At 51.6% G+C, this 124,188-nt stretch overlaps 40 protein-coding genes and 1 non-coding gene; 23 read left to right on the top strand and 18 right to left on the bottom strand.

Annotated features, from left to right (window-relative positions):
- Window positions 1-2,466: 2,466 nt before the first annotated feature.
- RCC_08760 (uncharacterized protein) lies at window positions 2,467-2,988 on the top strand (the record flags this gene model as incomplete). The annotated part of the gene is made up of 1 exon (XM_023774006.1): window positions 2,467-2,988. The coding sequence occupies one exon, from the start codon at window positions 2,467-2,469 to the stop codon at window positions 2,986-2,988; it is 522 nt and encodes a 173-aa protein (XP_023629774.1).
- A 1,183-nt stretch (window positions 2,989-4,171) lies between these two features.
- Window positions 4,172-5,300, top strand: RCC_08759 (uncharacterized protein; the record flags this gene model as incomplete). XM_023774005.1 has 2 exons in its annotated part: window positions 4,172-4,436; window positions 4,489-5,300. The coding sequence occupies 2 exons, from the start codon at window positions 4,172-4,174 to the stop codon at window positions 5,298-5,300; spliced, it is 1,077 nt and encodes a 358-aa protein (XP_023629773.1).
- An 821-nt stretch (window positions 5,301-6,121) lies between these two features.
- RCC_08758 (uncharacterized protein) lies at window positions 6,122-7,323 on the top strand (the record flags this gene model as incomplete). XM_023774004.1 has 2 exons in its annotated part: window positions 6,122-6,392; window positions 6,440-7,323. The coding sequence occupies 2 exons, from the start codon at window positions 6,122-6,124 to the stop codon at window positions 7,321-7,323; spliced, it is 1,155 nt and encodes a 384-aa protein (XP_023629772.1).
- A 673-nt stretch (window positions 7,324-7,996) lies between these two features.
- RCC_08757 (uncharacterized protein) lies at window positions 7,997-8,975 on the top strand (the record flags this gene model as incomplete). XM_023774003.1 has 2 exons in its annotated part: window positions 7,997-8,234; window positions 8,287-8,975. The coding sequence occupies 2 exons, from the start codon at window positions 7,997-7,999 to the stop codon at window positions 8,973-8,975; spliced, it is 927 nt and encodes a 308-aa protein (XP_023629771.1).
- Window positions 8,976-11,238: 2,263 nt separating this feature from the next.
- RCC_08756 (uncharacterized protein) lies at window positions 11,239-12,132 on the top strand (the record flags this gene model as incomplete). The annotated part of the gene is made up of 1 exon (XM_023774002.1): window positions 11,239-12,132. The coding sequence occupies one exon, from the start codon at window positions 11,239-11,241 to the stop codon at window positions 12,130-12,132; it is 894 nt and encodes a 297-aa protein (XP_023629770.1).
- Window positions 12,133-18,514: 6,382 nt separating this feature from the next.
- On the bottom strand, window positions 18,515-18,895 carry RCC_12182 (uncharacterized protein; the record flags this gene model as incomplete). The annotated part of the gene is made up of 1 exon (XM_023774001.1): window positions 18,515-18,895. One exon carries the CDS (start codon window positions 18,893-18,895, stop codon window positions 18,515-18,517), a length of 381 nt encoding a protein of 126 aa, XP_023629769.1.
- Window positions 18,896-20,106: 1,211 nt separating this feature from the next.
- On the top strand, window positions 20,107-20,840 carry RCC_08754 (uncharacterized protein; the record flags this gene model as incomplete). XM_023774000.1 has 2 exons in its annotated part: window positions 20,107-20,201; window positions 20,252-20,840. 2 exons carry the CDS (start codon window positions 20,107-20,109, stop codon window positions 20,838-20,840), a joined length of 684 nt encoding a protein of 227 aa, XP_023629768.1.
- Window positions 20,841-22,713: 1,873 nt separating this feature from the next.
- RCC_08753 (uncharacterized protein) lies at window positions 22,714-23,067 on the bottom strand (the record flags this gene model as incomplete). The annotated part of the gene is made up of 1 exon (XM_023773999.1): window positions 22,714-23,067. One exon carries the CDS (start codon window positions 23,065-23,067, stop codon window positions 22,714-22,716), a length of 354 nt encoding a protein of 117 aa, XP_023629767.1.
- A 399-nt stretch (window positions 23,068-23,466) lies between these two features.
- Window positions 23,467-24,350, top strand: RCC_08752 (uncharacterized protein; the record flags this gene model as incomplete). XM_023773998.1 has 2 exons in its annotated part: window positions 23,467-23,686; window positions 23,821-24,350. 2 exons carry the CDS (start codon window positions 23,467-23,469, stop codon window positions 24,348-24,350), a joined length of 750 nt encoding a protein of 249 aa, XP_023629766.1.
- A 1,466-nt stretch (window positions 24,351-25,816) lies between these two features.
- tRNA lies at window positions 25,817-25,943 on the bottom strand. One transcript has 2 exons: window positions 25,906-25,943; window positions 25,817-25,852 (listed from the first exon to the last, which is right to left on the bottom strand). It is a non-coding gene (tRNA).
- Window positions 25,944-32,863: 6,920 nt separating this feature from the next.
- RCC_08751 (uncharacterized protein) lies at window positions 32,864-33,358 on the bottom strand (the record flags this gene model as incomplete). XM_023773997.1 has 2 exons in its annotated part: window positions 32,864-33,121; window positions 33,173-33,358. The coding sequence occupies 2 exons, from the start codon at window positions 33,356-33,358 to the stop codon at window positions 32,864-32,866; spliced, it is 444 nt and encodes a 147-aa protein (XP_023629765.1).
- A 6,823-nt stretch (window positions 33,359-40,181) lies between these two features.
- RCC_08750 (uncharacterized protein) lies at window positions 40,182-40,616 on the top strand (the record flags this gene model as incomplete). Its single annotated transcript, XM_023773996.1, has 1 exon — window positions 40,182-40,616. One exon carries the CDS (start codon window positions 40,182-40,184, stop codon window positions 40,614-40,616), a length of 435 nt encoding a protein of 144 aa, XP_023629764.1.
- A 1,392-nt stretch (window positions 40,617-42,008) lies between these two features.
- RCC_08749 (uncharacterized protein) lies at window positions 42,009-43,214 on the top strand (the record flags this gene model as incomplete). The annotated part of the gene is made up of 1 exon (XM_023773995.1): window positions 42,009-43,214. The coding sequence occupies one exon, from the start codon at window positions 42,009-42,011 to the stop codon at window positions 43,212-43,214; it is 1,206 nt and encodes a 401-aa protein (XP_023629763.1).
- Window positions 43,215-44,325: 1,111 nt separating this feature from the next.
- Window positions 44,326-45,771, bottom strand: RCC_08748 (uncharacterized protein; the record flags this gene model as incomplete). The annotated part of the gene is made up of 1 exon (XM_023773994.1): window positions 44,326-45,771. The coding sequence occupies one exon, from the start codon at window positions 45,769-45,771 to the stop codon at window positions 44,326-44,328; it is 1,446 nt and encodes a 481-aa protein (XP_023629762.1).
- Window positions 45,772-47,703: 1,932 nt separating this feature from the next.
- Window positions 47,704-48,498, top strand: RCC_08747 (uncharacterized protein; the record flags this gene model as incomplete). The annotated part of the gene is made up of 1 exon (XM_023773993.1): window positions 47,704-48,498. The coding sequence occupies one exon, from the start codon at window positions 47,704-47,706 to the stop codon at window positions 48,496-48,498; it is 795 nt and encodes a 264-aa protein (XP_023629761.1).
- A 3,374-nt stretch (window positions 48,499-51,872) lies between these two features.
- Window positions 51,873-53,027, top strand: RCC_08746 (uncharacterized protein; the record flags this gene model as incomplete). Its single annotated transcript, XM_023773992.1, has 1 exon — window positions 51,873-53,027. The coding sequence occupies one exon, from the start codon at window positions 51,873-51,875 to the stop codon at window positions 53,025-53,027; it is 1,155 nt and encodes a 384-aa protein (XP_023629760.1).
- Window positions 53,028-53,346: 319 nt separating this feature from the next.
- Window positions 53,347-54,315, top strand: RCC_08745 (uncharacterized protein; the record flags this gene model as incomplete). The annotated part of the gene is made up of 1 exon (XM_023773991.1): window positions 53,347-54,315. One exon carries the CDS (start codon window positions 53,347-53,349, stop codon window positions 54,313-54,315), a length of 969 nt encoding a protein of 322 aa, XP_023629759.1.
- Window positions 54,316-54,653: 338 nt separating this feature from the next.
- On the bottom strand, window positions 54,654-55,220 carry RCC_08744 (uncharacterized protein; the record flags this gene model as incomplete). The annotated part of the gene is made up of 1 exon (XM_023773990.1): window positions 54,654-55,220. One exon carries the CDS (start codon window positions 55,218-55,220, stop codon window positions 54,654-54,656), a length of 567 nt encoding a protein of 188 aa, XP_023629758.1.
- Window positions 55,221-59,220: 4,000 nt separating this feature from the next.
- Window positions 59,221-59,916, top strand: RCC_08743 (uncharacterized protein; the record flags this gene model as incomplete). The annotated part of the gene is made up of 1 exon (XM_023773989.1): window positions 59,221-59,916. The coding sequence occupies one exon, from the start codon at window positions 59,221-59,223 to the stop codon at window positions 59,914-59,916; it is 696 nt and encodes a 231-aa protein (XP_023629757.1).
- Window positions 59,917-60,384: 468 nt separating this feature from the next.
- On the top strand, window positions 60,385-61,695 carry RCC_08742 (uncharacterized protein; the record flags this gene model as incomplete). The annotated part of the gene is made up of 1 exon (XM_023773988.1): window positions 60,385-61,695. One exon carries the CDS (start codon window positions 60,385-60,387, stop codon window positions 61,693-61,695), a length of 1,311 nt encoding a protein of 436 aa, XP_023629756.1.
- Window positions 61,696-62,210: 515 nt separating this feature from the next.
- On the top strand, window positions 62,211-63,068 carry RCC_08741 (uncharacterized protein; the record flags this gene model as incomplete). XM_023773987.1 has 3 exons in its annotated part: window positions 62,211-62,264; window positions 62,314-62,716; window positions 62,791-63,068. The coding sequence occupies 3 exons, from the start codon at window positions 62,211-62,213 to the stop codon at window positions 63,066-63,068; spliced, it is 735 nt and encodes a 244-aa protein (XP_023629755.1).
- Window positions 63,069-63,200: 132 nt separating this feature from the next.
- RCC_08740 (uncharacterized protein) lies at window positions 63,201-63,671 on the bottom strand (the record flags this gene model as incomplete). Its single annotated transcript, XM_023773986.1, has 1 exon — window positions 63,201-63,671. One exon carries the CDS (start codon window positions 63,669-63,671, stop codon window positions 63,201-63,203), a length of 471 nt encoding a protein of 156 aa, XP_023629754.1.
- Window positions 63,672-64,561: 890 nt separating this feature from the next.
- RCC_08739 (uncharacterized protein) lies at window positions 64,562-65,379 on the top strand (the record flags this gene model as incomplete). XM_023773985.1 has 2 exons in its annotated part: window positions 64,562-64,606; window positions 64,666-65,379. 2 exons carry the CDS (start codon window positions 64,562-64,564, stop codon window positions 65,377-65,379), a joined length of 759 nt encoding a protein of 252 aa, XP_023629753.1.
- Window positions 65,380-67,554: 2,175 nt separating this feature from the next.
- On the top strand, window positions 67,555-68,412 carry RCC_08738 (uncharacterized protein; the record flags this gene model as incomplete). The annotated part of the gene is made up of 1 exon (XM_023773984.1): window positions 67,555-68,412. One exon carries the CDS (start codon window positions 67,555-67,557, stop codon window positions 68,410-68,412), a length of 858 nt encoding a protein of 285 aa, XP_023629752.1.
- A 434-nt stretch (window positions 68,413-68,846) lies between these two features.
- On the bottom strand, window positions 68,847-70,535 carry RCC_08737 (uncharacterized protein; the record flags this gene model as incomplete). Its single annotated transcript, XM_023773983.1, has 1 exon — window positions 68,847-70,535. One exon carries the CDS (start codon window positions 70,533-70,535, stop codon window positions 68,847-68,849), a length of 1,689 nt encoding a protein of 562 aa, XP_023629751.1.
- Window positions 70,536-70,992: 457 nt separating this feature from the next.
- On the bottom strand, window positions 70,993-72,615 carry RCC_08736 (uncharacterized protein; the record flags this gene model as incomplete). Its single annotated transcript, XM_023773982.1, has 1 exon — window positions 70,993-72,615. The coding sequence occupies one exon, from the start codon at window positions 72,613-72,615 to the stop codon at window positions 70,993-70,995; it is 1,623 nt and encodes a 540-aa protein (XP_023629750.1).
- Window positions 72,616-75,131: 2,516 nt separating this feature from the next.
- On the top strand, window positions 75,132-75,611 carry RCC_08735 (uncharacterized protein; the record flags this gene model as incomplete). The annotated part of the gene is made up of 1 exon (XM_023773981.1): window positions 75,132-75,611. One exon carries the CDS (start codon window positions 75,132-75,134, stop codon window positions 75,609-75,611), a length of 480 nt encoding a protein of 159 aa, XP_023629749.1.
- A 1,120-nt stretch (window positions 75,612-76,731) lies between these two features.
- RCC_08734 (uncharacterized protein) lies at window positions 76,732-77,709 on the bottom strand (the record flags this gene model as incomplete). Its single annotated transcript, XM_023773980.1, has 1 exon — window positions 76,732-77,709. One exon carries the CDS (start codon window positions 77,707-77,709, stop codon window positions 76,732-76,734), a length of 978 nt encoding a protein of 325 aa, XP_023629748.1.
- A 1,015-nt stretch (window positions 77,710-78,724) lies between these two features.
- On the bottom strand, window positions 78,725-79,111 carry RCC_08733 (uncharacterized protein; the record flags this gene model as incomplete). The annotated part of the gene is made up of 1 exon (XM_023773979.1): window positions 78,725-79,111. The coding sequence occupies one exon, from the start codon at window positions 79,109-79,111 to the stop codon at window positions 78,725-78,727; it is 387 nt and encodes a 128-aa protein (XP_023629747.1).
- Window positions 79,112-81,883: 2,772 nt separating this feature from the next.
- RCC_08732 (uncharacterized protein) lies at window positions 81,884-82,595 on the top strand (the record flags this gene model as incomplete). XM_023773978.1 has 3 exons in its annotated part: window positions 81,884-82,107; window positions 82,170-82,245; window positions 82,425-82,595. 3 exons carry the CDS (start codon window positions 81,884-81,886, stop codon window positions 82,593-82,595), a joined length of 471 nt encoding a protein of 156 aa, XP_023629746.1.
- A 5,316-nt stretch (window positions 82,596-87,911) lies between these two features.
- Window positions 87,912-89,556, bottom strand: RCC_08731 (uncharacterized protein; the record flags this gene model as incomplete). XM_023773977.1 is given in 7 exon segments in its annotated part: window positions 87,912-88,035; window positions 88,053-88,203; window positions 88,259-88,468; window positions 88,530-88,591; window positions 88,654-88,783; window positions 88,970-89,349; window positions 89,549-89,556. 7 exon segments carry the CDS (start codon window positions 89,554-89,556, stop codon window positions 87,912-87,914), a joined length of 1,065 nt encoding a protein of 354 aa, XP_023629745.1.
- A 5,821-nt stretch (window positions 89,557-95,377) lies between these two features.
- On the bottom strand, window positions 95,378-96,403 carry RCC_08730 (uncharacterized protein; the record flags this gene model as incomplete). Its single annotated transcript, XM_023773976.1, has 1 exon — window positions 95,378-96,403. One exon carries the CDS (start codon window positions 96,401-96,403, stop codon window positions 95,378-95,380), a length of 1,026 nt encoding a protein of 341 aa, XP_023629744.1.
- A 271-nt stretch (window positions 96,404-96,674) lies between these two features.
- Window positions 96,675-98,378, top strand: RCC_08729 (uncharacterized protein; the record flags this gene model as incomplete). Its single annotated transcript, XM_023773975.1, has 1 exon — window positions 96,675-98,378. One exon carries the CDS (start codon window positions 96,675-96,677, stop codon window positions 98,376-98,378), a length of 1,704 nt encoding a protein of 567 aa, XP_023629743.1.
- An 843-nt stretch (window positions 98,379-99,221) lies between these two features.
- On the top strand, window positions 99,222-100,370 carry RCC_08728 (uncharacterized protein; the record flags this gene model as incomplete). The annotated part of the gene is made up of 1 exon (XM_023773974.1): window positions 99,222-100,370. The coding sequence occupies one exon, from the start codon at window positions 99,222-99,224 to the stop codon at window positions 100,368-100,370; it is 1,149 nt and encodes a 382-aa protein (XP_023629742.1).
- A 4,548-nt stretch (window positions 100,371-104,918) lies between these two features.
- On the top strand, window positions 104,919-105,398 carry RCC_08727 (uncharacterized protein; the record flags this gene model as incomplete). Its single annotated transcript, XM_023773973.1, has 1 exon — window positions 104,919-105,398. One exon carries the CDS (start codon window positions 104,919-104,921, stop codon window positions 105,396-105,398), a length of 480 nt encoding a protein of 159 aa, XP_023629741.1.
- Window positions 105,399-105,779: 381 nt separating this feature from the next.
- RCC_08726 (uncharacterized protein) lies at window positions 105,780-106,244 on the top strand (the record flags this gene model as incomplete). The annotated part of the gene is made up of 1 exon (XM_023773972.1): window positions 105,780-106,244. One exon carries the CDS (start codon window positions 105,780-105,782, stop codon window positions 106,242-106,244), a length of 465 nt encoding a protein of 154 aa, XP_023629740.1.
- Window positions 106,245-106,528: 284 nt separating this feature from the next.
- RCC_08725 (uncharacterized protein) lies at window positions 106,529-107,812 on the bottom strand (the record flags this gene model as incomplete). The annotated part of the gene is made up of 1 exon (XM_023773971.1): window positions 106,529-107,812. The coding sequence occupies one exon, from the start codon at window positions 107,810-107,812 to the stop codon at window positions 106,529-106,531; it is 1,284 nt and encodes a 427-aa protein (XP_023629739.1).
- Window positions 107,813-109,086: 1,274 nt separating this feature from the next.
- On the bottom strand, window positions 109,087-109,992 carry RCC_08724 (uncharacterized protein; the record flags this gene model as incomplete). XM_023773970.1 has 2 exons in its annotated part: window positions 109,087-109,860; window positions 109,924-109,992. The coding sequence occupies 2 exons, from the start codon at window positions 109,990-109,992 to the stop codon at window positions 109,087-109,089; spliced, it is 843 nt and encodes a 280-aa protein (XP_023629738.1).
- Window positions 109,993-113,779: 3,787 nt separating this feature from the next.
- On the bottom strand, window positions 113,780-114,759 carry RCC_08723 (uncharacterized protein; the record flags this gene model as incomplete). XM_023773969.1 has 2 exons in its annotated part: window positions 113,780-114,652; window positions 114,706-114,759. The coding sequence occupies 2 exons, from the start codon at window positions 114,757-114,759 to the stop codon at window positions 113,780-113,782; spliced, it is 927 nt and encodes a 308-aa protein (XP_023629737.1).
- A 4,594-nt stretch (window positions 114,760-119,353) lies between these two features.
- RCC_08722 (uncharacterized protein) lies at window positions 119,354-120,166 on the bottom strand (the record flags this gene model as incomplete). Its single annotated transcript, XM_023773968.1, has 1 exon — window positions 119,354-120,166. One exon carries the CDS (start codon window positions 120,164-120,166, stop codon window positions 119,354-119,356), a length of 813 nt encoding a protein of 270 aa, XP_023629736.1.
- Window positions 120,167-121,658: 1,492 nt separating this feature from the next.
- Window positions 121,659-122,513, bottom strand: RCC_08721 (uncharacterized protein; the record flags this gene model as incomplete). The annotated part of the gene is made up of 1 exon (XM_023773967.1): window positions 121,659-122,513. The coding sequence occupies one exon, from the start codon at window positions 122,511-122,513 to the stop codon at window positions 121,659-121,661; it is 855 nt and encodes a 284-aa protein (XP_023629735.1).
- Window positions 122,514-124,188: the final 1,675 nt, after the last annotated feature.

The following is a 124,188-nucleotide window of genomic DNA, read 5'->3' as shown; positions in this document are numbered from 1 at the left end:
CTCCTACGCTTCCTTAGGTCCTTATTATTAGCGGCGGTAAGCTAGCGGAGGTAGCGCTTCCCTCGGATAGTTACGTAGTTCGGTAGGTTTAGTTTGCTATAGCCCTTACTTAATGGATTAAGGATAACCTTATTAGTAACTCCCTTACTAAGGATTAGCCAGCTACCGAATGGCATTAAATTAACGATGAATTAATAGTATAGATGAACTTACTTAAGACGACCGGATTATTAAGGATGCGGACCTCCGGAGGTAATATAGCTAATCGGAGCCCTATCCGGTTAGTTACCGGTAACTAATAACCCTTATACTAACTCCTACTAACAGCGCTTCAATTGCTAACTATACCAACCGGTAACCTAACCACCAATAACCACTTACTAAGCTAACCACACCAACAAGCACACTGGTTTTCGTCGCTTGCGCTGGTTTCTGTTCGTTGTTTCTCGTGGCATTTCGAGATCTGTAGCGATTTCTGGACTTGATCTGAAGCGATGGGCGGCGGATACGTTTCAGGCGACCTTGTGCCACTTTTTTCTTGCGTCTGAAAGTCTTGCTTCTTGGCTGGACGCTCAGCGGCGCTTTCTCATCGAGCTCTGTTGTCATACTATGCAAAGTCTCACCGCGACTGCAGTCCAATCTTGTGGTTTCCCTGCTGCTGTGCTTCGCAGGCACGTCATCTTTGGCGATGTCTGGCTGTGAATGGTGTTCTTGATGGCCGGAGGCGCTCCAGTCAATAAGTCATGCTTTGGCTGCTTCTTGCCGTGTATTGTTCTGGTGCCTTGTTCCTGGATTCTCGCTCCTGTTCAGAAGTACTTGCGGCACTTTGCTGATTGTCTGAATCGAGCACTGCCAAAGATGTCGTTGGCATAGACGTAAAGAAGAATCGAGTTGTCGGTGTGGACACTCGGCTGAGATGTGCTCCAGGTGGGACTTTGGCTACCGATAATACTGTCGCGAGTTTCTGCAGGCGAGGCTCGATCGTCCTTCCACAAGTTCCATCCGGGACTCAGAGAGAGGCCGTAATGTAAAGATGAAGGTGTGGTGGAAAGTTCTGGTGCAGCGCTCGTAGCTCTTGGTATCAGGAACTGATGTTCTCGCCATGTCCGGGCCCATCGGTCCTGGGACTACAATGACGTTGCATATGTGAGTCGAGGAGTGTCTGCCGTCCTGCGACGAATCCAGCTAACGCAGTGCTACTAGGGTTAGGGTTTGGGTATTGGGCGCTCATCGTCGGATGTTCCGCAGGTGCACTCAATGGCGCATGGTCTCTCTCTGACTTTCTTTGGCCAGCGGGGATAGTACTTGCATACATCTACCGAGATCGAGAGACTGTGACCAGATCCGGATATGACCACCTCATTTGTTGGATGCAGGAATGATAGTGCCGTGCTCTGAGCCCGTAGATGTGGAAGCGACGCTACAAGACAGAATCATTTCCCGAGCCCCTTGCAGCTGTTCTATTGTGTCATCGATGGGAGCTATGGCTCTTCTCATCGGCATGCAGCAGATAGTCAATGTTTGAATGAAAATATGGAGCCCGATGCATATCGACGCCTACCCCAACCTCAACCCTAGACCCAGCTCGAAGTTTAAGCTTTAAGGTTGCTGCACCTCATCCTTAGACGTGCCGGCAAGCTGGGTTACGGAACGCGAAGAAACTCTTGCCTGATAACAACTTCCAAGGATTTGGACCTGTGGTGTATCATCATGAGTTATTGAAGATTCAACGACTGCACTTCTTCCATTAGCTCCATGAACAAATCACCCGACACACCACTCTTTCGACGTCCCTGCTCATCCATCCCGGCAACAACACACTCGCTCGTACCGGTGGCGCTTCAATCAAAGTTGACCCTTCCAATACCTCAGAACAACTTCCTCCGTCGACTTGGTCCATAATCTTCAGTGCGCGCTACTGGTATCACAACTCCACCTTACCGGTACGTCTCCCGGAATTTCCTCTGCGACTGACTGGCTTATTGTCTGGCGCTGGATGACTTTCATCCGCATGATTGTACTGACCTCGTTACAGTCGCACCWCAATAACACGAGATCACAACCATATATGTCATGTATGCGCGCGGTGCGACTACACCCGGCTCGATTGGGAGAATATCCATGTCGGTGATATGGAGGAAACTTCCKATGGAGCTGATTGACACCATCCTCGACAAAGCTTTTCCTCGCGAGCTTCGGCTCGAGCTTGAATCCAGGAGTAACCACGATCGATACAATTGCTCGATTTATCACCCACATGGAAGGACGTCTCTACTCTCACTCAGATCTCGAGTGGGAGTCGCAAGCGCGCATTGAACATTCTCAGGAACGAGGCATCGGTCACCGCGCCTGCCATATCGAGTGCGCTTTCCCAAGTCCCCGCCTATTCCCCGCCTTACGATTGGGTACGGCGCTGCAACAAGATTGCTCTCTGCGCCAAGATTCTACGTTCGCTTCAAGACGAAGATGCCAGTACCATACGACTACACGCTCGTTCACGGAAAAGGGCGCACTGAGCTACGCTCGACTCTGTCCATCAGGGTTCCTCGTATTAGACATGACGCCTACAAGCTTGAGCTCATATGGCACGTTCGGCTGCAGAGCGCATTCGCCAGTGAGCTATCTGCCCTACTTAATTACATGCGTGAGGTGGAGATCATTGGTCACTCTTCTCTCGTCACAGGTACCGATTCTCCATCCATTCTGATCCCCCTTGTGATCATTATCACCGAGAAGCTGCTAATCAGGAGTTCGCTGCAAAAGGCCTCGGAGTCCTTCCTTTACCTTGCGATGTTGCCATCAATCAAAGATTCCGACAGCTTACAGGCAGTGATCGAGAGATACAGAGACTCCATGCACATCCTCGATCCTTCTCCCACGACATCATTCTCACGCAAAGCCCGCATCTCTTGGCCGCCTTCTTTACACCACTCTGTAGCAAGAGACTCTGTCGGGGAAGCGTTCGTCAACCCACGGCAATTTCTTTGACAGCCTCAACGCAGTCGTTCCCATTGTATCGTATCGATGTAGCGCCTGTCATGCCTTGAGATCTCCCCAAAGCATTGTACTGGAATAGATCTATTCCAACTTGACAGTCCGCCGAGCCGGAGGTATTGCTAGGAAGTGATCCCTGCAGGTTGCCCTTGGCTTTGCGTCTGGAGAGTCTTTCCAAGACATGCCCAACTGACATGTCCTCTACGGTGACGCGGCATAAAGCATTTATAATCGATCTGCCGTCCCTTCCTAACGCGTGCTTAGCCGTACCTCAAAGACGAGTACATTTGGGAAGAGATAGCCCTGGACAATCGCCAAAACTCAAGGGCAAAGGATATATTTGGATATGTTTGCGCCTGGGAAGAACATCTTGAATCAGTGCAGGTAGCTGTTCATTGTCAAAGCCGCGATCTTTCACCAGCCTGCTTACACAGTACCCGCTCTCTTTGTGCAGCAACAGTTCTTGTCAGGAGATCCATAAACCTGTTCAGGATCATGTTGATACATACACATCTGCCGTGCGGGCAGAGCTCCCAGCCATGATGCGAAGCACCATCTTCTCTTGGATTCGCATGACTAGGTGATGATATAATTGTCAGAGCTGTCGATATGAGAAATCATCAACAAGAGTAGCGCCCCAACTGCTCCCTCGATCGGTTTACGGGCTACTCTGCTGGTGATTAGGATTCTGGCAGGCCTATAATCGTTAAACCTGTAGAGAGCGAGGCCTAGTGACATTGTAGGGATAAATAAATAGGGATGTCTTGTGCCGATGAATAATCCTCATATCGACAGCTCTGATAATTGTGGCTCAGCGAGTATCTGGACATGCGGCGGCCGAGTATGTATTCCAGAGATCGGAGGAGCGGTCCGGTAACCTTAGAGCTGTCGATATGAGAAATTAGCGACAAGAGCAGCGCTCCAAACTATTCCCTCGCTCGCTTGATTGACGAGCTACTCTGCTATTCATTAGGATTCTAGCAGGTCTGGAGTCGTCGAGCCTGTAGAGAGCGATGCCTTAGATCATAGCGGGAATGAATGAGTATTCCTTGTCCCGCTGGGTAATCCTCATATCGACAGCTCTGGGTAACCTTAAGCATGCTAGGAATGGACTTTTTCTCACTCTCGACTTACGAAACCCTGCATCGACACGACATCACCATTCTCCTACCACGCAATGAAGACCTTCTGCAATTGGTGCGCACCATTCACGGAGCACGGCGTCAATCTCTCCTGCTACGTGGCCGATCATCAGAAAGACCACCCGGCGGAGAACTTCCAGCCGGGTCCCTCTAAGCGTGTGGCGCTCGTGCGCCATCGTCAGCTACTCGCCGTCGCTGCAGCATACGGTGTTTCGGCTGGTAATAGTCCGACAGGCACCGAGCTTATCGGAATCTTGATTGACAATGGAGTGTCTCTCACGCCAGAGCTCAGAGACACGAGTGGGTATAGCTGGCGTGAAATGAAGAACTCGAGGCTAACAATCGCGCGCAGGTCACCAACCCCCAGGCCTGGAATCGATGCCCACGGAGATCCTGCGAAAGATCATGTCTTACGTGGTTCTCATCACCTACTGTACCGCGCCCCAGTATCCTTACCCAGACTACACAGCTGTTTTACCGGGCATCTTCGGCAATTCCTCTCGGACAGCGTATCAAATTGAATGGCCAGGCAGTATCAATCCAGCACGAGCTTCGCTAGCTTTACACGAGGCCGCACTTTCGACTCTGCTTCAGCACGACATCATTCGGTTCGAGATTGGAGATTGTTCGGATTGGYGGGGACCAGATCCCGCCAGAGAAATGCTCCTCACAGGAAACATCACCATGCCTCGAGCAGGTTATGTCAAGAAGATCCAGCACGCGAGTCTTGAATACACGGATTTCGGCTTCTTCGATGAAGGTCACCGCGGGCACTACCTTACCAGCACCCTCATCCCACTTGCAAATGTGTTGACAATCTGCCCAAACCTGAAGACTCTCAAGCTGCGACTGTCTTGGCCTCTCGCGCGGCTCCACGACGCGTGGTTCAACGATGAACCCACATCAGATGAGGATCATGAGATCACAAAGGAAGACATCCTATCTGTCGCATCCGAGCTCCATGCCTTGCCGATAGCGAGCGCCACTCTTGATCTAGACTACCCGTGCCTGACCCGCGAGATGTCTTTCAAGGTTGATTGCTCCGCGGAAGATTATGAGGCTGCGTTCATGGCGACATACGACAAATACTTCGCACCATTGAACCCGGAGGAGAGCTTCAACACCTGGCGCGAGAGGGCTGCATCGTACCTTCCCCCAAAGTAGATTCAAAGCAAGTAGAGATAGTAGCCACAATCAGAGCTGTCGATGTTAGGATTTGTCATTAACAGCAGCTCCCTGAGCTGCTCTCCAATAAGTTTACAGGATACTCTGCTAGTTGTTAGGATTCTAGCAGTCCTAGATTCATCGATATCGCAGAGAGCGATGCCTTAGGACATTGTAAGGATGTATGGGGATGTCTTGTCCCGATGAATAATTGTCATATCGCCAGCTCTGGCCACAATCCCGTCTTAGCTACCGAACAATGAATGAATGACTTCGGCCGATTGCTTACACCTAGAGCTATTTGGCAGGTTTGATGAAGGCTTTGGTACGGTCATGAAAAACAGTGCAAACCGAAGGAGGAATTCCGTTGTTCTTCACCGCCAGCATAATCTACAAAGTATCTGGTTTTTCATCGATCTTCACATCCTCATCGAGGCTTTACTCTGCATTAGCAGGGCTGAACAACTTCTATACCAATTGAAGATGAGCAGGGAATATACACGTCACTGAATGGTGTACTGGCATAAAAGCAAAGCCTGGAGCATCCATGGGGCACAGAGCGGGCCTGGATACCCTCGTACGAGCCCGTGGCATTGAGTCTTATGCTTCAAATGTGCTTTCACTGCTATACTCACATGTATTCCCACATGCAATGTTTGAACACACAGGTGATCGAATAGGCGGCCGGTCCCGATACGCTACACAACTAGCGCGGTTATTGTGGATGCTGTCCACCTCCACAACAACTGTCCACCTCTCCACCTCTCCACCGTAACCTGCCGTCACTCATGAACCGTACTTCGGCACTCAATCTCTTCGTCATGAGTCCCKGTTGCAATTGGTGCTGTCCGTGCTTCAGGTGCGCTACTAGCCACTGCGAGATCGCCGAGCACGAGGCACAACACGCGGCGCAGGTCTTCAATGCCGGACCTTCTGCGCGCCGCATCGTCGTGCACACCCGCCAGCTGCTGAAAACTGCAGTCGAGCAGAACATTGTGCCGCCCGCCAACCTCACCGGCTCTGAGTTGGCCCGTCATTTGCTTGAAGAAGGAATCTCTCTCACGCCAGAGTTAGAGGTCTACGGTGAGCAAAGTATGCCATCGGCCGGAAAGAAAACTTCACACTGACGCCCGACACAGACTATCAGCCGGCATGTCTCACCACGATCCCCGATGAGATTCTTCAGCATATCATGTCCTACGTAGTCGCCCTTGACTGCGACCCGGGCGAATATGAGATCTTCCCACACCGTGCGGCCATCCACCCAGAAATCTTCGGCTATAGTATACCCATTCTAGGTTGGGGCCGCCAGGACGGCAAGATCAACGCAGCGAGGGCATCGCAGGCCCTCTTCCGGGCTGCGCTCGCCACACTGCTCGAAGAAGACATCATACGCTTCGAGATCGGAGACGCGCCGGATTGGATGACTTCAGGTTATTACGGTTCCAAGTGTTACTCAGACGTGTTCCTCAGTCAACACATCGCTCCTCCTACTGCAGGCTATCTGATCAAAATCAGACACATGAGTCTGGAGTACTCTGAGCCAATGCGGTTTGAGGAGGAGTCTCATGCGCAGCTTCTCAGCGAAACCATGGACGCGATATCGAACGTTGTGAAGGTGTGCCCTGGATTGCGGACGTTGCATTTGCGCGTTCCATGGATCCTCATGCCCATCCACCGCGAGTGGAATGGAGGCGAGTCTACAATGTCGAACGAACACGAGACTACGAAGAACACCATTGTTCAGATAGCCTCCAAGCTTCACGCCCTACCCATCAAGAAGGTCGTTCTTGACCTTGACTGGTGGCCGGATTACAACACGGTCTTCGACAATGAGATTACCTTTAAGGTCTACTGCCGCGCTGAGGACTTCGAGGATACTGCATTGGCGACCTACGAGAAGTACTTCGGACCATTGCAAGCGGAGGAAGGCTTCAGCAGCTGGCGCGACAGGGCTCAGGCCATTCGCAAAGTCATTGGTCCGCCGACGTGGGAGGAAGTGCATCCAATCTGTCAGGATTGAAGTGTGTTCTCTTGTCGATGTAATCAATCATCCACAAGACCAGCGGCCTGACCTGCTCTATCGATCGATTGACGAACTACACTGCTAGTGGTCAGAAATATATCGGGCCTGTGGTTGTCAAGCATGCAGAGAGCGAGGTCTCGGGAAGTTGTAGGTACTATCAATGGTATCTTGTCACTATGAATGATCCTCGTGTCAACAGCTCCGGGCAGCGGTGGGCTTTTTGTATAACCATGATGGCTTCACAGTGGTGATGATCTCTTGGAAGTTGCCGTCACTCGCTGACAGCGCGCTTCCGACTGAGATGGTGGCCTCGGCCAGATTTATCGCCTTTTCCTTCTTGACTTTGTGGGCTGCTGGTTTGAGCAGAGACAGTGATCCGCACTTCTACTATGTGTGCATGTCAAATCCATCTTCTGGGCTCAGTTGGTTGGGAACCCGGTGACTGCTACGAGTAGGGCCCCACTCATACTTCGGTATTGGTGTCTGAGATTTTGTCGAGGGTTCGCCGTGTGAACGGGTTCGGGACTCTCCCGAGGTCGGACCACCGCGTCTAGGGTCGCAGTGAAGGGTCCAATCCGTCGCGCTGGCGGCTACGAAGCGGGACATCTACCTCGAGTTCCCTTTCGTCTTCAACATCTTCTACAACACAAACACCAACACCATCTTCGCAATGAAGTTCGACTGCAATTGGTGCCACGGCGGATGTTGGAAGCCCGAGCATGAGGCGCCGCATCTCGCGCAGACCTACCTCGCCGGCCCATCCACGCGCCTGGCCTTGATTCACAAACGCAAATTGCTGAAAGCTGCAACGGAAAATGAGATTGAGGCTACAGGCCTGAGAACAATGGAAGTCTTGTCGAAGCTACTCGCCCACGAGGTTGCTTTGAGTCATGAGATGCGCGACATGAGTATGACCACCGAGCCTCACCTTGTTATCCAAGCATACTAATGGTCGAACAGCATACGAGCCAGCGAGTCTTACCACCCTTCCGAACGAGCTACAGAGGAAGATCCTGTCCTATGTCGTTTCAATCGAGCAGATCAGCTCTTCGGAAATATACGACATGAACATCATCGATTACATCTTCGGACAACAGAAATTCTGCCCTCCCATGAAAGGCCTCATCGATCCAGCCCGCGCGTCCAAGGCACTCTTCACCGCTGCCATTTCGACGCTACTGGAAGAAGACACCGTAACCACAGCCGTGTTCTTCGCCTGCGTTGGGCGACGAAACTCCCTCAGCTTGACGACTCATCGATTCTGCATATCATTCGACGGTCTGAAACAGCATGTGCGACGTCTCGTCGTCTCATTCGTGCCCCACCTTTATGCCCGCGATTCATACTGGTTGCCGACAATACTTGAGCGATGCCTAAAGCTGATCCCCAAAATCAACCAGTTGTACCCTAGATTGTCTTCCCTGTTCTTCCAGGCGCCCTACCTCACACCACTAGGCTTTTGGGAGACTTCGAATCATCATATGATCGCGAAGAAAGCAACTCTGGAGGTATTGAGGACTTTGCGGGGACTGAAGCTACGCAGAGCTACGCTTCAGGTGCCAAACCTTCCCAAGCAAGATTGCAACGCAGAGGACTTTGAAGAAACGTTCCTTGTGGCGTACGACGCATACTACACGTCGCAGGTGTAGCGGGAAGAAGGCGGATGGTGCTACGCTTAGGACCACCAGTGCGACGACCGTGCCTCTCTATAGCATCTCTGCAATGGTAGCAAGCCACGGTGCAAGCAGGAAGGGCGGTCGGGTCATGAAACTTGGGGGATGTAGGGAGCGAGATCAGCAAATCATAGCACGTGTTCATGATTGAGCTGCCTTGAGCGTGTCATTTCCTCTCGACATTCGCGAGGCATCATCACAACAGCATTGAGCTGATCGATTTGGTTGGACTGTCTAACAGTGTCTGTCTTCAGGCTTGCAGAAGATACATATCCCAAACAAAATTCTTGCCTTCGCGTCTATGCTTTACTGGAGCTTCATTGTAAGATTTTTACAGGTGACTGAGCTTCATTCAATGTCAACTCCTCTCTAACCCGTCGTAAAGCAGGAAGGAATCTTCATGACGATGCTCAAAGTCGTCCATAAGTACGGCTTTGTCTTCTCTTTTAAAAGCCCTGCCTGGCCGTTTTATTGAATGTATTCAAAGAAACCTGTACAGGCCTCTTATGATCTCAAGATGAGTCGAATAGTGTGAGCGAAAGTGTTCCTGGCCTACGAATCAATCGAGGTGTTGTGAAGCGCAAAAGTCTGGCCGTGGAGTGCATTTCCTGGCGCGATTCCGATCGGACCCTGATTTGCACTGTATGAAGCCCTGGAGGTAGGTATCCTCGTTTCTGTCCTTTCGAAACAACTATCCAACAAATTGTCGTGCTTTGATCGTACGAGACAATGCCACAGTCGCTAGTCCATCCTGATGATTTGGGCCATTCGTCCACGTCATCCGCCGTCAAAGGCTCGCGCAAATTGACGTGGCGCAAAATGTTGGTATTGGCGGTATTTTCGAAGCAACTTTGGTGGAGAAGGTGCCAGTAAACAGAGTGACGCTCATGGGACAACAGCAGAGTACAAGCATGATTGACAATCCTCCTTGGGCACCGCCCTGGCCAACAATGCCAAAACCACCATCCTGTCGTGCTGAATGGGGTTCCGACCAACTGCTGGCCGACACCATGGCTTTCACCGTCTCGGTTGAGGTCGATGCCAAAGACTTGTACATGCCGATCTTCGATACCCGCACCATCGCCGCCAGTCTCCCGTTCTGGAAGCATCGAGCCCAGGCCAGGCTTCCAAGCCCATCTTCCAGAATGCACTGTCTGCGCTCCCTATGCAAAGCTCCACCTAGTCCAGCGCAGGGATTTCAAGGGATGACTCTGTTGACAACACTTGCCGACCTACGGGCGTCAAGAGTTTGACATCCAAGCAAGAGGCCGAGAGGCCCACGTACAACCACGTGGGCGAGATTTGATAGCTGAGATCATGTCGCTGTTCTTGAGGACTTGAACAGAATGAGAGTCCCAATGGCACCAGCATCTGCGTCGATCTCGTTGAAGTCGGTTTTTGTTTTCAAGGTGGTCTTCCTCACCCTACGAAATCTCGCGTTCTTCGCTCGATCAAACCAATATGAGTCTCTGCTACGATGGACGGAGCTCTGTTATAAGCCAAGATGGCCCCTTTGCCAGAGGGGAGTCTGATCTGCTCTCTGTCATAAAAGGTATAAGAACGCTAGGTCTGCAAAAGGCATTGCTCGATCTAGGAGAGCTGGACTCGATGGCGGTCGGCTCAGCTATTCCCACGCTTGGGGAGGTGAACAAGATACGGTGCAGCGGATCGCGGGCTAGTCCGACAAGACATGCAGAGATAGAGTCTAGCATGCGGGAGAAAGTGCTCCTTGGCGAAGCAAGCCTGGTCAAACCCTCTTGAATCCGGTAGCAGACAAGAGCACGAAGAAGTCATCTTAGGTGTGCGTGTTTGATGATGATGGAGACTATTGTGATGCGAGTTCCTTCTTCTTTCGCAAAACATTATATGTAGCTGCAGGATGGTCCTTCCGTCCATCTCAACAAAAATTTCTCAGCTGACGTTCCCCTCAACGGGGATCCTACCTTCCTGGGCCTGTTACAAAATGACGCGATAATTGGTATATTCTTTCCTTGACTCATTCGCCTGACGAACGGTCTTCCGCATCGTTTGCAACGCATTACCAGTATACTCTGCTTTAGCATCTCTTAATAGTGCTCCGACACGGAGTGGTTTCCTCTCTTTAGCGCCCGCTACGGCCCGAACTTTCACAACATACATCCGACGCGAGATGCGCGTCTGACTCCTCAACATCACTTTCGTCACGACAACATCAAGCGTTGCCTCTCAGACTCGACCGGCGAGTCATTCATCCGCCAGTATGTCCGCGCGCGGCGCAACGATTCCAGGCGCCGGCAACCTTCCCGTGTCCGTCGTCTGGCGCACACTCCCGATGGAGCTCGTCGAGCAAGTTCTCCAGAAGGCGGTCCCAGAGCACTATGTCGTATACATCGAGGAAGGGCACCGCCATAGCTACATCCACCTTCAGCCACTTTACACTCCGAACCCAGAGCCGTGGAAAATTTTGTTCGGCCTCTGTAAGGTCTCACGACGCACTCGTCTACGCGCTATCGGCTCTTTCGAGCGCACCTCCATCGTTGAATTCCGCGGCTGTCAGCGCTTTGTCCGACCTCTACATCAACAATGTCTCGAGACATGGCTAAGCCGATGCAGTAGGGTTGAAGTTACGGTGGAACGCTTCATCCAGATCCCGGAACGATTCCACATGCGCCATAATCCAGCCGGGACGAGGACCACAACAGCTCTACGAGCGCTCTCTACGACCATTATGTCAGCTTCGCCACAGCAGACTCAGAACCATTTCAACGTTCAGTGGCAAATCCAATCGACGCGCCCCATCTACGAGGAAGTTGGAATCCTCAGGAAGTACATGAAGGGATTTCAATCTCACCTATTCCACAACATCTCCCAGAGATTGTCTTTCGAGCGGAGGGCCCGTCGCTGTTGGCGTGTCCTTCGGACTTGCGTCGATCGATACCCCCCTCCAGAAGATGTAATCGAGTCGAGGGGAGAGTACGGGATACCCAGAGAGCTTTCCACGGGGGTTTGGACGGATACCAGCCTGCTCGCCATGGAGAGGCTTGAGGAAGATATGGGTCGCAAGGAAGTGTTGGATGTGCTCTGGGTTTTCTTGCCGTACTTTCAACCCGACGCAGATCTTGAGGCTCAAGTCATGCTGGCGTTGGAGGAGTAGCATGTGATTAAGTAATGAGCTCAGGCAGTAAAATGATGCAAGCAGCGGAGGATGGTGGTTTCTTTAGAATTGTCAATCAAACAGCGCCTTGAACTGCCGTCTCCATTGTGTAACGAACTACTCTGCTGGTAGTGATGGTTCTAGCAGCCCTAGAGTTGTATATTGTGCAGAGAGCAAGATCTCAAGTCGTCGTAAAGACGATTGAGGGTGTTTAGCCTCGATGAAGAATCCTCATGTCGACATCTCTGGATTCGTCTCCTTGTAACGCGTTTTCATCTTGCGATCCTAGTGTTCAACTTTCCAATTTTATGGCGCTCGTCCTCGACTGCCTCACCTCTGGCTCCTCTCTCGGTATATGGCTCCAATCGCTTTGCATAGCTTCAGATCGTTGTCTATGTAGATTCGGAACTCGTCCCAGAAGCTACTCTCTATCCGGCGCGTCCTATCGCGGACTTTGTGCGTTGCTCGCGCTTACGCGCTAGGATAATCATTCAACCGGTCCAAGTATCTTCCCATCGCCGAGCAATGTGAACTCTTCAACCACAACTTCGCATGTGGCACAGCCTTTATGGAACGCCAGAGCTGGCAATATGAGAAGTCATCGAAAAGACCAGCGCTCTGAAATGCTCTCTCGATTAATTGATAAGCCACCCTGCTACTGTCAAGGGTTCTAACAGGCCTAAAATTGTCGAGCTTGCAGAGAGTGAGGCCTTGGGACGTTGCTGACATGACTGAGGATGTCTTACCCCGATGAATAATCCTCATATCGACAGCTCTGTGGAACGCACCATTCCACCGATCACAGCGGTTCAAGGCAGCAATTTTCCAACATACCATTGAACACTCGATCCCCGACACCTCACCGAAGAGATCTACCGAGGGAGACGTGAGAACGCCGGTGATGGGATCTCCGACACATGTGTACGCGCGACTAGGAACAGGCTTCTACAACGGCGTCATCGATATAATCACAGCTACAATACTTACCAGCCTCGCATCAGTATGGGTGTTAACAGATCATATTCTACCGCTCAACCGGACAGGAAGACTGAATAATGCTGGTCTGGATTTATCGAGTTGCTATTCCTCATTTACCGAAGAGCTCCTTGCATTCCCATCTCTTAAGTTTCTCGGCGTGCGGGACCACAATATGCCAGCGGGCTTGTCGGCCTAGGAGTCGCCAGGCAGTCGCATCAGGATGAATAGACGTCAAGGGTGTTGAGTACGAGTGCAACTCAATCCGATGGAGTAGCTCATCCTTCTCTTGCCTAACGATTCTGAATGGTAAGATGCCTGCTTCAGGCCCAACGCTCATCCTCGGTCCATACAAGTCAAAAGGTTTTGAAATCTTTATCGAAAGGTCCAATGAATCGACGAATCCCGGGATGATACGGGTAAAGCATACCGCACATACACTCAGCTGGACCTCCGAAGAACCCGGCTGATGCCCAAATCTCGCCAACGGAACGAAAAAGGCCTGCTGATCACCTTAGAACAGAATCATTCTCTTGCAAATATGCTTGCAACAGTTCGTGTTAGTACTGAGCGCCTCCAGCCAGACAGTGCCGATCATGGGTCTTTCCTGAACCACCGGCAATTGCTAGGTTTGGAATCCATCTTGGGTAGGGATCAGAGCAGCTGGAAGATCCACGAAGTCCCAAGTAGAGCAGTGCTGCTGGCGTCTTTCGCCGTTCACCTCCGAAGGAGACGCAGGTCACTCCTATAAGAGACGAGCCGGTGTGGTGACGATCCGGGCTTGGGTTGTCTTCCATCTCTGTTCCGGATGTCCACCTCCAGCCATCTGTTACAGTAGAGTCTTTCTTCGGCACAGATACACTCGTCTGCTGCTTCGCTTTGTTTATGAGAGGTTTCCAAACCTGACGAAGGCATATGTCCTACCTTGAGCCCTACGAACATCCGTCCAAATCTTGGTATGGCTTCTTACATGGCCCGGCTTACCGTTGTCCCAAGATGAGAAGGAGGAAATTCAGAGGAGGATGGCCGACATTAAGAAGATTCGACAGTATCAGGACGAGTATGGAGCCGACATGAAGTTTTCCTCTTCTTCTCAGAAGATGCTGGAGCCGAAGTAGGATCTTCGTCTCTGGCAAAATCATCCTCCATCGCGAGTTCGCAAAACCTGTGCTGGAGACTCCAGTTCTGTAAGAAGCAGCGCTCGGATTTGCACGCGTACACTATTACGTCCTTTGATGACGAAGTGGTCTTCTGAATGGCGAGGTGCGAAGCAAAAATATCAAAACCACGCGGGAAGCTCCAGAGTAAGTGATCTGGGAGTGTTTGGTGGTCTTTTTGGCGAAACCCATGCCATGAAACCCAGGCCACCCCGTAAGGATTTCCTCATCAAATGCAAACTTGAACGATATCACAGAATCGAGGCATCCAGACATCGAGCTAGTGTACCCATCACTCATTTGGCAGAGAAAGGAGGACGTTTGGCAACTGCTTTAGACACCACACATCGGCGAGCCTACTCTCATCAAGGATACGACTGCGCTGTTTCCTTTTTTGCACTTCAAAGCAACGCAGGCGGCAAATCAGGCCATGCTGCTCACGAAGCGGACGATCTTCCTTGACGTCGAGGAGGAACCAGTGGCTATCAGCCACTCAACGAATTTCCCACATCCATCTTAATCGCCAATTTCCCCGGAAAATCACCTGGCATCAAAGCAACTCCGCGGCGCACATCCAAGATCTCTGCAGCTGTCTTGCGTTCACTAAGGGCGACGCAGTGTTCCAAGTGATGGGCCTTGAGTACAAGCCCGAAAACAATGGCACGAATGTGCTCATCCGCAGTGGAAAGCTCTCCGAACGCAAGGCCTGGAATGGGTATTGTGAAGACGAGTTCGTCATCCTGCCACTGGATGTAACAATCTAGGCACTGGTATGATGCCGTTTACCGACCTTGACACTGGCATCAACCCTCGAGAGAGGCAAGGCGCGAGAACAAGAAGATGAAACGGACAGGCTCCATGTCTTTCCAATATCTCTGTGCTACCACGCCTCATGAGCGGCTGGCAAATTGAGCATGGGGATCCGGCAACCAGGGCTTTTGAGCGCTCTTGCGTGGGGAGCGATCGGCTCAAGGCTGTGACTGGCTGAAAGGGGGCATCTTCCGGAACTTACCTTGCTCGTGCTGGGTAGAACTAATACTGTAATTGCAGCCGGAGAAATTTGCTTTCCGGAGCATCAATTGGAATAAATGCGATGAGATGCCGCACATACCACCTCTTCGAAAGGCTCTCGGATACCTCTTGCATCCAGAAAACCACGAAAAGATTACGCAGATCTAGCTCTGGCACAGGGAGTGACCTCGAATTTCAAGAAAATGACCATAGAGAAGGCGATACAACCTGTCTCTAGGTAAGATATGAGGAATCTCTTTTCAAAACTACAGGCGCTCGACGAGTTCTGTCATTTTCAAGCAGCCAGGCCGCCTACGCTCTACAACGACTCAAACTTGTCGATCGATAAGCGTAGGACGCCGGAACGCAAGTACCGCACTTCTTACAGCTACGCACGGCTTGCCTGACTTTGCGAAAGAATTCAAAGCTCATCCAGGTATCTGTCTTACGTCTCAGAGTATGGGAATCGCTTTGCATGTCATCGACTACACGAGTGTCCTGACTGCGTTCGCTGAGCCCGCAATGATCAGCTGCATTAGAGACGTACGCTGACAGTTCCGAAGACACTCTTAAAAGCCATCAGTACATAACAGTCCGACAGGCCACGATGAGCGTCCAAATGTAGTCAGAGTCGGCTTGATAATCGCTTACTGGGTCAAGATCCAGATAAGCGACTAGAAGCCAATGATTCCGACCTAAGAAACAAATCCACCGCACCGGCCTTAGAGCGTGATCGATAAGAACAAGAATCTCGAGCACGAGGGGGCCATATCGCATGAATGGCAGATTGGCAAGCTGGTTGGCTTGAATTTCGATACGGCGATCCCTGCCGGGAACCCCTATCATGAAGGTGACCTCCTCCGGGGTTAAACCTCAAGGTTGGATGTACTTGGCTCAGTTTTTGAACGAGAACCACAATGTCCCATATGGTCTCGAAGGTAAGCACAATTATGTGAAAGATGTCAACGACCTGGTTGCTTAGTGTCCGGCAATGCGGATCATGGCCGGTTACAGTCGAGAAGACGCCATGAACGAATTCCTCATAAAGCAAGTGAATGTCGTTCGGTAAAAGACGTCGTGGGCTGCATCAAGCGTTTAGAAGACGGAAGGAAGACATAATGAATGCTCGTGCAAAAGACGACACGCTGTGTCAAGAGGCAGAGGATCCGAGCGAGGAGCTGATCGAAGAACTCCATGGCACTAGAATGGCTGCACTCAGCACTACTTTCAATTCGCTAGAGGTTCGTGATTATCTCGAGGCGAACGATATGGAAGACGACGACGAGGCTGTGGAATGCAAATTTTGCAACGAGCCCAATGGTCACACGCGACTACTACGATATAGCCGACGCATTTTCGAACTGGCTCTTGAATCATCATGTCGCGACACGCAACAAAGAATCTAAAAACCGAACAAACACGGCTTGGAAATGGCTTCCAAACTCTGGCCGAAGTAAAGCAAAGAGAACTGCCGATATTTGATGATCTGGGATTTACCGAGACTACGGGGCAGTGGAGCTCAAACATGAACTCAGTCCCCGGCGGCAGCCATGTGTGTTTTTTTTTTTTTTTTGCGAGTCGCTGAAGAACGTTCACAATGCCAGCCTCGTCATCAATGATCGATGGGAGCTGTCGCGTTATTGAATTTGGAAGTCCGGAGTACGAATTCCACGGGTATGTTGCTATTACGCACACTTCCGCACGCCTTGCTGACTTTTCACGGCCTCGAAATATTGCTTTACGAAACGTCACACGCAGCCAAGATGAATAGGAGAAAGTGTCCAGTGGTTGACACATAGGAGCTCCTCGTTGAGGCTTCGAAAGTCGAAGGGGAGCAAGAGTTTGACCTGGACCTGTGAGGTTTGGCCTGAGACCGGGCCACAAGGAGCATGTTGAAAGGAGCATGATGGGTGTCACTTGTAAACTTCGCCATGACCGTGTTGAAGAGTGGTCGAGATCTATGAAGTCTGTCTACATCTCTCTCCTGAATACTATGCATCGACTCCGAAGAGTTTGCGCGGTCGCCTCTAATGGCCTAACCCACAACGCGATTCGGGTAATGTTATGTATGGTTGGCGTTGTACTCAGTAGCCGAGACGTTGAGGTAGCCCTTGTATGTTCGTGATACTACCTCAATACATGCCAATTGCGCTTATGTTGTTCTTGAGTGCTGCAAATTCCGTCTGCTGCCTCGTCATCTTTACTAATGGCCGCTTCCAGCAGGCTCTGAAGGGCGCGCCAGGAAGGTGTCGGAACTGGTCCATAGTGCTGTCAATGCGATATCAAACTGTGATGAACAGGAGTTTGGCCACCTTTGGAAAAACCTGTCTGCACATCGAGCGATCGATATGATGATCGGGAGCCCTCACTGCCGGGGAATGAGCTCACAAATTGCAACCACGGCCTGGAGGTGAGAGTTGGTGCATGGGAGGACTCTTTCTCGTGGTATTTCACACGCAAATTGCATGGTCTGTCGAACTGCCCACGTGAGAAAGAAAGGAAGCCCCTTTTGGCAAGCCACCGGGCTGATCCATTCGCGCCGCAAGACCACTCCTTTTCCGTCGTGAACCCCAATCAACCCAATGTTTCGCCATGAAATGCTGCTGCCATGGCACCCCAGCCAAAGAGGACGCCACTCAAACCTCATTCGCTAWGATCTTCTGAATTTACTCATCCCTCCAAAGCTTCCCATACTTGCCAGCGATCAAATTCCCCTCCATCAACATCGCAATATTCGACTCATCATCATCCTCAATCGCCAACTCCGCAACATACAGCGCCAAGGGCCCAAGTTACGGCAAGTGAAGTTCAATAGAATCCTCGGCCTCCCAAAGCTTAGCCTCGTGCTTCGCATGTCCAACTTCGCCCGCCTCACAGCTGCGCATATAGTACTTAATAACACTTTTCCTACACCRCAAAATTTTCGAGAAATTCCTCGTCGTGAAGTTAGGCGAACGCCACTCGCCATCGGACTTTCTCTTGCAGAAGATCTTTTCGTCTGGTAGATCGTATGAGCGTTGCACCATTTTGGTCATGATTCAGATCCAAGGGATGATTTTCTTCGGATGGGGAGATGCGGCTTGTTGTGTGAATTGGATGCCGCGGTCCGTGAAGATCAGCGGATGGCTGGAATCGACGCGTTTGAGTATACGAGGGAATGCTTCGGGCTTCTGTGTGATTTGTAGCTGTGTGATGAACCATTCCACATCACGGGTGCTGTCTTCCGCCTCGGTGAAGAGCTAAGACATGTTGATGTCATCGTCTCTGTCGAAGGCTTGCTGGTCTGTAGTTTCGGAGCTCTGTGGCGTTGTATTAGCGGTGGTGGTGTCTTGTAGAGGTTCCGCCGCGGCGCATTCTACGCTATGGACATCCCATTCTCGGTTGTTCATCGATACATCCTGATTTGAAGATCCAGCGACCGGTGAATTCACCCTGATGCTGTAGACGGTGGGAAAGGCGTTGGACGCGTTCTCCATCTGAGGCTCATCGTGCGCGTTCTTCACCCGATCGTCAAGCCTCAGATCATCGACCTGCTCGCTGGCTGTGGGAACAGATATCTTGTGCGTGATGCTGTTCAGGCCCCGAAGCATATCCATTTGCCTCCCGCAAGCCTGATACATGACGGCAACATTCTTTGCGGGTTGAAAAGTGTGTGGAGACTGCTTTTCGATGGATAGACAGTGCTGAGTCGTGCAGTGCTYGGCGCGTAGAGGAGAGACTCAAAGCCATACTCGTCGATCGTCGAATGGCCAAGACGCGGGCCGAGGGGATTCAGAAGACCAGAGATTTCGCCATTCTATCTCACGAAGCGCTGACGTCCAGGACCTGGAGGAATCCATCTTACAGCTCCATTGTCTCCGGGGAGGAAGGTCGTAGACTTGAGAAGATGCTGTCATTCTCATCAAGGGATAGGGATGCTTCGGCCATTGCCTGATGCCCACCGCTCACATCTCTGGACGGATGTTTCCAGCTGAATGTGACTGTCCAGTTTCTAGTGGCGTAGGCGCACTCCTTGCCGCAGAATTTGCATCGCGCTTGGGCTTCCCTACGCGCCTACGCTTCGAGGTAGTCGTTGGCGTAGTTGGCATCGTAGAGATGTTGCTCTCGCGTCTCCTTAAAGAGGATGGCAAGTTGGATGACGATCGTAAGGCTCGGGCGCAAAGGTTGCTTGTTTGCGGCCGCGTACGTGCTGTCATCGCTGTAGGGTGTGGCCATTTTAACGGACTTGGTGATGGGAATGGTCCCTTTAGGAGCTCTTGAGAGCCGTTCGTGCACACCGCAGCGCTGAAGTGCGCGTCAAGAGTACGAGACCCGGGGTTTCAGTCTCGATCGCGCGTTCAGACGGTATGGCAGCGTTAGAGAAGGTCTTGCTTCCAACCAGGTAGGCCAACACTGATCAAAAACAGTGGCAGATCCAGAGAATAGGTGACGAGAGGTTTGAAATGTCGAGGTAATTGGCAAGGCTATCGCGCGCCGGGTGTTGCCAACGAATAATGATGTTGAGGCCTCAGGCAGACATCTTACCCCTGATTTTGCCCGGGTGGTCTGTCAGTTGCCAACCACTTCTGGAACCTGGATTGTTAAAAATTGTATATAGCACGGYACTATCTAGTGTATTCCAAGTTCCCTGTTCATCGGATAGCTTAGCAAACAGAAAGTGTCGAAGAGTATAAAGATCGAAAGATATTCCTCCAGTTCTCAGGAAAATCTTACCTAATCTACAAAGTTTATACTTCTCCACCCCTCCAACGCCCGACGCGTTTGACAAACTTCTCCTACTTCAACCTTTGTCAAAACGAAACATCACCACACCCTTATGCCAACATTCACAATGCCTCTTCAAGACGAGTACTGCGGACAGGCTGTCAAGATCGAAATGCCTCCGCTCGGAACGCGCATCTCAATCATCCTCGACTCAAACATCCGGTGAGGCTCCAACACTTCTCGTCGCGCGACGTCTTGCTAAAATCGAACAGGTACGAAGGTACCCTCGAGTCTATCGACAGCGAGGGTGGCAACTTCATCATTCTCCGACGCGTTGATCTACATGGCACAGAAGACAGACCGTCCAAGCGCTATAATCATGAGTCGGCCTACGCCAACTATGCGGATTCGGTGCGCTTTACAGTGCACCGTATCAAGAAGGTGGAGATCGTTGAAGAGAATTTCGAGCACAGCGAAAATCACGTCTCGACTTCCGCGCAGCCGGCCCACCTCCCGGTTGCTACCTCGTCCTCTATCTTGTCCATGGCCAGCTCTATCGAGCAGCTCACGGCTTCTTCTTCCCCGCCAAAGCAACACGAGTCTATGGAGCTGCTCAGCAAGCAAGAAGAGCTGAAGGCTCGCGAGCGTCAAGTCGCGAAACTCGAGCGCATCATCCACGACAAGGAAGTGACTATCAGTCACCAGAAGCGTGACCTGATTGAGCGCGTCGCTGCAATCTCACAGCGTGAGAAGAGGTTGGACCATCTCTCTCGTGAGTTGGAGTCAACGCTCGGCCAGTCTGAGGAGCTTGAGGAGCAGGTTGAGGAGGAAGATGCCGAGGAGTGGGATATGTGTAACTGAGCGATGTGCAGCGTGAATTGGTACAGCGAGTGCGACGTCAAGGAACGGTTTGAGAAGATTCATTACGAAAAGCGAGATAGAGGGAATCGTAGTGCATCAAAGGAATGCTTTTATTCTGCCGCCATCATGACCAGACCGGTGGGAGTAGCGCTCGGAAAGTCTGAAGTTAACGACACAAAGGAAATGAACTGAGATTGACAAGCATGGTCTACTCAAGGTGACATTTGAAAAAGCAATGGTTTCAAGGAAAGAACTCCAATGAACCATCCATGACAGATGGCAGGAAAAAGAAATGATGTCGAGTGACTGATAACAGTATCGCCCCACGTGAATCACCAATTCTCCGATCAGCCAAGAAGATTCTCCCTGTGCAAAGTCCCATCTCTGCCTGTTGATGCCGGATAGATTGTTCATCGCAGTAATGAGAGGCCATGTGCATTAACTACATGGCTTTGTTCCTTGTCAATTTCTACTCCGTGCAAGGTTTTTCTGTCAAGGTGTAGCTCTCATACACCGTCATTGATGCACGCCACTCAATACATAGATCACCGTGGTCGAGGAGCCCGCCGTGAGTTTGACGATCGACGACCGCCGCGTGGATGTAAATCTTGTTAGATGCAGGACATATGCTCGCTGAATGTAACTGCCATTGACAGGTCTGACACCGGGATAAACGATATGCCATTTTCAAGATATCGTAGTCCGTGCAAGTAAGATTGGCATGGATTCTCCTGTAGGTGATAAGAAACAATTTGATAGAGCGTGACCTTGTCATTAAGTCGCTTGTGGAGTCGGTCGACGATATGATTTTACGCATTTTGGCGTAGAAAGCAACGTCATTGCCATGGATCTGTCATTGACACACATGCCTTCCGAGACATGGAGCGAATATACTGATGTGCAGCTGTACCCAGCATTGAATTTCTCTGCGCCTGTAGGCCGGACACTGTGCACACTCGCCGTCTTCTCCCAGCGAGTGCATCGATGAGTAGTCAGAGGCTCAAGCGTCGGGTAGAAGAGATTTGTTCGATGTGGCTTGTTCATTTCCATCGTATCTATCGTCCTATTTCATGAGACACAGTTTCTCACACGCGCCAATTCTTCAGCATAGGTCAAGCTTCAGTCCCCATTTCATCAGTCCCAGAATTTCCTCCTTGTTGCAAGGCCTTTCGTGACCACGCGAGCAACAGCTAATGCCACTCATTCCATCTCCCGCCTTGCCAAGTCCTTAAACATCAAACTTCCCATATACAGTTCCCATGATCTCAAAAACAGCAGTCTCGGTCGAGACGGCAACCAAAGACCGCTTGTAATCTATCTTGAGATCATATGCATTGGCGGAGTCGCGGTCCACGATGTAGGACACACGACGGTTCACCAAGCCAGGTACACTTCTCAGTCGATCAACTAAAATCACCATCTCATCGTGAAACGACGTGTAAGGAGGACCTGGTCGACCCTCACGTTTCGGGTACTTCCGAACAGTGGAAATTGGCCGGTGTATATCACCCCCGCGCTCAACAAGATGAAGAGAGAGATGCTTAAGGTTGGGAAGATAGTTGGTAATGGAGGGAATACCATCTTGTGCGCTGTAGAGGATCGCTCGGTGGATGTCGCCTGATAGGCGGTGATTGCTGATAGTGATGTTGATTTGCAGACATCTGATGTGGTGTTTGTGGGGACGCAGGTGGCGGGGGTATGGAAAACGATTTGGTTCAAGCTTGTAAGGGAAGCTTTCGTTGTGTAGGATGGTTATGTTCTTGAGAATCGCTTCCTCAATCTGCGCGCGGAAGATGGGGTATAGTTCGCTAGTGTCACTAGATACCGTGCGCTTGCTAGCCGGGGGGAAACGACGGCCAGGGCTGGGTAGGTCTTAAGTCCCCATCTTCGAGATGCCGCTAAGGAGGAGGTTGGTCGCGGCCTTGAGCGTGGAGCGGACACGGATCTGTTCAGAGATCTTGAACCGGTTTTTAGCATCCGGCACATGTCGAATCTTGTCGAAGCCCATGGCATCCGGTAGCAAGGCCACAGCGAGGTGCTCGAAGACGTTGTTCTGAACTTCTGCCGGCAATTTAAACTGGATGGCATCWGCCATCTTTGCGCGCCAGGCGTCGGTCGTTAGCAGCGCTCGGCCATATTCCTGGTAACGAAGCACCTTTGACGCAATGCTCCGAGCCTTTTTAGCGGCCGTCTCTGTCGCGGGTTTCTTCGACGACGCGTGCGCCATCTTGCCGCTGATACAGGAAGTCTTGGATGGTGCGCGTGTACAGCTGACCTCGAGATCAAGATGTTGCTGTTGAGTTTGCGCGGATGCCGTGCGCGGATCTGTGAGCGATGCTGTTAGTATGTCGCCGCGCATAGCTGGTCTCGTGCATCTGCTGCCGCCTTGTCATGGGATACTAACGAGGAAAGGTTGCGTACAGCAGAAGCCGATGTTGTTGTTGATGTGCAAGTCGAGTCGGTGCTTCGATTTCGAAAGGTGGTGATGCAGCATCGATGTATTTCAATATCCTCGGGGCTCAAAGCCGAGAAACTTAACAGCAGCAAAGCTTGGACATGAATGCGTCGTCTTTTCCGCTCATCTTTGAAGCTCCACTGCACACCCAGACATAACAACGACGAGAAAATGTCTCGAAGTCACGAAGAATCCACTGCCCTAGCCATGCGCCCTTCCAAGCGCCCTGCCGCGCCCCCTGCCGATCGGCCTGCCAAGCGCCTTAAGGCCAGCGCGCAGCCAAACAACCAAGAAGAGCCCGTGGTACTCCGCCCACCTGAGAAGACGACAGCGGGGCCACCGGAGCCCATCGACTATGGCATCGACTGCTTCTGCGGCGAGTCGCATCCCAGTTGGCCAGTAGTGCGCTGCAGATACATGAGATGCCCGCGTAGATTCTTCCACACAGAATGCGCCGGCAGTCCAGAAGATCCGAACAGTGTGTGTTTCCGACTGATCTGGGAAGCTTTTACTGACCGGGCATAGAATGGTCCTGCGGCGAGTGTTCACCGCCCACAGCTGCCGAGCCAGCGGATACGAAGGAGTCTGCGGTCGTGAAGGACTCCACGAACGTGAAGAGGTCTACGAGCATGAAGAAGTCCTCGAGCATGAAGAAGTCCGCGAACGTGAAGAAGTCTGCCGACATGAGGAAACCTGTGGAAGAGGACAAGAAGCCTTGGATCACCCCAGCATTGATGGAAAAGATCTTCCCGCAGCCACCTGCTCCACGGGGTCCTGGCGGCGATGTATACGGCATTGATTCCTGGCGTGCTGCTGCTGCCGCTGCTGCGGATCCTCTGTACGTCGTGCGGCCCGATGCTCGTTCGAATCCCATCAGGAGGATCATGGAGCAAGCCGAGCGCGAGAAAGATCTGGAGTCAGTGACTACTTGGAATGCAGAGGTGACGCAGTATGACTGGGTGGTGAAGACGCAGGCGGAGGCGGATGGTGAGGGGTGGAACGATGGAGATGAGGGCATGGATAGTGACGAGAGTGTGGAGGATGAAGTCTTGTGAGCTTTCTTTAGCGATCACTCAACTTGGTATACCTCCCTGTATGCTGATATAGGATTGCTCGGTGTTTCAAGTGAGAAGGACTGTAAGAGAGACTGCTGGCAGATGTGGTTTCACTACAGACGAATCTGATTGCTATCGCCCAGCTCACACCTGCCAACAATGAAAATGACGTCTTTGCCAGTGTGGACAGTGCTGCTCGGTGAAATCAACGCCTGATGGACTGGCAGATCCTATATCCTCCCTGCTCACTTCTGAAACGTTTGCTAGTCTCAGCCGGCATGTTGTACCATCTTGCAACAGTAGAGGAGAATGGCTTTGACCAAGACTGGTGTTTGTCCAACTCGACATCTTTCTTCTCCCGCCGACGCGTCTTGTACAATTTCCCTTGCCCTCTTCAATCGTTGATGTCACAGTTGAGTCTGGCCTGAAAAGCTACTGATTTGACGACGAAGGTGGTGCTTGTGAAGCTTCAATTGCCAAATGACTGAACGAGACCATCGGCAACAACAAGGACATCCCACAATGCCTGTGCAGCGAGCATCGGGTCCTGGACGGAGTGCTCATCACTGTGCTCGTCCAACAAAGAAGAACCGCAATGCCCAAGGAAGGGCGGAGTTCAACTCAGGCCATCCCTCCCATCATCCGCTTCATATCGAACCCGGGAGCTTTCATGTTGATGCTGTCATTCACCTTGTGACTGCACATCGTAGGAGTAAAGGAGTTCCATCTTCGATGGCATGGGCCTAGAATGAATTACGGTTTGCGCTTTACTTTCGATACCCATCGGTTCCCCTCCATACTCTCAAAGATTTGGTCTTCAGTAGTTGAGCCATTGAGTCAGCTTCAATGAGAAATGTTTACCGAGAAGTGGGCACAGATCTCCCTCCTGGAGAGGGTCGCTTTTGGCAATCCCGTAGAGTACTTTCGACGCGTCACAAAGCAAGCAGTGGAGATTGAGAGACGCTACTACATCACACGCAATTGAAATGATACTGTACAGCTGGGAACGCGTTGATTGTGCTCTTGCGTGCCTCGAACTTTCCTCAAATGGGAAGACTACTCGTTGTTATGCATGTCCGTGTTCAGAGTCCAGGGGAATCTGGCAAGGATTTGCACACTCACAGCGAGACGTAGAGTGTCTGCAGAAGCAATTGGAACAGCGTTGATTCACCTGTTGTCAGGCTACCTTGTCATTCCTTCAAACAAGTTACATGTACCACGGTCCGCCTCACTACCTTTCTGCCATATACATCATCTGTATATAGCCTTCGGTGTTCAAGTAGCTCAAAGTCAAGAGGGTTCTCGCCAAGCAATTCCTCAACGCAATACTAAAGGGGCGAAAACAAACCATACAAAAAGAACTTACCCACGCAGCGCAATCCACAACCCCCTTCTCCCCCCATCAAAACCACAAGCATGATCCTCTCATTCCCCTGACAATTATTGACTCAACAGCCAAAAAAATTCAGTCGGACAGAGAATCGAACTCCAGTCTCTCAGATTACCTAGGGTAAATCCAGGCCCTCCCCCACCCCCTGCCTCGCATTACACCGTACTAGGGTCTAAGCGCTCTAACCACTGAGCTACCCAACCTTAAGGGAAACTGGAATTTCAAATCTATTAAGTACCCTTTGCGTGCTTTTACGGGCGGATTTCGGGGCGGGAAGGTGAGGGGTTTTTTTGCGGGAGGGGATTTGCGGGAGGGGGGTTTTGATGCGGGAGGGTTTGTTGATGGGGTTATTGGTTGTTGTTTGTTGCTGTACGTGTTGATGTCTGCTGTAGTCCATTCATTCAGTGGCCTTCATGAGGTTTCATTCAACGTGTTTCTTTCGCTTTGTAGTAGCAGCTGATTTTGCTCCCTTGTTCCCTTTGACGACCACGATGGCTGATCGAGATACATCGCGTTGCAACTGCGCTGAGCAACCGCTCTGACATTTCGATTACCCTGCCGGAAATCTGCATTCGATGCCATGCAAATGAATGCTATCGAAGGAAATACCTCTGGGCCTACAGTCGCGACCCTTGACCTATTGCACTGAGACGCTGACGGGTCATCATCTCGGTAAGCCATCTTGATCCATCGCGATGCGTTCTCGTTGCGCAAAGTCGACGCTTCTCACAGACTTTGCGCCAGCGACCAAGAATTCTCAAGCACACTTTCTCTCGCTGCACTACATTTCAAATCACTTCGAATGGCTGCTGAACTACTTCCATCCTCTCACCAAAAATCAGCATTCGTGAATATTTGGCGAAGGCTGTGGAAAAAAGTATCGTTGATCCGTCGCCACAAATTCAGGCGCGTGGAGTACAATCACTGATTTGCCATCGCGGCAGCAAGCTTGTCACAACATTTCCGGACGGTCTACACCAAACTGCGACAGTTCCTCAAGAGCAAGCATGGGCACTTTCACATCCTGAATTACCAATTCACCTCCTGCCCAGGCCACCGTCATCGCCTTACCTTGCCGTGCGGCGGCTGGAAAAGACATTGTGCAACGCCAGCGTTTGAAGCGCGCGAGCGGGCTTCATCGGCAGGCGTTCCGATTGTAAGACACCGACGGACACTCGACGATAGTCTAGACCGGGAAGGGAGTTTGCGTCGAGCTTAAGACGACGCTTCCCAGCTTGACATGACGGCCAGGTTGCTGAGCGTGGCTGGCCTGGGCAAAGGCTTCGATGTGCAGGAAGCGTATCTTCCCGGCTGGGTACGCAGCAGACCGATGGGGCGAGAATATAGGTAAAAAACCATTCGGTCAAGAAGAGCGGTCCATATCACCAACACTACGTTGGGTACAGGTCTTGCTGTCGTTCATGGCTCGCCCGGACCAAGCACATTGTCCTTCTACGCGACCATAGGCCGCGATCTGTCAATTGTCCACCCGCCACTATCAATGCTGTCCCTCTGTTTCCTGGGGTAATCACGTGCAACTAGGAGGTGGCTTCAAGAGGGGACTTCAAGGCTCTCATAGGTGTCTTGCAAGACTGTATTCATTGCTGAAGCAGCAACAGCCTTCGTGACAAGATGACAAGTCCGGAGCAGCGGTTGGGAGATGCACTGCCCATTTGCAAGTACCTCGCTAGTGAAAGATCTAGTCATGGAAATAGTTGATCTGACCGGGCCTCACTACAGCTTTACTCAACTTTTCAGCATTTGATCAGACACTCCGATTGAAGGGGAAGGCCTAAGCTGTACCGACCAAGACGTCTTGAACAGAGCACCAGAACAAGTCGCATCTGGAAACCTTMGGCCTTGACAAACATTGGATATATCCCGCCCCTGCTCTTTCAACAGCCACCATGCAATCGTCCCCATCAGCAGAGAAACGCAGGTTGCAAAAGAAGACCGCAATTTGCTTAGAAGAAGCAAGGCTCATTATTACAAACGCGGCTCTGCATGGTAAAGACTCCCGTCTCAGTGACCTGCAAGTGCCGCTAGAACTATGGTTTTGTAGATATACAGCACAGGGACTGGCTTCATACACCAACGATCATTTTCCTGATTGGCCCGCAAAGCTCCGCTCCTCAGCGCTAGAGAACGCAGCGGATTCTTCCAGCTGTTTCGGGGATGTTGGGTCGACGACGATGACAGAGAAGCCTCTGGTAAAGTGGTCTGAACAACGACACCACGGGCTCCTACCGACCCCACGATCTAACGATCTAATTGATGGAAAGCAGTCTCAGCACGAGCAAAAGTGGTTTCCACCAAGCCGATACCTAACATCTTCCGCTATGCTACATCTATTTTGGCATGATTATCGAGAACGCTCACCGGACTTTAACTCTTCCCTCCTTGCTGAAAGGTCTCTTGTCCCTCATGATGATGTTAAGAACTATAAGCTACACGCCAGCGAGCGGAGCTCCGCGGTGGTCTCTCGACTTGCAGAGTACCGACGAGAAATCGGCCCTCCTTGCAGGAAACATCCTGCCAAAGCGTCAGACCTTACAAACTTCTCTCTCTGGCGAGGCAATGTATTCTATCAATCTTGGTGCTTTGATGAATCTCTTAACTTCTTTAACGCAGCCCCTCCTCCAGCTTACTGCCTCTTTCCGGCGAGAATGGTCTGGTGCCGTGCACTTGCAAGATTGGGGATCTGTTTGGCTAGGGACGGAATGTCAGGGACCCCTTGATGATACTATCAAGGTTGCGGTCACAGTGTGTCTTGCCAGCTTCTTTCAACCAGCACTGTTTGCAATGGTGCGTAGCATCGCAAATGCAATCGGTATGTAAGTCCTGATATGAGGTGTTCCATGGAACATTTGCAGATCCCATGATAATATAACTCGATGCAAAGATACCTCTCATCGGCGACGTTGAAACACAGAGCGTTGAAGACCAATCCATGACCATTCTGACGTTTTTTCCATACCTGACCATTCCTCGCTCGTGCTATCCTAACGGCTTCCATCTTCGGCGATGGAGTGTTACATAGCACTCGTTACGGGCACAAGGCGGGGATGAGACCTAGAGACAGACACCCGCACAGATTCAGGAAGTGGAGGAAAGGAGTAGATACCAGCTAAAGCTCCGATCTCGCTTCTGGTATTCCTCATCCTATCTTCTTACTAAAGCGACAGTGATGGCATCCTCACTCGCCGACATCCCTTGAACATCTTTCCGCAAGCCCAGCGTTCCTCCTCAACTGAACACCCGATCAGCACCACGAAACAACGCCATTCCATCCCCTTCATCCTATCCATATCGATACCCTCCGTTCCCGAATCCACCCATCATCCCCGCATTCCACCGCCCCTCATACCCCCTACCTCATCCCATCCTCGACATCCAACCCCCTCTCCGCACCCTCTCACTTATAAATACAACACCTCACCGTACTCCCATAAACAGTACTCGAGCACCTGCCATCATAAAACACACTCCTCATCGTGCTAGGACACGCACTCCGGTAACAATAAGCAGGTCTCGGACCTCCTTGCGCATAGCAAGACACGGCTCGCTCGGCCAAGACGGCGCTGGGGTTCCGGGCTTCCAGGAGGTAGTCGGCTGGGGAGAACCCGAGTTCTGTGGCGAAGACGTCGCTGGGTTCTGTGAGTGGGGTGGCGAGGGTGAGGGAGATTAGAGCTAGGAGGGGGAGATGGTGGAATTGCATTTTTAGGGGGTGGTGGAGGTTGTTGTTGTTGTTGTTGGTGTTGGTAATTCCTTAGTGTTTGGAGAGGATGAAGAGTTGATGAGGAGGATTGATGAGGTGGAGGAGAGAGGGCTTTTATGGACTGTTTCGAGGAAGGCTGGCATGTGCTTGATTTACTGCCGAGGAGGTTTCGTTGGGGAGTGTTTGGGACAACAGGGATTGGCGAGATCTCTGCTGGTGGTAAAGGAGGAGCTCAAGCTATAGGCGATACGTGCATGCACGATGCTCACTACTGGTCCAGGGTCGTCAACACTTACATAGCCGGATGTTCCATAGCGAAGTCGAAAGGCCACCAATCTGCCTATACTTACCCTCGGCGTGTCTCTTCAGCAATGTAGCGCATGTTTTGAATAAGCAACGGTCCAAGAGGGGCATTGAGCAGCCCCTGCTTTGCTCTGCTGTTGTTACAAAGCTTAAAACTCATGTACGTTTTAAGCGCATTTGTATCAAGAGCATGAATAGGAATGGCAGATTCTACCTCTGTGCAATATCCCCAGGCCTGGGCGTTGTGTTGTCAGCGATAAAGTCCTCCCTCAGTGATGCACTAGTTCCAGGCGCCATCGGTTGACGAGGAAGTTTCCAGAGAGCTGTGCGTTGCGATTGGTAGACATGTCCCTCTCACTGAGTTCCTCGGAGATGTAGAGCTAGTGCGAAGCTACATAGAGTGGAGACCAGGATCTCTGATATTCTCATGCTTGGAAGCAAGGACATGTGCAAAGCTCGCCTCCACGCCGTTCGACAAGTTCTTCTATGTATGTATGTGAGGGGAAGCCACTTTCTTTGACCAGCTGCATCGCAATTTTGTAAGCAGGAGGTACGAGCACAAGGATCCGCGGCGTGGAGCTTTCCCCTGCTGGCTTGCTCGGTAGGTAGTTTGATAAAGGTTTCAGTAGGAGCTGTGGAGGGTTTTCTCCGCTGCGGAATGTATCGCTCTTGATTCCACGAGCGGGCTGGCTTGGCAGCGTGCTAATCTGCTGGGTATAGAAATGGCGGCCAATGTCCTTATTCAAGTGACGGGAGAGGCACAGAGCAAAAGACGCTTACTTCGTTCCTACTGGCAGATGCGGGACATGCAAGTTCCGTGCAGGTCAGTAGCTCGCTTGGTAAAAACTGGTCTAGATCCTCAAGTGCTGCCGTAGACGATGCAAGGGACATGAGCCATGTGTAGCTGCCTATAGTCGCAGAAGGAACAGCAGCTCCAGGTCAATGAAACATGTGATCTCGTCAAGGTTCGGAAAGGAGCCGAGCGCCAGCGGACGCTCGCTTGAAGATCTCCCTCAGTCCTGCCACTGTGGAATTGGTGGGATAAGGCCTGGAGCTCTGAGCTTGATATGCGATCCGTGCCGGCTTGACTCAGCAAGGAACATCTGATTCGCTCAAGTCTTCTATGTCGGGCTCGGCGATGTCTTCCGTTTTCTTAATGGATCGTTTGTATGAGAGCTGGGATGATTTGAAATACTTTCGTGGACGTCTGCTATGTCGACGTACCAGGAGAGAAGTGTGCGCTACTCCAATCCTTCCAAGATGGCGGCGTAGTATCCTTCCGGGGAGCTAAGTTTGTGTAGCGCGTGGAAGTCAGGTTAATCAAGCGATCCTGCAGCCTTTAGTAGCAGCTCGAAGGTGAAGTGTACGCCAAGAACACTTTGCAAGAGCAGGCGATCTCCGACTCGACATTCTCGACTGGGAAGGGTCAGGTGTAGAACGCCACTCCTGCACCCCGCTTTTCGCTTCAGGAACGCCACGTTTTCTGCATGAACGCCATTTATCTCGTGTTCGCTTCTTCTAGGCCATTTGGTCGTATTGTGGACCATCAATGCTGCCACGTCGTGTAGGGTAAAGAGATTCTGCTCGGAGTTCCCGGGGTTTCCTTGCTTGGAAAGCTGAGCTTAAACACTTCGTCCGCTTTGCAAAGAGGGGCGTGTAGCTTTTGGAGAGCTCTGGATGAGACTGTTCGGGACTATCAACGGCGTTGGATAATTTGCCGCTGGAGGTCTTCTGCACCATTCGTCGTTCCCATCACGAGGACGTAGTGACTATCCTCTGGGTTCCCTTGGGTGCCAGACGAAATCGTTGTTGAGGATTTGATCGTAACTTGCCACAGAGAAACAGAGTTGTCGATATGAGGATTTTTCATCGAGATAAGACACTTCTATTTTGTCTTCATGACGTTCTTATGCCTCGCTCTCCGCAAATACGACGATTCTAGAGCTACCAGAACCTTTGTCACTAGCAGAGTGCCCCGTTATTCAACGGAGAGGGGACAGCTCTACAGAGAAAAAGCCGCTCAAGCGCGAAGTCCAGGTCGGTATTCTTCGCAGCGTAAGCTGTCGATATGAAAGATTTTCATCGGAATCAGAAATCCTCATCCCACTCCACCATATCCCACGCCCTCGCTCTCTGCAGTGTCGATGAATCTAGGACTACTAGGATCCTGACAACTAGCAGAGTGCCCCGTTATTCAAACGGAGAGGGCAGTTGACGGCGCTATTTCTTTTTTGGTGATTCTCTCACATCGACAGCTCTGCAGAGAGAGAACTGCTCAATCACGAAGCTCAGGGTGATATTCTTCGTAGCCAGAGCTATCGATATGGAAGATTTCCATCTGAACAAGGCATCCTGATTTATCTCTACGATATCTTAAGCCCTCGCTCTCTACAGTGTCGATAAATTTAGGACTGCTAGAATCCTGATCACGGGCAGAGTAGCCAGTCATTCAATCGAGGGAGCCCTTCAGGGAGCTGCTCCTCTCGATAATTTCTCATATCGACAGCTCTGTTCGCAGCCGTGCTAGTGTTGGCTCGTACAGCGTTCTGGTGTGTCATGAGGGATTCAGGCCTTCCTTTCTCAGGAAGCTACGTCAAGGTTGTTATTCACACTTGACGCTTCACATGGGAACATTCACTTGGATCATTGACTCCAGCGGCAGGTACCATGGCCAGAGCTGTCGATATAAGGATTATTCGCTATGCTAAGGCATCCTTAGTTATGTCTATAGTATCCTAAGACCTCGTTCTCTACAAGCTCGATGATTTAAAGCCTGTTAATATCCCTGCTACTAGTAGAGTGGCCGTTAATCAATCGAGAGAGCAGTTCGGGGCCCTGCTCTTGTTGATAATTTCTCATACCGAAAGCTCTGACCATGCCCGCAGCCCTCACTTAACTAGGTAGCCTTCGGCCATGTTAGTTGAGGTTGTGTTTGAGGCTGTGGTATCTCTCACTAGACCGATGGTACGAAACATTATTCCTAGCATGGCTGGGAATGACGTGAATTATATCCACAGTTGAAGGTATTGCATTTGTCGCAGTTATCCAGGTGCATATTGCCTGCTATCCTGCTCCGCCTCACCGAAAACGACCTCTACAAATTCAGAGGACTTCCTGTTTGAAGATGGTCATGATCTCTTCCTCCTCTGCGTCGATCTTCTCAGCAACGTTACGCATAAGCTCCTTCAATTTAAGTTCCATCTCGCTCTGACGACTAGCTAGGCCGAACATCTGAGCTTGGAAGAATCTTATGTGATWGCGAACCTCGATGCGGCTTTCTTCGATCGAATATAGCTGCTCGGCAATAGCAGACTCTTCATTGGCGAAGTGTTTCTTCAGGTCGGCGATGTTCTGAAGGTGCTGATTCAATGTCAGCTTTGTGGCCATTTCGAAAGATAGGAAGCGACTCACCGGCTGCTCTGCGTCCCAAGGTGCTTTCTTTTGTGACATACTGTCAAGGATCGAAGCGCCATCATCTGCAGCCTTGTCGCCCAAATCCACGGTGTTGTGCCCATTGTTCGAATTGTTGGCCGCAATTGACTGATTTTGCTGCTTTCCAGCGTCGCCATCTGCGCCAGCGTTGCTGACAGACGGCATTTTGGGCTGGTGCGCCATTGTGTAGTTCGTTTTGTCGGTGTGGGAAAAGCTGATCGAAAGTGTAGTGTTTGCGATCGTTTCTTTCCTCGTGGAAGTCGAGATGGTCCGTGCAGTACCTTCTTGAATTCGGCCACAGCCGAATTTCTGGCAGGGCATCTCCGGGATAGATTGTGTGGGAAGCAATGCGGCCAATGCGGCATCTTTGCCGTTCGCTTGGGAAGCATCCCATTGGCGTACTACAGAAAGGGGAATATTTCTTTTCACACTTTTTTAAACTGCACGTTGCATCGGGGAAATTTGTTTGAATGCTGCACCGGTGTTGGGGTATTGGCGAGATACACTTTACTGATATCATGGTGATATAGACATAGGCGAGGAGCAAATTACCTGAAAGACCCCCGGAAGGCCTTCCCTTAGGATCCTATCTCTTTTCGGAGTCTGCCGTAGCAGCAGGACAACATGCCCCTCACGGGGAAAGCTACGTTCTTCTTTTCTGCTAGGATCAGCCTTCGCGATGAGCTCACATCACCTGAGCAGTTCATWGCTCTAAGATCATCATTAAGGTCTTGAATCCGATGAGAAACACCCTGGAATCAAGCACTCGCAAAATCGTGTAGCTCTTGTTTTTCCAAAGTATTTTCACAATGCCTGTGATAGTCTAATCGAATCCGTTCTGTGTTTCGTGTTAGGAAGTCATGATATTGATAGGTGGCTGATGGGAGTAGAGAAGGTGTTGAGTATGTTGCTGTTGCGGAGACGAGATATTTTCCACTACCCCAACCCTAATAGACCCCAACCCTAAATTCGAGACTGTGCCCGATGATCTTGATCACCTCGCTACTCTCTATCGATTACAAGACAGGCGCTCTCGGGATACGAAAGACGCCACCGCTCCCGTTGATGAGCAGAAGAGCCTGTCTAGGAGATTGGCATCGTGACTGAAGATGATAGAAAGAGGGGTGACAAAAGGTGACAGAGGGGGATCATGGAAACAAGGCATGGTGCCGCCGTGAGACGCATACATATCATTGTCAAATATCCCTTCAGTGTAGTTCAGCGTCCTAGGAAGCCACTCGAGTATCCTGATGCCGCCTCCCCACCTGCTCACCCTTCCGCCCACTCCCCACCAAGCAACCCCCACCCCCACCCCTACAAAACTCACACCCCCACTCCCTCATGACTCACTTGCGCACGCTGTATCACGGTTGCGCGAGCTGTAGCACGCTGGTCCGAGCTCAACCGCAAGCATAAAACTTCTCGAAACTCCAGGCCGAAATCCTCTTCTTCTTTCTCTATCGACAGTTTGCAAATGGAATAGGCCGCGAGGTTTCACTTCTTTGTGTCGCGACAACTGATACCCAACGGCCCAACTCTACATTATGGTGGTGTCCTGGACGGTGTTACAGAAGATTGACATACTGGCCTTCTCATTGGACATTGGGGCGATCTATGAACATGATCGTATGCCCGGTGCGGCGAACCTTCGTAGCTGGCGGGGAGTAAGATGAATACTGTATGGCTACATATCCCATTGACTTTCATGAGTTCTGTTGGTTTGAATACCGGCTGCTTGAGATGGTTTCCTTCCTCTTTGCCACCGCGCTGTTTTCTATTGTGAGGCGGTTCGTTCCTGCCGTGTTTGGTGGAATGCGTCGCTTGTCGTGACTGCCAGTCGGCGGTGCCTGCCTGCCGTCTAATGCGTCGCTTGTCGTGACTGCCAGTCGGCGGTGCCTGCCTGCCGTCGCGGGTCGTGATTGCCACTCGGTGTTGCTTTCCTGCCGTCGCGTGCTCGAGAAGCGACGGGCAGTGGCGAGCGGCAAGGACGAGGCGGCAGGAACTGTAGGATGTCGCGAAAGTGCGCCCGCTGCTGCCGATGCTGATATGAACTTCATCTACCCTACTATTGACGAGAAGGACGCCGTCGCGAGTGCGCATGGCGTTCAGCGGACTGCTGACCAGCCAGCTTCTCGCGACAAGCATGGCTGCAAGGTAGGAAACACAAGCAGAGAGACACACAATCTATTCCGGCGCCGCTCAATCCGCCGAGCCGACGACGAGCCATGCTTCATCACCTCGCTCCGCAATCGCGACCGCGCTCTTCCTCTCTCTCACCCTCCAGCAGGAAATTCATCGACTGACGCAGAAGGAGCGAGCAAACAAGCGGCAGCAGCGACGAGCGCGGGCGGCAAGACACATGGAGCCACAACCTCACCAGATACTCCCGCTCTCCGATCTCCTCATCAGCAAAGCTGCGGCTGATACGTCCATCACGGCTTCCTCCATCACGCCCGAGCAACGTCTTCCTCCACCGGCTCAAGCGCGTGGCGACCTCCGACATCGGCTTGCGGCGGAATGAGGCCTGGCAGAAAGCAGACATCGAAAGCGACAGGGAGGACGTTGAGGCAGCAACGTGAGCAGTGTGCTCTAGGATACCGGCAGAGTCGCAAAGGTCGTCCGCTACATCAACGTGCACGAGGGCCTTTTCGCGCCCAGGAAATGCGCCCGAAAGACTTCTGAGCGGCTAAGACTTGATGCTGGCGGCGACCGCTGAAGTTCAAGAACATCAGGGATACTCTACCTTGGTGCCACTCATTCTTTCGGCACCGCGGCGATGGAATCCTCTACAATCGCCTTCGCTTCACTGAAATGACTTTCCTCAAGCAGAGACCACGAGCACCGAGTCAGACAAACCAGGCGAGGTACGGTGAGAACTGGCGCGAGGAGCGAGACATGCACAAAAACCTTCTTCCCCAGCGAAGTTGTAGCTCCCACGATGCCGCTTCGACCTCACACCCTCAGTTCTCCTCCAAGTAGAAGCTCCATCTCACACGCGACGCGACCTCCGACATCGGCCGCAATGTTTTCGACTGATCCAGAGAATAAAGAGCCACGACAAGGCCAGGGTGGCGGACGGTCTCTCCGCGAGGAGTGCGACCGCTGTTTGTAGCTTTGACGGGAATACAATCCGCCATGCGCCGTGCGCCAGCGAGCGAGTCGACCGCTACATGCCAAGCAAATCTCAAGCGGCCTTCCGTGGGCGCGGGTGGGCGACGCTGATGGGCGCGTGGAGGATTGTGTACAGCTGATACTTCAACCTAGCAGACCACCCCGTCGCATCCGATCCGCCTCCTCTGTCTCTTCCCAGGCAGAAACTTCATACAGGCGCACCGCGGTCTTCGGGGTCGGCCTCAATGCTTCCGATTTGAGAGAAAAGATTGAGAGATTCCGATCCCAGAGCGGCGACAGTGCCACGGCAAGTGAGATCGCAAGGTACTCTGCAGAGTGCACTGTCGAGTTATCGGCCTCGAAGACAATATCACCTTCYGTGTACCAGCCAAACAATTCAACGCTGGAAGCCGAGCGAACCTCATGCGACCTTCGGGAAGGGAGTCACGGCAGCGTCGATGGGCATCAGAAGCCTCTTCAGCAGGTCGGACTCTTCGGAATCTTTCAGCACAGTGTTCTCGCACATCTGATGCGTCTGCAGGCTGCATACTCCAGCAGACATCTGACGACTGCCTAACGCCTACCGCGGCCTCAGATGTCGTCGGCTTGGTTGTTTGTTTCTGAACTGATGTTTCCAACGTGCTGGGAGCGCAAACATCTACGGCTATCATTTCTCTCTCTTGGTGTCCTGCAAGTACAATACATCTCATAGTGCAAGTTTCCCAGAGAGCTTCACTTCATGGCCTCCTCCAGCCATGCGACGTAGCCTGAGGTTCACGGTTTGCGCCATTATGTTCTGGCTTGTAGCAGTGCGTGCCACGAACAAGCCATGGAAGAACAAGCTGGATCAAGGAGCGTCTGTGCATTGCGAGACGCGGGAACATTGGAAGGAGGGATCAGAGGACGAAGAATATGCCGCGTGGAATTCATCGGCGAACGAGCTGAGATACCGTTTGGCGGCAAATGGGTATAATCTCATGCAATACAGCTCGGCCACTTCTGTAGCAGGGTCCTCTCCACTGCGAGGACACCAATTATGTAACACCAAATTGAGCATACGTCGAACTGATGTGCACTACTCTAGTAAGACTGCCGGTCTTCGCCAAGCGCATACGTCTCATCGAGGAGCCGGCTGGAATGAAGTTCTCCAAATTCCACCCCAGCGTCTCAGACAAATCCAGGAAGCTGGGAGGAGGAAGCTTGCATCTTCTGAATGCTTACTCTGCTTCAATGGCAGTCATCTTCTTCTCGAGAATTGGGCTTGCAAAGACAGCATACACGTACACCGCATCGTGAGAGATCTTTTTACTGATTCAAGGCTTTCACTGGTGGCTTGCTGACGAAACAGGAGCATCACCGGTGGCAAGAGTATTTTATGCCCGAGTCAGGTCACGAAGCGGCGGATACTTCTGTGATTCGAAACGGGATGTGGGAAACCCACTCTATCCAATATGCTTTTGAGGCGACGATAGATACTGGAGAAGCTCTGTCAGGAAGCCACGGTTCAATGCCTTAGTAGGAGTATGAAACATCTGGGACCGCACAGACAGCACGGAAACCTTGCACGCTTGACGCGGCGATCACTGGTCTATCGGAGGCTTCCGGATGTTGCTCAAAGCCGGAAAAATGTTTGTTTCCAACCCACCTCGACAGCGAGCACACACCGAGGCTCCAACGATCGCGATTAGGCTATCAATCCAGCCTCCAGACCGCTTTTCTCGCCGTTGCGTTTCTTCTGACGTCGGAATCTTCCGCGGGACCGGAGGCTACTACTAGCCGGCCCGTTCCTATCAGCGACAACGGATTGCTCATCGCCGACTCGATGTCACGACCCATTGAAGGTGTTGGAAGCAAATGGACACATCGACACTGGATAATGCATCGAAGTACAATATTCCGTGAGTTCTTCTCAACACTACACCATAATTACTTGCCTGGCGATGACGGAACTGGGATCAATCCTGGACAAGATACAAACTACTTCCTCAATGTTGATTCCACCAGCGACAACCGAGAACTTAAAACTTCGCCTCAAAGATGCCGGAGTGATTCAGCAGGGGTGCCAATCATAAATTTCCGCGACTTGGCGCTGATGCTGGAAATGCTGCTCGTCATGGCGGCACTTACGAGGTCCTCTTCAACGGACATGATTCCGCACGACCTGGGCGCTTGACTAGACAATATAGCTTCGCCTCTGTTGGAATCTTCGACGAAGGCGAAGAGGCACATGCTTTGCTGGCTGAGCCATTGCGATCGCAGCCTTGGATCCCTCACGACCACTGGCGAATCTGGTCACTTCTTGCAGCAGACAGTAGGAGTCTTGAGAATGAAGAGTTTGATATCGTCGAACTTGACGACATGATGGCAGAAAGCTGTTCCAAAGATACATTTTGCCAAAAGGAACCGGGCAAGATCCCGAACACTCCTTACAGATATCTGGAGGACTTTTGGACGCAGTGCACCACTTTCACTCTTGATTGACGACCTGTGCTTTGAGGTCACGTTATCCATCCAATGGAAAGATTACGACGAGGAATGAGACACTCAGACACCGCAGAAGAAGAAAGGAGGTGTCGAAGAGCTATTGACGAAATGGGAGAAGTTTCAACACGATGTGCTCGGGATGTTACCCGCAAAGCGAAAGGCGAAGAAGGCAATATGAGCAGCCTCTTTCTTCAACATGAACAATTGCCACACGAGGTGGCTCTCAACTTGAGCTGCTCAGAGCAAGAACGTCTCTCACTCACCAAAGACATGGGACGAAGGCCTCTGAACAAAGAACGAAAACAAAAAGAGTACTCATGGCATCATTCCCATTGCTCGCCAATATCCTCATATGCTAATGCCTCGCGGAAGCCATCCAATGCCGCAAGAGAAGCCACGATGGCAGCCGCGCTCAAGTCAGGCCCACTGAGAATGCTCGCCTTCCGGATTGAAAGATGCGATTTCGCAGTCGTTTGTTCATTGCCACGCAGGGACAGCCGGAGTCGTCGTCAAGAAGGGCGCCGCCCTCTGCTTGATCGCCCGGCGTCGTTATGGTGATGTCCTCTCTCACATCCYGGATGGAAGTCGCGTGGGAATTGGCAATGCTGTGACGGCTGAGAAATTTGCGTTGGTCTGACTTGGCTCAATACTTGGGCGAGGTGACCTAAACGGTACCTTGTGTATACCCTGGAGCTAATCACGAGGTACAGACTTCTGCCGATGGACTTTGGATATGCTGAGACATCTCTGAGGTGACCGTATAGCTACTCTGCCCTTCAATCCATCTCTACAGGGCAGCGCTCACAAGCCCATTCACCGTTTGCAGCAATGACCGCTTGTATGATGTCGGTCCAAGCGGAAATCTCCTGGACTACGTGGCGGTTCCGGGTACAACACTCACTCCAATCTCGGATCCTCATGTGCTTCTTGAAGTACACTACTGGTGTTTAGTAAAGGCCAGGGCAAAGTCAGCAAGGCTTCCCTGTTCACTCAGGTAAACTCCCGCTTCCAGTCTGCAACAAGAGATCCTGTGTCGACGATTGTGTTCGCAATCAACAAACAAGCGAGCGCTCAGTTGCTTGTCCCTTCTCTTGGGCACTATCATATCCCGCTTTCGCACCCAGCTCCTTAAAGTGAATTTGTGCCGGATGTCGTCGAAACCCACGCTTCAACGACATCCGGCACAAATTCAAGGCCCTCGAGCGACCTGTGGTTCCTGAAACAAGCCTGGCCAACCAAATCCACGACATCCAGACAGTCGGCAGATCTGCGCGGAGGATCTCAATCTGCAAGTCAACATCACTCCTCGACCTTCCTGATCTCAACGGCGGCCAAACATTACAACGACAGCCACGTAATATCACCCTTACAGACAGCACCGCTCGATCCAACAATGTCTGTATCCTTTCCAACCGGCAGTCGCGAGAATGCACCTCCATCTCAACTCTCTGGTCTTGACCGCACTCAAGACAATTCACTCGAGGACCTTGTTTACCAGCTGATGACTGAAATGTCATCCCTCAAAGACGAGGTCAAGGAGATGAAGGGAACCGTGTCGGCGACCCAAATCAAAGCGGCAGACAGCGCGCGCGAGCTGATGGCAATGAGGAGGGAAATCATTCGCATCAGCAACGAGGGATCCGGCACGCGCGCCAAGTTGATGGCAATGAGGGCATCGAAAGACGCTTGTCGGACAATGCTCGAGACAACCGAGCTGCTCGAAACGGTTCTCACCTATGTGCCACTGTTCGAGTTGACTGTCGTCGTCCCCAGGGTGAACAAGCAGTTCAAAGCTGTTTTGGACTACACCGATCTCTTGCAAGGCTAAATGTGGAAGAAAGCGAGCAGAAGTGGTCGACCATTGGCAACTATCGACTCCGAGTCGTTTGGACCCGGCCTTATCCATGAAATGTTCCGTCCGGTACTGAATGAAGACAGTGAAGAAACCTTGGCTGCCGTGACCTACATCCAACGCCATCTTGTCTACAAATTCGCTGTCAAAACCGGGATCCGCCATCGGTGTTAACCTTTGTGACGCGCTCACCGACTACACGCAGTCTTTCGCTAACGTTCGCTTCCACTTACCGGGCCGGAACCTCACTGCCGAGYCGGTTCGGATACCGTTAACAGTCACCTACGAAGCCTGGTTCTCGAATGAACACTTGTTAGTGAAAGCGAAAGCCAAACTCAAGAAGGCTGCCTTCTCCCCGGTTCGAAGATACAACAACAGCACGATCGGCGGAAAAGCCGAGTCCGACGCGCATCCAGTACGAGACCTACCAAAAACCTTTGCCAGGAAGGTCCGCATTATTGTAGAACTTGAAACGTATTCTGCTACGTTTGAGGAGATTCTGCGCGTGGCGGAGGAGGTCCGTCGAGGACACTCTGAGAACTGGCCGTATGCCATCAGCTCTCGACCAAGTGTATGGGCACAAGGAGGCATCACGTCTCTGCGTGGAATAGATGAAGTGGCGTTCGACCTGATGGCCTCGATACCGGACTACAGGGTCGATCGTGGGTCGTAACATACATGGTACCGGGCGCCCGAGACTGAGTACGAGATTGAGCATGCGAGCAAGGATTGATCGTGGGTGATTTGGATTGACGGTTCAGTTCGATGGTAATGGGATATGTCGACCCGAATCTGTTAGAAAGATCGACAGGACTGATGGATTATGAAAATGGGCAACCAGCGAGGGGGTGAGCTTTCTAGAACAGTACAGGCGCTTTTCCCTTTGATCATAAACAAGTCTCCCGTCTTTCCAACTTTGATATATCTGTCGTCCACAGCTTCTTCTCACAGCCCTTCTTCGCTTGTGCTTTTCGTTTGACTTCACCACAATATGCTCCGCTGCTATATATTATGACTTGTGGCGCTGGCGACATGGAGGAAAGCAGAAATCTAACTTCGCTAGCGGTTTTCGTGGCGTCATCCTCGCTTGGCGTAGAAGACGAGTGAATAGTTAGTGTTGTCTAGGGAACACCGCACATGACCCACTGCGAACTTCCGTCTCCACTTCTGAGGAGATGCAAACTTCCTCAACTTCTATCTTCCGCGACATCACCATCGGGCCATCGCAATCGCATCGAATTCGTCGCCTGGCAGGACGATTACTCTCACGGGCGAAGCTTGGGATATTCAATCCGCAGTTTTGACTTGGACGCGCAAACCCAGTCAGCAAAATATATACGCCACAACAACTGTTAGTCCGACGGCACCATGTCGTCTCCAACGCAGCAGACTTCCTTCGACGCAAGCTTGCCTCAAGAATGCGCCACGCCTGTCTTCACCACTGAGCCCAATGGCATCGACGGCACCCAAGACATGACTCTCAACCTCGTGCAACAACTCATGGCCAGAATGGGAGAACTCGAAAATGAGGTCAAACAGGTTAAACAAGTCCTGCGCGAGTCGGAGAGCAAATCGTTGAGTAGTGCGCAGGAGGTCATGGCTTTGAAGAGGGACTTACTTCAAGTCATCAATGAGAGCTTTGATACGCGCGCAAAGGTGGCGGCTATGAGGTCCGCGAAGGACGCCCGCCGAGTGGTGTTCGGTACGACGGAGCTTGTGGAGAAGATCCTTGCAGAGGTACCCATGAAGGATGTGGTCACTTCTGCACAGCGCATCAACAAGTCTATCAGCAACACCATCAAGTTCTCACGCATTCTCCAGCGGACTCTTTGGAGAGTCAGTGCAAAGGACGGAGGGAAACTGCCAAACGGAACTACCTTGGCAGACCAAGCATACTGCTTTCCCGGATTATGGCACAAGGTGATGCCAAGTGTCGCGCAATTGACTGTGGTGGAGCGTCTCAGTGTTCACATCCAAGGCCATCTTGTCTTCGTTCCAGCTCAGCGACTCCTGCGAATCGGCGTTGATCTGGATACTTCACGTCCTGTGGACTACACACAGTCATTCATCAAGACGCGGATGTTTTCTCAAGATCCTGGTGTCAACAACGGCACTATTGGTTTCAAAGTGCGGATTGCATACGAAATCTCCCGCGCGGAACTATCGAACCAGGAGCGATTTCCTGCGACWCACTCCACGACAGTCCAGGCGGCTAGTGGGGCTTCACAGCACGTTGCCATCAATACACCTCCTGAAAAACGCATACCGAAACACCCAGCGCATTCCGCCCGGATTGTCGCCTACGTAGTCACCACCGCATCGACTTTTGGAGATCTCTTGCGCGTTGCTGAAGAGATCCGCCGCGGACATCCAAAAGACTGGCCTTCCAGCCTCGTTCCGCAACGTTCTTTACCGAACACTTTTCCCGTTTGGGCCCCCGGAGGTATGGGCRGTCTGCGTGGGACGGACGAGCGCGCTGTCGATCTGATGACTTCAGTTCCAACGTACCGCCTGGACGGAGAGACTCCAGATGTGTGGTATCGCGCTCGCTCCGTAGCTGTCAAGAAAGCTTGAGTGGATGTTCAGGAGGCAAAGCCTGGAGTGAGACTCATGAACAGGGAGGATGTTTTGAACTTTATGGGTATGAAACGCGTTGGATAGCGGGTTGGAATCGCCAGCATTCTCACCGGCGATGCTCACTCGGTGGATTTGAGGCTTTCAAAAAGAATAGGGGATGGCGTTTTGTGGAATCTATGACACGCGAAACTGATCCTTATCTATGCGCTGAACAACAAAATGATCTCACCCATGTCTAATCATACACTCCCGCCTCCCAGCATACTGATCTCGTTCGTCCCAGTCTCGACATAGATTCAACCGTAAGTTCGTACCCTTGTCAATGGCTCGGCTCGTTCGCCTTTTCTCGTTATCTCGTTTCTAGTAGAGACTTCCTATCGCAAAGTCCCCGGAACATTCTAGGACGTGATGAACAGAGAGTAAGTTGTCGCGGGTGAATGACAACTTGACTACGACGTCGGTGTCTTCAAACATGACGGAGAATCCTGGGTCCTTGGGATGCGAAGTATCCTATGCCACTGGACTCTTGCACCGCTGTACAATCCAGCATAATACGCCCCAGTGGCTGGACTGTAAAATGGTGTCCTTAGCAACTATACCAGTGCTTGTACCATATATCCAGATTTATATGCTATGGACAGCAGCAATGCAACTTCCATTTGCAAACTATTGATCAACATGCGATAGGACAATGAAGCGTTTTGTGTGTGAGAATGCAAGTATTGCAAGGTCTTTCACGACAGTTCGTTGAGAGGCCGAGTGTTTAGCTGGTCGACAGCTGAGACTTCTAGAATACGTCCAGGCGGCGTTACAAGCTACTGTGTGGGATATGACTGTCGGTCAGTTGTCTTGCAGATTGTGCAAAAAAGGCAAGCGTGTTGGGATAACTTCGTTTACGAAAGGCTGCACGAGAGGCTTTTGCAGACCAAGTTCGAATGTAGATGATTAGCAGGCCCGTCACAGCTATCACACGGAGGTAAGGTACCCTACTGAAAGCAATGTTGACATACTACCTTCAAGAACCTCCAAGAGACGCCGCGATGATACATTTTCCAAAAGTTTCAAAAACCAATCTTGGGCCATGCACCTACCGAACAGTACAGTTGCATCACGCCATCCTGACCAAATGCAACCATTCCTTCGACGCAGCAACAAAGTCCGCCGCAACAGGTCCTCCACCTTCGAAATCCTTCTCCCACGGCACATCGTCATGGTTCAGCGTAAGACATGTCCAGAAACCGATCCCATCGCTGTCTTTCGCCGCATGAGCGTCCTCAAACTCGGCCGTTGGGAAGTTCAAGTCAATGGAACGACGACACTCTCTCACAATAGAAGTCACCACTTCGGTAAAAGAGTCCCAGAAGTCAATACCTTCGTTATCAACCGCTTGATGCCAAAGCCACCTCGTTTGATTTTTCAGTTCCTTCACCTGGTCGTCATTATCGGTCTTCCACATCTTGTAGGCTCTGACCATGATTCGAGATCCTGCATCCGCAAACTGCTGGCCCCAGATATCACGGGCGAGAGCACCACCGAGCACGTGAGGTGGTGAGTATGACCATATCACCCCTGTTGGACTCCAAGATCGGCTATCGTTCCACCTCATTGACTTCGCCAGATGGTTCGATCTCCTGTAGGGGCCTCCGCCGGAAGGTCGGGGGGCTACTTGCAATGGCGGCAAGTCTCGCATCAGACGCTTGGAGACAATCTCAAGGCGGTTGAATTGAGGACCATATGTCGCCCAAAATTCATCTTGTGACATTTCCAGACTCCTCAATGCACTAGCCATCGAGGGGCCTGGTGGATCATTTTGATCAAATGTATGATCCCAAGTGTAATGCGTATGATTGAAGATGCGGCCAACAATGTGCCGGACGGCATCAAAATACAAATCTCTGCTTCTTAGTCGCTTTCCAATGTAGCAGATCGCAAGGCATTCAGCCTGCACAGTACTCCAGAATCGGTCGGTACGATCAAACCCATCGGCAATCCTTGGCAGGACAACGTCCTGGCGAACATAGTACTGGGAATAGGCGCAAATATTCGCAACCCTTTCAGCGATCGGAAGAATTGGGATAGCAAATCTCTCTTTGGGATTGAAGTTGTTCGACGGTGACCCAACGATCGGGTCTGGCGAGAAAGATGCCAGGTTGAGGGCACTGCCATAGAGTAGCCCGAGAAGACTCCCCATCTCAATTACGAAATCTTCGAGAATGTTGTTGTTGGATGATCTTATAGAGAAACGGCTTTCTGGGCTGAAAATGCTTGATTCGCGGTGCCAAGTGTGAACGTTGGGAGACGTGTTTCGCCAATCGCGGAAAAGCTCTTTCTCCTTTTCATCAGATAGATCGGATTTGCAGAAGTGGACTAAGTTGCGACAGCGTAGGATTTGTTTCTCCTCCGGATGCTCGGTTTGCTTCAGCATGATGGTGTTCTCGACAAGGCCGGTTGAAAGAATGAAGATGGTCTTGCTCAATCCTGTGGCGGGATCTTTGACTTGGAACGCTCCGTCATGGAGATATCCGTCCTTCAAGCCGCCACCAAGACCGGGCATGTGTTCGATGAGAATTCTCTTGTGGAGTAACAGCCAAGATCTCGGATCAGATCGTAGCTTGATGATTACATCTCCGTCTTGGAATCGTAGAGTGTGTAGCCAGTTTGGTGTTGATGTATTCGGGTATCGATCTAAAGGGGAGTAGGTTGAAGAAGACATTCGTCGAAGCTCGTAAGATCTGTGCTCCCAGATAGTCCTGGAGGAAAGATCGCAGATACTACTTGAACAGCTGGCAGCAAACGACTCAATCAGCGCCCAGCCTGTCTGAGTCAATCGAGACGCTTCTAGGTAGTTCTGTGATCGTTGACTTGCTAATCTGGCAAGGGAAGACCCTAGAAAAGATTTCTTGAAAGAACTCCGGCCTTCTAGCTTGCCACAGTTGATTAGCCGGGATCTGAAAGAAGTCAGTGATTGTACATGTTTGGATAGCAAACTCCAAGTGAGTACACTTCGATCACAGACGATGCCTAGTACATACAACCATATCGTATTGTGTTTGTTGAAAAAGAAGCTGAGCCTCGAGGCAAAACATTGCCGTGTGCTGGTATGTGGGAGAGCCACGAACAAGTCCAATCTGTCCTTAAGGACGCAAGAAAGTCTGCGAAACCTGCAAAGTGTGTCGTGTATCGGCATCTGATGAGCTTTATCGAGACCGAAGATCCCGCCATCTGTTTTAGTCGATGCCTTGCTCCAGGTCTACCAAGCTCAACATGCCAAGGCTTACCGCATTCCCTGTACGCATGCAACAAGGTCTCATCGCTGGGAAGATACAGTGTGCTCCACAAGCAAACATACCGCATCTGACGAATCTGGTCGTTTGATTGACTGATCAAACAGCCAAACCGGTTTGATAGTCCTGTGTGCCCAGTATGGTTCGACGGCAGTTTGGCGATAGAATCCTCTCAAACAGCTTCTTTGGGTTGGCAAACGAGCTTTGAAAAGTCTTAGTTTGTTGATTGATTGGCAAAATCATCAAGCCATCGAGGCATCAGCGAACCGTGCTCTGTTTGTTCGGCCTGCCAATACCATATGACGGCCTGAGCAATGTCCTGGCCAAGAAAGGATGAATGGTCGATTCACCGAAGCCGACTGACCTTGCGAACGTTTTCCCAGTGCGATGAGATCTGTCGTGATGGCAAGCCCCTACCCTCTTTCATGTTATTCCTTCGCACTAGCTCTTGCCGCCAGTTACCATCAGACTTCGAAAGTATATCCACTCAGACTTGCTTATGCTTGTTCAGATTCGAGAAGCCCGTCAGTCTTCTATATGGCCCGTCTCGTTCCCTCATGCGCCGGAGACTGGTGATTGATCCTGTTGCCGTCCGGAGAATGTTATCAGGAGAGGCTCACCAGCGCCGTCTGCGCCGCATGGAGTACTGACACTATCCCGGCTATCTCGATAGCTCCTTCTAGTTCAGATATTACCAGAAGGGCACCGATAACTATTGCTCGCTCTTCGAGTATACCTCAAACAAGCACCCTGTGTAAGATGATCCAATGGCTACCGTCTGTCCACTCATACGACATGGATGAGCCGACTTGATGATGCCACGTGCGCTTACCGCAGGTGTCCGATGAGTTGTTAGGAGGTGGTCGCACGATGGGTGCTGCCTTGGGATGGTGGATGATTGTTCTTTTGCACGAGCGTCGCAGCCCAAGTAATCTTCGTCACGAGCGTTACGGATCGAGAGATCGGCGTCACGAGCGCTCGAGCTCGAGGAATTGTCGTCACGAGGGATCGTCGTCACGCGCCTCGAAAACCGAGCTTTGTAATCTTCAAGAGCGACTTATCAGCCGCGTGTTTCATTACAACACCACTCTCACCCCACAGTCCCTCACCAACACACATCAACTCGTCGGCACTTGGACTATCCACCTTTCGATACCGACCCTCACACACAGCCCGATCACACCACTCAGCAACTCATCATCATGGACGCATACGCTCTTCACGACAATTTCTCCGCTCTTTGCTTCATAGGCATCCCGACGCCAGCAGGTGAAGCTGTGCCAAACACGACCGCTATCGATGCTCAAGATCCGCTGGACTGCGAGAAGGATGCGGTGCAGGCCCCAGACACCGGAAAAGCATACTCGGCAATAGAAAGGTTCATGTCGACCCAAGAGCTGTTTGAGATGCCGCTGAAATACTTCGGCCCAGCAACTCTGCCGCGCCATCGGCGAGTCTGTAAACACTGGCGGAGGACGATCGAGGGGAGCAGCATGAGAAAGACCTTGTTCCTCGAGGCAGAGACCGGCAAGACCAACAAGAACACCGATTCGCAGGCACGCACATGGACTCACAACGACGCAATCCTCAAAGAACCTCAGCTGGTCATCCGTTATACCAAAGCTCCATTAGACGAATTCCGGATGAACTTCATCGAAGACCCCGATCAGGTGCACCCCAAGGACATCCGCCTGAAGATGTTCCTAACACAGCCGCCTTGCACCGATCTCGAGGTCTGCATTATCTCTCGCGACAGAGCCACTCCAGCCGCGTGTTTCAAGACTTTGGGGCGCGCTTACCCGGGTGAACGTTACCTGGGATACTTAAAGGGAAAAGTTCACAACGATGATGGCATAACCCTGGGCGATGTCGTTGGCAAGTTTCGTCGGAGAGTTGGAGATCAGTTTGAGTGGCAGTCGCTGGGTGATTGGGTACTTGCACATCTTTGTCTCCCGACACCGAAGKCTTCATCGGAGGAGGAGGATAAGAAGGAATGAAGTGAGGGAGAAGTGGCTGCCAAAGGCTAGCTCATTGAATAGAGAACTGGCGTAGGCCTCGGGCCGAGGGATAAAATCATATACTGTGGTGGATTGGATGCATGAGCAAAGACTCTCCACTGCACTTCAGTTGCGGCTGGAATACAGCGCTTGAACCGAGATGAATCAGCCCGTATGGGATCAGCTCGATGTTTGCAGGGAACTAGCTGTCAATCGAATTCTGCAATTAACATGGTTTCTCTTTGGATCGCCAGCTCTCTCGGTGAGGTTGCGAACAGTCTTGCAAAGATATACGGCTGCAGTAGCTCCCAAAGTAATGGCTCTGCCCAGAGGGTGGTTGAGGATTGAAAGCATGATTATTCTACTCGCTTGCTTTCGCCGTTGGATCTCTCTTATTTCTCACTCCGATTATAAGAGCGGCTGGGTCGGTAAGGCCGCGCCGCAAATTGGACATGCAGGGTCTTTTTTTGATGATACACGACTTCTCTCTTCAACCCCAGAATATCAGACTGGTCTATTCCACCACCAGAAGACCGTCACTGCCGTCGGGAAAAGCTCGCCAAGGTAGAGCTCCGCAGGGATTATTGTTCTCTGTTCATGGCTGGTCTGTGCCAAAGGCTTCATCCTTGCAACCAGAGCTGCCTTGACCAACCGATGCGCAAGCATGACTGCTGCAGATTCATCGTCATAGCTGCAGACCCATCAACAATGGCCTCAAGACCAGATGCCCCCTCTCCAGGTCATGGACGTCCAGCAATGATATCGCCACTCTACATCACTTCCTCACCGCCACCGTCCCCTCCACCACCAGCGACAGCGACTGATCGGATCCGATACGGTCCAGACACCTATATGGCCTGGAGTATCCATTTCCGAGCGGACCGGCGTAACTCGGACTGCGAAGATTGGACAGCTCGTACAAGTGATCTTGCGGTATCTCCCGCTAGGCCATCTGTACAGACTGAAGGTGGCCAGCAAGCAGTGGAACCTGTCTTTCAAAGACAAAGTACTGCGGAAGGCTCTCTTCTTGGACGCTGAAGATAGCGTTGGCGACCGTGGGCTGGATCTTGAGCAGGTACGCGCCTGGCCAGAAGAAAGTAAAATGCCTCCACAAAAAGCGTTTATCGGTAATGATGCTCTATACCAGGCGGAGATGAGTTCCCACCAACGCTTTGCGACCGAGGGCTTCCTTGAATTCATCAACTGTCCCTTGTTGGCCAGAGATGACAACGCGAGCAYGGAATGCTTCTTCACTCAACTACCAGCCCGCTCAGTAATGCTCAGAGGCAGTTTTCCGCGCTGATTGAGCCGAGCGAGGGCCGGATGGCAACACTCCTCAAATGTTTCACTTGCCTGACTCTCCTTGAGGCTGACGGGATTGGATTCAAGGTGTTGTGAAGGAGTTCCTGAAAATGACTTAGCAGGACCACATGAAACTGGTCGATACTAAACCGAGAACAGACAGGATCCGATCGCTCATTGTCCTTCGTTGGTTTGTTACTGAACTTCTATCGGAGCCGGAGTGGATCGCGGAGTGGAAGGGACAGTGCAGGGATCTTCGGACAGTGATGGTCTGGTGGAATTAGAGAATCGAAAAGAGATACACAGGTGTAATGACGGCACCTAAAAATCTCTTTGAGACTTATTTCCTCCTCCGACGTCAGGTGATGTAGCCTGCTTCTACAGCAGGGACCTCTCTTGYAGCCTTCTTGGTCCGAGGAACCAGCTACATTTGGCATTGCTCAGTAGCCCGGTCTTGATTCAAGGAGGAGGCATGCAGCATGCTCCTCGACAGCTCCATTATTCGACCTCCTACACCTTGCCCAAATACCGTGGTACTGCACTGCACGAAGAATTATGGAGCCTGGAGACTACCTTTTTACCGGTCACAATCGACCCGATCGCCATTACTGCAACACGAAAGCGAAAAGCATCGTCCTTTGTGATGCTCCAACTACCTATCGAATCGCCCGGCTGTCTTTCCTCCGAAGTGCACATGTCGACTGTCGAGCAGAGTCGTCAACCTACTACCGGTTGAGCTTGCGAGCCTCAATTTCCCACCTCTTACCCGTCTCTAGACCTTACTGGTGCCAGGAGGTTTGATCACCAAAGAACAGAACAGCAAATGAACAAACATCTTACAGTCGACGCCATGATGCTGCACTGGATCAGGCACTGCAGCTCGTGAACCATTCTACTGCTGCACATATTTGCCGTCAACTTGCTCTTCGTAGCCAGCGGAGGTGCGTCCTGCATGATCGATCGCGCAGGGACCCTCGCAGGCATGAGATGAAAGATAAGGCCACTTGCACGCAGGATTGGCACAGAATATCGAGCCTCAGCCGAAGCTCGCTGCTCCAAGTTGTGGGTGCACCTTCTGTGCCATCCCTGGCCGCGCCAAAACCAGAACCGCAAGGACGAGGGGCCCAAGTCCCAAAGTGGCTCAGATCGAAGAAATGATGCTAGAATCTTAAATACCAACAAGCCTTGCAAGAATAACCACAATCAAGATGACCTGGGGTCGAATCATCCAAGGGAAACTTTCCGTTCCTCGAGTCAAAGATCAGTCTAACCGACGTCGTGCTATTCCAAAGAACCGTCGCTCGGTGCAAAGCCCCGTCGACAAAACGCTTTGCTTCGAAGCTAATGTCTTTTTAGCCGGCGACAACAACCTACGTCTCTCATACCCAATGACTTGACGTCCAATCGCAGACACTATGCTTACCATCGAGCTGTATGTCGCCCGGAACATGACTGCGGATGTCGTTCCAAAGATCAAGAATGATTGTGGACGAATTGCGTACGGTGGTTCAGGACTGGAAGTCTCCTGGCCATCATGGAACGCAGACGGATTCTTACTGTTCTGAAGATGCTTTCGAGGAATATCGCATGCACTGGAGCCGCACACGGATCAAATTCTGGACCGGAAACGTGGGTGTAAAAAATAAGAGCAGTATTTTCCAGATACCAGTCTATCTTCCCGTCGCGCTGTTCCAAAGCACCTGTTTACGAGACATGAATGTCAGTGAGTGTCGACGCAATACCGCCCACGGATTGAGAAGCATGGCCCATCAAAGCAGTTCTTTATGACAACTCATCAACAAAGGATGCCCAGTGTCAGACCGGCAAAACTCTTTGAGGAATGTCTCGAACGCCGGAAATGGGCTGATACAATGCTGGTTCCGAATGCGGTGTGTACGCAACCTTGGTACTTCGCCGCACTCCCCGTTATGGTCGCCTCTCTTATTGCAATCCGCTCGATCGTGTGCGAGACATCATAGACGTCCGATTCTTGCTGAGAGCTCTCATCAACAGCATTACCTAGAAGCCATACAGATCACTATTTTAYCCTCTAATCCACCCTTCATCTCAAAATGGCCAGGTCCACGAAGCGCCTCCAGCGTCCCAGAAACTCCACCAAAACCCCTTACAACCCTCCAGCACCAAGATGCATAGGCCACCAATCCTGCAACAAGCAAACCTGCAGCCACGCATGCTGCAAAGCATCCCTCCCAATCCGTAAAACCGCCCAAGAAATCCGACAAAAAAGCTCATCACCCGATGACAACTATGCACCCGCTGCTCCTCTAATACCCAGATGCATAGGCCACCAATCCTGCAACAAGCAAACCTGTATTCACAAATGCTGCAAAGCATCCCTTTCAATCCGTAAAACCGCTAAAGTAATGAGACAAGGAAGCTCATCGCCCGATGATAACCATACACCGGCTCCTTCCCTGCCCCTCATACCGCTCAGAGGACTCACGGAGACGATTCTACAGCATCTAACTCCTAGAGATATCCAAGCTTGCATCAATAACAACGATGACTGGGCCGGCTTCTTCTCCCTTTCGAAATTCAAACAAGTGAGGTTTCTAGAAGCAGATACTACAAAACTCGCCCCCGATGAAACTCGAGGAGAGCGATGGGAATGGAAAACCTGCGTGGCGAGAAAATACAACGWTTTAATTTTCTATGAGAAACGCGAGTATCCAGATGCCATACAACTTCTCCTTCGACACGATCCCTTACAAGTCCGACATGATGATTTCATGTTGAAGATGGTCATCACACAACCTCCAGTGGAGAAAGTTTATATTCGGGTAGAGATGTTTAGTCCTGGAACTTTTCTATATGAAGGAAAGGAAAAGAGGGAGAACTYTCATGATGCGTTGGAGATTTCGGTGTCTGGAGGTGTGACGTGGAAGGATGTTGTTGCGAGGTTCAGGACTGTTAGACAGCAGCTTTGGGAAGCGAATCCTGGGAGGACGTTTGATCCGAATTTTACGAGGGTGGATATGGAGGGGTCTTTGGTGCTTTTGGATTGTGCGTTTAAGTTTATACTGCCTGTGCCTGCGCCTAGGTGGGTGAGGGAGTTGAAGGAGAGTTTGCATGGGAAAGAGGAAGAGGATGGTGCTGGAGAGGTTGGAGGGAAAGATTTGATCGAGGAGACTGTGGATGATGTTGGTGGAGAGGCGGTGGGGGCTTTGAAGGCGGATGAAGACTATGATATGGATCAGGATTGGTAGAGATTGGGTTGAGGTATATAGTATCAATGAAGCAAGTCAACCTCAATCCTCATGGCAGCAATCATTGAAGTTCTCTCCGTCGATTGATGGATCCGTTGCAGACCTCAAATCGTATCAGAGTGCTCAAGATCCAGAACAAAGAGTTGGTATTAGTTCGCCTTCCAGGATCTTAGCCGCATCCGGCGTATCGACCTCCTCGTCAACCATCACTGCCCATCAAAGATAGTTGCACGAGCAATGATCTTCGTGCAATACATTTAAAACAGCCACTACCTCAAGTACAGCTATCATTCAACCTATCACCTCACGAATCCTCTCAATGTCCTCATCTCCAGGAGGCTGCACATACTGGCTCTGCAAGCCAGCGACCTGCGGCCACCCATGCATCTTCAACACCCCATTCATCCCCGACGAAGAACAAGAATCCGAAGCAGACCCAGAAGCCCAGTACAGCGATGATGATGAAATGCCAGACGTCTGGAATCAGATGATCAACGATCCCGACCCAATCCGCCACGGAGACGACTACGAGCCACCCCTTCCAATAATCCTAGACGAAATAGAGGGTTGCAACCAAGTCATCAACACTCTTGAACTTCGAGACATGATCCTCAAATACCTTTCCCCCGCAAACATCTACGAGTTAAAACGAGTAAATGGTTCATGGAGAACAGCCATTGAAGCGCGAAATTTCAAAAAAGCATTATATCGCAAACCAGACCTCAGAGATGTTGAAATCCCTCCAGTACCCGAACTCTTCGCTGTCCCAGAGACTCCGAGATTTTATAACGATGCTGTTTTTCAGTTGGGAGATACTGGGACATGGGAACTACCGCTTTTTTTCCTGTATGATCCTTTACTGATGGAGGAGGATCATGCGTTGTATACTTCGTATATTACACAACCTCCTAGCACGAGTGTGACGTTTCGGATTGTGGTTGAATGGGCTAGTTTTGATCCGAGAGGGAATCGGGAGTGGGTTCAAGAAGCGAAATCGGAATTTGAAATTTCTAATGCCAGGGGTGTGAGAGTTGGGAATCTTGTGAAGAGGTGTATGAGGTTTGCTGATCGGTGGGTTATGCCGATAGGGGCTGTTAGGGAAGTTGATGTGGATAGGTCGAGGATTTTGGTGGATGATTCGGTTGTTCCTGATGATGCTGTTGTTCCTGAGTGGATTTTGGGGTGGAGGCAGAGGTCTAGGAATGCTTTTGAGGGGCGACATCAATTTGATGATGGGGATGATGAGATTTATGATGAAGAGGAGGATGATGATCGTATGGAGGAGTGAGAGGGTCTTGATGCTGTTATGTCGTGCTAGCTACATGTTCGTGTCTAGTTGAAGGTATTAACTGAGGTTCTACCATTCATAGAGCACAATATCTGGCAATCTCCTGCACCTTCTGCTCCCACTATCAAGAACATGAACAGTCTTTCCACCGATACATTTTTCGTACAATCCAGTGTGATTTGCCGAGGAGAGGCGGAAACTCTTCGACAGATGCTCGATGACTGAGTTGTGTTTTCCGCTCGCTAAAAATCCACAGGTTAGCCGGTGGGAGCGCGCGGACGTTTGTGAGAACAACTCACTTGACTGATCATGCCTTGAATTTATTCCCGGCCGCTCGGTCACCATAGACCAACGATCGCACGCCCCCACAAGTCCTTCCTAGCATTCTCGACCTCGAAGTACTTGAGGATGTGCTTCACTTTGACTCCGTCTTTTTCGACCACCTCGCCTCTTTGAGCTGGGCGCTGATATTCAGAGACCCAGAACTGCAAGGGTTCACTCTTGGGATAGCTTTGTTTGTCATGCTGATACACTTTGATGCAGTTGATGGGTGGATCAGTGATGAGCATCTCGCGGCGAAGATCTTTGAGGCCGAACGAGTTCCGGTGGAAGATCATTTGAAGAGGTTCGCTCCCAGTGAAGGGGATGACTGGCTTCATTTCGACGGTGAATTTGACAGAGCCCTCGCTTAATATCTCCGCCACACGTTGCCTGCCGAAGGTGTCGATGACCCCCTTGTTGGACATGAGCGAAAGGGCGACTTTCATTCCTGGCGAGGGCACGTCGACCGCAGCCTTCCAGGCGTTGGAGACTTGGCGACAGCGGACGATGGCTGGTGGTGGGAGATGCTGCAGGATGTCCTGGAGTAGCTCCAGCGTTCCGAAGGTCCGCGGGGTGGCAGACATGGTTGCCAATGAGGGAGGTGTAAGTGAAAAGCGGGAAAATCGATGTCGAGTTTGTTGTAATCGACGGAACTGCAGGGCTGAGCGGGCCGCAAGGGTGGCCAGCGACAGTTCGTGACCACGGCTGAGCCCGTTTCCGACAGTGACGTGATCGCCTGACGAGTGGTCATGAGTCATGACTCTCGCACTGTGGCCCCATCGCGAGTCTTCCGGAGACCGTTCACGTACCAAGGTATACATGTTTATARTTGGAGAGGCCCCCGCAGACCGGAAACACCGCAATACCATTCCACCAGATACTCAATCCAGTCGGCCGCCGATTTCACGGCAATCTGATCTTGGTTGCATTCAATGAAAGACAAAGATGCTCATCGAGCCACGCGGACAGCGGGTAGAAGAAGAAGAAGTCGGATGTCATAAAGCCATACCAGAAGGTCGAGACCTTCCATGCTATGGTCGTTAGTTCGGATTGGTGTTGACAAAATCACCCCCATCGGAAGGGGGCAGCGAGCTTGTTGGCTTGGAGCCTTGTTAACACTGATGGGGTCTGGCGCTCGTTCGATGGGGTGACTTTTGGTTAGTACAACGGCTAGATGAACACCTGGACCCGATCCGTTTCAAGTCATATAGTGCTGAAAGCTCACTAGATGATGGGAGGACACTTCGAATGATAGGGTTTCACCCGCTTCTAGAGGCATCTTCCTCAACTTTCAGAAGGGCATCCCTCTTACTGGCTGATAGTTGGACTCTTATATTCGGACTGGATCTCCATTAGAATCGTTGGATATTACAGTGGATGGATTGGTACGGGGTGCAGATCCAGTTCAATTCTGGCCAACAAGCCCACTGAACTGGAATTACGCCGATAGAGACCGGTCCACGGTTTGCCAGAAGCAAAGACCAAAGTCTACAGGGAAGACAATCATGTTTCACACCATGTAGGCACGCAAACAGCACRCCTACTACACTTTGTCTTCGCTTCTCGTAACCGAGCCAATTCGACCAGAAGCGTATCTTGTAGCCAACATGTACGCCTGCTCATGGATAAATCACAGAAGATTCTTATGGAAGACGTCCTGTTTTAAACATACGATTATCAGGTCACCGACGGTGAGCAAGACTGCTGAAGGAACCTTCAGCATTCAAAAACGTCGCATTCTAAAGGATCGGCTCTACCAAGTCATTCCAGAGCGTTAGAAAGCCCCCGAAGCCTTGCTGACTACAGGCGGCAAAGCAGAAGAGAAATGCTCCCAGCTGGAGATCAAAGCCATGGGACCGAATCCAGAGATAAATTAGCCAGGTCAAAGTGTCAGATGAGTTCTCCTTGCCATTGTGACAAGTCATACAGGGAGATAGCAGCAGCAGAAGACTGTACACTTGGAGTTRGTCACTACTGTCATCGCGACTTATAGATTCCCATATATCCTTTCCTAGTTTACCTTGCACCCTTTCTACATCGTTCCTCGCTAATTTCTCAAGGCTGCTCAGAAGCCGGCCCCTCGATATCCGCGAAAGGCCACTCTCCAAACCTTCGTATCCCTAGATAAATATTCGCCTACTTTCCTAAAGCTGTCAGCAGCCAGGATCGTGTATGAGAAGCCTTGAGACCGCGATCATTTTTTTCAAAGACTTGAGCTGTGAGGGTATCCCGGCGGCCTTGCTGTCGTAGTTCACGATTCCCGTAAGAATCCGAGCTGTTGCAGACATACTGCACCGAGACATAGCCAACTGGCTCCTATGTAGATGATTCATCGAATCCTCTCAGACTAGGTAAGCTCACTTGTCGCCAGACTCTCCAAGCAACGAACGACATATAAGCGGAAAAGATTGCAAATGTAGTGGTTGCCGCTCATGAGATACTGCTCGTTCATCGCACCGTGCAAAGCCGATCTTTCCAAGACCAACATATTGAGGAATGGGTTCCCAGGCCGTGAATACCAGCGGGAACTTGGAGCGAGTAAGATCGCCATTCGTTTCCTCCTCTGCAGTTCGACTGATCGCTCTCGTTTGAAATTGATGCTCGATCGGCTTGGCCATTCGATCAGCGTATGCCAGTTCAAGAGATGCTTTGTATAGAGTCTTGGTACAACGAGAGTTCGGAACAATGGAGAATTCGACAGCGTCTTCCCCCGGTCTGTCGAACACGAAGCTCGTGCGGTCCTTTCCAAACGCCAGCATGTAGATATCACATGCGACTGGCGCGCTGTTACATCTCTKCTCGATGAGTTGCGGAGCTAAACTCGAATCTGCACTGAATGGTTAGGAGCGTGGCTGAGCATGATTCATAGCATGAAAGTATATGCTCTGAATAAGACAGCGATCCGTCCGATGTCTTCTCCATGCGTCCACTACCCATCGTAGTGCCATATCTCGCGTGACTGGGCCCAGAATACCAAACCGAATCCCAACATTGGGTACGCTGCCGTTCCCGGGATTCAATCGTCCCTCATGATTGGAATCAGTTTCGTGATGAGAATCACACGAGCATTACCTGCATAATCGAGGTACGTCCTTGGACAATTTGCTCATCATCCTTGAGAAGCAGTATTTTCATGTCGAAGATGTTGCTGGTCTTTTGCTCTCCAGAGAATAGCGCACTATTATGTCCATACCAAAGGTTCTTATCCTCATTCTCCGTCATCTTTCACCCCATTACATCATCTTCATGCGCACAGATATCCGCCCATATCGATGGCATCACCAGCACCACATCAGCGTCCTTTGGATCCGCAGCCGCAACGCTTCCTCTCTCAACCAGGCTTTCATCTACTCTTGCTCAAGATCCATTTCATTCCTCTTCTTCATCTTGATCTTCACATGTCGAGCAGCTACGCTCCTATCTCGCTTCGCCTCCTGGAGCCTACTTTCCTGGCCGCGTGGTCCAAAGCATGGATAAGTGATTTATCGAAGGCTCTGGAAAGAGTAGTCCCTGACCACGAGGTAGTGGTATTATCACTCCATTCGCGAAACGAAACATATCAAAGTCTCCGACGTCTTTGYCGACGTGAGGCTCGAGMACCTGCATTAGATGGTGTATGATACGTTGTCTACTGAGCTCCGTTATGAAGTATTTGTTCATGATAACGATCAGCGAAGAGAACAGAGAGAAGCGTGACTCGCGGGTTTGTTGCATCGTGTACCTGAAGACTGTGGTGAAGCATAACATGGCCAGGACATTCTTGTCCTTCTTGCTCGTGCTGAAGGCATGCTGGTCCGGGATGGTCYATCGACGGTGTTGCAAATGCCTGGTTGACTCTACGTATCGCGCGCGAATGAGGTTTTTGTGTGGTATGTTCCGCAAAATGGCATCCATGTCCTGGATGGTGCCGAAGACGCTCGATGGTGGAGCAATGGGCATGAAGTATTGTTGCAGCAAGATGTGCCCACTCGTACTGTAGTCATCGAGCGCGGGAAAGCTGCATGCCGCGGAGGAGGTGGCATTTAGATTCGACGGATGGCGTGAACAATGTGCGAATCGTGGGATGATATCTCGGAAGAGGGGGCTTGGTGAAGGCGACTGTTAGATGGTACTCCTTCCAATTGTAGGAACTCGGGCTGCACCCTCACCTGCTTCCGCCGCAGCGAGTGGTCTCCTTCTCTTCTCTTATCATCCCCCTCGAAAGCGATGAAGGACATGGAGCCGCTCGTTTCCTCTCCGKATCGGCCTCGGGCTGTAATTGTAGTCATACGTTAATATCGGTACAATTGTTGTCGTGAGATAGAGGTTGCCATTCCATACCGTGGGTTCAATCTCATCTTCCATATGCTCTGTGGGGAAAGAGCCCATCGACGGATCTCAGGGGATAGACAAGCAAGGAAACATTTCCCTACCGACTTCTGGATGTACATAAGTAAGGTTATGTTCTTGAGCACATGCTGGTCGGTCCACTCGGCCCGGGATACCCGGAGATTCCCACTTGTAATTTATCAACTTGGAAACTGCTTCATCCTCCCTGTCTCCTACGTCCACCGCCACCTCCCTTCTTCCATTCATCCTCACACCATGGCGACCATCTCCCGCTCAGAGAGCGCCACCGAAGCGGTATTCGGCACGCCCGAACTTCTCGAGATGATCCTGGTGCTTCTGCCGCCAGATTCCATCATCACCTGCCGCCGCGTGTCGAAAACAACCTACAGCACCATCATGAACCCATCGAAAGCCCTCAAAAGGGCCCTATTCTTCCTCCCCGTACGCTCCACCCTCAACACCGACTTCTTTGGAATGAATACATTCACTCACACAATGCGCATGTTCCCCTACAAAATCAACGGGGCCTCCTTCGGACGCCGAAGAGGACAGAGGCCTCTCCCACCCGCCATACCCATCACCTACAATCAGCTGCTATTCAAGCGGGGCGAATCTACCTCAATGATGCTGAGATTGAAGCATTCGCCTCTCCATCACGCCCACGCGCCGAATCGGTACAAGAATATGTACATCACTCAGCCGCCGGTCACTACGGTAGAGATCTGGGCTACCTTGTCCCTCCAACCATTGAAAGATTGGGGGATGCCTGTGAAGCAAGTTCATGCGATCAAGGAGTTGAGGAAGGAGAACGGAGTGGGTGTGACGTGGGGGATGATTGATGAGATGTTTCAGGCACAGGCCAAGGCCGCTGAGACGCAATTTGGAAAGGCATTTCAAATCGTGGTGGATTTCGAGCTTTCGGGATTGAGGATTTACGGGGTGGAATTTTGATTGTGGAATAAATCTGCTTTGATTGCTGAGGGCTCTACAGATGACAGGAATTCTGGTAAAATGAGAGTCGAATGGCGTGGAAAGAGCTGAGCTGTTCCTACGAGGGTTTTCTCATCTTCCAAAAGCTGATGCTGATGTACGGTAGGAACTGTACATCAACTTCTGCCCCAACGATGGATTTAATTGAAGCAAAACTTCTCGTCACTCCCCGTATTTGTCACAACGAAGCGCACGCTACTCCCACAAGCCACTCTGCCAATTATGGACATACTACAGGTATCGAAAGCTTTCCGACCTTTCTCCCAATGCGGCGGATTGCATGCCTTGAGTGACAAAGACAGTAATCTTTCCCCGTTCTGCATGCGGCAAAAAACGAAACAAAGGAAAAGAAGCTGTATCAAACTGACCTGGGATCTCGACACTCTTCCAAGTAGCAAGTAGATTATCTCCAGTCTCCAATACGCCAACATGACACGCTATCTTGATGAGTTCTACGAGGAGATAGATGAGCTCCCACCGATTCGCGTTCGACGACCCCATCGGAGACGATCGTACGGTCAGCYATTGGTAGAGCGTCCAGACGACACAGAAACACCACTGGAGAGCTTTCTGACCAACACGCCGTACTTCTTAGGAACGATAGCCGCTGGTCTAATAGCTGTTTACCTCTTATCCTTCATCACCTCCGCACCAACGAAGCCCTGCGAAATCCACAACAGCCTTTCAGGATACCCCATCACGTCAGGATGGGTGCCAACTCAATACCAGTCTGTCTTTGGTGAACAGGGCCTGAATGGCTTCCCATCCAGTGGGAACTTGCAAGATTTGATTCAGAGCCAGCCTGAATACAATCCTGGTTCGATTTGGACGACGCCTTTTGAGATTAAATCATCCAAGCCCCGCGTATATGAAGTCTTGCATTCCATCAACAAAACAGCCATCCAAGTCTCCAAGCTGAAGCCGGTGGACCACTCAAAAGTCATATCCGATGCAAGCGCCAGTCTAGCGAGTATCTCCACTTCGCGTACGCCTCGAGATCTCCTGGCAAAAGTCACCATACAAACCAGAAAAGTGCAAGCCTGGGCCGAAAGTCTGAGCCAGGATATTGCGCCGGTCCGGGAAGATATYAGAAAAGCCGAACAGCACATCCGCGTTGCATACCAATCCATCGACGTAGACATGAAAAAGCTCAAAGCCAWCGAAATGGAATCCGCCAATGAAAGACAATTCTGGAACGTCTTCTCCACACCTCCTCCCTCCGTGCAAAAGCGAATGGAGACGCTACAAAAAGAATTCATCGTTCTCTTATGGACAGACTACAAACTCAGCATCCTAGCCTCCATCCTCTCAGAACGCATGACCTTACTCCAAGAGTTCTCCCTCAACATCGGCGCATTCCAAACCACAGAAGCTGCAGCCGTAACCTATGATTCCGGGAAATACGGCATTGGAAGTCCGGAAGCTATACCTCAACGCGCAGCCGCTTTATTGGAATTATCGCAGGGAGTTTTGAATTATGCTACTATAGATTCTTATCATAGAGCTGCTTGTGTTTGGGCGCAGAATCGTATGCCTTTGAAGAAGAGGTGTACTTGTCGGGATTCTCGGTGGAGTTTTTGGTTGCCTAGGGTGGCTTTGTCGGAGGCTGAGAAGCAGTTGGTTGTTAGGAAGGGGATTAATAGTGTTTTTTGGGAGAAGGTGCTTGGGGAGGATGTTGAGGGGAGAGTTAGGATTGGGTTGCCGGATATTCGCGCGGGGAATGCTTGTMAGGGTTTGTGAGATTAGGTAGATATAGAGGAACGTAGGCCTTGAGAAAGATGAATCGCCTACTTCGATGCAAGGTTCAGTTGTAGTGTCCACAATCACTTCATTCCCAGATCCCGCCTTCTAGTACTCGTCTCTGAGACGGCCGCGTAGAATGGTCTAGGATGGAATTGCTGGGAAACTCCATGTAACTCGCACCATGATGAAATTGAGCATCGAGAGCGATGAAGACCACATAAGTGCTGAAAATATACATTCATGGAACGATAGACGACTGGCGAAGAACTGTCTGCAGAGAAGTCCATCTAGCCGTCTTCGCGTTCGATTCACTTACCGGACAAACTTCGGAAACACGGCCCGCCAAACTCTAAAACCTAGAATCAACCCGTTCTGCGCCGCAGCCGTCGCGTCAAAACGCGATCTCCCGGGCGTGTCTGTGCGACAAATTCCAAACCTCCCGCCTCGAGCGTTCCCGTCGCGACTCTCCAGCCCATCCCATAACAATCGAGCCCATCAACGCACCAGCAGCAATGGGCAGAATCACAAGAGCCAGACCAGATGGCAAAGCGCCACCTCCTGAAGACGTAAGTTTTAGAAGACCATGTCGAGCGATTCATGGCTGACAGGAGGTAGACCGCGCAAAGCCCACCCGCGACCTCTGCGGCAAGCAAGAAGAAAGGCAAGCTAGTCGCGCCTACGCCTGGCTTTCGCAGCATGACTGGGGAGGGCAGCAATCGCGCGCGAGGTGATCGTTTGATGGATGATGTTGTGCAGCGCCCTACTGTTGGCAACAAGCAGACCATCTCTTTTGAGAATCCCGCTGCTCTCCCCGCTTCCACGAAGGAGTACCGTGTCGTTCATTCATTCTATAAGGATATTGGCGTTGCTGCCGGCGATGAGAGTAATGAGAACGAGGAAGACGAAGAAGACGGCGGAGAAGACGGGGACGACACTGCGGAAGACTCCGACGAGGATAACCAAGCAATTCGCCTCAACCCAGATATCTTCAGCGTCCTGAAATCCTCAAGCTATCCAGGTGGAATCGTCGCTTACCTGGCAATCGTGCCCACCGATCGCGAACACGCTAGACGTGTCACGGGAACAATTCAGCTTACATCACCGATGGTCCGGTCAAGAAGGTTCGAGTGACTTGCATTCAGACCATTACTTTCGATACCGCTGCAGGACGTCAGGAGAGGCAGATTTTACGTCGGGAAACTATTGTTTCGCTTGGAGATGGGATTACGGTTCGGGATGTTTCTCATTTGCTGGGGAATTTCGAGTCGGAGGATGCTGTGGTGAATGTTGAGACGGTTATGGGGTCGAATACGTATGTGGAGATTAAGGGAACGCTGGTTTTGGACGATCTGGAGGAGTTTGAGGAATGATGGGTTAGGGAGTGAGGGAGGCTGTGTGAGTGTTTGTAGATGAGCGAGTGGAAATGAAGACGTGTTTTCTTGTACTTAGATCGATAGAACAAAAGCAGTCCATGATTGCGTGCATATCACTGGAAGTATACACTAGCTAGTCTGTCCAACCTGCACCAACCTCCCGCGATTCCCCAAAATGACAACCACCGGCTGATCGCTACGATCAGCTTCCTCACCAACCGCGACGAGATTGTCGTTCGAGTCTTGGTACAGATGCGTGGCATCTGTGACTGCAACATAGATCTCGCACGGGAAGCTGAATTTCAGTCCCTTGGCGAGCTTGACCATTTCGCCGATCCAATTTCCAAAGTCCCTCACGTCCACCGAACTCGCTGAAGTGTTGTCGTGCTTGAAGTCTAGCTGGACTTCAAGGCGCAGGACGTTCGGGAATACAGTCGGAATACTTCTGGCGTCGTTGGCGAAGATGGCGGTGGGGACGCCGTAACTCGCGGCGTTGTCGATGTCGCATGCGATCTTCAGCTTGACGAGGCTTGCCGCCTTGCCACTCGGTCCGCTGGAGAGTGTGACGATGCCGTTGACAATCTCTGCTGAGGTTGACATCTTGAAGCGTATATGTTCTGCGATGGTGGGTCAGTATGCTGTAGTAAGGTGAGAGATGGCGAGGCGCACTCACGATTTGTATTCGTGTATTGATCTAGTGTGCGCGGGTGAAAAATGTCGGGAGCGAGAGCAAGAGCAGTGTGCTAGAGATGGTATGTCRGTGAGGAGAGATAGCCCGCGGAGGTATTGTGTTACCTACCAGTTGCGGAAGAGGTCGAGTTTCGATGAGCTTGCTGGTGTTGATGGAAGGTACAAGTGGGAAGAAAGCTGTGGATTTTATAGAACGAAAAGTTTGACGCTCGGATCTCCAGGACCCCACACATGAAACACGTCTGTGTAACCTTCGTAGAAAGGTGAATAAACGAGGGTAAGATCTTTGGACGAGTGCTTCTGATGTGGCCAGTATGATGAAGAGTGTAATGATGGGGCTCGCCCAACAGGTATATATAGGACCCGTCATTGAATGTTTGCTCTTTGCTTTCTTGCCGTGGAGGATTCCAGGCACATTCAGTCTACTCCAGCATCAAACAATGTTTCCACTTCCTGCTTATCCCGCGGGCACACTACTAAGGCCTTGGGATCAAAGAAACGGATGCGACGTATGCGATTCGATTCACTTGTAGAATTCACTGCGCATGAATCGGCACAACGACTGTAGTCACTCTCGTCTTAGTTCGATGTAGTTGTCGTGAAGTTTCGGTATCCCGACCTCCCATCCCGAGCCAGGTGCGGTCGGATGATCCCACTAGCGCAAACTCAAATGATCTGCGCTTGTCTTCCTTCCGAATGGCGATCCTCGCCTGCATTCCCGGCCAAACATCTTCTTCGTGCTAGATATTTCAACACAATCCTACGGCTCGAAACAAGTGGTTGTTTCGACGAACCGCACAATGCTACCAGACAACAGACCCGGAGCGGCTGGGATGTCACCCAAGGTATGCGTGGCGCCTCAAATTATCCCGCGCCCAAATACGCCAATGCTAATGGCTTCCAGAATCCAACAGCACCGAAGAGAAAAAGAGAACAAGAGAGCACCATTGAAGAGCCAGAAGTAGAGGCAATCGATCCAGAAGTTGCGTATAAAGCAGCGGGCAATCCGCATTGGCGTCAACGTCAGCGTCGTGCTTCCACGGACTTGAGACTCAGCCACGCTCCAATGGCGGACCGTGATATGATTGAAGACATGAGAGACGTGGCGCTCGAAGATAATTCTACAGGCTTCGAGGCTACAGATGATGCTGGCGAGGACATTGAGATGGAGGATAACGAGGACGAAAACAACGACGTCCCTCAGCCGCGCGCCTCGCGCAGCTTCCGCCTCCACCCCTCCCTCTTCGACCACAGCCGTACCCGCAACACAACCGACAACCCCTCGACCCTGATTCTCTACTTCAAGACCTCTCCCACCGACATTGAGGGCTCCAAGGAATTGAAATCGCGTCTCGACGATCTCATCACGAAGCCTTCGATCAGAATGGTGCATTTGACTTCCCTACAGACGACTGTGTACGACAATGGCGGGATTGAGATTCGCGTGGCTAAGTTCTCGAGTGGGGATGTCATTTACAATGATGGTGAAGGGCTCACGGTACGGGATGTGGTTGAGCATCTCGAGGCGAATCTTAAGAAGCCGGGTGTGCTGCGGATTGAGACGGATATTGGGGCGAGTACTTTTATTGAGATTTTTGATGCTGTTGAGAAGAAGTGATGGGTTTTCAGATGTAGCGGCTGTCGGAAGACATTCCAGTCAGCAAGGTGAGGGTATGGTGGGCAGTGGGCGATTCCTTGCTGAGCACTATTCAGAATGGCAGTCTCGTCCTTTTGTGTTCGGTCCACAAAGACTTCTCGAGCTGGAAAAAATGAATCAGTTACTTCACACTCAAAGACTCTACATGAACATTTGTGATCCCATATATTACGAAGTTTGCATGCATTAAGAGCATAACCACGACCATCGCTTCTGTTTCCGTCCCCACTGAATCTCCAAAACTGCTACTATCACTGACAATCGACCGTAAGTCGCAGGTTATTGTGGATGGACCATATCCATGTTGCAAAGACGAGACCACTCCAATCAAATCATCCCCGTTCATCCTCACCTGCTTAGCACCGCCTCTTGCTTTTTCGCCGGAGGTCGAGGAGAAAGAGGGTTGAACGACCAGCTGCAGAGATCCCCAGTCACTCGATATAATTCTGACAGCTTGTGAACATCGCTCTTTTTGCCGGATAAACGTCAACGGTGTCCCTTGTCCTCTAGGCTGTTTTCAAATTCCGTTAAGCGTTGTTCCGCARCAAAAGCTGTTGGTGCTCCATGTTTGCAATTGCCTCTCACCCGTTCTCACATCCCATTCAAATCCCTTTATTAGGCCAACACCCAGTACGTCTGTCACAGTGGTCTCGCGACTTTGGTGAACTACCATGCTTCCGTCTTGCTAGTTGCAATTCCTCGCTCTATATTCACAATCACTGATCCCCCCGGATGATGTACTCTACATCCTCTCTGCACCTTCGGCTAAATGTTCCAATGTCCTTCTTGCTTCCAGTGGAGAGGGTGTTATAAGGGCCAGTATAAGTCTTCATCACGGTCGAAGAAGAGTATACATCCACTTCACCACAATACTTCAAGGGTACTACTCCCAGTCCTTGAAGTCGACCCTTTCGATTGATCGCCCTYACAAAGACTTAGATACCCTGACCAAGAGGATGACAGAGGTGTGATATTCCCGAGGGCTATATTGTCGTAATCAAGGTTTCTTCGGCTGCGGAGCGAAGGCTTTGAAGCAAAGCCATCATGCCTTCTAGTCCTCGGATCCAGGCACCTTTCTGATGAGAAGAAGTCCGAGGGAATTCGAGCAAGCCTGCAGAACGGATCCGGCGCGCATCTCGTGTAAAGCGACGTCGTGGAAGAGCTTGCTTCTCAGGTTTTGCTGTTGATCAAGCCCGTGATTCGCCGTATTCTGATCCAGCCGGCCACAAGGTTGGTGTGCTAGTCCAAACCGTGATCGAGCGGCGAAAATGCTTTTCAAACGACTAGCGTGACCTATACGATGCTCTAAGCTCTCGCAGCGCTGAGAGTACTGGCCTGAGAACCATGATCCGATTAGGAGGTCACTTCGTGGTATCCTTCATTTCGTGGTACACTTTCTGTTCGGTCGTTAGCAGACATTCACCCTACACCATTCATCTATAATATTCCTGGCAACCTCCGACGAGAGGCTAGGACTGGTGCCAGAGCTCGTCGCAAATAAGAGAAGGCCGGGATAAATATTGCATCGAACCAGTGTATCCCTCGAGCTTAGAACGTGGAGGACTGTCGGTGGGTGGAGCTGTACGGCCCTGGGAAGTTCATGATCGTGTCATTGCAAATCGGTAGTTCTCTGCTACTGTTCACAATAGCTGCTCTGGTAGATTGCAGTGCTACGCGGGTTTCCTCCGCGGCGAGGGCAGTCTCTAGTAAAGGCCCCCTGGCATCACAAGAGGACACCACCGGCATCCTATCTGAATTGGAAGAGCTGTGGCTGTGGCTGCAACACCAGGACGAAATCGCCTGTGTTTGGAGGATTAAGGGCTTCATACATGGTTTCATCATGATAGAGTCGGCCGGTTTCCCATACTCGATCAACACCATGGGCATGAGCTTTCCGGTGTAGCTCTTGGCGACGCGTAGCTCTTGTTATCGACCGCATAGTTATGCTGGTCATGGAGTAGGTGCAGAGTGTTCCTCGGCTTCCAAAGTCGGACCGGCGCCGCGGGGATGTTGAAGAGACTCCAGTGCGGCAGGACCCTTCATCCGAGTCCTACCGCTTCCGACCCGACTTCAACACCACACTTCTTACCGTTCCAACTTCCACATCTTTCCTCGACAGTCGGACATATCAACGCCATGGCAGCGCGCGCCACCTCCATGGCTACCGCCACCGCCTCAACCGACGCAACGCCCGACGCTATTCTCACCCACCTCGACAACTTGCCAGTGGAGATCAGCGAGATGGTAATGCTGCATCTGCCAGTGCTCGACCTACTCAACGCTTCCAACACTTGCCGTTCTCTCCGCGACATCGTTGCCAACTCCTCCTCCCTGCAAGACGCGATTCGCTTCAAGCGCGGCCCCAACAAAGCCATCCAGGAGCGCAAATGGTGGACATGGGGAAATTCCACTGGACTGAGACCGTCCTCGAACCCCGACYCACGGCCGAGAAAACAATATGCCGACTATGAAACCTACGCCATCAAAATCTTCAACACCGCCATCGCTACCCGCGCAACCCTCATCGACCGGCAGCTCTACGACAAGGCGACTCCGATGCGGAAAGTTACCTACCAAGACCGAATCTGGCTTCGCCCTGAGACCTGGCGCAAGGACATCGACCCCAAGGCCACCTGCTTGGACATGCAAATCACCCAGCCACCTTCCACCGAGTTGCATTTCATGTCTTTCATTCCAATAGGTGACGATCCCCGTGATGGCCACTACAGGGATCATCAAATAATCCATCAGTCGGGGATCAAGATCCACAGTGACTTCACGACAATCCGCAATGACAAAGGCATCACCTTGGGAGATGTGAGGGCGCAGGCCAAGGAACATCTCGGCAAGTCCGCCGTTCTCTTCAACTTTCCGGTGTTTGGAGTGGAGAGGATGGACTGGGATATGCGCGACATGAGCGATCTCTTCCTGCCYGAAGAGCTGATTGAGTGGGTTGAGGGGAAGTTTGCGAGAGCCAAGAACGGCGTGAGGTAGCCAATGGTTCCGATTTCTTATTGATGGTCAGGGAGCATGCTACCATCTCCTGGGCTGGAGATAGATGCTCGGCGAGTGGACGCCGATCTGGAGGGACAAATTGTCTCAATATCTTCGAGACTGCAATGGAGAATACCAAGCCTTAGTGTTGTCTTGAGGAAACCATATCAACACGCCTCAATCTAGATCACGCCCATTACAATTTGCCCTCCTCTCCAGAGCTGTCGATATGAGGATCATTCATCGGGATGAGAATGTCTCATTCATCCCTACAATATCCTACAGCCTCGCTCTCTGCAGGCTCGACAATTTTAGGCTTGCCAGACTCCTCGCTACTAGCAGAGCAGTACATGAATTAACCGAGACAGCAGTTCAGGGTGATATCCTTGTTGATGATTTCTCAAATTGACAGCTCTAACGATTTCCCCTCCGCTCTAACTCCGCCTTCTCTTCCCTTCCACAGCACACTCCAGATCATCCACCTCCACACTCCCCCTCTTCACCCTTACATCCCCCCTCTGCTTAACCTCCCCTCTATCCAAAGTCCGACTATTCCTCCTATCCGGCGAATCGGAAACCATTTTCCCCTCCACCCCATCCTCAGCCCAAAAATCCTTCGAAGTAGAAAGCACAAACAAATCATCCTCCAAATCCGCCAAAGCCTTCTTAACTCTCGGCTGCCTCGTAACAATCTCCAACAACTTCTTAACATCCTCAGCCGGAAGATCATTAACCAGCGCCGAAAGTCTCGTCTCCTTCTTACACACCACCTCCCTGAAAATCGTCCACCGCGGGCCCTTGGGTCTTAAATCCCCCTTCCTCTTCCCCTTAAGAGCATATTCTTTCCAAAACCCCTCCCTAAAAAGTTTCATAACAAACTCATCAGGAACCCTAGTAACAGTCTCCGTAACAGGAAGCCTTCCCCTCTTCCCCAACCTTTTCCCTTCATCCAGATACCCTTGATAAGTAATCCCCGAAGGCCACTCACTCATAACATGATACTTCTTCCCCCTTTCTCCCTCCCCCATATGTGGACCCTGAGGAACAGGAAACTTCCTAAAACTCTCCACCACAACCCCCCCGAAAATCCTCTCGATTAAATCAAATCCAGCTTCCACAACCACATTTCCTCTCCATCCCACTTTTGCCCCTAATACATGGCCATTAACAACAGCATTAATCGCATGAGCGATTTCATGAACAATCGTAACCGCAATTTCAAATTCTACTTTGCGTAATTCAATCTCTGCAACATCCCCTTTCTCAAACCCTTTGAGACATCTTCCCAAATTCTGCAAATTGGTCGTGTTGATTAAAATCCTCGAAGTTTTCCCGCCGGCCCAAGGGTATTTTTCTTGTAATTCTTCCGACAAGGGAGGTTGTGAGCAGGTTTTATGTCGACCGTTGATTTTCCAGCCTTTTCCTGGTTTGGTGGAGAGTTTTGCTGTGCGGAAATGGATGAGACCGGTTAGTTCTAAGAGGAGGTTTTTGGTTTTTGTTCGTAAGGCTGGAGTGGCGGTTTTCATGTCTCGGGGAGGTAGGCGGAAGAGGGCGGCTCGGGAGAAGAAATGGTCGACTGTCTCTTCCGTTTCCTTCAAACCCCTCCAGATGGCTTCCACTGTGGTAGGATAATATCTCTTGGCAAAAAACCCAGGTTGGAAAATCATATCATGTCCCTCCATCACCTCATCCCCATCCATCACCTCATCCCCATCCATCACCTCATCCCCATCCACCTCATCCCTCACCGCCTCCACCACCCCTTTTGCCTTCCCCTTCCCCCTCCCCTCCTCCCCCTCATCCTCCCTCCCAGGATCAACATCAACCCACAACCCCCCCCAAACAGCAGTTCCCACAAACTCCACCATCCCCTCCGAACCCAATAAATTCGAAACCAACCTCAGCGTCATACGCAAAGCATTATATTCCACATATCCCAAATTCTCCCAATAACAAGCCGATAAAATCGGATGAATAGGACTTATCAGAGAGTCGTTGTCTGTGCTGAGATGAGGGGTTTCGATGAAATTGTGGAATTCTGAACAGCAGAATTGTGCGCAGATGGGGGAGTCCTCCTCGGTGCGCTTGGGAGAAGGGGAGGGGGAGGTGGTGTTGGTGGACATTTTCTTTTTGGATGGGGCGGTTTGAATTGCGTTCGCTGCGATGGGGGTGTTCGGTGTGCGTTGTGTTGCGGAGCTCTTGGCTCGGACTGTGAATGGAACAAAGCACAGATCGCGGTCCGCTTTCGAAGCTTCTTTGTAGCGATCGAATTACCTTTATTTTTTGTGCGTCTTTCCTGTTGACGTCCCAAGCAGAGTTCGATGGAACGTTTAAAGTCATACTGTGGTACAGGTTAAGGTTCTGAAAAGCTGGAGAAAAAGCTTGTTGATACGTGTCAGTCACATTATGGAAGCCGCCGGAAAGCGGCCATGCATTAAAATTATCCAATTTAATGTCTACCCAAACGCCTTTGCAGAGGCAGTGCTCTGATTCAGTGATTTTCAGTGTCGCAATAGACACCCTACCCGACTCCCGATCCCGCGCAGTCCTCCAACCAATTCTCTTTCCCAGATCACCCATTCACAAAATCGAGGATGTCATGTAGACAGAGACCATCAGCAGGCAGACGAGAACCACCCACATCCAGAACTGCCCCGAAACATTGCTCGACGGCCCATTGACCACCGGCATCTTCTTCGCGGAAACCTTCATAACCGCTGCCGTCTCCATCATGTGAGCCAGTGACTCAATTCGCAGCTCAGTCTTGGCTTCCTTCATGGGTGACCCAAGTCTCACAATGAGGACGGATTCGCCTGGGGTGTCCGTCGGAGACTGTCCAGCGATGTCGAGTTGGCTGAGGTCTCTCACAGCAGCATCGCTCGAAGCGTCCAATAGTACGACGATGGTTGGCTTGGTCGTCGTTTTCTTCAAGGAGACGGTGAAGGAGATGCCGAGGTTTGCAAAAGAGCGGTACTTTCGCTCACCCTTGCGCTTCTTCTCTCCGTCTGCGACTTCGACCATATCGAAATTCGGCATTACTTGATGCGCAGCGGATGGGATGCGCGCGGGAGAGGTTTGGACCGGGACATCTCGGTCGGAAGTTGACGGAAGACTCGCGCATAGCTCCGTCACAGGCACTGACTCCGCAGTGTCATCTGAGATGCTCGCAAAGGAAACTTCTTCCTCCCTTTCCGAGCCTTGCTGGACGGTATCGCTCGCCACTGACAGCTCCTCCAGCGCAGCATTGACTTCGGCAGCGCAGATGCTCTCGGCTTCGTCGACGGGGCTCTCCACGACAGTCTCTTCCAAGCAAGCGAAGGAGTTTCTCAGTTCCAGAACGGTGGCAGCACCCTTCATCTTGGTAGTTCGTGGCATAGTGTCAGCGAACTTGGAGGAGCGATCCAGATCACCCGTGTTGGCAACCAACTTGCCCATCTGCGGAGCTGGTCGGGTTGCGGGAGCAGCAAGCGTCGTGACTGTCACCCCATCCCGGCTCATCCGAACGGGAGCACGTGCCTTGCGAACGATCTGATACCTCTCGCTGTAATCAGAGGACGATGTCTCCCCCTTCCAGTTGATGTACTCGAAATGGTACTTCGGTGGAGTGGCCGGTGTGGGTGCTGGTGGCGGTGGAGAGAATTGCGGTAAGGTCCGGATTGTGTCTTCATCCGAGTCCGATCCGCTGTCGTCCTCGGATGGCTCGTCGTCATCCTCGCTCTCGGTGGACTTGGGAGCTTCCTCTGCCACACTCTCCGTCCGTGGCGAGTCGACGGGCTCCACCTGGTTGGTACGACCAGAGTTGAGGAGCTGCGCATTGCGACCGTGAGACTCAAAGTCGGCAATGTAGTTGTCGAGGCGATCAGCAAAGACATTGTTGCTGACATCAAATCTGTTATCCTCAGGGCGACTGGGTTGTCCCTCAAAAAGTGCGCGGCGCGCGAGCTGCTCAATTGCCGTCAAGAGGTATGTCATGGAGGGCTTCAAGAAGGCATGCTGGGAAAAATCGATGCCCGGTCGACCCCGGGAAAATCTGGCGAAGCACAAGTCGAAAAGGTCCTGTGCTGATTGTGTTGTGACACCCTTGGATGCGCAGTGCGCGATGTCTGCGAAGATTCCGTTGGCGATCTGCTCGGCCGACGGCTCCGGCTCCAGGAGTGCAGCGCGCTCAAAGTCGTCGATGATGCTGGCAATCGACATGGCCATGATGCGCGATTGGTGAGAATGTCGGTTGGTTTTTTGGCGGTGTTGAGGTGTTGAGCTCGCTTGATTGGCGATGATTCGTTGGCGGAAGGCGGTGTGTTGCTGCGGCGAGCAAGGATGAAGTGTCGTTGCTGTGAGCAAGGAAGAAGTGTTGTTGGTGAATGATGGAAGAGTGGATGACGTTGTTGGTTCCGAGTTGGAAGATGTCTGAGGAAGAAGGTTGACGAGGTACTTAATCTCCGAAAAGTCGAGTGCGAAATCCACATCTGGTACGGAGTGAATTTGACTTTTGCATGTGCCAGAAACTTAATATTCACTCATGCCAAGTGGCTTTCTGGAGTTACTAGCGATACGGAGCCAGCCGTATACATGAGGACATCTGATATACTCTTGAAGGCAAAGAGTGAATATAGATGCATGAGTTGCCAGGCCAAAGCACTGGCTCGGTTGGTGGTGAGCTACATGGCTAGTTCTGGAGGAGGACGGTGGAGCGCGGATTGGGAAAAATTTAGCCTTCATGAGTAGCACCATGGCTCTTTGGTAAGTTTGACAAACGTGTCCTTTGCGTGTTGGAAATCCAGTCAAGCCGGACCGTAGATCTGGACATGGCCCTGGCTTCACAGTCCATCGCTGCGGGTGACCAACCTTCTCGGCTCTGTGGGAACTGACGAATGATATCTCACCGGCTGGAATACCTACTTGTCGACCACAGCTGAGACTTGGTGTCGTGGCTATCCGCAAGACTAATCTTCGGATGTTCCGGATCTGGTACATTCATGGAAGGGCAGAGCGGCCGCGAAGAAGTCTCATCAGTAGATATGCCACGATTCAACCCACCCATTGAATCCCCTTGGATGAAGTGCTTGCTTCGTGTGCGACAAGAGGAGTGGCCTGCACATCTTAATCAGCTGTCCAATGTGCAATGCGGTGGACTTCTTCAGCCGTGAGAAGGGACTCTCGACCATGAGCCTTGCGCAGCGCCATCGCCCGGGTGGTTGGCAGGCCGTGGACAAGGTGCTTGAAGCCAAACACAGGCCCGGGTATCCGCTTCTATCTCATTGAGAGAACCATCGCAATCGACATCTGCCTTTCGCCGGCGTGAGGCAAACTTGCTGCGGAGGAGATATCAAAGACGAATCCTGCTTTGCCACGCTGTCTGCTGCCGTATGTCCTACGTCTCTGTGTTGTTGTGCCATCTTCAAGTATCTCCCACGACCTGGCATGGACGACGTATACCTCTCCGAGACCCATGTATGACGCTGCTCTTCTTGTGGATTGCCGCTCCAATCCCGTATTGCTTTTGCGCTTGGCTCCGTAGCCTGCTGGTCATGATGTTGGCGTTGATTCGGACGGTCGGTATTCGTAGGGCTCGATACGCTGTCGATGGTGCTAAGGTGAGACGGGATGTTACGACAACCTGGAAGTTTTGCGCAAAGTCTTCGTCCAGCGGAAAGTGTGGAGGGCTTCACATGGTCAGCGCATCCTGCAACTTCAAGCCAGAACAGCCGGAAGAGGCGGCTTCACCGAGGAAGAACGCAGCAAATCACCACAATGACCATAAATAACATAGCTTACTCCCGACAGAGAAGCAACCTGAAGGCCAAAAGCATTTCGTACTCCGTTTATTAGTATCGCAGCCGGTCAGCGGCATTCCGGGAACAAGCAGTCGTGCTACATCAACCCTAACCCTAAGCAGATTCAGCGAGCAGCTCCAATCGGCAGCAACATGGTGACTCTGACGCAAGCACATTGCATTCAATCCACAGCGCATAATAAAATCTCAAAATGGCTACGAGTAGACAGCGGGAACCATCAAGTTTCCAGTTTTGCATCCAAGCTGAAAGCCCATGTTGTACCGATGGAAATTGCCAAATGCCATAGCCAACAAACGCACACATTAAGACAACGAGTAGTTCCACGAACCTCGATACACTCGTATCTTCAGATCCGGATACTGCGTATCCAAGTCCACTTTTGATCCTTGCCAGCCCCATCAATCACGTCCCGCTTTGCGTGTTCCAGACACGACCACCGCGAAAGCAATCAGCTCATCCAACTCCGTGGTTTCCATCGCCACCCTAACCCTCACCTTTAACCTGCTCGCAGAGTGGATGGTTGGTATCTCCCAAGTCGCCGTCGGCAATACGGTCTGCACAGCGGAGGGTTCCGTCAAACTCAACTACGAAGCACTGCTGTGGCTCATACCTCCGCTTGAGCGCTTACAGCCTCGTTGATAAAGTCCTCGACGAAGAGTGGCTTCTTCGCTCCACCGCTCTTCGAGGCCTTGTTCCGCGAAAGACGGTATTGCATAGGAACGCCGCGAGCAGCGTTGTAGTACTTCTGTCTTGACTTGCCAGTCGGGAGGCGCTTGAGGAGAGAAGGGTTGAGCGTGTGATGCGAATGTGAGGAGGAATCGTGCGACCGTCAGAGTATGGCTCGCCCGACCGATTCTTGTTCTTGGGTACCGCTGCTGGACTCGTTGCAGGGCAAGCAACCTAGTGCCCTGAGCTCGAGGCGTCATGAACACTCCAATCCCGTTCCGCCTTGGTGTCCCCAAGAAGCAGTCGGAGACCATCGAGCAGGTCGATGCTCGTCAAGAGAAGGATGTGCACCAGGTGACTGCCCGTGCGAACGCCCTGCTGCCTGTGGACGACGACTTGGCCACCGCAATGGAGAACTCCCTCGCCCCCGGAGGTTCGAACCCTGTCGTTCCATCCTCCAACGTCGACCTATCTTTCAGCATGCCGCCGCCGCCTGCGCCTGTGGTTCCGCAGTCTTGCGTGCCGTCGCCACTTGTTCCTCGCCAGAGACCTCTTGCTCCAGTGGAGCCGTTCCCTGCGTTCGCGGCTGCCGCCGAGGTACAGGATCCCACGCACCAGGAGCTTCGCCGCCGTTTCCGGCAGTACGGTTGCAACGATCAGGACGAACCTTACTGGGATGAAATGATGCACAAAATCATTGCATCCGATGGCCAGAGGGCCCGCAACTACATCGTGTAGCTCGCCGCGGTTGAGCTTGGTGGCGAAGTGTCGTTGTCGGAAGCCGCGGAAGTTTCAAGAGTAACGGAGGCAGTGGAACTGCCGAAGGATTCTGCCCTGACTTTTCACGGGCTTCCAACGCTTCAAGTTGTCGAAAAGATGCTGCAGATCTCTCATCTCAAGCCCTCGTTCGGGTGTCCGGCCGCCAAATATCTTGTACGCATTGAGAACATATCGCTGGATGACGAGTCTCACTGCAAATCAAGCCAATGTAAGAGCAAGTGCGCCGAAGTATACTTGCGCGAAGAATTACCGGCGCTGGCCAGCAATAGACCGATGTGTATAGGCGTGTAGAATGACGAGACACATTCTGGTCTTCGCTTCCCATTCCATTTGCTCGTCGATGTCCCTGGAGGAATGGGTGCTGTATTTCGCCAATGATTTGTCCCTCCTCCGCTTCCAACTTGCTGCAGATCCTCAGACGTGTGTGCGCCATGCCCGCTGGCATCTTGTTGTCTGACATGTTGGTCATATAGTACCAAGACTTGAACTCTTGATGATAGTCGGATAAGGCCGCATGTATTCCTGCTGCGATTCGTTCGATCTTTTTCGTGTTCGGCTTTTTGAGAAGGAACGCTCGCAAACGCTCATGATCGATTTTCAATTGCGTTGAGAGYAATCCGGCCGGACGATATCGCCAGGCATAGAAGAAACGAAGTAGAAAGCTCTTGCAGTTGGACGAAAGATTGAGTATACAACGAGCAAGGCACGATTAAGCCAACTATGGAACGTCCCGAGCGGGCCGCCAAGCCCCACTTCTCCACACGCGAACTTGTCACATGAAAGAACCGGCAACTCGAGCGCTACCACATTTTCGAGAAAGAAGAAGAGACAATGTTTGCAGTGGAAGTCAACTTCGGATCGCTGGACGCATAATAGCTTGAAAACAATTTTGGATATATGGTTTGCTACGGACAGGAGGTTTGCCTCAACCCGAATTGCCATCTCCAACATCTAAGCAGGCTCAACAAAGACCGCATGTATGCCAGGGTGTGGTAGCCTTATGGTATGCAGTTGAGCTCGGGGAAGAAGACTTGYTCGCTTGTGTKCTCACAGTGCCGCACCATATAGCTTGCAGTAGTCAGTCGAACATGCTCTCGCTCGCCGTAGCTGGATTGACGACGGGATACGCACTTCCGCTTCCATCATCTTGGCCCTCGGTCTGCTCCGATCCGTCATTAACAGCCTCCTTGTTCAGCGCCATCTTCTCCGCAGCATCCACCAACCTCGCGTACTCAACAGCATCCACCTCGCCCTCACAAACAACACACTCCTCCCCACCCTTCATCACCAATCGAACTCCCTCCTCCACCTTCTCAACCCGCACAATATCCTCCCCAAAAACCACCCTATCCGCGCTCTCAATCTCCCACAACCTCTGCGAAGCACAAACAACATAGTACTCCTCGACCTTCTTCTCCGCAACCGCCATCGCAGCCTCAAGCACCCCATCTCCAACATCCTCCACTCGATCCGCCTTCTCCATCGCAACCTCGGACTTCCTATCCCTACTAGCCTGATACGCCCCCAAGAACCCACAAAGCTGCACGAGATTCTCAATGTCGTATTTGACTGGTGCTCTTCGTCTAATCTGCGCGATCCACTCCTCGAGGTTGTCAACGACGCGCTGGTATTGAATGGCGTAGACGTCGAGCAGAGCGGCGTAAGCTTCGCTTTCAGACTCTTGGAGACCGGAAAGCGTCATCTCGGCGGCGGGAGCGATGGTGCGGTTCTCCTTGTAGGCTTGCGCGACGTTGATGCGGGCGAGGAGGGGAATTTGCGCGCAGAGGACGCTGGCATCTGGTTCGTTGGTGACGGGAGGGGGGAACATTTCGTCTCCGTCTCCGTCAGAGGAGGTGGAGGAGGAGTCGAGGGTTTCGATGGTGATGTAGTAGGAGTGACCTTCGCGGAGTGGGAGGAGCTTGTGTTTTGAGCCGATTTTTGATCGTTGGGATGATGTTTGGGAGGAGAAGTAGACGGAATGGGTGTTTGGAGAAAGTTCGAGTTGGGGCGGCTGGATTTGGCCTAGTGAGTCCGGGGTCACGAACGTCAGGGACATGGCTGCTGGAAATCACGAGCGAGATGACGAGGGCTGGCAAGAAGTGTCTAATCGATAGAGTAGGAAAGAGGCTGTACAACCCGAGAAGAGTCACGAATATATTGAATTGTGAAACGCTTGCTACGAGACAAAGACAAGAGCTGGCAAACCTGACATGCATGTTATACTTTATGGCGAGATCTCCTGCTTTGTGCTGCACATTGCCGCTACAAGGACCAGTGCAGTAACAAACCCAGAGCGACCGCTAGYTACTACCACACTCACTCGATCCAATGCACGGCCACTCATTCATTGTGCGTAGGTCAAGATGGCAGCGGGCCAGCAGCCAACTGTATGGAATACCTCCCCCAACAAGGCGGGAAGATCAGATCAGGCGCACTTTCAAACACCGGTACGCTATTCCATACTTCATCTTCCCCGGGCTACAGTCATTCGTAGCCTGCTTGTACAGACCCGGATGCTTTGCTCACACCCTCGTAGCGCCTTGATCCAAGCAAGGTCGACGACACACTGCTTTCAACATCCTATGTCGAAGCGCTTCCATACCAGTTTAAAAGACTACCTGTAGTCTCACAGCGGAGAAAGTCTCCATCACAACACGGTGGGGTGTACACGCTCACGAAAACATCCAGATTCAGCAGCAGACCCACGGCATTGTTCATTGTAACTCAATTTGGTCATCACTTGCTGAACGTCGAACTGGCTGCATCTGACCGACCTCTCCAGTGAACCATATCCCTTTGCTGGCAGCCGGAGAAGGCGTTCATCATGTGAGTCGCCGCCGGCTAAATCCATCTTTGTGAGCGAAGGTCCATGACCGTAATGCCTTACATTCATCTTTTTGGATGGTCCTTCAGGGATGCGCAAGAGCTGTCTGGCACAGGACGGGGTCGATGACCGTGATAGTTTGGGAACCTGGTGGCTCAAAAGGTGTTTATCCAAATTCTACATCACTTTCGCGCGATTTCACTCCGGCGCCCTGTGTCTTGCGGTACTTTCCAGTCCGAATCGGTGCCTACGCTATCCGTGTCCGAAAGGAAGACTCGTCTGTTTCCAACTTCCATGCCYTTGTTGAGGAGTGCTCAGAGAACCCAGGCTCAGCATCCTTGTGGACTGACTCGATGTATCCGCGTGGCGAAGAACGCGAACCATGAGAGCGAGGTCCACCCTTGACAAGCGGAAGGTAATGCCCAGCCGCACGTTCGATAGCCACTGACATATGATATTCGAATCGAGTCCTCCTCCACCAGTTCTTCCACCCTTCTTTCGTCACACCCAAAGCATCACACACCTTTCCCTTGCGTCCCCACGGTCTGTTCGATGTCGATATTGGTTGATCTTGAGGATCGGCGTTGGTAGGAACGACTGGACTACTGCTGTCGGAGATGAGGATTGCAGACATCTTCTGCTTGACCGTGATGGTGTCTGCTGCCGATGTTCGCTGCCGCTGAGGACGCGCGCTGCTGCGCGTTGACGGACTGGCGGGTTACACGCTGCGCTTAGGAGCATTGGAGTGGCGATCCAGATGCCGGCGATATCTCACTGCAGGGGCCGCGCGATGGTGACAGACGTGTTGAATGCGATCGCGGAGGCGGGTGTTTTATAACAAGAGTCAGGCCGCTGGCGGCTATGCTCTTCATATATCCACCGCTCTTTCGGTATGTTCGGTCCTCTCTCGCTTCCGCCCTCGGACGCGTGGCAATCATCCTGGAGTACTGTTGGTCTCGCAGCGTCCTCTCAGCGACTTGTGAATGTAGACGGCGCACGTGAGACTACTTTGGTGTTGGCGTTCTCGGTCGCTATCGTACAAGCGGCAAGTCGTTCATGACCGCAGGGCGATGGGGTATGCTTGAGGTTCTGCACTTCAGCTCAGTGGAAACATCATTCCAATGCTGCCAGATATGAGAGGATGAAGTCGAATGTTACTGACCGCCGTAATCAGCCTGACGACGCGTGAGTGGCGACCAATCGCCAGTACCTCCCTGCCATTGTTCCGCTCGTTGAATAAATCGTAGATGTATCAGCCTCCTCCGGCCTGCAGTGGCGGACATTTGAGACATGGAGACCCGACTTGGGTGGGAAGTGGAGGGAGAAGCATCCACGTGGAGTCTTTTGAGAATGGCAGGCATGAGCGGAGCAGTATGCTCACGGCACTGACGAWTCGGCGACCGACCGGTGCTGGCGCTGTCCATGTCCCTTCCGTCTTCGTTCCCTAGAATGCTCACCTTTTTTTCTTCGCGGCGCATTCCCCATTAGTCACTTTTTCGTAGGTTTGAACCTCTTTCCAACGCAGTATCCTCATTTACCACGCTTTCGTCAGTCTCCGTCGTCATCAGGTTCTGGCCGTGGCAAGAGAGCGGTCCTGCTTAAGTCGGCTGCTCCGATCGAGTCCTCGTCTTCGTTGTCTTGTGCTATATCTTCCAAAGCTCGGAACGTGGGTGCCGCGCTGTCCATGATGGCCACGAAGTTGTCCATCGAGAGGGATCTCGGAGCTTGGTTCCAGCGTTCGGAGCTCTTAGATGTAATCAAGACCAGTGGCGGTCCCAGATGTCGTTGGTATTGTCCGCCGCGGCGGCGCAATCGGAATCATATCGTCCGGGTGTTTGTGTTGATTCAGGTCAAAGTCGAGGTGGATGTTTCTCAGAATGTGTCGATCTCTCCTCCAATATCTCGCTCATTGAATCAATTGTAGAGGGATGAGCTTCCTGTTGCCTACCGTTGCGGATCTGTGCAGATGAGGGAGGTAATATGGGGCCGGAGATGAGGGAGGAGAAGGTGGGTGGCGGCGCTAATGATGGCAGATCGGGCGCTATTTGCGGGAGGAGAAGCATGTTCAGCGCGGCGATGGAGACATGCTCGTTCATATCTCGCCGTTGGCAAGGCCGATGGCGTGGAGAAGGAAGAGTAGGATGAGCGGGATGAGCGGTGCCATGCTATCCGGTATGATTACCTCCAGCTCCATCTACACCTCCAAGTTCACCACGGCCTCGGTAGACATGCGGCGTGATCTGGTGAGGGTGTTGAAGATCATGGCGTCGAGGGAGTTGTTGATGGCTGCCCAGTTGATGGATTGTTGTACAGGAAAAGGTATAGATGAAGGTGAAAGAAGCAATGGGAAAGGAAAGGAGTTCAGGCAAAAGCAGAAATTCCAGGACGAAACCAACCGCCTAAATCTCACCTAAGGCACAATTTCGGCGCCTAATTCTTTCACGCAGATAAATCCCCGGAGATCTCCAATCTCCATGCTTTGTACACCCTGCGGGGATTTCCTYCCTCCTTGGCCGAGTGGTGTGAATTTGTGTGATCAAACTCGTAAGTCGTCCGTTCGATCCCCTCCCCCGTTTCCCCATGTGCAACGTGTTCCTTCCCGCTTCCTAACAGCGAGCTATGCCGACAAAGAAAGACATCATCCGATGGTCGTTTCACTACCCCCGGACTCAACCGAGTCGCGGGGGTAGAGCTTTTGTCTTTTGGATGGAGGATGTTTGGGACGGGGAGGGGCTTCTTTTTTGGGCTGGGCCCCAGGTTCTACGTCTTACTTTGGCGGTGGATTTGGGTGCTGCAGAGCTCATCTTACCATCGCTGCCTTGTTCTACGTATACTATGGAAGGAGAGGGTGTTGTGGTCCCGTCAAAGTCAGGCCCATCAGTGGCAATGGAGCCAAGGTCAACGATTCCCTGGCGAAGTAGGCCCTACTCTCAATGTGACCATTCTTTTTGCCAAAATACCACACCAGTTGACGCGTTTCATTTCCACGACCGCCATTTTCCTCCTATAATATTGCCACCATGATGCAATGGAAGGCCTTCATCACTCATCCCTTCACACTCACCATGGTCAATTATAGACGTGTTGTGGATGAACAATGATTTTTGCAAGATGCTGCATGGCTTCACACGCTGCTGCCGTGTTTTCAAAAAAACCGAGGACTTGAGGATTTGTGGAGACGCGTCTGGCTGCTGTCAATCACCATTGGATTCCACCCCCGAGAACAACACCACTTCGCATGCTCAGCTAGCGAACTCACCAGGATGCCCTCAAGAGCTTCATGGCACTCTTGGAAAGTAGCGATGCGCTGAACAAGCACTGCACATCTCGTAGGGCGGAATAATGCCTGCTACAGCTTTGCCTGGACGTGGGCTGTCGATCGACGACGACGACGGCCTCATCCGCCATGCTCTCCGGGCGCGTCAACTCTACCGCTTGCTACAAACGAGGCCTACCGCAGCTCCATAAAGAGAACCCCCGCACGCCGGCTCCAGCAAGAACGTTGTTTCCGTATAGCAGAGCGCCGACAGCAGTGATGCTCCGACGACGGCTGTGGCACGGTCTTATCGAGCAGACCATCATCAACAAGGATGATAACATGATACTCTACGCCGTCGTCAATCAGAACAGGTTGGCGCATGTCCTTCTCMGGTACCACGACCTAGCAGAGCTGAGGATCCTTCTCAAAGCAGAGCACACGGCCTCACCACGACGCTTTCGCAACGGTTCAAGATCAATCAAAGGGAGGAGGATAACGGAGATACAGCTGTAAGATTCAAGATCCAAGATCAACTGACTTGCCGGTTCGGCGAGATACCCACGGTAAGCGCGAGGCAACTTCGAAGGGAAAGTGGCGACGACAGCCTTCATCTCCAAATCCCCCAAAGGCAGGCGACGAAACACTGACCTACGGACATCGACTCGGAAGCACACCTTTTACGTGACAGATAGCATCGAATATGCTGGTGCACGGTGGCCATACTCTACGAAGCCACTTTGCGCGCTACGCGTCGGTGGCGAACGCACAACCGCTTGAAGATCAGAAGCACGCGGACAAGGRTGGCAAGAAGATATCGGTGGGAGATACCGAGGAGGTCCAAACCAACAAGGGGAATTGACGCAAGAGAGGCGAGTGCTGCTGGGCAGCAGCCTTCCTCGATGTCTTACGTCCTCGCTTACGGCCCCGCCCGTTTCTCCACACTGGATCAGAGACTCCCACCGTCAGCGCCGGAGAGGATCATCACCAAAACAAGTAGACTGTGTTGATGCGCGCCAAAGGACTTGAGAGCCATGCTAGCTTTCTGCAGGGCTGGTCAGTCCCGGAGCGGCAGAAGGTCATCTACAGCACCAAGCCAGTCTAGCGCTTTGCACCTCTACTGGGTAATCTCCTATCCTTTTTCGATGGCACTGGAGTTTACCTGCACGGTCCTCACAGTGCGAATGATTGCCYCCATCATGGCTCTTCGCCACGTCGAGGATGCAGAGCAGCGAATGCCACTTGTTGCCCATGCGCTTCGACCCACCTGCCTTGACATACACGGCATGTCTCTGCAGTACGATAGGTTTCAGCTGTGTTTGAAAACATCATAGTTAAAGAATCCAGCGAACAGTCAGGCAGCCCAGGTCAGTCCGCTCGCTGAAGCAACGTCTATCGGAGACTACAAGATCCCATTTGCAAACCTGCCGGAGGGACACAGTCCAGCAATTGCCATAAATCTGTTCGCAGTATCTGCAGGTAACGTCCCGGGTATCAACTAAGACCCAATCACTTCGTCAGGTCAAGTCCTCAATCGAAAGCAACTACACACCATAATTGAGCCGGCGGAGAACACTGCACGTGTCTTCGAACCGGCTTGATGCTCCTTGCCGTCTTCTGCGGCGTCCATGCAAAGCTACACAAGGACAACAAGTCTTTCCGGTACAAGCGTCAATACCTCCGAGCTTCCCAGCGTCTAATAAGTGCTACATGGATACAACGACGGCAACGTGATTGAATGCACTGGCAAGAGAGCTTCTAGCTTTGACCGGATCTGTTGGGCAAAGTACAAGACTGTCAAGTAGCCTCCGTCAAGCATTGGCCAGCATGCAGGAGAGGAAATCAGGATCAGCCAGAGTGTAGGAAATACACCCACCGTAGAGATGAATACACCTGCGAACAGGTGCTGTACCCTCATGATCCGCATGTCTTATGCAAACGACTTCTCGGTGAGAGGGATGCCGGCCTCGGACGATTCCCCAGCGGAATCGACTCGATTTGAGGCGTTTCTCAACGTGCGACTGACCACTGGCACTGATCTGAGACGGAGAATGGAGTGAGAGAATAGCTCGAGCAAATGGGACGCTGACTGGAGCGGGAGAAACTCCCTCCTGCAGTCAATTCATGGGGGTGGTAGAGTACCGCCGTCAGATATGCTACACTCAACACTTAGCGCTGCTAGGCTTCGCGAAGGACAAATCAATCGTCATCGTGTGTGAGTACCTGCCGTTACATCCTTTCACCCGACGCAATTACCCTGCTCCGCATGGATGCCTGGGAGAAGGGGTTTCTCGGACTTCCAACCATCGATGAGGGCATCAATAGTCCTACATATGGCCGATGAGTGTATGGATCTCAAGACGGAAAACGACACTCCGCACTCTGTGCAATCGATCCTTGACAATGGTACTGGAGAGTCCATCGACTAGACGATGCAGTGGAGAGTCCACCAGTCCGACACAGACCTGAAAGTCCATCTCCGACTGAATGCACCCCACAGGCTTTTCTAAAGATCTTCATAGGACTATTGATCAATACGTCTGCACATGCGTTCTTGCATCCACGAGCCTCATGAACGCTGATGAACTACGTTCAGTCAGCCAGTGTCGGGAGGTCAAGACCGTCAACGGAAAGTTTGTACGCACCGCGTGAGACTTACGAAACAGGACTAACAGGCATGACCTGACTGGAAAGCGCTACTGTCGRTCTTTCAAGCACAAGGATACTCCACGCCACACTTGATACGACGTCACATTTGCGGCTGCAACTACGTTGGAGCAGGACATAWGGACACAAAGTTATCACACACCCACTAGAAACTCATACGTGGCGAGGAAGGAAGTCTCTTTGATACAAGGGGCGACCGCAAAGTTAGAGCTCAGCATGAGCTGAACCGTTCAAAAATCGGCTTCCCTCGCCATGATAGAAGACATGGTGCCAGAGTAAGCAAAGAGGAACTACCGGCAAGCATGTTCTCCATCGAGTAGACGTTGTGGAGCACTTCATGGATTACCGTGAGACAGAGGTGACGCACTTCAAGGTGGGATCGTTCATTGAATGTTAAGATACTATCATATGGAACAGCTGTTGATTCTTGACTGACAATTCAGCAGTCGGCGGCACACAAATAGTCCTTCTTGAAGCCAAAACTCCCATTCTCTGTCTGGTAACGGAACTCCTGCAAAGACAACCATTGTCTTAGCAGCTAACGCCAAAGTCCACAAACCCGCGCATCATCCCKAGTATGAGTACCGCGGTGGAACAACGATACGATGCAGTTCCTCGTCTGTGAAATGGTTCACACGAGACACAGTATGTTCCGCCATCGCCCATCGATCCTCCGTCCCCGAAAGTTCCGCGCGGTGAATCACCAATTTCATCAGAACCCCAACGAGATCGCCCATCGTTGCGGCTCGAATCTCAGCATGGATACGGCATACCTCCTCCCGGTGCCTGTGAGAGATCCCAGAATGGCGGACGATGGTGTACGTGAGGGAGACTCTGTAGTCCTCCGCTCTCTGGTTTTGAGTGAGAGGCATCGAAGCCCAGGATTCGTTCAGATCGCTGTAGATCAGCTGGGCCTCTTCGATGTTCTGAATGACAAACTCGATACGGTCGTATTCGCGTTGCGAGAAGGGTGGGAGGTATGTTGTTTCGTTTGGAGTTTCAAACAACCGGGGAGGTCCTGTTGTGCGAAGTGGTTTTCAGGGCAATAAGTGGAGATTGATGCGAGCGAGAAGTCTCTCTGTCTTGCTCATCTTTCGTTGCCATTCTCTGATAAGGAAGTTGTTAATGTAGATCTCGGGGTTATTCACAGGTGAGTCTGTTCCAAGGTATATCATCTGGAGATGGAGACGCTTCGAGGCGCTGATGGTGCGGTTGAAGAGATGGCAGACGCGCTGTGCGCGGAGTAAGAGGTCGGGTGCTGGGAGATGTGAGAGGATGTTCTCCAGGAGTTCGATGGTTTGGAAGACTCTGCGGCAGGCTGGACCCGTATTTTTGGGTTTGGGACGACGTTTGCGTTGCAGGCGGTCAAGCATGCCGCGAATTTTACCATGTTTGCTATTGTTGTTATGAAAGAGTGTGGTTCACTGCGCGAGGACTGTTGTGCAGTTGTTGATTTGTAGTGGTTCCAGCGAAAATGAATTTAGGCTGGATTTGGATTGGTCGTAACTTTGAACAAAGAAAGTTTGAACGGCAGTGTAAGTCACTTTCAATCGGCGCGCTGCGTGAAAGTGGTACCAACAGAGTGTTGACAAGCGTGGTGTTGTATATATATGTTGCTCGTTCACCTCGACAATGCCATTCATCTGGCCTAGCAATGGCCAATCTATTGACAATGCCTTGTAAGCAGAACTCATTTCATTGTTCTTGCACACTGCTCGACTTTCCTCTTGCTCAACTCAGGCACAAGGACGATATGCAAGGGATGGCATAGGCCGCGATAAATTATTATCTTGAAATTACAAGTATCTTGTCGAAGTTCTCGATGCGACAGCTGCGGGAAGTGATGAACGATTATAGCAAAGTGTCTGTGTGATGATGAGCTATCCACCGTGGGAGACCTATATCCTTCTTATGTTCATATACTTTCGTAAGCTAACAACGGGTGAACGGACAAACAGGCCAAACATCGAACTACTTAGGAGGGCTTAGAAGGCACGCGGCATATCCTCGTACAGGGAGAGCAGATGGAATGCTTCCTGCATAGCCTCTCTGTGGAGTCACACTGTTCGTTGTACAGCAAGGTCGACGACAAGACTGCTGATGCTACTAGATTCAACTTCTTTCTCGTGCATCTTTTTAAAAACAATGAAGCAAGGACGACTTTGCAACGTTCCAAGGCGAAAATCGCCCTTGAGGTAGTTGTAGTTGGGCACAGCACGATACAAAGGCAAGAAGCATGAGTCACTTTGAGTTCCTCTGTTGCAGCGGACCAAAGCTCCGGATAGCATGCAGTGCTTACACTACGGGGCGACACGAGTAATAGGGGCAAGACTTTTAAAGATTCAAAATCAGATACCCCTTTGCTCTTTCGACATCAATTCAAGAACTACAGATGATTTATGTTTTCCCTTTCGATCGAACGGCGAAGTTGTGCAACCTCCAACCATATAGCTGCATGACTGTCAGCAATTCGCCCAATCAATCCAATCAGACGCAAAACATACCCGAGTCATCCTCCTCCCATTCCTCCGGAGTACACTTTCAGGCATAGCCTGTCGTCGCTTACCATGCGTGGGATCATGGAAAACCACCTTGGCATAGCTGTCCAGTAGATTCCTCATCTGAAACGCATATTTTGATCCATCTATGCACTGCGATGCCAAGCCAACTTCTCTCATCGCATCTCTGAAGTTTCTTCAGGTGAACTTCCCTGTTGACGCCTTGTTCCCTGGACCGGGTGCGAAGAGTCGTGAGATAACATCGTAGTTCTCTTGTCTCAGCGGGATACGTTTTGCCGAGCGTGGTGAGACATAGGTAGGAGAAGGAGGCATCCCTTGCTCGAAATACAAACTGAATGCATCCATGAAACCTACGCAGGCTCCGGTAGTTGCATCTATAGGCGGTGGTTTYGGTGATAGTTCCGTCTTCTTGCTCTTCCTCTTACCCTTTCTAACCCCAGCAGTAGAGACCGCTCCACTCTTATTGATTTACTCCTTGTTATACACGAACCCATGGGTAACTTCGCGGAGGCGAGCTGCCTTACGTCTTCGACCGTCCAACGCCGCAGTGAATTGTCTTTTATCTTTAATGCTCTCCATTTCCTGCTGATACTCCTCTCGGATCTCTTCGCTGAGGAACAGAGTTGCCATTCGGATCTCCCATGATGCGTCAATGACTGCGGGATCTTTTTCTTCCTTGTCCTGCGCGATATCTCCCCGGAAGACAGCGAGAATCTCTCGCCGAAACTCCAGAATATGCGTGCCGCGGTGGACTCCATCAGCCATTTAAAGTCTTGCTGCGCTCGCTGTGGCCCAGGAGTCCTCTCGCAGAACTTCTGCAACAGGGAACCTGCGGCGCCGTATCGTAAAACGCCCATGTTACTCAACTCTGCTAAACCATTGTGCTCGTCCGTGGGGAGATATTGAAATTGTCGATTGATCTGATATTCGGAGCTTGGCAATTCAATCACTCCTTGTAGACGATAGAACGCTTTCCGGATATGCGACGGGTCCTAAGTCTCTGGCCTGGCAGGACGAGCATTCTCGATAGGTTTCAAAAGCAAAGACATAGTCCACGTTTCTGTTATAGCTGCGGCCAGGGCTTCGTTGCCACCGGTCATATTCCGCGCGAAGTGCCTGTCGAGGGTAAGTACTGTTGACCAAAAATTTGAGAAGGAGTGTAWACGAACTCAAATAACACATTACATGCTCTATCCAGCACATTCAGCTCCACAACGTCAGGTTTTGGATTATATTCATGGTTCAAACGAGAGCGGGCCCAGAGCAATGGATCATTCTTGAACTCTATTCGTATGTCAGAAACAATGAGTTGAAATTGAAATTTTGATCAAAGACTCACCTGAGAGTTCCCATGGATGGTTGGACTTCATGGTGTTATTCTTTTGGAAGGGAATATGGCTCTGCATAACAGCTGCTCGAGGTAGTGCATATTTAACCTGATCCTCTATCATTGACTGTGCTCCACGATAGATGGTATCGTCCAAAGTAAACAAAGCAGCCACTTTATCTTCAGGGAGTGTGGGCAGTTCTAAGACATCGCTGGGCGAGTCTTCAATGACCTAGAGATGTTAGGATAAAGACATTCCTTCCATCCAACGTTCGTMACTCACCCTCATCAATGTCTCTGATCTTGTGACTATCAACTTCTAAGCCTGCGCCCGGCGGAAAGTTGCTATCCAGATGTCATGAGTGAGCGTTTGCCAGAGGATTCTCGTTGGAAGACTGCGATAGAACCTCAGATTGCGGAGGACCTTGACCGCAGTTTGAAGATGCTCAGGTTCGGCCTGCATCGCGCGCAGAGCATCCTCCGCGGCAGCCAAACGCTCGGTCCCTTTGTCGAGGAAGAGCTGGGATTTAAAGGCTCCTGTAGTACGAAAGAAAAAGCCATGAGACGGGACATCTTCGGAACTTCTGTCTCGCTATCCATTGTGTTCTCGTTGTCATGCTTGTTCGTCACTACCTTCATTCATATCAATCTCCAATTAGCGGAGGCCGTCTCCGATGGGTATGGCTTGGACTTCAGTCTCAATGCAACGGTGGAGTATCCTACCGAAAACGAGGCCAAGAATAGCTTGAAGATCACGCTGAGCCTTCATGACCCACGAAGCCCTGGGTATGGAGATGATTCTGCTAGCATGAGCAGCCGAAGCCGTCCAGTCCGTGACCTCGCCGTACTGGCTTTCGGTAACGTGGTCACTCAGCGGACTGACCCACTTCGCCACCATGATCGGCATCCCTCCCTTGACCGTGCCAAACTTCTTTGCAGAGGGCAAGTAGTTCGTGCTCGATGCTGCTGTTGTGGCTACGGCGGTTGTGTCGTGAATGTAACTCACCGTTGAATCTTCTTCGAAACTCGCTCCTGCATTTCCTTGATCGTTAGAGAGGGTACCCGTGATACCGATTGTCGGAGTATGTGATCCATCCTCAGGACTGCAGGCGCGGGTAGTAGCGTTTACTGATAATGAGATGAAGCTGTTGGCCTGGCGTATCGGTATTGAGATGCTTTCTGAAGACTTGCGCAAGATCTCGAGGAATCTGAACGGGAAGTTTAAGGCCAATGCAAACGATGACCCTCAAGAACCCGCGGGAGCCCCATCCAAAGCTTTTCAAAGCTTTCTAGCAGGCGTACTAGGCCATTGCTGCTGCGTCGTATGAGCTGAGACTCGCGCAGCTCGCGATGACAACTTCTCATTGCTCCTAGAAGTTGGTGGCGGCTCGCGATAGCGAGTCTTTGACCGCGACTCCTGCACAGCGTCCCATTCCGGAGCTCGACATGATTGAGTTGACTGCAGCTGAGGATCGAATGGCTAAGGGAAGCCGAAGTTCTTAGTGTCTCTGACCTTGTGCTCAAAGACTCGCAGCAGTGAAGCTCCTGTTCCCTTGCTGGCGCAGCTTCAAAATGTTGGCATGACAGTCCCTAATGCCGCGAACCTCAGACTTTGCCCCTTGGCCTTTTGAGCAAGGGACACAAATGCCGAGCGATCGAGCAAGTGTTCTGTGGTATGACATCACCTTGTTCAACCCACAGCTCCGCATGATCTTAGCGATATGCCGCCACCGCCTCCTTCTTTGGGTTCAGGAGCGGTTGCTCCTCCGAGAAACTTCTCCAACGATGGCATGTCAAGTCTTCGGCATAGTCAGCGGATGTCTCTCGACTCGAGTGCTGAGGGCGGGTCTTGGGGCAGTATCTTCGAATGTGCCATGACGACAAGATAAGATGGTCGGAGGCCGCGTTAAATTTGTTTATGAGCTCTTACGGATTCGAGGTTCCATCAAATCGCCTCCCTACACCAGAGACTTCTCACAGTGGATGACCTCCTCAAGGTACTGTTGACTCCTTCGTACCACAATTTCCTGCCCCGGAAGGCCAGCTCCTTCGACGAGAATGGCAGTAGTGCGTCCGATGATCTGAGTGGAGCCATCAACAGTGCCAGAAGATGACGGACTTCCTATCCTTCGTCGTGTAGACGGAAGCCGACCGCTGAGTTGTCGTGTAAACTACTTTCATATACACTTGCAGATGTTCCCGGCGCAACTCTTTCAACATCCACCCTTGCACCTACACCTGTGCCTGGTCAGCTGCACCGGCTAAACACTCCTTCGCGGCGCAGATTGAACGGCTGAAGAAGTGCGATGGTCACTGGGACGCTGTTCAGCCCAGATTCTTGCACTACGACATTCCTCACCCGTACAGAACGCGAAAGCTGGCTGCACCTAAGGACCGTGGAGTCGGAAAGGTGGTGGAAATGGCATGCAGCGCGTATCTCCCCATCAACCTGCAAGCTTCAGAGCCTGCAGCGATGGTTGTGGGACGGATCTTGTGTTCTCTATTGGTACAAAGGCGGCGTGGATCGGATCGTCCGTCGACCTCGGTCGAGAGGTACGAGGTTTTGAGGGAACAGCTGCGAATTGAGGAGGCTCAGGGATAGATAGTATCCGGATACGCTTCATCCTGACACTGGGAGAGGAGGGGGTGGAATCGCCGACACCATCGTGGAGATGAGCAAGATCAAGGTGATTTGGATTCATTGTAGGACTGTTTGGCACAGTGCGAGGTATGAGTATTCTACCTGGGACGTAGTCGGCTGAGACCGGTTAGTTTATTGCGACGTGACCATGTCGTTGGCGGGAGTGTCTCGCCTTGCCTCATTGTCCCCGCCCTCTGCACTGCCTCTGCGCTGCGATCTGCCTTCCCGACGATCTCTCTTTCGTTCGGCATGACATGCTTAAGCCCATGAGCAAGTGCATGAATTGTTGTTGCAAGGTCTTCCAGTCCACGCCATGTTGATTGAATGATCGCTGTGGCGGCCATTTTTCAAGTCGGAGAGATGAAATCTGCAGTACGGAGTCATCGATCTGCATGCCGCGCTTCTGGCTCCGCCTCCGGCCTCGAACCTTCATCAACCTGTCATCAACTCACCACAATATGGAATCATCATCTTCATCATCCCCATCATCCTTCCTTCCATCGACCACGACGTCGCGAATCCCGTCGGCTGCAACGCCACAAACGTTCGCGAGTCGCACCGTCGTGGCCGCCGCTGCCATCATCCACGCAAACCACTAAAACTGAGAAGTGTGAGCAACCTCAAGGCAAGTTGCGACCTCTCTGACTGTCGCACCACTCGCTTCACTGCTAACCAGTCACAGTATCCATATCATTCACTCCGGGCTGCCTGTATCTTCCTTTTTCAAGGATACGTTGGCCAGTCACCACGTTGACTTGGATCGATACGTCAGAATCAAGATCTCAGCACCAACAAATGCACATTGCCTCCTCCAGGCTTTTTTGGACCACTTGGAAGAGCAGGGAACCTGTGACGAGCTCTTCGCCGTCTCAAGCACAATCGCAGAATTACGGTGTTGCGGAGAATGCTTTGCGCGTAATTTTCATCGAAGCATGAGTCTCGTCACCCAGCTACGGAGCCTCAGCTAGGCCATCGACAAGACCGCGGAGCCGCAATACAGCATCCTTGCAGGCACTCGCAAACCAGAACGACCAATTGTCTTTGGCACCGAATGACCTTAGCGGAAGTCGTCAGACTTTACACGGCATTTCAAGCTATATTTTCATCGTTGCAGTGCTCAGCGGATTACTCGGTGCATAACATCCAGCTACAGCAGCTCCTGTTCTTCAGCCTTAGGCGAAGGCAGAGCGAAGAAGCGACTGGCGCAAGCTATCCACACGCAGCGGCATTACAAAACCCCATTCATCGCGACCAACCAGTGTTCTGCAGCAAGCTCTCTCAACATGGCCATGGAACCATGAAAGTTGGCGATCAATGTCAGTCCACTCAGCAACGGTGGCAAACAGAACTAGGTAGAGATCAGCTCTCAGACGATGTTTCCGCGAGTGGGGCAGCAGAGGATCGAGAGACGCTCAAGACGCAGTACACTCCATGGGACACAGGCTCCTCGAACCAAGAGAGAAGAGTCKTCAATGGTCAAGGAAGTACCGCATGACCCTCTCGAAGTCAGCTCCGGAGCAAGAGGACCATGCTTATGGCGGTTCGATCGATGCAAGCACATCATCCGAGCAACTCACCAATGTCAACAAGCACCGCACCATCAAGCAAATCAAAGAGGCCAACTAAAGCCATCCGAAACTCAACACCATCGTGACACCGACGACACCGAGGAGATGGGCATGACTACAGTGGCACCGAGCAAGACTCGTGTTTTGTCTCACAACGCAAAGCACTTCGTTGCGGTTGCAATCGTGAGTCAAGCGCGAGTCTTGTTGGGTATCACTGTCGCCATGCTCATTTTTTCGATGTCGTTGCTATCACGGTGGTGTTGAGCGTTGTATGGCTGCCTCTGCTTGATGGTGCAGAGTGTCGCTACGCGGGAGACAGCTGTTTGACAGAGTGCTTGGAGGACTCATTTGGCGTGGTGGATGAGCAATATCAGGAGGCATATGTGGTGTGCGGAAGTCTACACGGGTATTGACAGTGGAAGATGAGTCGGCCAAGAAAGACCTACAAAAGCATGAGGGCGTTGCCTGGAAAGGAGAGAGAGACAGAAAGGGCTGTAAAGCAGAATGAGCAAGCGGTGATGTATCAAGATAAACGATTCATCCCTCCTTGCCATATCTATGTTTGACATGTTTTACGCGTGCTTCGAAATCGTGTTCTTCATCTTATATCGCTCCCTTTAAATCCACAAACTTGACAGGTCGCCAGAGGGGAACTGCCTTGTTGCAGGTTGCTGAGAACATGATTGTTCAATGATGTGGTACATGGATTGGACGAAGATCCCGACTCGGGAGAATGACCGGGAGTCCTGGCGGAACCTGGAGTCACGCCAGCTACTATTTCCCAGACAGTGGTATCAACCCAACACTGTACAGCTTCAATCTCTCAGACGCTTGCTCAAGACCGATTCCGATTTTTTTCCCTCAGTTCTTCGGTCTACTGGAAGTCTCCTCCCGCCCAGCATCATCGTTCCGTGGAGACGCAGAACTACTATCCCAGAACTCCCCAGAGTTCGTTTCCCATTCTTCGATCGTCATTTTCTCCAACATCTGGGATTCTTTCCATCCCAAACCGCGTCAATCTCGCTAAGAGCTGGTGAGAGAACCTCGCCACTAGCCAGAGATGAGATACCGTGCTCCTGTACGCCTTCTCCACCTCCCGCAAAAATCTTGTTGTCCTTCTCTTTGCTTGCATCACAATCATGCGGACGTGTTTTTGTAGCTGCTCTACCGTAGCAGCGCCGAGTCTTGGCCAGTACTGCTTGGCGATATGCTTCATGACCCGAGTAACGAACAGACTACCTGGACGACCGGGACTGGCTGATCACTCAAGCTATCTGAGGATAATAACAATGGAGCACGTAGGAGTGTGCCTTCTGGTCTTTTTCCCGTCGGCTTCCCATCCAAGTTCATGGCAGGTTCACCGGCCTGCAGACAAAGACTGGGCCAGGAAAATTGAATCTTCGTTGTGAGAGTAAGTCAAGTTGGCTGTAACTTCCAAGGTATTGAAGCAGATTACAAGTGTGTCTTCGCGATTCGGTTATCTCCTTGCAAAGGTCTCGCGCAGACCGAGTGCTAGTCGCTCAAGATTCAAAGCGTCGATCAGTTTCTGATCGGAGGAATGCGGCAACCACTGGTCATACAATAGATCTGGTGAGTTGAATGGACGTCCAGCGTGATTGGAAGTGCTGTTGGGGTGTAGCAAGGGTGTGTTTCCCGCAAAAGCAGCCGTTCTTGAGCTGAGATGAGGAGAGGATTCCCAGATATGTTGGTATGGATCCCAGTACAGCTTTTGCAATCCAACTTGACAAGAAGGCGTAACAACTGCGCCTGATACTTTTAAGCATCATTTCCAGGCCATTCGAGCTCGAATATTGCTTCCACTACGGGCTTGCTGGTCTTTCCACGCGAGCTATGGTACTCCCCGTAGGGGAAGAGGAAAGTCAACTGCCCGATCGGACGCGTTTTGCGGATTAATTCGGGCGGCTCACCGTGCGGAACTCTGGACATCTCACCTCTTGCGAAGTGGCAAGTGCGATGGGAGGACTCCATGGTTAAGAAAGTTGAGTATCGCGCTGATGTATTCTCTCAGAATAGGGCAAGAAGACCTGTCGTACGCTAGCAGGTATAGAACTCTGCGAAGAGGGAACAGTCCACGGAGTCTTCAAGCAGGGGCATCTCATCCCATTCGGTTGAATGCAAGGTCCATACGTGCGTATCTGTCTGAATGTGAGCTCCTCACTTCAGCACTGGTCTGTCCCATCCAGGTCGGTACTCGGAAGTGGTCGCATTGCGGAGCGAGAGCTCGAGGGCTGCGCCGATCTTTGGCGTTGGATCTCGGTCGGGGTAGAGGTCTTCGTGTAGATGATCGCTGAGATTGATGCGGAAAGCGTTGTTCGTGGCAGGTATTCCCGACATTGTTCGTGCGAGTTCGTGTGGATATGGTGAGCGGTGTACATAGGTTAATGCGGTAGTAGGCGCTCGTGCTAAGGATCGAGGAGGAATGCTGCCGCCGCGTTTCTTGAATGTCGGGGATTAGAAGCAAAATGTCGGCAGTAGGTCGCACCAGCAATTCGTAAAGCCCCGGAAGATGACATCAGGGCCTGGGCTCGAAAGCTCAGATAATGTCAACTTGGAGGGACTTCTTTGGACCTTTCGATGGGCTACGAAGCGGTTTGATTGTGTAAGTGGGTGGCAAATACGGTACAGCATAGGAAAATTGGATAGAGACAGAACAAATACATACTGGACCCGTTCTTTTGTCATTTTATAACTTCGCGTTCCTATCCTTGTAGATAAAGCGAGAACGACACCCAAACTCGTGGGCCCCTCCGCCTTAACTTTATATCCACACGCATGATCAAGTAACACCATTGCCGAAGCGTTGACAAGATTGACCGAATAGTCGTTGAGTACTCCTTCTTCCTTGCTTATGACCCCACGAAAACCACTTCCGTTCCGCTGCCCAACATCGCTCTCACTCCTTCAACGCTTCGTCTCCTCAATAGACGCCACAGCCTTTTCCGCCGCGTACCGCGCCGCCGCACCTCCACGCCAGCCCAGTCTAAGCGTCGTTGGCTCCTCTCGTTCCTTCACCTGGAAGTAGTACTCGTAGTCTAGGTGGTACCAGACACTTCTATACTCCACACCGAGAACCCCGGATACCCGGGTACGAGCAAGAACGTTGACGAGGGTGTGATGAAGAAGGCCAAGCATCTGTGGATTGAAGATGGCCGGAAACCCAGGAGCCCCCTCCAATAGGCGTTGCATTTTGAATGTCATGGCGTCGAAAGCATCGGCGAAGCGCAGACCAAGTTTCATGTTGTTTGGCTGTGGGGTTACCTCCAACCATCGATTCTTGATGGCGCAGTGGCCGATGCCAACCCCTTTGGTGTCATCCTTATCGACGCTGGTGTAGAGAAGCTTCATCTGATACGAGCGTGGTTTGGTGTACGCACGCTGATCATCAGCTGAAGACCAAGAGGTTTGATCTCCCCCAGCAGGATCCCGAACCTCGTGGACTGAGATCATCTGAAGCAGTCTGAAGCGATCGAGCCAGCGGTCAGGGACCCATCGTGCAGTATTGTCGCGGTCAATGCGGCTAGGCCACGTGTCGCCGGTCACTTCATCGGTGCTCCCATCGGCGTCGATGACGTGAAGTACGACCTTGACGCGTTTTGCCTGCACTTCGCGGGTCAGAGCACCTTCAAGAATTCTGCTGAAGCCCGACGAGACGCGGAAGAGGGCGAGGAAGTCCTTCCATTCTTCCACATTGCGCACGAGAACCGCGGTGTTGCTGATGCTGTGGTATCTTTGGAGCATGGTGGAACGCAATTCCACTTCAAGGTCGATCGGGAGATGGGACATGATCTCATCCTTGAGCTCACGCGGGAGGGAGTTGAGGCAAGCGGTCTGGTGAATATGAGCGTCGACAGTCTGCTGTAGTGGCAGTGTGTTGTCACTTACCGGGGAAAGCTTGATATTCTTCGCTGGGCGATTGATGTCCGACATGACTGCGTGAACGGCTCCTCGAGCTCCGTGTTGTCGGTATGTTGAAGAGCCGCGAGTTGGTGGTGATCGACAGTCGAGTGTACTTACGTAATCAGGGGCTCCCGGATCACCCGAAATTCTGGATCGTAAACATGTAGACACGACTCCAACCCCAACCATCGCACTCGACAAGACTCTCAACAAACACGAAGGCCAGCTTCTTGATATCACACAGCTTCTTGATATCACACAGCTTCTTGATATCACACAGCTTCTTGATATTACACCAACGATGGCGGATGAGCACGGTCGCCGACGCAAGAAATTGAGAATGCAATTTACGCGTCCATTCAAACATGATTCTCTGTTGCCGCCCTGTATCGGGGATCAACACAGAGAGTCTAAGCCGCCTTTCTTCCAGAAGCGCAGATGGAACCCGCAGCGCCTGTTTCTTCCGGGATCTTCGAAGTATCCTTCTCGGTTCACATTCCTACCGCACGATGGAGGTCCCTCCGAGCGCCTTTGGAACAAGCCCTTCTGGCCCTCGACACCCCGGCGATTGGAGGTGGAGGTAGTGCAACAGCACAATAAGATCCTGTTTGACGATGGGGTGCACGAGCCCTTCTCTATTGATACGAGATTCACATTCCTCTCTAAGATCTGGCAATCCCAAGAGCGCAAGAAGAATCCCTCCCGTCTGCTCAGCTTGCCGCCTGAGCTCCTATGCCATATATTCTCCTACCTCGCCGAAGATCTGGAGGTGGCAGTTCACGAAGCAGGTGTTGACGCGAGTGGGTGGCACCGTCCCTTCTCGGTTGTACTATCCAACCCGCGCGCCTGGCAAGACTTGATGGCCAAGAGACGGGTCTCGAAGAGAGTCAGAGAACACGTGCAGGACGCGCAACAATGGGCCGCCTGGCAGAAAGATAGACAGATCGTTATCGATATCCGCAAGGCAGCAGTTGAGGAACTGCCCGAGGATATCGATGCATATTCATTGCGACTCCCACCTGCTCCCGCGAGTCGTTATCCCATTCCCCCCAGGATTTTGGCAATGTTCCGGTCCCTTCGATTTTGTCTTCCCGTCTCGGTCGAATCTCCGGATGAACATATCCAGGTCAAACTTTTCAATTTCACATTCGAAAAGTCGACCGAAGCAATCATTTACGAGCTCGCCGAAATCAGGCAATCAAGCTTTTGGACAGACACCGGGCTCACCTACTGCCGTGACGCTATTCCTCTCGCCGTCACTTTTGATGAGGTCGAGGCAAACTTCAGATCAGAACTCACAGCAAGGGCCCTCAGCTTGAATACCTCGGCGGCTTCTCTATATCAACTGGTCATGGTGCTTGGCGTGAATGCACTGATGGATCCTGATAAATGGCCGAATTACGCGCCGCTAGCGACTTGGTGGACTCTGCGACAAGTTCTGCCTACATGCGATCCGCGCAAAAGAATTCCCGAATTGAACGGCATGCCTTTCAAGCTTGGTTGGCATGGAGCCCCACCGACCCACAAGCCGAAGACTGTGGGAGATGGAGAGAGCTTCATGGTAAAGTGGAGGCCCTGTGCGGAGCTGATCAAGGCTCGTCGATGGGAGGAGCCAAAGATCATCAAATTGGGCTGGCGCGGCTCCCGCATCCTCGCTGACGCTAGACGTCAAGACCAAGAACTCGAAGGTGACGAGGTCTCCCAGCTCGCGAACTGGCTCGAAAACCTTGAAGTGCCAAGCGAACGCGAGTTGATCGACAAGGAACTACAAATGACCTTCGAAATAGTAGTTGAATGTCTCCAAGAGATGTCTAGAGCAAACGAAGAGAACTTGTCCGATGCCACTACTGCGCGAGCGAGCCCTGTTATGAGCTACTCCAACATTACACAGCTCATGCACGTCGACCTCAACGTAGTCGGATGTTCGTATACCAAAGAGCAGGTGCAGAGATATGTCGACCGTTTATGGGGAGCGCAGAGATCTCTCAAACTCTGGAGGCCTTGAGCAGCAACCCGTCATCGCTGGGACTGAGGAGCAGCTCGAGCTAGGGGATGGACTGATAGCATGATTGGCGGCGTTGTGATTGAGCAAAGGACTACTGGGTGGAGCAGGAATGGAAAGTGGGTGGTTCAAGGAGCGAATGTCGTGGGCACACTCGTGGTAGGAATGGCAGCAATGGAGGTATCGGGAGAAGCAATTCATATGTGCAGGTTGTAAGCTCTGAACGAACGCTCGAGGATCTTGCAGATGAGGTACGACGTACAGGAAAACGACAGGCGGTGCAATTCGAGGCACGATGAAGGATCTCGACAGGGAAGAAGCCTTGTATCATTGCTTGTGGTTTCCTAGTTTCAATGTCTCTTTCGGAGTCAATCTGCAGTCATAAAGGCTTGCTGCCGTTATGAGCTCAACGTGAATGATTAACACGTCGCTCGTAACATTCACTGTTTCCCAATGTCTCCCTGATGTTCGGGCTGTAGCACATCGCTATTGGGCTGGGCTAGATACCAGTTATCATCGTTCTTATTCAACACAGCCCTTGAAGATGAAGTGGTGTGGTAATACGTCCACTTGGTGTCGTAGAGGCATGAGAAGTAACGCGGATGATTTGCTGGCTACGACAGCGTAGTGCCACCACGTTCACAGCGTGTCGATCGAGCAAAGAGCCGTTTGTAAGCGCTGCTTCGGTTCGCTCTGCGGCAGCCTACGGACCCCGGGAAAGACCGTCTCCAATGATGGAGCTTGACCTGTTCACTCCACCAGCACAGCACAAGGCAACGCCGGAATTCCTTTCACACGTTCACCTCATCACCAACATCACCGACCAGGCATATGCAGCATTCGGTCATGAGCTCTTCTGCTTCACCACCCTCTGTGTCTGTCGCACCTCCGACATCAACACCCCATGCAGCAGATGGATCCGCCGCGTCGTCGGCTCGCGACCCGTCCGCCAACTCGCCACCTTCCACCGAGATGCCTATGATGCACGATCTCGTACAGCATACCACCGGTGTCAATGCCGCACTGCTCACTGATCTCCTGACGACAATGGCGCTGGACTCCGACAAGAAGGGCGATCGCAATTCCGGCGAAAGTGAAGTGGGAGCGGAAGAACACGCGCCGCGCAACATACTCGATCTCCCACTGGAGATTCTCAACAAGATCATCAGCCTCATCATTCCTCGCTTCCTGCACCTCATCATTCACAGCTATGGCGACGATAAGAGTGATCTGCAATGCACCGTCGAAGTATCTCCGCAGGGTATCTCTTCTTTGAAGGTCTCCTATGATGAATCTTGGGCCGATGTCCAGGCTCTGTTCAAGTTGAACTCCGCCTTTCACAAACTGGTCACCAAGCAGCTTGACTTCGACGCTCAACGAGCAGCATCAAATTTGGTGGTGACCTTACGAGACAATCTTGACCCCGCAGGGCCAATATCACTTGGGAACCCTAAGCCTACCTGCCTGGTTGTGAGCGACAAGTTTCTCGATCGATTCATTTTCATTCGATTCGATGTACCATTGTGCCTCTACTGCGAACGCGGAGGCCTGCGTATGGTGCCGGAGACAGTCCACCGACTTGCTTGTTATTACCAGAGGAACCCGCATGAAGATTGGCAGTTTTGCGGCCTGGGGACAATGCAATGGGCCAGGCGGGCCTCAAATGGATGGGTCGTTGCAGGAGACACGCTTGAGGCTGAAGCATTCGACAATGACATGATGCAATTCGATCCGCACGTTTGGAAGCGCGTAGTACACAGCACACTACCAGTCATCGAAGGAATCTCGGCCAACATCATCTTTGAATCTGGCCCGGCACGGGACTTGCTCAAAATGCAAGGCGTCTTTTACAGGATGACGCGGGCTATTCAGGAGTTGGAAGACACCGTACGCGCTCCTGGCGAAGATTCCTGGCGGGCCATGGGGCTCTCTTCGGCGATCGCGCGCGACCTCATTTGCCCGTTCGAGCCATGTTTTGAACTGTTGAAGTGTTAAGATGAGAGCTGATTTGGTAAGATTCGATTCCTTTTTGGCGAAATAAAATGAGAGACTAATACATTAACAGGTTCAACATGCATACGAACTGTCACTCGACAGATTCATCCCCGACAACGCGCATGGATGGCGCTCTCGACTGTTTAATAGCGATGCCATCGTCGGCGCGAGAGTCTCAGCAAAGGCGGCGGTGGTCTGTTTACCACCGAGCTCCATAGAGCAGAACTGCTGCTTTTACGTAACCCCAGTGAGAAGATCAAATAAAATTTCAAGACCGGTATGCTTTCCAATCATTCTGCGACTCACCCGGTACTCTTCTATTGGTACACGCTATACTGCATTGCTTATTTCATCAGAATTGAAGCTAAAGTCATCGACATGTACTGGTTCCTCGTCAGCTTTGTTATCTTCACGGCATTTGCGGACGGAATCTTGTTACGGGTTCTTTTTGGAGTCCGAAAAGAACCCTAGAGCTGTCGATATGGGAGAATCATCAAATAAACCGCGCCCCTAACTGCCCTCTCCGTTAAATCACGGGGCACTCTGACAGTGAGAAAGAATCTAGCAGCTCTAGAAGCGCCGTTTCTGCGGAGTGTAAGGCGTAAAGCCATCATAAAGCCGACTAGAAGTGTCTTGTCTCGACGAGATCAGAGTTTGGTCGATGGGTGTGCCACTGTCGGACGTCTTCCCCCATGCGCGCCGCCTCCATCTCCTGTTCGCGGAGAGTGGTGTTGTAAGACAGCTGCGCCAGCACGAGCTCCGTACCGGCGGCTACGGCGGCCTCGTMGCTACGAACTTCGCGAGTTATCCACTTCTTTTAGCGACGTTTGAAGAGGCCTTCCGGCAAACCCTCCTCCACGCGGACAATCTTATTGCGGTATGCGTCGGCCAAGACGACCAGCGCGTTCCCGCGACCCTATAGATAGATGGAAACCTGTGAACCGCGTCAGCACCGCAACGAGGGCGCACAGTTGACAATCCCTACCAAAACACAAGCCCGACGCTTTTTCTTCCTGCAGCAAGAGTCTCGCCACGCTGGCGCATCGCTATGAGCGACCGTGCAGCAAAGCGTGCACACGCTGCACTGGAAACAACACGGGTGCGTCTGCGGCGCGTCCTCACTTATGTTCTTGAGCACGGTTGAACGACTCGATTTTACAAGCCGGACAACTCTGGATAGTTATCGTGGTGTAGAGAAGGCGGCACTGCAAGCCCACTGGTGCTTCGCCTTCACACATTCGCGTCGATTACTTTCCATTCCCTTGTGCTTCTTAGTTTTGCTTGATGATCTGGGTGGGATTCAGGCTCCCCATTCAGCCTTAAGGATTGTCACGCTCCGGGCTGTTATCATTCCCCCATCAGGCTTTATCCTCCAGATGGTAGGAAATTATGATTGAGGCGTGCGACCCGCGCTCGGCTTGCAACCATCTGTATGGGTTTTGAGAACAGGAACGAAATCARCAATCTAGATGGGTTATGGGAACAGGAACGAAGTCTCCAGATGAGTTGTATTTTGAACACGACTGTCCTAGTAATGGATGGTACTTGATCCATAAGTGACTGCCTGGTCTCCCCTTTCCAATCAGACTCCATACTGTAGCTGAGGTCTTTTGGAGACGGCCCGTGGACTGGCCTCGAAGCGGCTGTTTGGCACATCCAATGCTCCCGTCCTTGCTAAATGCAGTTGTCCTGAGAGGCATGGAAAGAAAAGAGGCAAGAGCACTGTGAGAAACTGTCTTCAGGTATCAACAGTCGAAGAGCTGGACAGATAGCCCTCTTGTCCGAACTGCATGGGGCAGAGAGTGACCCCCCCCCCCCCCCTCTTCTGGACACAGGAGTCAGCCCTTCAGGGACGATCCGCAACGATCGTCGATGCTCACCGCCGACTTAGGGCCCCCGCCCTACGCGTACGTACTGTACTAGATGCGCGAGCTGTAGCACGCCGTCGCTAGCGCCGAGACAGCTCTCGCCGCCTATAAGTATCTGCTCTTCTCACACTCACTTCATTTCAATACCACCAGGCGAAAGTCTAAGTGGTAAGTACCATCTTCCAACTTCCTTCATCTTCAATCACCATACTGACTTCCTCTCAGCAGGGGCCTTACGCGAGGCGATGAGGATTCGTCCGAGCCCGCGTTTTTGCTAGTTGAAAACTATCAACGACCTGATCCTGTTCGGTTTCGACTCGGCAGGTAATCTTTGGAAAAAAATAGATGCTTGTCATCACACCTTTTCATCGTGTTCATCGCTTGCGATGAGCTTGAAGAAGAGCTTGCTTCTCCTCTCCGTMTGTCTCAGCTGTCTTGTTGTTGTGTGGTGCTGTCGTGATGAGATCAAGCATTTTGATCGGGATTGAAGCGTCCACCGTCGACGGGCTGCCAGCGTCGCGGGTGACAGCGCGCTTCGGTACCTCTGTCACTGTCTCTTCTGAGCAGCTCCTCCTCGTCGCGTTCGTCAAGGACCAAGATCAGCATGGGGGTTGAGAAGGGCCAGCGAAAAGAGCGAGCACCTCAGCGGCCCCACAACAATGATCATGCAGCGGCGGCTATCGACGCCAGTGAGGTTCGAATTACTACATTCCGCCAGGTCAATCCTTCATCATCAAGCCACTAAAGCCTCAAAGAGCATAGGGCTTGGAGGCTTTGCGTAGCTTAGCACGTACGGCACAGCACCTGCACCGATCTCATCATCACCACCGCCTCTATCACCGCCGAGTGACGCTAGGGAACAACTCATTCGAATCTTCCGGCTGCCCCCCGCACCGTGCAACGTGCCTGTCCACTACTGCGTTGCGGGAATCGCCTGCAACGGACCGCCAAGCGAGATCGGGCCAGCAGCGATAACTTGCCGGCCTTTACTGAAGAGAAGCGGCTTGATACGAGCAGGGAGCCCGGAGGGTCAGAAAAGTCCTACCTCCGAGCCCAGCGCCGCAGGAAACGCGGTAGGTTTGACATGACCTCAGTAGACTGCCGATCTTCACCAGAGGCAACAGAGAAGACGCGACGTCGTCCGTACGGGCCATGGCAGAAGGTCTCCAATCAAGGCTACATGACTGTCACAGCGCAGCTACAACTTACAACGAGGACCAAGGAAGGTCATAATACTCAACTGCCGTAGCAAACTGCGTAGCATTCATGTCGATCGCGGGGTTTTTCGAGGTGCTTTACATGCAGCCATTGCAGATACTCATGAGACCTTCGTGTCTACCAGGGCGGATGACATCGCTTCAGTAGTCGGGCTGCGGCGAAAACTTCAAGTCTCGAAAACCAAGATGGTGGACATGACCAAGCATCGCGTCTCTGATTGAAGCATCGCGTGTCTGATGTGATACAGGACTACAATTACCGCCGACAAAAAGGACAAACGCCACGCGAATCTTGCGACCACTAGAACGATCTCAACGATCTCAACTAGCTCTTATTGAGCTCCGCGGACTTGGACGTCATTGGGAGATTCAGACATGGGATCTCAGTATGGTCGAAGCGGAAGCTGCCTCAATAATGGTTTGGCCTGCGATCAACGAAGCGACGGCTCTACACGATTGCTTCGACAAACAATCATCAATCATAAAGCGACCGACAGCGTAGTGTAAGAGCTCTTATCTCCGAGTGACAAAGGTGCTGGTGAATTGGATGAGACCTGGCTCATCTTGCCATGTCTATCAGGTCTTGAGATGAGGAGCAAGTGTCTTTGTCACGACAGACTCGATGTCTCTTTCCATCCAACTTATTGTGCGGGTTAAAGCCTTCGGGATCTGTGGCTCTGCATAAAGGAACTGCTGGCAAACACATCTGGATTATGGCTGAATCCCCAGTCTACGAGAAGATTCTCGTGTAGTCAGCTCCACGACAAAGCACCCTAAGGTATGACAGCAAACTGATCATCTCTATATATGCAGCACGTTTCCTCAATCAAGAATGTGGCAGCTCTCATTCTACACTGATCTCCACATCCCGCTGCTGGACGGTGTCGCTCTGCACGTGGTTGCAGATCGCTTCTATTCACTACGCTGCGCCGCTAGAATGCTTGCTTATTTCGAAGCGCTACAATGACAGTCAGAGTGATCATGGAACAAGAATGCAGCACAAGAAGCCACGTTTCTTGCCGATCTGCTCGTTCTGCCAATCAGCGAGCAAGATTCCGCCAGAATCGGTATTCACTTGGCCCTGAGCTCCACTTCCCCGCATCCCGCGAACGCTCCTGGGCCTTGCAGGGGCCACGAGTGGACCTCACGACCTCGACGATCGTCGGAGCGCATATGCAACACTGGCTTAGCTTTCGGTTATCATCCGAGACCCGAGAACATTTTCTTCTTTAAATACTACAGTCCTCACCAGCTTATAACTCTTCCTTTACACCATCAACATCGCCTTGCACTTTGGAATACCACACCAGATCAGCACCATTCCGTTCAACACACACCTCCTTTCAGCCTTCGCTTCTGCCGAGACATTACTCTACACTTTACAAACTACACAAACGTAAGTACTCTGGCCCTCTAACTCCTTCCATTTCCATACTAACAGACAAAGAACAATCTATATCAAGATGCAAGACATTGCCGTGGTCGAGGTCATCAACGGCCAACTGACCATCGTAAGCGGAGAGCGCGATCACCCAGTAATCGTGCGCGTCAAGGTCCCATGCAACCTCGCAAAGCAAAGAGACTACGGCGTCCCCCCCGCCCTCTTCTCAAACGGCACAAGCAGCATCTCGAGAGAATTCCCCAACACCTCGCGTCTGGAACTCCAATTCGACTTCCGCAACCAGACAACGGGTTGGGAAGACGTGGGAGCTGTCGAGTTCGGGAACTGGATCAGAGATATGGTCAAGGCGGCCCTTGCTCTGGATTTCGCAACTCCTTGCGATGTGTTTGTTGCGGTGACGGACTCTGCGAATTTGTATTCGGATAGGGGCGGGGATCTTGTTGCGCTTGGGATGGATGGAGATGGAGGAGATAATCCCGCAGTGGTGATTATGGGAGCAAAGGGGAGGTTGGTACATGTTGGTATGACCAACTACAAGTAAACTAGCGCTCTCTAGAACTCCTGTTAAAGCATTACTCTGCTGTAGAAATATAGACATTCAAAAGCGAAAGCGCCTTTGGAGACGACTGAACCTTTGCAATGCGATCGGAGAAATGAGGCGTCCACCAAGTTGAACGATTTCTTTGCTGGTGAGCTATCTAATTGGTATAAACTGATCTATCCTCTTGACGCAGTCAAAGTCTGCATGTCTATTCAGGCAAGCTCTTCGTATCTCATGCAGTTTGCTTCGTGAGAAAGCAAACCGTGCTTTGGTCATTTAAGTCTTATTCCAAAGATTACAAGCACGGCAAGCCGTGCGCACCTGTCTTGACCATTCTCAAAAGTCAGCAACCTCATCTCCAATTCCCACCTACCAATAATCATGGCCACAACCCTCGAAATCCTCTACGGCTCCCTCATCACAATCACAGGCCCCCGAAACGAACCAGACATCATACATGCCAGAATCAACTGCAGCGTCGGCGGCGAAAACTACGCCATCCACCCCGAACTCTTCTCCTCGGACCCAGTCAGCATCCAGGCCTACTTCCCTAACACCCTGAAATTACAACTCGAGTTCTATTTCGCAGGCAACGACACAAGTGCAGAAGACGGCATCAAATTTGGTCTTTGGCTTGGAGAAATGGCAAAAATGGCCAAGGCGATGAAGTTCTCCCGTCCTTGCCAAATCTACATGGCTGTTACGGATAAGAACTACCCATATTGTAGCCGTACTGCTTACTACGTTGCCTTGGGGAAGAAAGCGGATCTGAGTGATGATCCTGCTACTACGATTATTTGTCACAAGGGGAGTTTGGTGATGGTGGGACAGACCAATGTTGCATGAGTAGACGAGGCGAGGTGTGGTTAGTAAAAATCACCTTTTCATGGGCGAGTATCTCACCCGGGATTTCTGAGCGATGGCTAATCCCGCTTCACAGTCTTTTTGCCGTACATGGATTTTCTTGACCAGGAACAGGGATGGATAGAAGAGGTATAGGATGGCTAAGTTTGCCTCCGTCTCCGATTGGTGATCGGAAAGAGAATGTGTGCAATGTTCTTTTCTGTTTATACAGCGCCGTTCATTTCCAAACTCAAAATGCAGCCATCGTGGACAGACATTCTAAACAACTAGAAAGGCCAATCTTGCTTCATCTTTCTGAGTTCCTTGTGGTACGATGAAGAGCCCTTGTAGTACTCGCTATCTTTTTCGGTGACTCTTTCCTCCTCGTCACTGTCTGGATCTCGCCAGTAAGTGGGGTCAGAAAGCTCCGACGATACAGATGAGTGCGTCGATTCCGGCCACTCAGAGGGAAATTTCCTAAACGGTCTCGTACGCTGACTGTCGCTTACCCAGTTCACACCACGCAAGGACTGCTCCAGAGGCTCCTGACAGGAACAGAGGCCCTCATTCGCTTTACAATAGTCGCGCTCAGTATCGTACTCCGCGTAGCTGGAGTCCGATGGCGCGTCAGAGTTGCGTCTAGACGTCACACCCTGCTCAGATCCATGCGTCTCGCTAAGCTGCTGGGAACCGTCTTCGCTTCCTCCCTCCTCGTGGTCGTGACGGGGTCGGCACCGTTTATAGACTCTCCCAAACCCGTCATTGCCGGCGAACAAGAGTGGGGCAATAAATACCCACTCATCCAAGAATTGCTTCAAGTTCCACATCAACCTGTCATTGTCGTCGAACTCCAGCCCATCGGAGATGAAGTTCGACCGAGTGTCTGCCATTTCCCCGAACGTGAGGTATTTGGTGTTTCGAAGGCTCATAGTCGGCCGGAAGCAGGCTGCGAACCCGATTGCCGGAATGGGCGGCTGGGTGATCATCATCTTCCTCCACGACGCCTCCGGCCTGGTAACAGCCTCGGGGTACTCCACACGGTGTAGATGGGATGCCCGACAACTCCGTACGGGATCTCCCATGAGAACCCTGACATATATCCGCCAGGTCGCCCGTGCCAACACTGGCTGGTAGACTTCAGTACCGTAGAAGTCCTCATCGTCCGCAGCGTATGTGGGTCCGTCTCCCTCGACTACTACCGTCACCGGGCAGGGATATAGCCTTGAAGGTCTCCTTTGACGAGGGTGAGGAGCGCAGGTTCCTCCTGCATACACATGGTACGGGATCGCGTCAACTATCGGGTTAACGCGGAGTCTAGCGGCATAGTTGATCACCTGCTCGTTGCGGATGTAGACATGGTCGGGTTGCAGGGTCGGTCCTTCTGGCAAGAGGAACATCTTCTTTTGGATGGGTTGCGACCGTTTGATTAGATCTCGCCAGAAGGTCGACACACGCTGTACGACGCACAGCTCTTCGACCTCCAGCTCCAACAAAACCTGTTCCATAATCTCATATTGTTCGAGCAGGCGCCGAGGTGCCTCTTGGACAGGTGCGGTGGACGTAGACGCCATTTTTGGTCAGCAAGTAGTAGAAACGAGCTCGGGGAATGATTGAGCTCTGATGATGAGCTGTCTTGTAGGAGCCTGAATGCGCACGTCCCACTGACAGGAAGGTCAAAGAACGAGCAATCCGTTTCCAGCTCGACGTCTCCCCTTTGCTTTGTTGTGTCCGGAAAAGGAGAAATGGGAAGCATTCAATACGTGCAAAGGTTTGAACCGCGATCTTGACAACCTTGAAAGTTGTGACCCTAAATGACGTTCGTATGATCGACCCGATCGCCGGGAATTCCTATCTTCTTTCAGCCGCTTCGCGATTTCCCTGTGTACGTGTTACTTCCGTAGCTGCGGTGTCCCTACACTGCCTATCTGTATAGTAGGTACGTACGGTTGAAGGTCTTTGTGAAGCAGCCAACTTGGAAGGTAGCCAAATCCGATTCATAAGCGACCGGGCGGCAATGCAGGGTCTGAGAAGGAGGTAGGAGCATTTGAGACCTCATCTCCTACAGGGACATCGAATCAATGTGCATCGTCTCTGTCTCTATTAGTTGCGATCTGCCTATGAGATTTCGCCAGAAGGAATAGACACGATACACTACGCATATCTCTTCAATGTTCATGTGTAATGGAATATGCTCCATGTTCGGTACTGAATGGGCAGTCGTGGGGACCATTCACCCGCGATTGAAGCCATGGTTGCATTTTGTCTCTAGATGGATTAAAGTACGAAGAATCCTACCGTAGACGCGAAGTACATCGCTTTCGTAACAGACCTTTCGTATGATCCACAGAGAATCCTAGTGGGGCGCACCCACTGGCTATAAGGCACCGCTTTGTTCTCGCCGGAAGTGGGATGGCTTCAAACAACTTTCCGTCTTTGAGTAGATGCTTGCGTGGCTTAGCGGGATTTCAAGGCTTCGTAGGTTTAGCCGAACTTGAACAAGCAGTCCCGGTCGTGAAGATGATCAAGTGGACAATTGTCAAACCGTGAGGTTTGGACATGGTATGAAGATACGGCCTGCTGGAGAAGCCTACCATGTTGAGTCTTTGAACGTCTTTCTGAGCGAAGGCACAAATCCTGCATCTGGCTCTTCAAGAGCAGAGAGAAGTCGATCGACGGATCCTGGCGCAGCGCTACAAGTTCAGCAGAGCGGAGGAAGGGCGGAGTGACGTGGAGATCCGGGCTCGAATTGGTTCCATTCGTGGCACTGGTACAATCTATGCTTTGGACACCGATATGCATCGCGTGATCAAACCCCTCTCCCCGTATTCCACACTGCGGCCATGGTTCAGCGAAGGAGTTCTTTTATGCACGTACACCGCCCAATGGACCCCTTCTTTCCCTTGCACTTCCTCAACTTCTTCGTCCATTCGCTCTTCTCAGCCGTCATCGAAAACTCAACAATACTGATCGGTGCGCTATCATCGTTGCTTCGCATTCCCTTGATTGCATCCAAGACATCCTGCCAGATGAGACCGCTTGGGTTCCAGGCCGTGCATGAGTTGATGCAGTCTTCGTCGATGGTCGCAAGCGCCCCGATCCTGATGGTGACCGCCTTGATCGCGGGCTTTGTGATGTAAAGCTTACCCCATGAGACGTTTTTAACGCCTTTCGGTATAATGTATCTCATGTGGATCTCGAGGAGTCGCTGCTGGCCTGCGACACTTGGCATGGTGGTCTTTGCCACGGTGCCGATGATGTCTTGCGGAGATCCCTGCTCTACGCCGATGTGAGTCGTGGTGCTAGCGTGATAGTAGATGATGGAAGGAATGAGGCCTGGCGTCCAGTGGTACATCTGTCGCTGGTGTTGAGGCGACATCGTCGGGTGTGACTGTGGAGCAAGAGTCGGTCCATAGTATCTTGTCACCATGCGCTTCTGTAGAGTGGAAGAGCCTTGGATGGTCGCTTTCCATCGCTTGCTTACTCGCTGGAACTCGAATGTCTTCTTTGCGCTCAAGTTCATCAAAATCATCTCTAGCAACTCAGGCGTATCTGTGACTGCGCGGATGGTCGCGAAGGTTGTTGCGGACCTAGTGATGGCCATGTTGGCCGCGCTGGCGTTCTGTGAGAGTTTAGAGGATGTCTTTGACGCGGTTGGGGAGATTAGTCTCGATGTGGTACATACCTTTCTTCCGTCATCCGCGGGTCGCTTCTGATGGCCTTGCTGAATGACTTTGGCTCTTCGCGCCATCATGGTAGGGCGCTGCTTGTAGTATGTTCCGATCTAGCGATACTTCGATCTGGCGACGACGAGTGCCAGTCGTCGGTGTTGGGAAGGTAGTGTTGTATGGTAGTGTGGATCGTCGCATGTTCTGTCAAAGAAAAGAGTCGAGACGAATTCCACGTCCGAAAGTGGTCAAATCCCGATTCACTTCCTCTCTCGTGTCCAAGATTCAAAGCGTTTGTTGCAGTTCACGGAAGAGTTCCAGGTCTGAACACTCACGGATGAAAGGCATCCGAATCACGAGTCGAAGGTTTCACCAGGAGGACTGGCCGGTTGAGCAAGCGCGCGTCTGACTCCATGTGTAGCTCATCTTCCAGATGAAGATGGTGGTGGGAGGAGAGAAATGCCCAGTTTAGATCAACGCATAGAACGCTCCATACGCGGTGGCTCACAGCCCCGCTCTCCAAGAAGTCGCTGTCCTCCCGAGTCTTGATATACACCTGATCCAGCTTGCGCTCGCGTATTCTTCCAGCGACGCATAGTCCAGGTTACTCAGACCGGACAACGTTAATGATCAAGATTCTCCTGTAGGTTCAGTCCGACCTCGGTGGACCGGTGTACTGTGCGAAGACGACACGAAAACGTTTCCCTTCGACCAAGTACGCTCACTATTGTGTCATCTTCGAGCGCGGGCACCGAGCAAGACGTCGCGAACTGCCTCCAGAGGAGCACTCCGTATGAGTTGAGTCCTGGTTGGTCTATACTCTCACCAATCGTTGCAATCATATTTACACTTTGAAATCTCATTCGACAAGTCTTCCAGTCACATTTCCTGAGTGGGCAAGGTGCGCCGGAAGTTGATTCCCCGGATGACCTTTGAGCATATCTGGAAGAAATGGTGCCGCTGGGCTGATGTTGCAGATCCCTCATGCTGCCATAGTCATGGTTTGCGGTGCTGAAGCTATCTTTTAAAACCCATTGCGTGAGCTGAGAAGATCCATGGCCGGAAGCATCTTCTTCCTTGCACTTCTGCCGATTCGCCTTCGTCAGAGATGACAGGTGTCAAGGGATGGAAGCAGATACCGACGGACGCGCCATAAGTCTCTGGAGCGCCATTGTATGGAATGCTCCGTCCTTCAGTGTCGCAGCAGGATCATCCGGACGTCTGTTTGCCAGCGAGCCTCGGCATGGTGAGACTGCCAATAAGGGACACAACTTATGGTGTATCGTCTCACTTTGGCAAAGACTCAGTCTGCATACAACCAGCTAGCGGATGCCAACGTAGCGGTGGCCGGGCAAAGCTTCAACTTTGTCGTTTTGAGCGGTTCGATTGAGCTACAGCTCGGCCGGAGTCGGAGGAAAGAGTTGATGTGCTCGCATAGCTGCGGAGGTAGGCGTGCTATCGTCTACAGCAGAGTGAAAGCGACTGTGGTGAAAGCGTCGGGCGGAGAGAATGTAGGAAGCTAGAAATAGTGAGGAGCACCACGGAATGACGCCAAGAAAGCATGGCTTCGCGAATTACGATCTTGCCTGACTCGTGCCGACGCTTCCGGACAGGGACAGGAGGTACGACGAAGAGAAGATGACACCGGTGTATTTGCGTATTTGAATGATCATACCGTCCCATTGAAACCTGAGCTCGCCATCGTGGACTTCTTCTTCTGGCACAGCCCACACAAACATTGCCAACTGCACGATGGCAAACGACGCAATCAACGCAAACAGCACCTAAGCACACAGGCGCAAGTGAACAAGATGCGGCCGAGTACGTGGCATGGAGATCGAGCGTAGGGGGGAAAGCATAGGTCGCAGTCCGAATTCATAGGCAGCAAACTCACGCTTATTGGGTTGTGCAAAAATCCGCCGGAGGATGGAAAATATTGAACATTTAGAGATAATTCTGAAACTGCATGGTATTTCTCAAAAATATACCAAAATTTTCAATCTATATATATAAGCAAGACCTAGCCTTCGAAACTCCATATTGTCACAGACGTACAAAGAGGGTACTACCTAAACCCTAACCCTAATCCTAGACCACGGAGGAGGGCATGAGAAGTAGGCARCATCTTCTTGTCATTCTCCATGATTTCTCAATCCTCACGACTCCCTCCAGCCTCGTCTCTGTAACTTGAATCATATTCAGAGCTGTCAATGTGCGTTCTTCTCGGAGATACCGACCCTCGACAGATCGTGTCGGTGGTCTGACGAGCAGTTCTGGCAATAGAAGCCCTTTACCTYGAAACCCAAAGGCCGTGTTAACCGATACGGACGGACCTTGAAATTCTCAAAATGATGGGGAATCTTCCTATGGACAGCTATTCCAAGACCCTCTACCACCGCTTCAAGCAAATGGAAGCATACGCACAGTCACACATCCCATCTCGAAGACCCTCATAATGATCATCCCGCAAAATACGTACAGCACCCTCTCCCAAGCGGAAAGAAATCATAAAAAGTTCCAATGCAGAATCACATTCCACCAACTGACTTCGAATCCTCATCACATCACCCCATCGTGACCCATCTCTATTCCATACCGTAACCGAGACCCGGAAAGTCGGTGGGTCGGACCGCGCTGCTCTCATTTCAATGGCTTCGATCGGAGGCATTGTAACGAACGTATCCCACCATGTAGGATGTATCCCTCCTACGGAAGTTGATGAAAGGGAGGCATGGATTATCAGTCGATATCGAGGTTGAGTAGCATGTGGCCATTGTGGACCGATGGGGAACTGATATTCGCAATGCTGACAGTAGACCTGCATACAGGGAGGTGAGGAACATTCGGCCTGGGTATGAGCGTAAGTAGGTACCAGGTGTCGCGATTGGCCTCGAAAACTTGAGACTAGCAAGAGATTTAACGCGAGTGGTTCGTTGTATAAGGGATCTTGTAGTCTCCAGGTGTCGCCGAGAAGTGTGTCGCTTGATAGAATCGTTGGGATTGTTTGTCTTGCGAACATGCGTTCTTGGATTGAGGGTGAGTTTTGTATCAGCGTGTACCAGTATCTGCTGACTTGTTGTTGGCGGTAGAGGTCGATTGGCGGGCTATATCTGAGGATTTGTTCGAGAAGCTCTGTCGTGTTGATGACTTGATCCATTGGAGAGGACATGAGTAAGTCTAGTGAATTCTTGCACTGTTATTGGACTTGACTAGATGTATTGTTGTTCTCAATGATCAGGTCGGAGGTCGGAGGGAGAGGGCACTTAATGTCAAGTCAGTGAGTTAGTATGGCCAGCAGAACAGAAGTCTTCTGAGCAAGTCATGATATGATCACAGGGTGTAGGACTCACGGTCAAATGGCATCTGCTGATATGTTCCTTTCAGCATTGAACACCGTGACAGCAAAGCATAAGAAACCTTCACGAGAGTTTTCTTCTCCTCTCTTCTCGGCGGTGAATGCTCCAAGATTTCGGCATCAGCTTCTTCTTCGGTGGACATCAGTACCGGGCTCCCACTTCCCGGCGGCTGTTGGTTTGAATCCAGCTTCTGCCGAATTGCAGTGCAAAATGTGCCGCAACCTGCTTCCATCGTTGAAGGGCTTAGCTGGACCCACRGGACACCGAGCTTGGCCTGGCCAAGTGAGAGAGGATCGAGTGGGCGTCGGTGGGATCATTCGCTCCACTCTGGTATGCACGATCTTTAAGAAGGGTAGGTTTAGCGTAGTACGTCGAATTACCCTAGGTTATCGTGTTGTGTCACACTTCCATGCCAGCTCAAAGACGTATACACGGCCTCGACGTTCCGCAGTTCATTTCCGTAGTCCAGCGCCAATCAATCCAAGACTTACGCGCCCTGGCTCGCCTTCCTAGGGCGTCAACCCAACATCAGCCTTCCCGTCTCCGCAGAATAGGGAGTGTTATCTTTCATTCGTCGACCAGTAATGGCGGCAACGCACGCACATTTGCCATCCCGGTCTTTGCTGCCGTCACACCAATGCATCGCCCAAACAAGCGGCACATCCATGACATAGATCATTGTCTGCAATTCGACTATAACTAGGTCGGACGGGCCGTCTTGCTCGGCAAGACTCTTGCGATGCTGCAGAACATCTTCCCAGGTGACGCCCTTTGGGTTCCAGACACTCACAGAGTTGGTGTAACCTTCATCACCATAGTTGTCAAAGCTTGTCCTTAGATGTGTTGAAGTGATTGGGGGATTGGCGAACGACATTTTCTGCCAGAAAGGCGCTGAACTATCGTTCGAAGGGTGCGGGAACCCTCCCTGGATAAAGTAGGTGATGTCAACCAGGAGATGCATCCTGGTTTCTCTGTTATAAGGGATCAGTGCCGTCTTCAGAAAGCCATGCAAGTTGTGACCGGTAGGGATGCGGATGGCAGAGTCAGAACCCTCCACGAGGTGATGGTAGTTGATAAGTGGCGATACAGTCAACTTATCATATCTCGGAGGTGTCTGTGAATCTGCGGCGAGGGCAAGAGAAGGCACTGTAGGGATCCTTGCGACGGGTCTGGTGAGCACAACAGTCTGGAGGGATGGTGAAAGATCGATCACCGCTTTCCAGCGCCGACAGACACCTCGCGTCACCGTAAGCTCCTTGCGATCGACGTGGAGGAGGATGGCCTCAAGCATTTCTGTTGTGTTGAAAACTTGCTCCGGCGCGCTGACTTGGGTAGCAGTACGCGTGGTGATAATTCTCGCGCCGCGCTTGGTCAGCTTTGCAGTACTCGACTTAGACTCAACGTTAGTGGGCTCTCAGAAGTAGCAAAAGGGAAGGTGCAAACCTGGCTGGAAGTGTTCTCTGCCCGCTTGCGTTTGCGCTTGCTGGTTGGCGCCATGATTGGCGGTTGAGATTGCTGTGAAGGAGTACAATGGTGTTGTTCCTCGGAGAAGCTGACGCGGTGGAAGATAGTTGAAGAAGTTGATGAAGTGGAGGTGGAAGGCTGCGGTCCGGGACGGGACCGGGGGTTGTCATGCGCATTGAAAAGTGGGGCCCGGAATCTCGAGACTAGACGGATCTGTTAGTCGAAATGGATAGATAATCTCAAGTTAGATATAATCAGGGGATCCGAGAAAGAGGTCAAATGTGGAAGGAACATGAGCACTTGATTTGTTGCACCTATGTGAGGATCTGGCTATATCTACATGACCACTGGTTTGCTAAACGCGGTTAACTTCTGTTCAGTACGAGGTTCTAGCAACATCTCGCCTTCGTCAAAAGGCTCCGACTACGGATTTTACCGCACTATCATATCATTTCTCAACATACTCGTACCATCAAGAGGCTCCAGCACGAGATCCACCACTCCTCAATCTTCCAGCGCAAGCTCACACTCAGCCCCCTCKAGTACTCATTTCCACTGCGTACGCGACCATCGATTAATTCCTTGCTGGTGAGGCAGACCCCTTGGGACTCGAAGAGAGCCGAGAAATCGATGCAAAAGATGGAAACCTCGAACACTACCTCCGTGAGCCGTGAGAGCCAGTCAGACAAATTGGATCTCCGAATGCCGTCCCGCGCGCTGATAATGGCAATATCGGGATGACTATCGGTTTGAGTGGGAAGAACCCCAAAGACCTCCTGCATTCGTTTCAGTCCTTGAACAAGATGTAATAGAAGGAATCAGCCGTCCGGGCGACCTTGCAGGCCTACTACACACCATCGGTCTGTGATGACCTCGGTGACAAGCATTGCTGCCTGCCAACCAAGCGTCATGTTCCGAAAAATACCTCGGACTACAATGCCAAAGTTGCCTCCGTCCAGTACAGTTTCATGATTCAAGCTGCTCCTTCTCCCACTTAGACAGCAGACCGTCGACTCCCGACGACGCGTCGCAAGCCTCGCCATCTCTTGGCGGAACGCCGTGTTCTCCCCAGCAGGGAATTGGACGAACCGTCAATCAGGCGAGTGTATGGCCTCACTACTGCCTCAGGTCGAGCTTCGGTCTTTTTTCCTACTGGCAGTGCGGAGTCTGGTAGACATGTTGGCTTCGAGGACGATCGTCTGAGCTCATGAGATCCCAGCAGCGCTTGGGTGAAACCTGGGATAGCCAGACGGTATCGAAGACTTCTAATACCATGTTGACAGCCTCTAGCGATCCCCCGGCGGGCCTGCATGCGTGTCAGCCCTTGATGTAGCCCAAGACTGAAGATCTTGAAAGGCATTTTCTCGCGTCCATCAGTTGCGTTCTGCTCTTGTTTTGCTGGGATTTATCGCGCTCTGCCTTGTATGCCGCTAGTCGCCGATCGATGGTATTGCCCAGGCGCTCGCAAGGCTGCAGGCTCAGGTCGAAATCGAGGCGGGAGTACAAGATTCCTTGGCCGTTCTTCAGGAATAGCCCGTTCGCCTGATGCAGCGCCCAACAAGGAAACGAGGATAGAGGGACGCCGACCAGGTGATCGTTCTTCAACTTGGAGAAATGAGGGACAATGGCAATGTCCTTGTGTTCGATTCCGCATCTCGCTGGTAGCGAGGAAAGATCCGGCAAATAGAAGACGGAATTTCCAAAAGGACTTGAGCGACGGCCTTGAAAGCTGTATTCCGACACGGACTGAAGAACCAAGCTGAGTGTTTGCGCCKGTTCGACATCTTGCGACGCGCTTCCGAAATGATGCAATGCTGCTCTGAGGTCTGCGTCTCCTTCCGCAGGATGAAGTATCCAGATCAAGTGTGAAAATACAGTTGTATGCTCTGACGATACAGAGCCCGTCCCGTCATGAGCTGAAACGCTCGCAGCAACGAAGTACCACAGGACTTGACGCTCAAACCAGTAGTCGTACGAATACAGGATGGAAGACCAAGGAGATCAGAAGTCCAGCCTGCATATCACACTCACATGGTCTGTTGAAAAGGATTGGATGAGCAGAGGAGGTTTGAGCGTGGCGGACTTCTCGAAGAAACGTGCATTCAGCAGACTGGAGGACATACCGCCGCTTCGTCCTGCATTGAAGGTGCTGCATCGCATGGAACCTTACGTAGCCGGAACGAGGGCTGCGGCGCACAAGTTGTGCTTCAAGTACTGTTGCACTGAGGAGAGTGGTTCGTAAAGGCTGAGCAGGGAGTGAGTTCAGTGAGGATCTCGTCAAAATGGCTGGAGCCTTGAGTCTACGGCTTGGCGCAAGCACAAAAGCCCACGTCTTCAATTGATGCAATACTGCTTCTTTTTCTTCTTCAACAACAACGACATCCAACATGACAACTCACACTCATTCATCAAATCAACGTCCATCACATCAGCAACAGCTTCAAGCTCGCGGCGACAACCACACCGCCACAAAAATGGTGAGTTACTGATACCGACAGCTCGCCGTCGCCGTCGCCGCGTGATTTTGGCGGCGATGCGTCACTTTTTCACTCGTCCACTTCTTCACAACTTCTCAACCTTGTTCCATCGATACAGCACTTCACATCTCTTCCCCGTCAGTGCAGTCTCTAACACATGGCCACGACAGGATGTCATCATCGACTGCAGCATCGATAGCCCATCGACTTCCAGTCGAAGCATTTCAGCACCAATCCAACCTCACCTTCACCATAAGGAACCACCGGACCCGCCACCCACCAGACAGGGTATGGCAGCAAGCAAGATTCCTCCCGGCAGGTACAGGGCGATCATACCTGGATCACTTCAAGAAAACCCACCAAGCAAACTCGAGTCATCAACTCTCGAAGTCGCCCAGGCTCCACAGCCCAGCAAGAWCAAGTCTACCCAAGCCACTTCATCATGCACCAATAGGACAAGCAAGACCACTTCAACCATACTCAAGCCGACCCAAGCAACCTCCTCAACGACAACAGCTGCGGGCCTTCGTCCCGGGCACGACGTAAAAAGGCCCACTGAGACAGTAGGAATGCATGCTGCCGTGAGTGTACGCGGTGTGGCAAGCCCTACATCTCAACGCACGCATTGCAACCCCTACTGTCGGGTCGTGTCTGACAACGTCGATGCATATCGTCGCTGGGATACAGGTATCACGTGGTGGTACCTCAACCTAGCGTCGGGAGCGAGTGGTCGACGGAAGCCTAACTTGCTGAAGTCATCCATAACGTTGTTAGACACAGCTGTCTGGACCACTGAGCATATCGTCGGTGTGGACGCAGATTTAGGGCTGCAATACCCACCTTCGGGAGCGAACGGTCTTGAGATGTGTATGCATATCGTCATTGGTTATGTGTCGGCGGCGGCCCCCAGCCGTCCTGATACGCCATTGGCGGGAGCGAGTTGGTGGCAGAGGCTTTTACTGCCCGAGCTGACCACCACATCTCTAGACAGCACTGTCTGGGTGATGTTAATGCATATCGTCATTGGCTATATATCGGCGATGGCCCCCAGCCGTCCTGATACGCCATTGGCGGGAGCGAGTTGGCGGCAGAGGTATTTACTGCCCGAGCCGACCACAACATCCCCAGACAGGAGCGATGCCTTGCGGCCGCCCACCGCTTCTGAACCTTGGCATCGTTCACATCTCTATCAGCAAGAAGAAGCTCCGGCGATCTATCCCGACGCTGAGGCAAAGCTCAAGGCCGCCATCTTCACGGTCTATGAAGTCAAGGTCTCTCAGCCACAGCTGAAGCAACTCGCCACCGTGATGGGCTCCGGTATGTTCACACTATCACCCTGTCTCTGTTTGTATCATGACTCACATTGAAAAGATTGTACCCCAAAGGCAATCACCCACAGCCTCGCCAAGCTCGCCGTTGTCCAACCCACTCCACCATGGATGGTTCAAGAAGGAAATCGCAGAGTGGCCGAGCAGGATGGAGATGAAGTACGAGGGAGATGACCGTATCTCTACGGACAAGTTGCAGGTTTATCGTTGGGCGTTGGGCGTTGGGCGTTGGGCGTTGGGGCAGGGTCAAGAAGTGAGGCAGAGGAGGAAGAAGCTGAGGGTCTTTATATAAACCAAACAATCGAGTGTGTTCTTTTAATCGCTACCTTCTACCTCGCCATTCTGATCATCGTGAACCTCATTGTCACTGTCTCTCTGCATGAACTCCTCACTGTCACGATTTCGCCTCACTTGGTCCGCAAAAGCAAGTTTCGGATGTCGAGATATTGTAGAATCAGAGCTGTCATTATGAGGATTCTTCATCGAGGCATAAAATCCTCGGTTGTTATCATGACGTCTCGAGGCCTGAGTCTCTGCAGAATAGACGACTTTGGAGCTGCTAGATTCTTCACAACTAGCAGAGTGGTCCATTCATACAATGGAGAGAGTTGTTCTGTTAATGATTTTCTCGTGTCGACAGTTCTGTGTAGCATGGGTTGGTATCTGAGCTGTCATCTACCTACTTGTCTTCTCACCACTCGAGGTCTTTCAAGGCGCACTTGAAAAGCAGTGTCTGAATGCCCACAGAGCCTCACCAGCGCATTGTCAGAAAGATTCCCTTTCTTCTCCACAGTGCTCGGCTAATCATACACGACTTCAAACTCACACCGAAGCCCCTCCACGCCATCCCAGCCTCGCATCTCCCTCACCACCAAGACCCTTCTCCCCCAAAATCCTCCGCACAACCCGAACCTCCGAGTCCGTCGGCAAAGACAACATGACGAAATCTCCTCCCGAACGCGTGTCAGAATACCAGAAATCAGCCATAGCGTCCAATCGCACCATATGGTTGGCAATCTCATCCACGGCTTCTTCTGCTCCACCGCCTGTATTGAGCCTTGCAAGAGCGAGGAAGACGGCAGCGGTACCTGCAGCATCCATCATGGATGCGAGTTGCATGAGACTCGCATCGAATTTCGCCGGGGGAACGACTGTCTGCCAGACACGAGAGGTTGCGCTCCATTCGCCACTGCTTTTGTTCTTGTGGAAGTTGATGATGAGGTTTTTGACTTGTCTGTGGTCGTTTGTGGGATCTGTGGCGTAGCTCTGGCGGAAGAGACAGGGGATGATGACCTCCACGTACTGGGCTTGTTGGAGGATCGTCGTGGGGATGCTGTGTTTGGGGAAAGGCCTATTCGACGGCCAAAAGTTCGTGTCGCTGAAGCGCATGTCGATGCGGATGATGACGTTTGATTGGATGTTCTTGAAGGACTTCGCAGCTGCGTGCTGGAGCGCTTTGCATGTTTGAGAAATTGCGGTCAGAGCTGCGAGCTCCGGTGGTGGAGGCGCGCGTTTGGCGGCGGCTCTGGCGGCTTTTGTGGCATGGTAGTAGCGGACGTCGATGCGAGAGGGCTCGCATTTCTCACAGATCAGGCAGAGGAGTTCCGTTGATAGTCTGTCCATTGGCGAGGCCATTGTTGTTGTTGTTTGAGAGAGCGTGGTGAAGTGATGCTGTTTTGTGAAGAAGTGAGAATTAGGCGGCACGCRGGAGGAGCCTCAGGTATCTGCTAGTGTGGAAATACAGAGCGGCTCAACGTGAGAAATCGTGAGCAAGAGCAGCGTCCTAAACTTCTCTCCCGATTGATTGACCGCCACTCTGCCAGTAGCAGGGATTCTAGTAGGTTTCAAACCATCGAGTCTATAGAGAGCGAGGCCTTCGGGCAGCGTGGAAATGCAGAGCTGTTAATATAGGAGATCTTGAGCAAGAGCAGCGCCCTGAACTGTTCTCTCAATTCATCAACGGCCACTATGCTAGTAGCAGGGATGCTAATAGGTTTCAAATCATCGAGCCCGTAGAGAGCGATGCCTTCGAACAGACATTATGGACATGACTGAGGATATCTTGTCCTAATGAATGATTCTCATATCTAGAACTGTCGACATGAGGAATCTTGAACAAGAGGAGCGCCCTGAACTGTTCTCTCGATTAATTAACGGCCACTCTGCTAGTAGTAGGGATTCTAATAGGCTTTCAAACATCGAGCCTATAGAGAGCAAGGCCTTCGGACAGACATCATGGACATGACTGAAGATGCCTTGTCCTGATGAATGATCCTCATATCGACAGCTCCGTGGAAATGTTGATGAGGTGCTAGAAATCCTCATCAGGACATGCCGAAGTCGGCGGATTCAATGGCTGGAAGTGGTGATGAACATCTTGTCTGCTGCCTTGCCTATAGTAGTCATGATTGAGAGTCGATGTACATTTACAGTCTGGCCAGAACGATCAAAATATGGGAATAGCTGGGCATTGATTTCTAAACCATGGGGACCAGCTACTACATCTTTAGGAGACCATTATGTGGCATATTTGCCAGATGTGGGCCCTGTTTTGGCGTTGTTTGCGTAGGATCTAGGACATCGTTTAATCAAAGGATTGCCAGCGAGAAGGACGCGATGTGGGAGACAGRTGATAGTGATCTTGAGGATTTTCATGCTTTGCCGGCTGAGATTTGACTCAGATGAATGCTGATGATTTATCGTTTAGCATCATCTACATCTCCCTCCATGTTTCATATCACAAGATTTGAGAGACAGACGGGATGTGACAGCGACGAGGCTGAAAGTAGCATCCATTTGAGGAGTCTATGAAGCTATTGATATGAGGATCAAACAGCGAGACAAGATACCCTCAGTCATGTTGGACAGTCTGAAGACCGCGCGCTCTGTGCATGATCGAGAGTTCTAGAGCTGCTAAAGCCTTGAATATCAGCAGATCGTACCACCACATGAAGGAGAGGGCAGTGGAAAGCCATGCTTTTGTTGACAGTTTTCCCAAATAGACATCTTCAACGATTGAACCCTGGCTGCTTGAATTTGCCGATGAACCCTCTCCACACCGTCACTTCCGCTTCTCCCCAGCTACCGCGGCTTCGACATCATCGTTTCCTCCATTCGGTGTTCCCCCTTACTTCCGAAGCGGGACATTTTTCTTCCAATCTGTACCGCGCCATCCCAGCTTCTTGTGCGCTTTACGCTCGAGTGGCTTCGTCTCCCCCAAATGCTCACTGCATTCCTCCACAGCTTCCGCAATTGGCATCATCGAGAAAGGCCTCGCTTGTCGTGGCCGAATGCGCGTTCCGTCACTTCTATGTCCGAAAGTCTGGTGTCGGAGATGATCGGGCAGAATAGTGAGATCCTCCCACAAGCACTCTAGCTTGCTGGGCAGGCCGAGATCGTCCATGGTTGTGTTCAGGGTTTCGTCGGCAAGCTCCATGGCTATTTCGGTAATGACATCGGTTGCAAACGCCAAACGGACCAAGCCGTAGTTGAAGATTGCTGGAGGAAGTACAGTCTCCCAGACCAGAGAGCTCATCACCCAGCGACCTCCTTCAACCCTACCGAACTTCATGGTGAGGTTCTTGGTCTGATCGTGCTCTCTCTCGCGGTGTTGAGTGAACATGCATGGAACAATCACCTCGAGRTGACTGAACTGTTTGAATAGATCATCTGACACCGTGACGCCATGAGGCTTGTCCATGGTGAATCGAGGCTCGTTGCAGTTGCGCATGTCCAAGCGAACAATGGTGTTCTTTTTCATGGCCTGAATGAAGGGTAGAGCGGCCATTCGGAGCGAGCTACACGTTTTTGACACCGCCGCCAGCGCGACAACCGAGACGATGGATGGATCTTGGGAGGTGTTCTTTTCGAAATCTTCAAATGCGGACACCTGGAAGAGGCGAACGTCGAGGTATGTCAGCTCGAGGTTGTCGCAGATGGACCACAGGAGCTCTGTTGGAAGTTCGTCCATTTGCGCGGACATTGTGGTGTTTTGGAGAGAGTTTAGTGGTGAGGATGTAGTGTCGTTGGTGAGACTCGAGCTAATTTGAATGGCGGGATGCATTTTGACGCGTCACGTGTGTGGGAAGGGCCGAGATTTCGGCCTCGAATTCCTCCTGCTGGTGCGTACAGGACTCTGGGGTTTAGTACAGATAGACCACAAGCAGGCTTAGGTACAAACCTCACGACAGAGCCCCGATCTGTACAGGATATTCATTCCTTCACGCCGCGCATACTACGTGAGTGAGCATGGAGGAGGCCACGCTCTACCGGATTTCCATCAGTGTGCGCTTCATTATCGCACGGTCCGCCGTTTGGCCTCAACGTCCCCGAACACCTCAGAGAAGAGCAGAATTCTGGCCCGGTGTGCCTCAGCAGGATCAGAGTTTGGAACAGCAAACTCCTCAAATGGTCTCATTGTGCGTTTTCAGCAGAGATTATGATTGCAAGCAGACCCCTACTTAAAAGCGCAGGATGGACAATCCAACATGCTTGCCTACACCCAGAAGAAAACCTACATGGTCAGCTTGGGTGGAACCGGTGGCCTTTCCAATTATATTGCCGCATCCGCAATACAATAACCTGATATCATGAGGAAGTCTCGAGCTCAGAGGATCCCATGACCTTCAGACTAATAACAGAGTCCCGGCAACAAAGAACTTCCTACGTTTCCCCACCACGACAGTATCCAGCGAGCACGATGGCCTTCGAYCATGACCCGCAGCAGTTTGCAACTTCGAAGTCTCCCTTCCTATCCCTCAGCGACCTCCATTCACTCCAACATATCTCGACGACTTTGAATACTATAACACTTACCTCCTGAGGTTAAACCAGGGATTGGCCCTCTTCCGAACACGAAGTTTCTGGAGGTCTTCGCTGATCCATTTCGATTTCCTGCTCCATATGAGCCTGAGACTCCCGACTGGCAAGGCTTTCTGCCCTATACGAGACTCCAGTCCCGGTAAACACGACAAGCCGCAAGGTAAACACCTTCCACAAAGGCATCAACGCCAAAGAGCCCACCATCGTTCGGGTAGTAAGAGACTCTCGTCGTCCCAATTAAACTGCCGAAAGAGCAATGTCTTGACATACGCAGGGTGACATCGGCCAGAGGACAAAAGGAGTCGACGCACGCCCGACAAAGACTTATTCTTTCAACCTCATGATCTTCTCTGCATCCGGAGAAATGGCCATTCCATATTTCAAAGCGATCAATCTACGTCTGAGACAGAAGAGCATATTGTTTAGGTCGACCAAACAACACAACGATGGCCGCCCCACGTGCCATGCTGGAACAGATGCCCCCAGAGATCAAACTCAACATAGCCCGCTCGCTTGATACAGAGTACTTGGAGCTTGTTCCCATCTACAGCGGCACTGGCTTCAACGTACCATTCTACGAGGGAGAAAGTCCAGGATGGCAAGGCTTGCGATCCTTCAAGGGAACCTGTCGAAGCCTTACTGCTGAAGGTTATGACGCCTATAGAGAGGCCGTGCGAGACTTCGCTGTATCTGTCAATCTATTCCGCCCTCACGCGCCTTGCGATCTCGCTCAAGGCTCGCTCGGCGATCTTTCCAAAAGGATCCCAGACTCAATATTACTGCATGTCAGTGGGCTGCGAATCACAGTACCTCTACACTTCCAGTCCCAAGCCACC

This window comes from Ramularia collo-cygni, assembly GCF_900074925.1.
Source record: "Ramularia collo-cygni strain URUG2 genome assembly, contig: RCC_scaffold15, whole genome shotgun sequence".
In the NCBI taxonomy this organism is placed as follows: Eukaryota; Fungi; Ascomycota; class Dothideomycetes; order Mycosphaerellales; family Mycosphaerellaceae; genus Ramularia; species Ramularia collo-cygni.
The sequence above is the reverse complement of the archived record's forward strand: the minus strand, read 5'-3'. Positions and strand labels throughout refer to the sequence as shown.